The 144,179-nt window shown below is 39.9% G+C and overlaps 4 protein-coding genes across 5 annotated transcripts; all 4 read left to right on the top strand.

Moving 5' to 3' along the window:
• Positions 1–26,899: 26,899 nt before the first annotated feature.
• lrrc3b (leucine rich repeat containing 3B) lies at positions 26,900–27,682 on the top strand. The gene has a single exon (XM_061093300.1). The coding sequence runs from the start codon at positions 26,900–26,902 to the stop codon at positions 27,680–27,682; it is 783 nt and encodes a 260-aa protein (XP_060949283.1).
• A 19,970-nt stretch (positions 27,683–47,652) lies between these two features.
• septin7a (septin 7a) lies at positions 47,653–76,216 on the top strand. Its single transcript, XM_061093310.1, has 14 exons — positions 47,653–47,676; positions 50,539–50,641; positions 57,089–57,195; positions 60,569–60,669; positions 60,752–60,886; positions 65,386–65,503; positions 67,510–67,602; positions 68,193–68,289; positions 71,252–71,303; positions 71,903–72,022; positions 72,426–72,446; positions 73,717–73,852; positions 73,942–74,087; positions 75,288–76,216. The coding sequence occupies exons 1-14, from the start codon at positions 47,653–47,655 to the stop codon at positions 75,322–75,324; spliced, it is 1,290 nt and encodes a 429-aa protein (XP_060949293.1). The 3' UTR covers positions 75,325–76,216.
• A 5,717-nt stretch (positions 76,217–81,933) lies between these two features.
• On the top strand, positions 81,934–115,151 carry eepd1 (endonuclease/exonuclease/phosphatase family domain containing 1). Of its 2 annotated transcripts, XM_061092563.1 has the most exons (8): positions 81,934–82,099; positions 82,201–83,128; positions 101,607–101,658; positions 110,477–110,587; positions 111,535–111,669; positions 112,390–112,528; positions 112,873–113,067; positions 114,006–115,151. In XM_061092563.1, exons 2-8 carry the CDS (start codon positions 82,284–82,286, stop codon positions 114,194–114,196), a joined length of 1,668 nt encoding a protein of 555 aa, XP_060948546.1. In that variant the 5' UTR covers positions 81,934–82,099; positions 82,201–82,283; the 3' UTR covers positions 114,197–115,151. The 2 variants fall into 2 exon arrangements, with proteins under 2 accessions (XP_060948546.1, XP_060948545.1); XM_061092562.1 differs by having other exon boundaries at positions 81,934–83,128.
• A 10,305-nt stretch (positions 115,152–125,456) lies between these two features.
• meox2b (mesenchyme homeobox 2b) lies at positions 125,457–141,287 on the top strand. Its single transcript, XM_061093400.1, has 3 exons — positions 125,457–125,925; positions 131,592–131,764; positions 140,875–141,287. The coding sequence occupies exons 1-3, from the start codon at positions 125,457–125,459 to the stop codon at positions 141,100–141,102; spliced, it is 870 nt and encodes a 289-aa protein (XP_060949383.1). The 3' UTR covers positions 141,103–141,287.
• Positions 141,288–144,179: the final 2,892 nt, after the last annotated feature.

Genomic DNA, 144,179 nt, shown 5'->3' with positions numbered 1-144,179 from the left:
ATGAGATTTTTCTCCTTCAGTTTCTCCAGAAGAGCCTGCATGTTGTTCTTGGCCCTATTTTCTCTCCTAAAGGCATTAGTCTTCTCCCGCTGCAGCTTCCTCACTCTCGCTGAGGCTTCTTCAAGTTTGGACTTTATAGCCTTAGGGGAGGCAGGCAATGCATATAAGTGGTCAGTGGCCTGCCACTTGCGCTCCAATCTCCTCTCTCCAGTGGCTCCCTGTTGTTTTGGCAAAATATACAAATATAAAAATACATAAATTATAGTAATACGGAAATTAATAACTTACTTTTTCAACAATTCAATCTTCACTTTTCAATTCTGTGTGAGCCTGAATACATTTTAGGTTCTCAAATTCTCCAACAGAAAACACAACAGCATACTTTTAAGAAATTTGTATAGGCTTCTCCACTTATAAGGCAAAAATATGTTTTGTGGCTCTGGACAAAAATGTAAAGGTTGCCTACACCTGGGTGTAGTTTCAATGTTCACGTATGTTTATTCATTCCAGTGTATGAGTGACAGAGAAAGTGAGATAGCCAGTGGTTTTCAAACTTTTTACAATGACTACCACCTCAAATAATATTGGGCTCTTAGACCACTAACCCCATCATAGACCTTTCTGGGTACCACCAAGATAAAGGATTTAATATAACAAGCCATATGATGCTATCATTAGTTTGTGAGATTCCACAGGCAAATACTCACAACATCAGGCATCAAGTCCATTGGCAGGTTGTCATCCGCCCTTCTAGAAGTGGTTGTGGTTCTTGTTGCTACCGACTAAAATAAACAGTAAAGAAGTTTTGAATGTCTAAAATGTGCTGTAATAAACAACACATTATATACAAAAATGTGAAATTTAATCACATATTTATATTGATACATCAATCTTATACACCTTAAATTATTGTTGGTCAATGATACACATACCCTTTGAAGATGAGCTGGAAAGTTGAAAATGGTTGGCACAACACCATCTCTAAGCCGGATATTCTGCCCCGTCCTGTCAAAGTCCTCACTTCTGAAGTGCTCACTGCAGACCGTTGTACGGTCAGAGGCAGCGAAATGCTCTCTTCTTAGGGCAACCTCCCACATCCTCCTCCTCTCTCCGGTTTTGGGAAACCTTAAAAAAGTGAGAAATGTACCCAGATATATAAATTATTGTCAACATTTTCAATCCGTATTTCCATTTACATTAAGGGTAAGGACACAAATACACACCTAAATATCATATTTTTGGAGTAATTGTATGTATGCATGCATGTATGTACATTAAGAATAAGATAACCACACTAAAAACAATAAAAAGGTGTCAAAAAGAAACATTCAGTGATTGTGTAAACAAACATATTCTAAAAAGCCTGTGTCAACAACAATCTAGCAAAACTATTATGTCATAGCCCCGCTGTTCCTGTACATACTTCCACTGAGTAACTAACGATTATCCAAAAAATAAATCATAATATTGTAATATCTTACTGGTGAAAGGTGATCCCACGGGTTCTCGTTTCGAGAGAACGGGTATTGGAGCATCCGTAGGCTGCACAAAAGGATGGCATCTTCACTTGCAATAAAGTCAGCAGTTTCCTGTAGAAATCATAATGTAAGATGTTTTTAACAAACCAACCCGATCGGAAATCATGTGAAACTTCAGTTAAATCATGTACAACTTAAGTAATATTGAAAAGAAAGAACAATTCTGCCTCTCCCATTAATGTAAAATTACTCAGTACTAGCCTAGCCTAGCCTAGCCATGATACACAACTTAGCTGCACGATTAAGTCATTTTTCGAAGAGAAAAGCTGCGATTTCAACATGTTCAAGCATCCATTATTCTAACCATGTTAATAACGTTTGTAAGAAACCAAACCATTTGTAAATCCGTCAAGATTTCAGCGAGATACGAGTATTAGCGTTTGTGCAGATCACTGAGCTTACCTCAGATACAACAGGTCCTTCCAGAAAGCTCTCCCGTAACAAGATGGCCGCCTGTGATGACGTTCAAGACTCCGCCTCAAGCCGTCTAGCTATATATGTCTGTGGTCCCCGCAGCCGCTCAGCCTCGACTTCCCTGCTCTCTGGCGCCCCGCCCACAACCCGTATCTCATAATAATGACTTAATATGTCATTATTATGAGATACCCGGATGTACAGTGTCCTAAACTTTCTCGGGATCTCGCAAAAGTCATTTTGCTGTCCTCATTTTCCCCCGTGTCCCCTGGGGGGCTCCGTAATAAACACACTCTGACTTCCTCGAGCTTTTATTTTGTTACTACTTCCTGTAACCGGCATTTGAATTTGCATATTAGCTAAATATTTAGTTTCACCCGAAACATTTAGATTTAACAAATATATTTATATTTAGATTTAACATTTAGATTTAAATTTAACAATTAGATTTAAATTTAACATTTAGATTTAACATTTAGATTTAATTTAAATTTAACATTTAGATTTAGATTTAACATTTAGATTTAAATTTAACATTTAGATTTAAATTTACATTTAGATTTAGATTTAGCATTTAGATTTAACATTTAAGTGTTACATTTAACATTTGGATTTAAATATTTAAAATATCTCCAAGTTGACAAACATTGTTGTAAATGTGCAAAAAAGTGACTCTCAAAAATTCACACCAGTTTTTTAAACATGGTTTGAAGCTAAATGTGACAAAATGTTGCTGTTATTTTCAGCGTGAGCTGCTTGACAAACGGCACCCCATAACGGTCAGCCAAAATCACACACTGTCAGAGGAGGACGCAAAGCTGGGAGCGGGAAACACACACAAACCCTGCTGACAGCAGAATGAGAACCAGAAAATCAGCTAGAAATTCCATAATCCCAAAAGACGTGTGTGTTAAGTACAGAGCTGGTGTCATGGACATGGTTAGCGTATCCTAGCATATATATTTATAGAAAGGGATTCATTAAATGTGATCTCTGACTTCTGTCTCCTGCACGGGCAATTATAATGTACATGTGGTCTCCAAAGATAAGAGTTAACGCTGACACCTATATAGAGCTTTTTTTTGCATATTCAAATGTCACCCAGAGATTCAGCTGCATGTCTCTGAAGTGTTAATGAACTATAAATAATACAGAAGGTGTTTCTCATTCATTCATATAGAAAGGATGAACATGAGAGACTCACCAGAGGGACGAGATGAGAGGGTCAGACGCTGAAATGGTTGGATTATCGCGCCCTCCTCATATTTAATTGCTGTGTGAACACGAGCCATCTTTCACACTTTATCAGTGGTGCAGGTTTAGCACTGGTGTGTGTGCCTTCACTCCAGGTGGGTTTCAGGGTTGTATCCTATGAGATGCCACCATTCCACTACTCTTATCTTTGGTGTATATCTGGTATGAGGCGTTTTTACAGCAAATCATAGATGTTTTATCTGTAATTGCCTCAGCGTTACTGTTACAATCTATCTAGATTATTTACAGGGATTTCTCGGCTGGAATAGCACAGAGAAAATGTTAGTAATGTTCAAAATAAAAGAGATCCTGGATTTGGCAGAAACGTAACAGGAAGTTACAGTCTCAGGAATCAGTGTCTTCGGTCAACTTTGACAACTTGTGGCGTGACATGATCTGCATCATTTTCGGTTTGGCTAGTGACACTGCAGCCGGCTTGTGGACCAGAAGACAAATGGGAGGAGTGAAAGAGAGAAAAAGGAAATGAGATGTGAAGTAGGTGAAAGACATGAAGAAGATGTGAAGAAATGAGGAGGAAAAGGTACGTAGGGGTGGCAGGCAAAAACACATGTGCAAACAAGCAAACAAATAGGAACCAGGCAAAACAAAGCTTGGCAATGAGCACAAAGACCATCTGAGGAAAGGTAGGGACGTGTCTATAGGGGGACATTCGATAGGTGGAAACATGTGCAAGAGCAGGGTGTCCGAGAGCAGTTTTACACTTCGACTGACTTGCCGTCAGGTCAACATGGACAGCATGTAAGTATAAACCGTTTCCATCTTGTTGTGACAGTGAGCTCACAACGATGGCCGATGTTGTGGCTTTCATCACTATTCTGCATTTCTTTTTTGTAAAAATAAAAAGATTGTTACCCTTAATTTATATGACTTTGTTTGAGTTATTACTTGCAAAAAAAATATGTTGTTCGGGCCAGATACAAATTTAGATAAGTGTTTTGACCGACATGAAATAAAGTGTAGGAAATGTTTTATGAAAACATGGAGGACGATGGTTGTATAGGGATTCATTCTCACTTATAATATCTGCTCGAGCAACAGAGAGACATCACAGTTTTCATTTCTTTGCTTTATTGAGGACCATAGACCTGACAATAAAAACAAGGGCCATCATATCGCAAGCAGGGCAATAGGAAATGGAACCTGAAATTAAAAACATGATCTATAAGGCTGTAAAACCATACCGTACCCCTCAACCGAACTGTTCTTTAAGCTTTTAAACTGCAGTGTTGGTGCCCATTTGTAGTAAATTAGCTTCCAGAAGAAGGAGGTCACCTCTGGGAGACTTAACCGTGGGAGATAATGGATCAAAAGTTCTTGGAAATAAATTGTATGAATGAAGCCTTCTGGCAATGAGCACAAAGTTCTGATGTCACAGAGGTTGTTCACCGTCCATGCACCCGGAGAGCAACTGCAGCGCCTGACTGGCTCCTGTGAGATTCTAATGTCATGTGGCAAGGTGATGTTCTACAGCGCCGCTTAACCCTTTAACTGCCGGCACAACCATTTGGTATGAAAGGTTTTTAGCGACAACATATTGAGAGTAGTGTTGAACTCAACCTGATTGAGCCATCTCTACTACTCGACTAAGCTAAGCTATGCTGTCCCTGACATACTGTCAGAGGCTTTACTGCACAGAATGATGTAACCTGATGCAACAAAAATGGTCTAATAAAGGTTAGATTCATTTACATTAACTTGGTCAACCAACGTTAAGTAAATGCTGTGCATGGCTGCATTTACTGCACCTTGAGGAAACTGGAAGAAACTCAAGATGGAATGAGGAACAGTCATTATCTCTGCGAAAGCATTTGTATATGTGCTCAGCTCATTTCTGAAAGGTCTTGAAGTGGCCATACTGCAGTGCTTCTTCCAGGAGTAAATTGAGTAAGTGGAATAAAATTTGCACGTTACATTTTTACAAAAGTGCAGTATTAGGGCCATATGAAGAAAAACACCTCTGAGATTTGGAGAATGATGTCATAATATCAGAGAATAAATATCATACTGACACAAAATAGGACCCAAAAAGCATGACTCAACAGGCTCACAGTTGAGTACAAAAAAGTCTTCACAGGATTAGGTTCGCTACACAAAACACAGTCCAAGTAGTCAGGCAGAGGTATCCACAATCGGCTAGGCAAAAACAGGTCAATCGTACAGAAGGCATTTCGTAACACAGGGGCAAAGAGAACAGAAGATCTCAGGGTTTAAATACACAAGGGAGGGCAGACATGGGACACGCGTACAACACATTAGGGAGAAGCAGGTAATCACAGGAGTGGGAAACACAGGAGGGCAGGACGGAGGAGGGCACCTGAAACGAGGAGAGTACGACTAAATAAATCAGGAAGAAAAAAAATGGAAGAAACATGAGGGAGAAAAGAAAACTGGACCTCAGCTATCTTGGAGACATGACAATAAAGTCACAATATTGGAAAAAAACATGTTCAGGAAATAAGCATCAAGGAGAACCTGTGTTTGCAGTTTGGCTCCGCTCCTGCAGCCAAAATCTTAACCCAATCTGATTGATTCTTGAGAAACTACGAAACCCCTTAGCATATAACAAAGATGTAACCAACGCAACCTCGCGGTCGATCACAACCACACATTTCCTATATGACACATACCCTAAAATCGTGACTTTTAGGTATTATTATTAGGTGATGTTATTTTTTCCGTACCATTATGAATTTATTATCGAAAGTGACCGTGTTTTCTCCGAGAGTGGCAGTACATCATACATACAAGTTCAATGAAACCTTGGCTTTGGTTTGTGAAACAGAGCTGGTGAAGAACCAAAGGGTTGGTGGGGCTAAACAAAAGGTCAGGTGCTTCAAAACATTTGGAACCATCCTCGGGGGAGCCTCAATGTCCCTTTAAATTGAGATGGATATCTGGCAATGAGCAGTGATGATATCGTGCTCTGGACCAAATAATTCAACAGAGAGATGAATGGACCTACTGAACTGACGCATCAATAGATAGACAGATACTGATACAGATACTGATACAGATACTGATACTGATGGTAATTGGGCTGGTCTCAGCAAAGCTCAATGAAGATAAACTCATTAATAGGTTTCTGCTGTTTTTAATTATCTTTGAACAAAGAAATGAACTCCAGGCTCAATCTGCGTTCCACTGTCAGACACTCCACCATTCCTCTACAAATATTGACCACAGAGTATCTCCTGACCAGCTGCATGGGAGGGTGACCTTTCCATGAAAGCATCACAGATCAATCAAGCTCTACTTGATTTTTATGCTCAAAGCAGCAGCGGGGGGGTCATTGTATGGTCCATAATGATTCATGAATGATTCATGAGTGGCTGATGTTCTGTGTGTCGGAATAGAAAAAATTCCAACAAAGAGTGGCTCCTGTCACGTTCCTGTGTGTGTAACTATTTGTAAGATTATATTTGGCTTGAAGTTGTTAATGACTGTGACTTCTGCACAGGAAGCATTGTTTATCATCCTCACTAGGTGAACGGTATATTGAGCTGTGTATTGAGCAGATAAAAGCCTCCTATGCATTTATTATCCTTTTCCTTCCTCTAACTTCATATACAGCTTATAATTATCTCTACGATATACGGGAAGGCTCACCACTTGGCAAAGACTGGAATAAATCATCGTCTTGTTTCCTGTAACTTACACTTACACTGTCCCTAAACATGTCAGAGGAAAGACTTTAAGAGGCTTATTGGGAGCGTAGTGGATACGAGGGTTGGCCCTCACACTCCAGGATAATGACTCATCTTGTGCTAATGAACCTTCTGGATGAGAAATGTCATAATAAATGAGCAGTTCAAGCTGGGCCGAGTCTGTTTCTCGTGACTGTGGAGTTGCCAGGGAATTTCAAAGACAAGCAAGCATCATCATAACCAGTCTGTATTGTCTCTCCTTTCCTCTTTCTGGAGAAGTCGCAGTCACAGTGATCATCATGTCATAAGGATCTCAGCTGCAATCACAATAAGAACAAGTGCTATAATTATCACCTGCAACAACATGGGTTTTCACAGCTACACAGGCTGATACGGGAGCTGAGCAATTCAATTCATTTTAATTTGTTCAGCACCAAATCACAACATGCATTATCTTAAGGCACTTTAAGACCCCGAGATGTTACAATAATATATGGAAACAGTTCCCATAATAAACAAGCACCTTTTAACCTTTTAAGGAAAATGTCACGTACATGTACAATTGTTCATGTTGCTGATACATTTAATTACAACCTCAAATCAGAAAAAGATGGGACATTTGACACAAATGACATTTAAATTTAAAACTGAAAACAGCGATCTGTAAATGATCTCTGACCTGTGTTACAATGAAAACAATACAAAACCACATTATTTGATGTTTGACCTCATGAATTTTATTGTTTATTTCAATTTTGATTCTTGCAACATATTAATAAAAAAAAGAAGGACATTATAGCATTTACCACTTTGTAATGTTGCCATTACTTTTCAAAACACAGACATTTAGGGACTCAAGACACCAAGTGATGAAACATTTCTGGTGTCAGTTTGTCCCATTCTTCCTGCAAACAAGTCTTAAGGTGTGCAACAGTATGAGGACAGTCCAGCACCCACACCCTTGACATCCACAGCCATACCTTTGTAATGTGGTTTTGCATGGTCTTCTTGAATGCAATAGAAGCTGCTCCATCACAGAAGTGTAAGTTGCCTTTGCCAAGGGCACTGACACAACCCCATACCATGACAGACCCTGGCTTTTGGACTTGTTGCTGGTAACAGTCTTAATGGTCCTTTTCATCTTTTGTCCGGAGCACACAGCGTACATTTCTTCCAACATAGACCTGAACTACTTACTCGTCTGACCTCAAATGGTTATTGTCCATCCCAGGTGCCTTCAAGCCCATTAAAATTAGGCCTCCTTTTGGAACAGTACATTTTTAACTGGCATTTGTGGATGTAACTACATATTGTAGGGCTTGTCAAAGGTTTGCCGAAGTAATCCTGAGCCCATTTGGCCAAATATCTAATGGATGAATGACAGTTCTTGATGCAGTGTCGTGTGAGTGATCGGAGAGACTGGTTGGTCAGTTTTGGCTTGTGCCCTTCCTCATTACGCACTGAAATTTCTCCAGATTCCCTGTAATTTTTAGTTAGTTATGATCCATAGAGGGGGACATTTCCAAATCCCTCCCTATCTTTCTTTGAGCAACACTGTTTTAAAACATTTCAATAATCTTGTAGTGCATCAGTCGGCAAACTGGGGATCCTCTGCCCATTTTGCCCCTAAAGGAATAGGCCTTTCCTGCATCAACTGATTTAAATCACATCATTATTGAATCATTCTACCTCATTATAGTCCTAAATTGCCCCTGTCCCAACTCTGGCTCCAAATCACAACACCAGCACAAGATGGCAGCGCCTGTCTATCTTTACATACACTCACTGGTTGTTTACAGGTTCTTCAACTGAATTATTGACTTTTCTGTGCAGTCCAGACATTAGTAAATTTGTTTTCCTCGATGATCTCATGATCTCAACATGGTGATCGGTAGTATTGACTTAGTTCAGTTTTGTCTTGTTGGCTGCTAACATTAGCATTCATTAGTTACAATCAAATCACTGTTTATGCTCATTCAGACGTCTCACAAGTATGACACCAGAAAAAAATTATAAAATAAGAGGAGCAAAGAGGAAGTGATTAATGTGTTGATTTGATTTCTGAGGTAAATACCAACATGAAAACAGATCATTCATCATCATTTCATCATTCCTGAAGGTGTTTGGAATATGTGCTGCTGTGAACTGGTTCTCTCTGGGTTGACATGACCTGCTGAAAGACCAGGACAATTCCATGAGTACACCCTAACAGAACACTTAACACTAATATAACAGCATGGTTTCACATCGAGCTGTAAGAATAAAGGTTAGAGGTTGCATTCTGTTGCAGGAGATACAATATAGCTACACTGATTCTACATGTGCCTCAAATATTGCCTCCCCCTTCCGCCTCAAAAACAATAATCAAAATGCTTATATAATTTAGCAATTCTCATAAAGATAATGATAAATTAGTCCTTGGAAATTAATTAGCACTAACACTCAAACACATACACCCACACAGAACCACAGAGACACACAGACCTGTCTGCCAAATCGTGAAATCCCTGTCTACATGGGGAACAACATATATGAATCAAGCTACTGTATTAGGCCACAACAGTACCAGGAAAGCAGGTGAGTCGGCCTTCAAATTAAAAGCAGGCCATTTTATGTAACATAGCTCGTGAGACGCTGCAGTGAGGTGAAAAACTGGATAAGTGATTAAATAATGAACAAATAAACAGCTGTAATTGCTGTGGGATGTGGTTCGCAAAGACAGGCAGGTGCAGTGAAGAATATTTAATTTGAATAAACTGACTTAAACTGTGGTCTACCAGGAAGAAACACAAAAGAAAAACCACAGGAACAAAAGAGGAGCACAAAACAAGGCCGAGGAAGACAAACAGACCAACAGACAAAGCCGACTGGGAAGCTCAAAGACTAAACAGAGCAATGGAGGCAGGGATCATTGGATGGAGGTGAAACACACTGGGGCGGGACATACATCACAAAGGAGGGACACCTGACATAGACAATAAGTAGAATACATGGGCACACAAGGTTAGACAGCACTTGCTCTTTGTGCAAACTGTTGGGTTTCTGTATAATTTTTAAGGGCTCAACCTTAATATGTAAAGTGCCTTGAGACGATGTATGTAATGATTTGGCGCAATAAAATATCTAAAATACAATTTGATTAGATGATTAAAATACAATACTCAAACAGGAAATAACTATTTTAAACAGTTCAAATTGTGTCTTTAAGTCACTTATGTTCAGATCATGAGAGAGTACTGGATAAAAGTACATGATAATGTTAACAGATGATGGATAAACAACTGGCAGCTAAAAGTATGAATGGTAAAATAATTGTTCATAGTGAAATGGGCAGCGAAAATCTAAGAAAAAGTATTTGAAATCTTAGGCTAAAAGTAAATTGTTGAAATTGACTCCAAAAAGTTATTGGATTATATTAAAACAAATTTGTCTCAATTTATGAAAAACATTTACTGTAAAATCTTTATTGCAGATAAACCAGGTGGGATGCAAGTTTTCTAACTTCACTCTGCACCACAGACCGTTTATAAAAACCTCTGTATGTCCACATCTTCCTACTATTGAGATACTAAGCTAAAATATCCCAGATGTGAACTCTGCCATCGTGAGCATTTAAAGCCAGATCATGTAGATACATGTGCTCGTCAGTCTCAGCAGTCAATCTTGATGTTTCCCCCTGTTAATTCAAACAAAACTCACCAGAAAAAACATTTGTACATATAGCAGTATGATGCGAACAAGAAATCCAAGGCAGAGTGCATGTAACACGTAGTATCTCTAATGACAATATGTGCACAGACTCACACATACACCCACACACACACACACACACACACACACACACACACACACACACACACACACACACACACACACAAGCACACATTTGTTATCAATTGATTTGAAATAACCTCTGCAGAAAACATCCGACAATGAAAAGTATCAGCGGCGGTGCATACCCTGTGTACCCCAATCTGGCTATTATTATTGTTATTATTATTATATCAATGGTAGAGGGAGGAAGTAGTTTAATAGATAAAAAGAGGAGGGGAAGTAGAGGGGATTTTCCTCATGATGATGAATGATTGGTTAATCTACAGTAAATAAACTGAACAGTGTGTCTCTACTCCTATTGGTGATGAAAGTTTATAAAGGTTACTAAACTTCATGACAAAATATATGGATTCCTCTTTAACTTTTTCATACCATCACTGATCTTTTATTTCTGATCAGTACCAGTTACAGATTGTCTATCATGAGAAATGTTTTTTTTCAGACCATATTTTGGTTGAACGATTAATTTGAAGATCTATCATCACCATCGATCATAGTTCGATGGCTAGTGCGTCACATAACGGATTTGAAGTATTTTCTCCTTGGGGAAAGAAGAAGAGGAGGTGAAGACAGAGCGGAGACGGATGGAGGGATGTTAAGGCAACACAAATTCACTGGTTTTGTTAATCAGCTGTTTGTGACCCAGGAATGTGTCCCCTAAATGCCACAGCTTTGCCAACATGTGGAATAAATGATCCTAACACAGGTCGTCGTTCAGGGAACAGACAGACCAGCGATAACTAATGGAGGAAAAAGAATCATGTTCAAGAAGAATGACAGAGCCACAGCTCAGGAGCTCGTTAACTCAACAATGAACTAATGAACTGAATGTAATATGCTGCTCCTCTCCTCGCTGTGTCCTACATTTCGCCTAGTTTCATCACTGACAGTTTTCAGTGTGTCAGTGCTTCTCTCTTCTCTGCCACAGTCTTTATTCCTCTTAAAAATGCCTGTCTATTATTTAAACCCACCCACACAGAGGTAACAGAATTTGTCGTGGTTGGAACAGAAGCCATTAAAAAAAAAAAAATTCAAGGATGTTGAGAAGTTCCTTTATTTTGTGCACCTCTAGTATGTGTGAAACTGTCATTTATGCTGTGTGTGTGTGTGTGTGTGTGTGTGTGTCTACGAGCAAAATAACTAAACAGGTATGGGCAGATTTCCCCAAACTAGTCCTGAATATTACTACATGATTATCTTTTTGCAGCTTGTCAGTAAGGGTTAGGGGTGTGGGGGAGGATACCCCATGCAGTAGAGAACTGTATGCTTGTTGCCTGAACTCATACACTAAAAAGCTGTATCCATTGTATGCTGAATCCTGCCTGCCTGTTGAAAACAGTAAAGTCCTATGTTTTAATGGCCACCAACCCCTGGCTACCTATGCGAGTGGGATTTCTACAGGTGTTGCTGATGGTCAGTCTGACTATGGCAGAAGGTCATTTGTGTGGGTCAGAGAAGGAGAGCATATCAGAAATATGGTCAATATAGAAATGAAACAACCAGGGTATAGGATTTTTGGCATCTAGCAAGTGGGGTTGTAGATTAAACCCCCTCCCTGCATGTCCAATTGTGTTAGATGTCTGGTGGCTCTACAGAGCCAATGTGTCATCTGTCTTTTCCAACGCCTGCAAAAAACAGTCACAACAGGAAGCATTACAATATGTTTCTCTGTCTTTGAATAAGCTTTTATTTATTTACAGCATGTTGCATGAACTAAGATATCACCAAGAAGGAGGCTTCTACAGGAATTGTCTGCATTGATTGTGCTACTTTACACTAAATGTCACACAAATCAATGTACCTCTGTAATTCCAAGCAACACGAAGTTGTTTTTTAAAGTATAATAATGAAGACAGAGAAAAAGTTGGGCCTTTCATTTAGCATTAGAGCACTGGTGGGTTTCTGGAAGCAATGCTTATTGATATCATGCGAACTGTACTATACACAATGAGATGGGTCTAAAAGGGCCTCAGCATTCAATATTTACTCTCAGACCTCATAACAGGTAAATCTGGCTCTGCATGTGGGCGCAAATTGAACAATGCACATATAAAGTCCTATCCTTCAACCAATTGTTTACTCAGTGTGTCTAGTTGGTTTCGTGGCCTCACCATATCCCTCCAGATGGTTTTATGACCATTTCAGGCGAAAAAGGAGGAGGAGAAAGATTATCGTGCATGGCCTGGCCCCTGCTTGTATAACAGAACTGTTGAACCCCTACTCTGGGGCTCGGCCGCTCCGATCATCTGATTAATGCCTTCTATCTGTTTCCCGTACTTATTTTAAATCCACTGGTGACCGGTCGTTTGCAGTTGTAGCTTTTAAACTTTGGATCAGCCTTCCCCAATCCATCAGACCAACTGAGTCTGTGGTTAGCGTTGAGTAGCTGCTGAAAACTCCCATATAGGTTAGGCTTTTTATGAATGATTTCTATTTCTTTTCTTGTTTGGTTGTCTACATGTTTGCATGTATATACGTATATATGAATATATGGATATAGTAATTTTTGTATGAAATGATAATGCGTGGGAACTAGAGAATAGGTCATGAACTGTTCACTGATTCTGATTGGTGCCACTGTGGTGGAAACGTTTACAAGTACTTGTCAATAAAATGTCCTGAGCATGACATAGGTTTATCCTCCCCTTTAAGTAGATTTATCACATAGAATGAAAGAGGAGCAGTCAGGAAAAACGCATGGATGGAATGTGAATTGCAAATTCATGTTCCAAAAAAGGAAATCTTATACACAGGAAAGTGAAATTAAGTGGTCTGAATACTTAATGAAGCCACAGAATATCCACTGAACCTGTCTGGGGGAAATATGTTAATATCTCTTTAAACTGCATTCATATATTTTTTCATTCACTTGGGTCCTGTGGTGAGGTCTCATTAGGGAAATATCTGGCTCCTTAGCAGCTAAATGCTCATTAAATGTGCGAAAGGATGAAGTCAGCCGACCTGCTTAACTAACAGGTGCTAACCAACTAAGTGCCATCGTTCCCCGGGGGATGTGGGATGTGTGGGATGTGTGGGATGTAGGGCCAAAACTGTTAAGCTATGTGGAACATTTGTTCTCTTGTGTCCATCTTTACACTGAACCCACTGCCACATCTGTTGTTGTGGCACCAGCCTCCATTTTACTCTGAAAGCTGGCACCGGAACTGGTGCCGCCCCTGTTTCCCGGTGACTTCACTCCGCGAACCCCCCCCTTCCTTCCCATTCACTCCTGTGCGGTGTTTTACACCGGGAGCCAAAGATGCGAGTTCACACTGCGACTGGTGCGTCAGTGCGCGGGTCCAGGAGCAGACAGGCTGGGTCCACTCCTCCATGTGACATGAGCCGGGCGGCTGCAGCTCTTCACTCTGACCGCTGGTGAGCTCATTGTGTGTCGCCTGTTGCTGCTGTGTGTGTGTGTGTGTGTGTGTGTGTGTGTGTGTGTGTGTGTGGGTGTGTCTGTCTGTCTGTCTGTCTGTCTGTCTGTCTGTCTGTGTGTTTGTGTCTGTCTGTGTGTGTCTGTGGGTGTCTGTGTGTGTCTGTGGGTGTCTGTCTGTCCTCTGCTGTCATTCTTTCTGTTTGCACGAAGGAATTATTGTAGACATCTGTGATGTATGATCCACAGATGAGAGGATTTTGTGCGTGTGGACTTTTCTAAGTCATTGTGCATTTGATCGTTTCTGAGCATCGCACAGCACAGAGCTGTGGTTTGGTGTTGGCACCTCAGGTAGGCTGGTGCGTGATGTTTTCACAGACGACATTCTGCCAGACGCCATTAAGAAATATTCCATTTCGTTTTTCTTTTGGTAATAATCGAAATTGGACAGTATGAAAAATATATACAAATCCTCTATTTAACAGTCAAATGCCATACATCAATTCGGCCCGCAATTAACCCATAATTAATTGATCTTTTTTTTGCAATTTCCAACTTTATTCGTGCTTCGCCTGCAGTTTCTTCAGACCTTTTCCACATTAAATGCACCGCAGAGGGCGGCAACAAGCAGTGTGATTCATTTATCAAAGTTAAGATATCGAAGTAATATCTAAGCATGGCTTCGTTAATTTGGTGCCGAATTACAAAATCACTCCTCTAGAATAAGCACATTTGTTTAAGTGTGCAATCGGCCTGACTGTTGTGTGCCAGTAAAGATGGATTTATAAAATTGTGAAATAATTGAATGAAGTTCTGCATGACGTTGACGTTCCCTCAATTCATAACGTGTAACGAAGCAACAGTTCAGATAACGTTTGGTTTATTCGGATTGAGAAGCTGGTGACGTTACGTCTGTTTGCGGAGCTCATTGTTCATTGACTCCGGTCATAGACAGACAGTGTTAACTGAGCCGCGTCTTTAAATAGATCGAGAGCATTCGGCATTTTAACGGTTGTTTTTCACGATGATCCAGCTGTTGCCTGTTGTGATGCAACAGCTGGATCACCCAGAGATTCAGGGTGTCCCCCCCCATCCCCCGCTGTAATCATATCAGGATTCACCGTGTTGATTCAGATCGTCTCATGCAGCTTTTCACAATCACAGCAAAGCAGACTCCAGACGAGGGGAAGCCCCAAACAGTGATGGAGTCCAGGCTCATTTGCATGGAGATGGTGGGGAGACCACCTCTATTGGAAACAGTCTATTTAACGCAGTGTTGATAGTCAGGGTGTCTACACAATCCCAGACGCTCAGTTACCTTTAGAAAAACGAGACTTTTTGGAACACAGTTGGAGTAGCAGACCAATTCTGAAAGCTGAATTCAAATTGCAGAGTCAGTGACATTACTTCAGCTCCTAGTAAGCCAAATTGAATAAAGATTACACATCATTAAATATTACAACGCACATTTATCTGTGGCACAGTTTGTTTAATCGCATGTTCAAAGTAAGGAACACAACTAATAGTTTAACTATAATTTTCTTCTTTGTTTTACCAATCATTTTTTCATTTATAAAATGGGGGGGAAATAGAGGAAAATGCCCAAATCTGTTCCCAGTGCAAAGGAGACTCATTTGTCTTTTCTAATATAAGGTTCAGAGGAATGAAAAGCAATTATTCTTCACAGTCAAGTTGGAACTTGTGAATGATGATCAAGAAAAAGGTGATTGATTGACTTCATCCGTTATCAACATTGGTTTATTAGTGGCTGCAGGCAAGGAGACTTGCAGCAGCACAGGGATCCATATAAATCTCCCCAGTAATCTTGTTGATTATTACCTCTGCCAAGGAGCTTGTCTTTTCACCCCTGTCTGTTCATATGTTTATTGATTTCTATGTGTGTTTACAAGTAAGATTACAGAACAAAACTACTGAGTAGATTTTCCATAAATTTGGTGGAAGGATGAGATATCGGTCAGTTAAGAACCATTTTTTTTACTTTACTGTGAGATAGGACTTTTTTGGGGAAATTTTCATTGATTTCCAAAGACTAATTAATGTATCTTGATAAAAATAATAAGGCAGATTTTGGGAACTTAAACCTGAGCCTGTGAAATTTGGTGCAGCTTGGTTGAATTTGAGGGAATTGTTGGTGGATGTATTCGGCTCTACTGAGGGCCATTATAGTATTGTATATAAATCAATAAATTTGAATAAAAATGTCAAGTGGCCAGAATGGCAAAGGCCAGGTTTCAAGAAGATTTTTCATAAAATATTATATTATATAATGTTATAGAGATAGGTGTCAGACCTCAACACAAAACAAGTCTCTGTAACATTGGTTAATATTGTTATAAGGCTCAGAAGGTTTGTCAGATTTTGAGCCTTTTTTCTCTTGATGTGCTGTTTCTGTGTTGGAATCTTAAGACTGTGATTCATTTAGGAGAAGCCTCTAATTTAACACACTGCACTGAGTAATTTTATGTATTTTTAAATGACATAAATGGTCTAAACATGTTTATGTTCCTTCCTGAGGCATTGTATTGGGGATGATATTGAGGCCCAGCTCAGCTATGTATTTAACTAACCAACTGTCCTCAGTAACCTTGTCTCAGCAGCAGGGACATGGAGACATGGTCAGAATTGAGGGAACAATGAATGGAGCCAAATATAGCGAGGTCCCTGAAGTAAACCTGCTCCACAGTGCTTGTGACCTGACACGGGAGTGACAGTTCACCTTTCAGCACAACACTGTCAGGAGGCGTACAGCCCACACAACGCTGGGGGGGCTTCAGGAGAAGTTGCTGTCCGTCCTTAAGGCATATATCTTTTTTCAGACCCAGTTTATAAGAAACCACACCCACTTCTGTACGACCAAGGCTCTAACACTAACCAACCCAGAAGTCTCGTATAACATCTGACAGACCTGAAGATGAGTTCAGACGTTTCCCATTAAGTCTAATGGAGTTTGAGAGGTTCTGCCAGGAGGAATGACCTAAAGCTTCTAGAGACTTACGCAACACGACTGGAAGCTGTGATTACTTCAGAAGGGCCTAGGTGTCTCAATTTTATTTTATATTACAGAATTTGCAAAAATTCCTTAAACACATTTTATGTTCTCATAATGGATGGAATGTAAATTTATGTTCAAAAAAGGATAATATTTATATTAAATGAAATCTAACACACAGTGAAGTGGGTTGAATACTTTATGAAGCCACAGACTATCCACTTAACCTGTCTGGGGGAAATATGTTAATGTATTTATAAGCTGCATTAATTGATTTCTTTCTTGGCCTCTTAAGGATGAGCAGTCTCACAACATTTGCAGTCTCACTTTATGAAGTTGTTACTGCAAATGCCTTCGCATCTGACTGACACAGAGCAACATGAGCCTTCAGTCTCATCTCAGTGTCCAATTTTCATTTGGGTCCTGTGGTGGGGTCTCAATAGGAAAATATCTGGCTCCTTAGCAGCTAAATGCTCCACTGTGTTCACCAGCTCATCATAGACTTTGGTGTTTGATGGTGGGAAGGTGTTGTGCATTGAGTGATTCAGTGATTTTAGTGCCGCAAACTGCCTCCTGCTGTGACTGGAAGTGACAGTGATGATGAGCAGTGAGACTGAACCAAAACAGTACAACAGCAATCAGCCCAAAGATGCTTAAACCACTGCAGAAATGTTTTCAGTGGATTCAGCACTGTGAGCAACCCCTTTCCCATTATACATGGTCACGGATAATATACATAATATACAATAAACATTATCAATTGACAAACTTAAGGGTTAATCATTAAAGATAGTCATTCTTAGGCACACAATATTCGTGCTTTTTAGCCACAGAAACGCATTGGCAACTGCGTCATGACCAGTGGCGGTTCGTCATACAGGGCGCTGGGGCGCCGCCCACCCTACAATTTTGAGATGAAAAAAAAAAAAAAAAAAAAAAAATGACATGTCAAAAAACATTATATATCAAATAATTTAATAAGAAATGTACTGTTTTAAAGCGTTAAATGTGTGCCGGAGACCGTAAGCCCCTGTCAAAAACCACTTAATATATTATATTTGGTAATATATTTGCCATTCATTATCACTGAGAGAGAAGCCACTCCTCCCTGTGGGCGCCGGGCAAGTGGAAGTCTATGGAAGCCAACAAAAGGGGCAGGAACATTTGAGCAAGGACAGCTTTTCAATGGCGGATGACAGTTCGAGCCATGGGCGCACTCGATTGCGCCTACAGCCAATGAAAGGGTTTCTTATACATCATGCTGACAGGACTGTCCAATCAGAGACCTTATCACTGATCTACAGGAGCTGCATAGTTAGCAGATACTTTTAATCTGCACGGAGGTGCAGCTCCGGTCCCGGAGCACTGAGTGAGACAGGTAGAGGACAGACAGTGGACAGATAGAATCATTGTTGTTTACTGTGTCGTGTGTGTAGTTTTATCGATCAGTAATAATCAGCTGAAATTTTTAACCACATGTTAACGTGCATGGGGACGTGCTCCTCCGGGACCGGAGCACCTCCCGGAGCACCGGAGCACCTCCCCGGGGACCGTGACCGTCCCCGGGGACGTCCCGGCGACCGGAGCACCTCCCGGAGCACCGGAGCACCTCCCCAGGTGCACCTCCCTCCGGTGCTCCGGAGACCGGGACGTCCCCGGGGACGACCCGGGGACGTCCCCGGGGACGACCCGGTCTCCGACCGGGGACCGGGACCGGAGCACCGGAGCACCTCCCCGGGGACCGGGACGTCCCCGGGGACGGTCCCGGAGGAGCACGTCCCCGGGGACGTCCGGACCGGAGCACAGGACCGGAACACCCCGGAGTTTTTTTTCTCTCATTGCGGTGGGCTATTTAAACCGCGCCGCCCAAGTGCGCCCCCCCCCAAAAAAATTTCACCAGCCGCCACTGGTCATGACTGTTCTTATACTTACTGTTACTGGAAATATCCAGCAGAGGGCACACCACAGAACTCACACTAAAGATTGTAGAACGCTCGGCTCTGTATTCTTTAACTCTAATTGATTTTGTTGCCATTTTCTAGATTCATAAACAAAGAATTAATGTTAATAATCATAATAATTCTAGTGCCCACCACCACTACTCCCCCGACCTTTATGTGAGTATTGCATTTTGCAAAGGTGTCGTGTTAATGTCGGAGGATGTGCACAACCTACACAACCAAAGGACGCAGGATACGCGAAGCAGCCATCTTGCGTATGTGTAGTGAACAGCAGGCGTAAACCGATCTTTAGTCTCAAAACAAGACTAATTGTGCAGTTGTGATCTTTCTATTCACACAGTATTTGGCTTAACTATAATCTCATCATTACTTACCCCAGTGTCTATAAAGCTAAAGCTAAAGCTAAAAGCTTAAAGCTAAATTAAATGTAATTTTCTCTACAGCAGCAGAACAAGCTGTAAACACTTAATATTATCCCCATATCAAGTTTTTTAGGCTAATGCATTTTATGTGGAGGACCACAAGTGCCACTGAAATAGCTATAAAGCATTTCATTAATTATAAACTCATTCTACATTAAAAAACACTCACAAATAAATGTTTTTACCAATTAATTCATAGATATTTAAATGGAGGGTAAAAAGTGGAAGTATGAAAACAATTTCCAATTGAAATATATAATCAAAAAATCATTCATATTAGAAGAGGATGTACATAAACATAATGAATAAAAAAGTCAATAAGTACACATTTTAAAATACATTAATAAAAAAATAAATGAATAGAATATGTGCATTTTTTTAAATACAGAGAAATGTATAATATTATAGATTTTAATCAGGAATTTAAAAGGATAGTTAATAACTACATTTCCACGTTTATAGACCTGCTTCATACTGAATCATCAGATATGTGTCAATTCAGGGGCCACATCCTTTTGAGGCAGCAATTAAAGATCAAATAAATCATAGCGGCGAGGCCAGGCTCTCTTTCCATTCCTGAGAAACGAAGGCTCCAAGGGGGAGATCCTACGTGGCTCAACCTATCCCAGGATCACCTCAACCTAACGGGTAACAGTTCATATATTCAAAAAACCAAGGGGCATTCAAACTTTCTTGGTGTGAACAACTTCAGCCTTGTTGCTAGGCAACTGCAATATGGACAGGACGAGCTTGTGACGCAGATCACATAAATACTCTGTAGACCAGACCATCTCATTTTGTTTCAGTCATTGTAGACCACGTCCTCCGAAGGATTCAGCCCCCGAATTGTTGAAACAACGGCCAAGGCCTCAGTGTGGTACACAGTCACTCCACCTTACACAGTGGTTGGTCGGGAGGGCAGTACGATGCCGTCAGAAGTCTGTCCAGAACAGATATGAACATTTCTAATTTTGAATTAAGTTGGATTTTTTTGTACTTTTGTACACATGTCACCCACATATGACCAAACCAGGGCTTACTGATTATGATCATACCTCGATGTAATACTTTCTATGGCAATTCATTTTCTGCCAACAACTCATCAATTGAAGTAATTTCCCAGAATGCATGTATTGGAGTCCCAGTTAATGTTTCAAACCTCAAACAATCTGTAGCATCTTTAAGTCAGGTCTATCTGGTATTGAGAGATACTAGTAAAACCATTGTTTTTTCCAGTTTTAAATTGAGTGAATCTAATTCTGACGTACCTTGGCAGCTTTCCTGATTACTCTCTTTCACCTTTATTGACTGGTACATAGATCTAAAAATAACAGGATTTGTCTCAACTTCTCAACTTTAGTTTGCATTATTGCCGTGGCCAGAAAATGAACCTTAATGCCCTTTTAAAAATAATTTGCTTTGTATTGAGTAATTTGTGCGGTATTAAAGGAGTGAAAGAGAAGGGGCTGGGGGGGGGGGGGGGGGCTAGCATTTAAGAAGATTTTGTGTTAAGATTTCCTATTTATTTATCATCTATGAAAAAAATGACACTCTAAAGTTACCCTCTAATGGATTGCAGAATTATAAAGTTGGCACTATTTATTGCCATCTCATCTCATTTATTTTTCTTTTATTTGTATCCATTACATATAGTTCATATAGCCAGTGGATCTTAGTAATGCCCCTGCATACCATCTATAACATGACTGTATGGACCTAAAGCCATAAGTATTTTTTTTGGTGGTTTTTAAACTATTGGTGATCAGTCACCACACCCGCTCCAGTATGTGCAATATGAACACTGACACCTCCCAAGTTCCCATTAATACATTCCACAAGTTAGACCATAAATGTCCTCTTCATTATTAGCTCCGCTTACTTTGTTATAATATGTTGACAACACAACCACACAATTATTGTATGCACCATGTTAGAAAAATGTACAAAGTTATTAAGGCCAAAATTGTGCGTCCATCTACAACAAAGTTCCAGATGAGTTATTAATAAGGATTGGGACTTTATTCTACATTTTTCTACTTACAATAACTTAACAACGTGTTTTTGTCTTTTTATACCTAACCTCTCTCCAACCCTGTATTTGCAGCTTCTAACCATTTGATTTCCACTTATGCCATAAATCTTTAAAAAGTGGCAAATGTAATTACAGTTTGATCTTCAGAGATCGCACAATGTGTAACTGAGCCAAAAACAGAGTGCATCTTGGTCATAATGAACAACCTGTGGGGTGTCTTTCAGTGGCTTCTGGACAATTGCACTGAGGACTAAGATTAGGCTTTTGAAACACAATACTCTTTAGTTGGATACATTAGTTGTTGCTTCTATATGCATCAGGGGGTCACAATGTAGCTTATGTGACTTTAAGGCTTAAGCTATTAAAACTTAAATATAGATCTACATGCCTAGAGCGTTTGGGACCTTATTCTAAGACATGGCCTTTGGTGAAAGCGATATAAAGACTTCACACAGCAGCACATTCATGTCATCCTAAAGGCCCTTCAAGCTAAAGGCTCCGAAATCTATTTGACAGCTCTATTTTTTTGGTTTGTCTTGGTAGCTGTGAGGGTCCAAGGGACGGCAGTGTCAGTCAGTGCATCAATTTGGTTCAGACTGAAATGTTTCAGTCCACAGGACAGAAAGCCATCAGCCAGTGTAATGACATCCGAAGTCTGTCCAGAACACATAATTATTGTTTAATGTCAAATGTGGTTTGAGTGTTTGTTCTTTCATACACACATCATGCAAATATTATCAAACCAGGGCTTCTTGATGACACGTCTTTCTTAAGACCCTACGTGTACGTAATCTCTTTCTATGGCCATGTATTGGAGTCCATGTTGATTTGTCAATTTTCCAAAAGCAAGCATCTTTAAGTCAGGTCTATCCAGTATTGAGAGAATCAAGTAAAAACATGTTATCTCTTCGGTTTTAAATTGAGTGAGTCTTGTTCAGAGGTCCCTTGGCAGCTTTCCTGATTACTCTCCTCCACTTTAATTGACTGGTACATAATCAATACATAAGTGCCAGGCGTTGCTGGAGTACCTCTCACTTGAGGCATGTTTGGCTCGAAGGGATGGCAGCGTCAGTCAGTGCAACACTTTGGTTCTGGCTGAAATTAATGGATGGAATGCCAAGTGCCCTAATAAAAAAGGTCACTGTGCCAAGAACATAGTTTAATCAGCCTCTAAATTGATTTTGGGTGTGTTTTGGGGTATAATGTACAATTAACCATCAAAATCCCATCTGAATTTTGTGTCCTATTTTTCATAATTTCTATATCTATACTTGCACAGACACACCACAGCTAATTCCTTGTATGTGTAAACCTACTTGGCAATAAACCCTGATTCTGATTGTGGTGGGTTGTTATTACAATGCTGGATTTGCAAGGTACTAAGAGAAACTGTCTGTTGTCATGCTCAGGCCGACCACCTGTGTATACACAAGCAGTGTGCATATGAACTATCTTGATAATAAGCCTGAAAATGAAAAAAAATGTTTTATCAAAGCCCAATAGCTTTTTAATGCCTCAATAGAAATGCACTAACAATGCTGCTGACCACACCTCATTGTAATACCACCATGATATCGATGGACATGTGCTATTTAAACAATGTCGGCTATTTTGGTTGTTAAAATAGCAAAGACACTTGAGCTGTGCTTGGCACTGCTTTGTACCAGGAGTAAGAAAGGGCCCGTAATGGTCCCATCTGGATAATGTTTCACTTGCCTTGACTTTCCATCTACTGCCATGGTTGCTATATAAATACTGTCCATTTATTTACCATTTATTGTTTTTTTGCTTATACTGTTTAAACATAGAAGGTTGACATAAATGGTACTCTAAACATTACCTATATTATTATTAGCGAGGCATTTTACCATGCTGAAATTAACATTTAGCTAATTTATAATCCTTAAACTGTCATGTTTGATTTGGCTGTGTCAATCGAGGCTGCACAGAGAGCCCATGTTTTTCAATACATAGTCATGGAGTCTGTAGCAACAGAAACAAACATCTAAGCCCCACACCTAAAGTGAGTTGTAATCATGAGGGACATCAGAGCAAAGAGGAAGAGGAGGCTTCTCCCCACATTCACCCATTCAGGTCTCATAAGTTGCAGTCAGTCCCTTAAGCTTGTGAAATAAAGCTTTCTAAATAAACAGGACTTCGGTAGGAAAACCATATTTTATTCTAAAGCCCAATCTTGATTTTAAAGTGTGGCTCTGCTTATCGAGTCTACCCCTCCCAACTTCAGTTTTGTGTGCATTCTAATCCATAAGAAAGAAGGTGAAATTGCCATCTTTTTTAATTATTCTCTCCACTGCAAGAATACATCGTATGGAAATGTGGTTTCTTTTAATATGTGGCGCTTCAGTTGGATTTATGCAATTTCGCTAAAAGAAATGCAATTGCCTGATTGACCTTGACTTCACCATGACCATGAAGATGATTTTATCTTCATCTTTTGATCTCAGAATTGCTCTCCGGGGACGAATAAAGTTGTTTTTAATTTGAATTGATGTGCATCAGGTGAAACAAATATTTGTATACTTAAAACTAAAATCAAACCATTGGTGAATCTCAAACAACACGGTAGTTAGACTGCAGGTGTTAAAGGATTTCATAAAATATGTCTGGCTTAAGTTTATCTTTCAGCCATATTGCATTATTGAATTAATCTTATCTTACGAAAACATTTCAATCGTTTCAAAGGTTTATGCATTACTGTAGTATACTTTCTAGTATACATATTTCTTAACATTGGAACCATTTTTCCATTTTGCAATTATGCTGCTGCTACTTCAGTCAATTGTTTCACAATTGTTTTTGTGTGTTGTTCTATTTCAAAACATGAGAAAGGGCATGTAGTGAATGTTTTAAGAGTTAATTGTGTCAAGTTTGTGAATTCTATGAATTACGGATAAATAAACTAGATAAAGAAAACACTGACATAGGATGATCAATAGTTGTATCCATTATACAAATACATTCACAGTATATTAAGCTATTGCAAGAATACATAGAGAAATATGCTTATTCATCTTCCTTCCGAAGGTGAGATCAAACAATTGATAAAAATGACCCCCTGGAAGCTATGCTGTTCTCATAGAAAAAGTCCTGCCCATTGATAAACTGTAATAATGGGTGAATGGCAATAACCTGTACTGTAAAGCCCTTTGAGTGGTCCTCCAGACTGGAAAGGGGATTTATAAACCATTTACCAACATGGGGACATGGCGGTGCAGTAGTTAGCACTGTCAACTCCCAGCAAAATGGTTCTGATTTCACACCTGACGGCAGACCAGGGCCTTTCTGTGCTGAGGCATGTTACCTCTGGCTTTACATTCAGACTAGACTTGATTCTAGGAGTGGATGTGAATGGTGGAATGATGAATGTTGGAATGGTGTTTATCTCTGTATGTTTGCTCGTCGCTTCTTTCCTGTCAAGGCTTGTCCACTGGTATTGGCTCCTTCCCCAATGATCCTCAAAAGATATGCTCTATAGATTAGGTTGGTAGACTGCAAAGAAGGAGGCAGCTCTCAGTGTCAGATAATGAATATACAAGTCTCATCTATGGAACTCTCTAAGGGCATAGCCTAGGAGTAAACCATTTACCTGGAATATGGAAGCACAAGTAACAGGAAGAACCCAAAGCCATTAGATTTGTAATTAAACAGACTGACCTGCCGTATCATCTCCCTGAACTCCTGCGCAGATTAGGATACAGCTATGGGCAGCTGCGAAAAAGGAGAATTTGTACCAAACCTCACAAACAACTTGGTGAGCATCTAGATAAAACAATTGCACCACTACTGCAGGACCCGTATAACCTCTTGTTCTCATAGGGGACTTAGAGTAAATCAGAAAGTAAACATCTATAGTGCATGTGTGCTGTAAAATATGTGACAGGCAGTTGCAGTAAAAACACCAAAAACTGTAAGGTCTCTGCATCCGGTGGCTGTACCTTCAACTGTTCAAAACATCATATTGCACACAGTACAAATGCTGAGGTGTTTTTGGCACTGAATATGTGTTTTTCAACTACATATACCCTCTATTCAGTGTCTCTTATTCACAATCTGCACAGTTTTTGTTATTTTCCCTTTCAGCATTACCCATATGTTCCCTCTGTCAAGGACAACAGAAATCCAAAAAGGGAGACACAACAATTTATTTTTATTTTATTATCAAGCAAAACCTTGATTTTACAGTGCAGCTCTTCTTATCGAGTCAGCCCTTCACAACTCCAGTTTCATGTGTGCATTCTAAGCCATAAGAAAGAGGGTTGAGTGCCGTCTTTGTTAATGATTATATCCCCGGCAACAAGACATCTTATGGAAATGTTACATCTCTTGAATATGTAGCTCTTCATTTGAATACCTCTATTTGAGTTTGATCCTAAATATCCGCAGGCTTCATAAAAACTGAACATTTCCTGATGTCCTTACTGAGGTATAGTCTCTAAGGGTCAGGTTGACTGTAGTTATTGTTGGTAAATAAAACTTTCATGTTAAGCTGAGGATTTTTCTGTTTGTGACTGACTTAATCCACCTCTTGTGCCTTAGCAAATGAGCTGGTAGATCATTCCAGTTTTAAACTTACAGATGTTATTGATGCCATTGCCCAACACAGGTGACTTTGGTCTTTGGTAAGAAAAGATTTCCATGGAGAAAAGCCGCAGGTGTCGGATAGATAAACAAAGACCTGAAAAACAGCATACACAGATATCTCCATTTGGAACCGACAAATACAATTAGACTTTTTCTCTGACATTATTCCCAAAAACGATACCTCTCAGATCACAATGTCAAAATTACACATGCTAAAGTAACATTCGGTTTTAACGTTCCACATACCAGGATAAAGAAAAGTTGGAACATATCAAGCAAACTGCAGGTCTACTGCCCTTTGATATGATTTTTGTTGAAACATTTTCGACAAATTCATTTGCCATGTCTAGAGATGGGGAAGTTTCCATTTTTCGTGTCATCGGACAACTTCAGATGGTTTCTGTTGGTCATGTTCTCCGAAACAATACTGTGAATAAACAACACTACTACTCGAATCGGGTCATTTTCTAAATATTTTCTAACAATAACCATTTTATGTCACTCTGAAAATCTCTTAGCAATTTGTCAACAATCAATTCAAGTTAATAATAGAACAATAAATAAAATGTCGCACAGGAATAAGAGCAGGTTACAAGCATCCAATAACCTCAATGGCTCAACTTGTCTTTCTGTTTGATCTTGTTTCAGGCCTGAAACCAGCATGATCATATCAGTTCAAACTCCAGTATCTCCAGTGGGCAGACAGTGAGGACCAGTAGCCACCATGCAATGTGTTTAAGAGACCAGTGGTGGTGTTGTGGGCCCAGGCGGGATGCTGCTGACGGCCAGTCAGTATGACCTTGCTGGACTTGTGGCTGTCGCGCTCCATCCCCATGTGCCTGCTCCTTCAGAGCCTTGTCCTCATGGCCCTGTGCTTCCCCTCGGCCAGCATGTGCCCAAAGGGCTGCATCTGCCAACGCGACCCCCACCTCCATGGCCTCAACGTTACCTGCAGTCAGTCCCGCCTCAAAGAGATCCCCCCCAGCCTCCCTGTTGATACAGTCCTGCTGAGGCTAGACCACAACCAAATTGGAGCCGTGCCTGATCAAACCTTCCATGGACTTAGGCTTTTGAGGGAGCTGAATCTTTCATACAACGCTGTGGAGACTTTGGGCGAAGCAGCTTTCAGTGGCATAGAGGCGACCTTACAGGTGCTGGACCTCTCCCACAACCGTATCACTAGCGTACACAAGGATGCCTTTGCTCGGCTCAAGGCCCGCGTCATTGTGGACGATAACCCCTGGCATTGTGACTGCGCCCTCCAGCAGGCCATCAGTGGAATGGCCCACAACCACGAGGCTGCTGCTAGGGTTCTCTGCAGGAGCTCTGAGCTTCTTGACCAGGAGGGAAGACCTTTCATGGCAGTGGATACTGACCTCTGTAACCTGGCCAAAAGGACCACAGACTATGCTATGCTGGTGACCATGTTTGGTTGGTTTGCCATGGTCATTTCGTATGTGGTGTATTATGTTCGACAGAACCAGGAGGACGCCCGACGCCACCTGGAGTACCTCAAGTCTCTTCCTAGCAAACCCAAGAAACCTGACGAGGCTGACGACATTAGCACTGTTGTTTGATAGCTGTCAGTGACTGATTCCATCACAAACCTAATGACCACCAAAATGTTTATGTGACAGGACCCCCTTTTAAAGTGTGTTTACTATTTGTAATACCAGTGATGTGAGCATCAAATTGCTGATAAATCTTTGTATTTTGGAAATTTTGTTGTATGTCCTTAACCAGGGTTTGCTCATGACTGATATGAGATACGATGAGAAGGGAGGCCACAGACTAACATTCTAATACCAACATTATCTTTTCTACAGAAATCAATTATGGAGTTTTGAATATTTGAATCTCAGGTTTAAATATTGATATGAAAATGGCTCTTTTTAAATTGAATTTGGAATACATGATATATGAATAAGAAATATATTTTTAAGATAAAACATCCTATTGTCTATTTCCCAGAGCCCTGATTTTGGTATCTCAGTCCACAGTAAGATATATTTTGAGTTTTTTTAAATACTTGTTAAACCAAGTGCATCTTCAATTCCCAGAGAAATTATACATAAATTACAAATTATTTCAGCACTTGAACCCCTATATTTTAAGGGAGACTAATTGTCTTTACATTGTGTTTATTTAAGACTATCAAAGCTTTGAATATGGGGTGCGTTAATATTGGGTTTAAAGTATCCCAGCTTTCCTTGAGCTGCTATGACATCCTTTTGATTTAGAGAAATCAAACTTAACATGATAGTCACGCATGGTGGATTTCACTGAACCAATCAGTGAATGATCTCACTAAGTGGCTACAGAGAATTTGGTTCAAGCCAGATTTTGGCAAACAAAAGAAACAAATAAAAAATATAAAAATTCTGACTTAACATCATTTGATACAAAGTTAAACTTTTTACTCTGTTGATGAAATATTTAAAACGAGTTTCACAACCATCCCAACTTTAAAATAATCAATTATTATCTTTGAAATGGTATTTGGACCATGGTGGTGCCAGTGGACCAAGGGCCAGTTTTGACTGTGTACCATAGAGCTTAGAGTGAACAAACCAGACCAGGGAAAGTATAGAACATTCAACTTTTAGAATCACAAGAAACACGAAATAGGTCCAGATCCATAGTGTATAATTCATTGTGTTTATTGATATATTTAGATAGCATAATTTTAAACATGATAGGTTTTTGAATGGAATGATTTAGTGTGTAATCATGAAGGAAAAATGTTAATGAAATTATCAAATCATAATATGAAAGGGTTTGCATTCAAATGTGAATTTCCGTCATAATGATAAACTGCCCTTTTTTGTAATGGTGACATCAAGAAAATTACCATACCATAAGACAACATGTCAGATAGTGAGTCATTGTAATTGACACCCGTATTATCACCCACAAGAACAGTAATTTGCTTAAGACTGTAAATACCCTTAAACTTTAGAAAGTTGATCGTGGCAAACAGCATCTAGCAAATGTGACATTTACAAGTCAGAAGTATTTTTGTGGAAAATAATTATGTACATTATGCCCAAGAAAAGTTCAGATGTGTATTTAAATTGGTTCTGAATGTGAATTTTTACTGAAACTTTTGTATTTGCTGGGTAATTGGACTTGAGCTGATGGAGACTCTGAATGTTAAGAGATGTGAGACACATCAATAGCATTTTAAGGTGTTCCAAAAATCTGTTTCTGGATGAAATAGTAGGAAAAATATTATAATAGTGAAAATAGTGAAACAAAAATTAATAAAAATAACTCAAGGCCAAATTACTAACTTTTTCCAAGCTTTTGACAGCATCCTACAGTCTGTATCAGTGGTTGTCAAGTTGTCATCACATGAGTGTTTGTAAGTTTGAAAGGGTGACAAAATTGGACATATACCATTTCTACTCAGAAAGGATTGGATAATAAGACACCCACACCAACTCAAAACCAGGAGGAACATTGCTAAAAAGGCACAACAGATGAATTCTAATGAGACTCTTACATGGTTCAGCTCTCTGAACCAGCATTTAGCACCTTAAGATCTCTGCTGCTCCTGAAAGACACAACTGCCTAGACCGGGCATCCTGTGCAGCAGCTATGGGGAATATCACATTGGTGAAGGACCCTCGACACAAGTCCAACTGAATGCTGACATCATCATTAAACACATTTTTGTGTACACTTAATTCAAAATGGTCTCAGCATTGACTGGGAATGAGTCAACTTCATCATCCAATTACCAGTAGATGGCTGGAGAAGTATCAAGGAGGCCATTTACATCCAACATGAGAGAACATATTTGAACATTCCTAGTGGCCTAGAAATCACATTCAAATTGGTTGATTCTGCACCTCACACTTTGTCTAATGCCAATGACCAGGGCCAGTACAGGAAGTAGTATACCCTTTATGATGACATTCCATGACAATAGAGCAAACACAATCTGCAGATTAAGACTGAGATGCTACTGAATGCTCTGAAATAGGCTTGTCCCCCACAAATGTTGTCTGTCCTGAAGGGTCCTGTAGTCTGAAAGGTTCCATTCTGACCACGACATGAGTTTTCTGAGACAACACATCAGTTTCCAATCCTGTTTGATATCACTATAGCTAAGATCAAACTGTGGTTCTTGTTGTGAACCTTGGAGACAAGTCTCAAATGGGAGGAGAGATACAAGGATATAAGGGTTCTATGAAAAGGCAAATAGGCAATCAAAAAAAAAACCACATGTTTCGACAAGGGGGAAATTGGGGCCATTGTTTGCACACACGTGTTGAAGACGAGGGATAAACTCTGGTCCTTGTCTAGCTCGATCACTCGTGTGTTCTTGTCAGCTATTTTCTCTACTTTCACAGATCTTTTAAGCTACAGTAATCTTGTAATCAGCACATCTTGTCTGAGATCAGATGTTTTGTTCGTGGAACCTTGCAGCTACATGAACACAGTCAGGGACAAGAAACCCTTTGTAGTTGGAGCAGCACAGCCACTGTGAGATTTCCAAAGGCTTGTAGTGTGCACTTGCCCAAAGTAGGCCTTGAGCTGAGATTATTTTGTCAAAAAAACAAAGAGTGTCTTATATGGTGTATGTAAGGGTTTTGGTAATGGTGAAACAATACCTTTTAGAGAGGCTGTATTGTACTGAACATTTCCTCCTACAGTTTGTGAAGTCTATGTTGTTGTCAGTGTCTATGGTTACATGTATGTCTGCACTGATCAGAAGAAAGCACTAAATGTCAGATTCCCTGGACTCTTCTTGTTGGTGTTTTGTGTTTGAGTCGGTCTTTGAGAGTCACAGCCAGACATTGTTACCGTTTGCTTTCCCATGAAACCATTTTCTTTCTTACCAGACAGATTTGTTAAATATTGAGATTGCAGACCACACTATGCAATCATCTCAGTCATCACATTCCTTTTGCAAGTCAAGCTGCCAATTCATGCATCATTTTCCCTTTAATAACACTGTGGATAGTGATGTTCTCGGCAGCGCAGGAAGAGAAAACTCATTACTGTCACTGAAGCGCACTAAAGCATATACTGTAGGATCAGGGAAAGTCGATAAAAGTCACGTGAAAGATAAGACTTACAGGTAAAAGTACAAGAGATTAGATTTTCACCAAAAGCTACTTTTAAATAGTATAGTATACATAGCTACTACCCACTTTCAATAATAACCTAAAGAAATCCTGCACGACATGTTGGATAATGGGTGTCAGTGGTATCTTGTGAAATTTCTTTTCAGTTAATGTTTTAATTGTTTGTCACATTTTTGTACAGTAACGGTTGTTAAAATGGCGTCTTAGGGGGTATGCAATGAGAATATGTGGTAAGAGAACGCTAGGATCACATGTAAATAGGAACGTTCATGTTGTGTAAAATACTTGAAAACCCTTTAATAAGTTGTTCTTGAATGTGCTACACCCCTTAGCGTGGTCTTGTAGAGGCAACTCCATACTCCTCAAGACAAGATCTGAATAGTCTATAAAATGCATGTACAATGTTATGAAGCACAGTGTAGCCAAGGACCCGAAAGTATTTCTAAGTGCCTGAATACTTATCTTACCATTTTATTTTTTTATTTTGATATTTTATTATTTTTCCACCTCTGGTTTTTGTTCCCAACACTCTTACTTAAGGATTCTCACTGTTTCATGTATCTTTTAATTTTGGTTTATTTTGCAAGTTATAAAAAAAGACACTATCACCTGTGTTGATGCAACATGTTTGAATTATAATGTACCATATTGCAGTTTTCTGTGCACAGACCGAGCGGGGCGTACGATGGCCTATTTCACAGTTGACCCTGACTGTAATGGATCTGTTGTAATGACATAGAAGATGAAATAAAGACATTGGTTCGTGGTATGCTTGGTTCTTCTTTTGCTGTAAAAAAAAACACAGCTGGATTTAGCAGATTTTTACAGAAATAACACAGACGTGTCAGTGTCTACACAGGCTGTGTTTGGTATCCTGAGAGCCTCCACACAGCCTCCAAATGTTGCCTTTATTTTGTTCCTTGAAAAAATGACAGGAAAATATAAAAGATACAATATTATTGGGAATACTGTTGCTAAAATTAGTTTAGTGATATTTGAAGGTTTTTTATATTTTTCATTATTTCTTGGGAGACATGGTAGCGTCACAGCTAATAGCTTCTTGGTTCCAATCTCAGGGCCGTTCTGTTGACAGGTATTTTTTAATTACAGCTGCTATCATTTATCATTTAAATGGCAAAGCCCATAAAGATATTCATACAAGATATTCAGCTTATGAACTTTGATTGTGTTCAGTTCCTCTATCCACCACTAGACCATTCTATAATTCACTGAGATGATTCATTCATGACTGAAAGCTAGAATCTTCCCCTCTCACAGGAGGTATTTAAAGTGTAAAGCAGAAGTGTAACTATTAACCACAACGACGGCTACCTTTTTAACTTTTTACCCTTCTGTGAAGCAAATATCAATGAAAAGTAATTTTCTTGTGAGCTGAAAGGCCTTATTATTTATCTCTGAAATCATGTCTGTTGACACGATAAATTACACTCCACAGAAATTTTTGAGCTGTATACCTCATACAGTTTATATGACAACCTGCCTTATAATTGAAATGTCTGAAGCCAAGGATTTTCATACAATGTCTCATTTCTCATCGACTGGAATTCAATTAAAAACAGTGTTTCCCTGTCGACACTGCATCGGAATGAAATAAAATGAAAATGAATGTGCTCTCAAATTCTCTCCATTGAAGATTCACACAAAAGGTATCCAGTGTGCAGGCGCTGTGACCTTGAGAAGGTAGAAAGCACGACCATCAGAGCCATGACAATGCAGGAACTTCACTTTCTGTAGTATTCAGAGGTTTACAATTAGGTAAATGCTCTATTCCCTGTTCCCAGTCTTTAGTCCATAGTTCACCTCCAATTTCCTCCTAAATGAACCACAGACAAGTCCCTCCACAGCCAACAAGATAAGGGCCTGCTTTCCCCTATCAGGAGAAATTTCACTCCTCTGTTTTAATTTTCTTTTGCCTCATCACAGGAAACACAATTTGCTCTGTATCATTTCATAATTGCACTTTAAAGTACTAGTTCATATGAAGCCAGCAGTAACAACCACTGGGACGTGTTTACCATTGTGTCAACGCTAACCTGGACTTTGAATGTTTAAAAGTCTAGTCGGAAACTGCATGCAAACACAAATCAGTTTCCAGAAGTCTGCGAGAAATTGACTCTACTTTTCACTTTGTTTACAACGTCAATAAACATTTTGGTAAGTAGTGTATGGTCTCCATAGTGTCACGTGTTCTTCAACTTGCATGATGTTGATTTGGTACATTATTATCCCATTTAGTGTCAAAAGGATGATAAATCCCAGTATGCATTTGAGCATGGATATCGTGTCAGCCATGGGTGCAGGTGGCAGGTGGGTGTGCAGTGTCCTCAAGCTCCCAGTCAGGCTCCACCGTCAACTCCCCCAAATATGGTTACCTCAGGTGTTAAGATAAGATGATCCTTCAGTAACAAGTAGCATGCAATGCTTCTAAATGTAAAGAATAAAACTATATAAATGGATTCAAACCAATATATACAATTGTACAGTACAGAATATTTACCGTGTGAACAGAGTGAAAATGTATTGCACATTTAGCCATTGAGTTTCACAGACATAAGTATATATTGCACTGTTAAGAAGTGAAAAAAAACAAGATGGTGCTGACCAAAATGCCAAAATGTCGGCTTCCAAATAGCAAACCAAAGGGTGGCATCATGATGGGTTGCCACTTGATTTAACCAGTCCTATGGGGCCAAGGGGAGTGATGTCACATTTATTCCCTCTGGTAAATAAGGAAAAGTAATGGGAAGGTGAGTGTTTCGCCTCCGCAGGGTTAATGCGTAATGAACTGTTGTGGGTTTTTCACCACAAGCAACAGCTTTCACAATACATTCATACTCCTTTAATCGCTGGTTGCTACAAAGACTTCAACTATCATAATAGCACTGCAGTGCAGCTTTAATTTTGTTGAGCTTTTAATAAAATGAATGGATTTCAACAGTGATTTGAATGGCATGATACTAAACATGTAGAATCCTAACATCGAGCTATACAGGCTTTTCTCACACATTTGTCACAGTGGGGGGTCTGATTAGTGTTGGCATCATTTAATTCCGGAATTTGTCATGCTGGAAGAATCACACCAGACTCCAGTGTGATTCAGTACACCGAGAGTGCTTTGTATTCCCTACACAAAGTATGGCACACGTTTCAAGCTGTTCTTTTACAGTTGGTGTCCACATTAGACAGCGGGTGTTGTTTGCCCTGTGGAAACATCTGTGTTGAGTCCAAGACACAGAGGCCACAGCAACTCCCACGATGCTCCTGTTTTTACCTCAGCTGCTACTGTAGTTGTTTTTAACACTACTAACAGCTCCCTCCTGCGAATGAGGTCACAGCTCCTGTTCTTGCATGCTGTACAGTATGTGGGTTGACCTGGAGGAGCCTGCGCGCCGCATGCTTGTGAAACGCGATCTGTTTTTAGTCACTTTTCACACCTCATGACTGTCGAAGCTTACTTTTTTCTCTCACTCCTTTAACAGTCATTTCCTCAAATGTCCCCCCGGGCTACGGCTGAACAGGGAGGTGCGAAACCTCATTAAGTAAATAAAAAAATGAACAAGTGAATAAACAAACAGGAAAACAGACTGGCTGTTGTATTAACTCGCTGTACTTTGCAAAGGAAAACATGACATTTTGAGTAAATGCACAATGGCATGTAGCAGAAGGCGCCAAGGGGTTTCCACTGTTTTTCTAATTGATGGTATTACTGTATTAATGATGATGTGCAGTCATGAAGGTCACCAATCTGGGAATGATTAACCCCCTGAATCTTGAGGAATCAAAATGATGTGTGTCCTTGTGTGTGTGCAGTCTGCAGAGATGAGTCAGAAGAATAAACACTCGCTGCTTTTATGTTTCCACAAAAGCAATCCAGCACTGAAATCAGACCCGATTGTCCCACTTATATTTTAGAGAAACACAGCTCACGGAGGCATGCAAATAATGGAAATGTTCAAGTTGCCCCAATATTTTAAAATCTGGATGAAGACCTGTAAGATTAGGTTATCCCTCAGTGAATATCCTGCAGATTTATGGAGGGAATACTTAATCTTATTTCCACTTGAAGCCACTTTGTTTGCCCCGTGTTTTCCTCATAATAGTAACATGAAAGTTTCTCTTTCCAATCTTTAAAGGAAAAAAGAAACTAACATGCAGCCTCTTCTTGGGTAGGACTAAGTAGGTGGTTTCAAAGACATCACTCCTCAGTCCTGAGCTCAGATTGTTATTCTATAGTTTTGAGGGTTTGGGGAGTGCAGGGAGTCGTGGGAAAAATGCCAATGTTTCAGAAAATTTGATAAAATGTATATAAACAAGCAGGGTTCAGTGAGCGACCAGGTTTTGACTGTTTCTCTTACTGTTGCTGAGTAGAAGTTTAACTGTGTTAGCCATCAGCTGCACCACATACCTTAGATCATAGAGGAACACAGAGAGTTACTTGTGCAGCTACACGGCATCATTCACTCACTTTACTCATTAATTCTCTGTCTGCTTTGAATGTTCACTCAGCAACCTGGCCACTGCCACCTGCCCCACACTCACCCCAGCCCTAGCCACCTTTCCAGGCATCTGATTCCCCCGGTACTCATTTATAGTTCTTTCCCTCATTAGTGGCCTTCTATATATACCAGTCCATTTCCACTTGCATGCTGCCAAATTGTCTATTATGCTATCCCAGCTGTAGTGTTGAAACTAGCCTTTGCCACTGTCTTTCACCATTTTGCTTTGTTGCTGCCTTCAAATGGAACTTGTGAGCTCATTACGATGTGGTAAGTCATGTACACGATGTGCAAAGCGTTCAAGGCCTGAGAACACCAACATGGGCACAAATATTTACATTACTGTCGCGTTGAGAGGCCACAGAAGCTAACAATTTAGCGAGACAGCAGTCAGGTAAAATGCGAATGCATAATGACAGAGGGAAAAGATGATGCTATGGGGAGTGTCAACAGCTTCTTCAGACCTATTATAAGATAACAAGGAAAAACTATATCATAATATTTTAACTTATCACAATTGATTTATCCAAAAATGCATCTCCTTAGCATTTACTTCTGAAACAATAAGCAAACATATCCCAACTAGTGAAATCTGAGCTTTCAGAATATTCAGAGGTTGTGAATATGAACTCCTCTTGGGAACATTGTAAATACAACCTCATTTGAAGACAGCAGGTGTTCTTGAACTGCCCTTGTTTGTATAACCTTTAAATCAGGGCTGGGGAATCTTTTTCAATGTCACTTCCATTTTATGTACGTTATCCTTTGAGGGTCACATTTAAGTACTGAATACATATATTACACTAACCTCTCGAATGCGATGGCTAACTGCTTCTCTTTGGCGAGGCATCTGATGTCAGATGGTAGTGGTGGTGATGATGTAGCTTTTTTTTTACATGTTCTGGTCAGTCTTGATGCCTCGTGCTGCTCACAGCAGTAAGTTGTCCAAACAGAAATGAAAATGTCATCTCACAATTGGAAATTCCTCAGGACAAACATCGGCTTATAGACCCTCAGCAGAGGGAGGATGTTGTTTCCGAGCTTTGAGCTTGTTATTGCTTTGCAATTCAACGATTTCTTGCTGTTGGTTGTCAGGCACATCAGCTGGTTCCACATTGAAAGGCTTAAAGAATATCTTCAGCTCCTTTTGTTAACTTTCCATTCCCTGAAACCTCTCACCTCTCCCTGACATTTACACTCAAATGTTAACCTATATGCACAATAACAAACTATTACATTCAAAAACCAGTACATACGGTATCTTTTAATTGAATAATGACGACTTATCTGATATATGTAGATATGTACTGTTGAGGCTCCATGTGCTTGGCTGAATTCTGCCCACATTGCTGTGGGGACCAATACCACGTGGCAACAGATGGGGTAATTCTGAGCTCTGTTTACCACATATGAACAAATAAGAGAAAAGACTGTACACACATTCACACACACACACACACAGACCACATCACGACTTAACTCCCATCTGTCCTACTCTTTGTTCATATGTGTCTCTCCAGCTGTTAAATGAAGACGTAGCTCTTTTTCTCTTGTCTTGAAAGAAATGTTTGGAGAGAAAACTCTAATTCCAACCTTGGGCTGAACATTTTCTCTTTTCAGTAATTGGCCTGCCCACACTGAGGCACATCAGCCTAGAGATGAAGGTAAAGAGGAAGGAAAGACTCTAAATCTCCCCTAAGAATGGATGTTTTCAATTATTTTAAATGAAATCTGGAATAGGCTCATAGTTTTTCAGGGAAGACTATGTGTGTGTGTGTTTTTGATATATGCTTTTTTGTGGATGTTTTGACGTGAACTGAATCTCCAGTTGATTGAAAAAGGTTGTATCTGTAATGGCAGCGCAGCTTATGGATTTGTACTGTTGTGGTGGGAAGATGACACAGAAACACCCTTTGAGATGGAAATAAAAATGATGGGAATGTCTTTAATGTCAATGTCACTGGAACATCACAGAGTGTCATGCTAATGGTATGTGCTACCAAGGACCAAGCTGTGCTAACAAATGCATCCACACATACAGAAAAAAAATTATGTGGAACTTCTATATTATGTTTCATTACATAACATATATAAATAGCCTCTATAGGGGCTTAAAGTCACAGTAAAGCAGATGAATGGAAAATGGTCACCTAACATTCCACTATGCACATCTGTGTTTCCTGTGTAATTTTGTTGTTTTGTTTGCTTGTTGTTCCAGTTCCTCTACATCGCATGTTCTTAATAGTTTGTTTATCATCAGACAAAATATTTAATAAAATGTCTACTTATTTACAGAACATTATTTCAAATGGTTCTTTTTTCTACTCCAGCTTTGCGATCATCATTTGCATTGTGAGTCCCTTAACATTAGGTATCATTGACAATTACATGCAATTTGTTGGATGTCACTATTGGGCGTTGCTACAAGATGCATCAAGATGTGTTACGAAGGTATCAGCATTTCTTCTCATATCATATCAAGTGTTTTATTGATTATTCTGATGCTGTCATCTGTAATAACGACTCTGCCCCTTCCACATGAACATACTAGTAGGTGAAAAACACAGAGTTAATTTAACCTAATTATATCCTGGTTAAGTTCAACTGCTCTGTGCCTATGCCCTGCCTGGATCTGTTTGCTTGTTTTGGATTGACTACATGTGTACAACCCTGCCCAGTACCCTCAGTAAAAAGAATGATTACGATGCAAATTGGTGTGTATTTCTCCAATTTGGCATGAAGACAGAATTCTGCATCGGAGCTGGGTCACAAACTGAGATTAGTGGGTAATCCAGCTATCGTTGGATTTTACTCAGGTGGCTTTTGGGAACATGAACCTGGTTCAGCTGGATTTCCATGGTAACAGATATTGCTTTGGATCAGATTTAAACTGCCCACAGTTTTGCTACTGACCAATCAGTTGTGTTTCCTACAGGACATTTGTTTGCAATAAATAGACAAGTAATAAATAGAGTATAGTGTCTACTAAATTGTTTAGTAAGGTGCAGAAGAACCACTGCAACCAAAAATATATGAAAGACCTCCTGTAGTCCCAATGCATCATTTATCACTGGTGTTGATTGGTGGGGAAACACTGAATTGTTTTGATATACTGCACTGCAGTATTGGTCTCTTTAATGCAGTAGTAATGCTTCTGACAAGAAAGATGAGACACAAATCAAAAAAACCATCAGCTTTCTATGCTGCAAATTTTATTTTAAGGTTTTTTAAATATTTTATAGCGATTTCTCCTTGATTAGTGCGTTCCATTATTTAACGTCCTTGACTTTTGTTTCCATCAAAGTAAACAAAATGAATCAATTAATTCCATCAAAGACCCACAATAAAGGCTCCTATTCAAAAGCCTTTCCCTAGCATGATAAAAAAATTTAAAAAATAAATAGAATATGAATGTCCACTTAGGTTTCTCTCGAGGTATAAAATCTTAAATGTTGGGCTCCAACAGGTCCATCTTCCCTTGGTCTGCTCTGGGAGGAGGAGCCCGCTCTTGTCTCCCTCTCAGTGAGCTGCTGCAGGAGATGACAGGCAGCTCCGCCACACAGCTCCAATCATTATTCTCACATACGCCCCGATTACACTGCAGGCTCATGTAGCTAATGCTTGAGTGCAAATGTGCACCTGATCCCCTGGCACCCTGCAGCAAAGGTACGGTAAATAGATACAGTGCATGAAATGCAAACACACTCTGAATTGGCAAAGGGACAATTGCTTGCTGACGAGCAGAGACAACACAGTGTTGATGAAAAACAGAGAGATGCTGCTATTTGTTCCAACAGTTTTTTCACTGCAGAATATTAGACCAGGAGACATTTGCATATATTGGGTCAGCTGCAAATATATTAGCATATAAGGAAGGTACTGTGTATGATGCCTTGCCATCTCCTACAACGAAATCCTGAACATCTGAGAAGGGAAATTGCTTCACTAATTATCAAACTAGAATTGTGTGATTATTTCACCTCCTCAGTTACACAATCCATTCAGGAAAACACTCTTTGGATCCCAGATGGCTTCTTTACGTGCCATCATTTCATCCGGGTGCAGCTATTAAATCTCACACTGCTTCAATATGGCTGTTCAGCTTCCCTGAACATCTCCATCCATCGTTACAGTCAGAATTATGGAGTATGAAGTCAGTGTTTTCATATGCGACTACGTCATTATTCACAAAGTAAATTAGGCCTGTGGGCTTGGTGTATTATATTAACCACACTGACACCTTGTGTGTGCTTTGTGCTATAACTTAGGCAGGGGCTGAGCAGCAGGGCAGCATGGATATGTCTCTGTTATTTCACCAGCACCACAAACAACATAGTGTGTTTTTAGGACTGTTATTAGAGATGATAATTCTCCACTGCTACTGACACTCTGTAAGATCTGTTGTTTACCTCTGATGTGATGGATGGATGAATTCTGAATACACTCACATGCATACGGACAGGGATACAATAGTAGCATCAATCCATTCATTAGATGTGATTGCAGAACATTGAATATGCAGACTTCAAGGGGGTTATAGTGACAGGCAACCATTCAAATTCACATTCTCATCTCTGGGGTAATTTCAGGTTACAAGTTACCTCAGACTACATGATCTTCATAAGAGGAAAGTTGCGCACATAGAGGAAATCCATGCAGAGACTGGGAGAACGTGTAGATTACTATCCACAAACTAACTGCTAATTCTTACTGCATGAATTTAGAAACTGAAAAATTAACGTAATTCCTGAATGTGTTAAGTTGGTATTTGAGTTTCAGCCAAGATCCTGTCTGATTTTGGAAATGTTCTTACTTGTCGACTACTTCACTTCGAGATATTTTTAGGATGCACACACAGTATGTGTAAGATCTTCCCACAGTTTTTGGGGGATGATCCAGTCAGAGAGCTGTGAGCTTGTGTTTCAAGCAGTTCAGTGATTTTGAGTTCTTTTTTGGATCATTGTGCAGTCATAGAAGTCAGCGTCTTTTCAGTTTCACTCTCTTGACTGAGTGCAGGACATTCACATCCAGAATCTTTCAGTGCAATGTTGTCTATCTATCTATCTATCTATTTTGCACAATTCCTCACCCTTATAGTTTTTTTATTTGCTAATATTTTTTTTCATTTTGCTTATAGTATTTTTTTTATATATTCAATTTTTGTTTCCTATTTTTATAATTGCACAAACACACCACAGCAAATTCATCCATCCATCCTTTCTTTCTTTCTTAGTTTCTTTCTTTCTTAGTTTCTTTCTTTCTTTCTTTCTTTCTTTCTTTCTTTCTTTCTTTCTTTCTTTCTTTCTTTCTTTCTTTCTTAGTTTCTTTCTTTCTTTCTTTCTTTCTTTCTTTCTTAGTTTCTTTCTTTCTTTCTTTCTTTCTTTCTTTCTTTCTTTCATTCTTTCTTTCTTCCTTTCTTTCTTTCTTCCCTCCTCCTGTGTAATGATTCAGGTTCTAAAGAGAAACTGCTGATGAATTATCCATTTGAAAATACATCAATAATTATTTGATGGATTGATTCCAAACTTCAGATTGGACAGCAGATCCCTGGAGGTCAGAAGAAGGCATCTAACGACACCATCAGTGAGGTTAAACTCAATAAAGTTCTACTTGGATATCAGCAACTGAGATAACACTGCTCAAAACAGACCAGCATCAAGGGGCCAGGAGCCGCTTCATGAGGAGTATCTCCAACATCGGCCCATACACTGTAAAGTTTGTGTTGTTTGTGGTACTCCTCATCCATGTCAAGAGTCACATATAGGAGACCACAGGAGGACCATCTTATACAACTAAGTTTAAATGAGGATAATTATCTGCAGGTAACATTGTCACTGTCACTAACAACTTTCAACACTGTATGTTTGCTACAACTTTTATAAATTGCACGTTTCGAATGTTATGCTATATTGTATAAATATGGTGGAGGCGGTGGACTAGTGGCAGAAACTTGGACTACTGGCAGAAGGTCTCTGGTTCGACTCCACGGTTCGACTCCACGGAGTTTCAACAAAAACTTACCTGGATGGAATAACAACAAAAAAGACGCACCTGGATCTGCCCAAAAAAATCAAAAGACTATTCTCCCTACCCTGTCTAGTGCCCCTGAGCATCTTACTCCCCCAACATCTGCTCCACGGGCACCGTACATGGCTGCCCACTGCTCTGTGTGTCCTGCACCAGATGGGATAAAAGCAGAGGACAAATTTCCCTCAATTGCATGAGTGTGTCTGTGCATGTTTGTGGGACAACTAAAAACGTATCTTTATCTCTCTACAAGATTATATCATGTATTTTTTGTATCTAAACTCAATAGAATTGTGATCATTCCTCTATTGCAGTCATGTGTGTATTTTTATACAATAAAGGTCTGTTGTGCTTATATATGAGTTGAATTGGGAGGTAAAGGGAAAATGCAACTATACTGTTGTTTAAAGTCAGGTCTAAGTTGGTAGTGGCAGTGATAATACACACTGTACCTTTTATGCTTATATAGTTATTTGATGAAAAATATATCAGTTTAAGCAGCTGTAAAGCATTGTACCCCCTTCCAGTCCATGTAAAATGCTTCTGTGGGTACCCACCTTCAAAGAGAGCAGCCCATACAGACTGTTTTCATTTCCAGCTTTCAAACTGTCTGCCATCACTTATCGTAAAGCCATATTAAGTACACACCCCGGTTTGACTTCCCAAATACCCTTTAATACATTAAGCCTGCTTAGTCACTCGGAAGGCAGAGTTTTTTCCCTAATATTAACCAAAAGGTGTGCAAAGTCAAAGTCACTTCTTTGAGGATTAAACGCATAAAGCCAGAGTGGAGACTCAGGCCTTCGCTGAAACTTGGGGGAAATGTGTTCTTAGTTGTATCCAAATGCAAATGACCTCTAGATGGCAATGTTGGCTGTCTAATTTCAAACTTGTTGGGCGGCCGAGCACACCCCTTACATTCCTGTTTTTGTAAAGCATTTCTCAGACTGATTCTGAGAGGAGACTACAGAGACCGTGGACACTGTGCAGAGGGATGACCTTAGGATGACCTGATGTTTCCCAGCCACAACATGTGAAAATAGCTGTTGGTTCCAGTTCCAGTTATATAACTTGAAAGATGTCCATACTAAGGTCCAGTGTACCCGGAATTTGTGTAATTAAGAACACTAAATAGCATTTAAACTATTATTATCAGGAATATTATATTAGCATATTATTATAACTATTACTTTTACATCTGTTACTGCTTTTAAATTGCTTCTTAAAATGTACCTTTTTCTGTCCTTACATTTTTAGGTGATTTTATTATGATTTATCCTCTTGTAAAGCATTTTAAAAAACAACTTGGTATATAACATACTTGAATAGAATAGAATAGAATACTATTCACACCAAGCCAGTGGAATTCTCATTAGGTACAAGTTAAAAGCGTGTTTATTATTTTTTTATTTTTTTATTATAATCAATATTATTAAGCCCCCCTCAGAAACTCAGTTTACACGTCATGTAGTTTTTCATTTGTAGTTGTGTGTAGGGCATCAATGCCCAGTTGTAAGTTCCACACTGGTTATTACATAACTGTTTTCATAATAGTTGAGTAAAGTTGGTATCATCCTAATAAAGGTAATTATTAATATCAGCATTCAGTGCTGGTAGGTTGTAATTGGAAGTGGCTTTTGGTTCCAATCAAATCTCGCGATACGTCGTGGCCGGTATTCTCAAAGTGGTACGTACGCACTCTGCCGCTGCGTTGAATAATGTGCGTATCCCTGTGCTCCCGCTCCACAGAGTGAGAGCTGAGTGTGAGAGGATGTCAGGCGGAGGTGAGGCAGACATGAACGGAGGCATAATGGGTGAGTTGATTCACTGTTTAATGGAAACACGTCTCCTTGTGTTCAGGGTGTACCGTTCACCCGAGGGTGGCGTCGACTCTCCGCTCAGCCGGGCTATGTTTGACGAACAGTTTCACTCGTAGGTGAAACTAAATAAAGTGGGATCCCCGCTCGGTATTTGTGGTGTTGAGCGTTAGCTTAGCCCCGGGTAACAAAAACACATCAGATCTAATGGCTCGCTGCTGTTTCTGCTAGCGGTGCTACACGCCTCGTTAACTAGCGTGCTTCCGGTAAAGTTTGTCGTTAAACCACCGCAACTTTCCCGAACTAAAGTTAACCCAGTTCTCTCCGGCTGCTGCCGCCCACCATGCCGTGTTATCGTGCGAAGTTACCCGAAGCTTGTCGTTAACTTAATGGAGATTGAAAAAGTTGCCACTCCTGCTGTATTCGTTTCTCCGTGTTTTTTGACACTCTCCGAATTGAAACGTGGCTTTGACTGAGTGCAACTGTAACTTTTTATTACCCAGTGGACGTGTGGCAGGCAAGTGAAAAGCTACAATTCAGTGCTGTTGTTAGTTTTGTGAATGGGGTTTGGCTTGGACGTCTCCAATAACACCGCGTATTTGGTGATTGGCTCGTACGCTCGCCTGGCATTTCCTGTGTTTGTGTTGAGTGAGTAGCAGGGAAGTCTGCTCACCACAGGAGCAGAGCGGGCCGTCTGTCGCTGCTCTCCGGGAGAAGAGTGAGCCACATACCTCAGGTCACCCTGCTGCCAGGTGGTGGAACAGGTCAGCCAGCAATACCGAAAGCTCAGGAGCTGTCAGCCTCCTGCACGCTTCGCCCAGGCGCCACCCATCACCAACACACACACAGACACACACACACACACACACAGACACACACCAGCCTCCTGTTGTGTGGCACGGGTGAAGGAGAAGAACAAGTTTATGAGGTTATCTGTGGGGAATGGGGATAGGCACTGATTTGCCTCCACATAAAGGAGGAATCCTCAATCTGTGTCCTGCAGCCGGAGCCAGGTGACATATTGTCTGTGCTGTTTGCATAGTGGCAATGACACAGCACAGATGGGCAGGTCAGGCATTCAGCCAGACGGACCCACAGTGTCAGATGGCACGGCAGTCAAAATACCAAGACTGGGATGACCACAGCGTGTGTGACTGTGCTCCCAGTTTGTTCAGGTGTTGCGCTCTAGTAGAGTAAAGGCTGGCCACTCCTCATATTGTCCTTCTTTGGGGAGACACATTTTTGTCCTCTGTCTACATGCAGTAAAATACTTGTGCTCTAACACCCATCACAGCCTATCTTAGGCTTGTAAGTCTGCAATCACACCACAGGCCTAAATTAAACTATTGCTATCTTGACAGTGATGTTAAAAAGACACGTACAAAGCAGCAAAGACAAAGTGTTCACCTCTATTTTGGGCATTCATTTGAATGCTTCTGGTGTAGACTTCAGTGGATTTTGGCATCTTTCTGTGAAGAAAGATCAGTTCAGTTCAAATTCATTAGACTCGAAAGTGTTGAATTAGACAGATCGTTGAACACTTTATCTATTTGAGTGGATTGACCTGTATTTTATAAATAATACCATTCATTTACTATGTAATTCAAATAGAAAGTATACATTTATATTGCTATGTTTTTTTAACATGCTATCTTATCTAGTATGCACCAAGAGTTTGCCATATCAGTAAATACAAAATTCAGATAGAAACAGATATCAACTGACATTGCACCTGAATGGACTCTAGTGTGGAGCTCTGTGTGGCAGTGGTGTAGTGTGGGTTTAGCAGCTCTGTGCTATGTGAGATGCTGAGTGTTAATGTAACAAGTGCAATGCACATGTAAGGGAAGAATCATTACTTTATGCTGAGTAAGTGTGAAGCCTATGACAGTATGACACCTTGACTAATTGTATGTCACAGTTGTTTTGACATTAAAGCAGGCCCACTAATACAGTAAGTCACTGTGTTTCCACTGACTGACACTGTTTCTCACGTATTTATCTCCACGTGTTATGTATCTTTATTTTCAGCACATTAACTTTATGACCACATATTGCATTTTTTTAGTTTGACATACTATCATGAATACTGAAAATATTATATTATATCCAAAATCACACAAGATCATCACATCATATGATTTGATTAAGCTGGCTGACTGAAGAAGGTTAGACAAATAAAGACGACATTGGGCTGTCATGTAGCCGCAGCTAGACCATATAGCATAGCTACCAGAAAAGCAACGTTTATTACATCAGGAACAGCTGCCTAAAAGTAGTGGTTATATTCTACTGTATTGCTTAAAGGGATTGTTCTCCCAAAAATGTGTATTCACTCTTTATCTACTCACCACTGTACCGATGAAGGGGTGGATGACGTATTTAAGTCCACCAAACACTTTTGGAGTTTCAGGGGTAAACAAAGTTGCAGCCAAATCTTATACAATTGCAGTAAGTGGTGATCACTTCTTCAAACTGGAAATAAATAAAGCATAAACAGAAAATGCCTCTATACTGTTCCTGTTGTAGTGTAAGCCCCGACATTCAAATTTGACTCGAAACAACTTTATTTACACCATATCATTAGCCTAAATATCCTCTGTTATCATCCTCCTCTACAAACATGGTGTAAATGACCAATTTTTTTGTTGAATTGGATTATCTGGGCTTATAGACATTTTTGGGTGAACTATGCCTTCAAGGTAGTCTTTTTACACATTACCCACTTTTAATGATGCACAGCAACAACATTCCCTATTGGCAATATGTCTGCCCAAAAAAGATCAGCAGGCACCTGAGCGAGCAGCATCATATCACATATGTTACCAGATATACCAGTTAAAAGTGATATCTAGCAGTGAAGCAGGAGTGAACTAATGATAATCATCAGTAGTCTATCAGAAGGTTTGTCTCAGAAGATGCTTGGTTTTTCTGCTGGTGCTTTAAAAAAAAGTGGCTGATGGGGTCTCGGGAGTTGGAAAATATAGCGACTTGCTATTGGCAAGTACTGATTTTAGACCAGTGAAGAATAAATAATTTCCGGTCGAGTAGCGTCAGCCAGAGCTAGTTAAATTTTTTGCAATATGTTTGCCAATATTTCATGCTGGAAAACCCCTAAAGTAAAACTGTTTACGGAATGCAGTGGTTTTGTTTTTCTTATTTAGACTTCAGTTTAAAATGAACACGCTGTTTTGAACATTATCTCCGAAAATAAATACGTCTCTGCAGCTGTCCCCCTTTCTGTCTTTGTCTAAGATGACTTGTATCTTGTATTTGTATCAAATGATGGTATATGAAGGTATATGAAAAATAATCAAAAAATACTAGCAATACCCAAGTCTATCATGTCATCATTTTTCACTTGACAGTTGGTACGGTGTATAAATGGCAAAGCTTAAACTTTCCATGGAAATTTAATAGGCATTCTCTGCAATCTTTCCGAAACCATCTGTTCCTATGTGAGGGGGGAAAATGGACTTTGGGACATTTTTCGGTGCAGAGCGAAAGGAGCCACGTCCTATCAGCAAAGAAGTCTGGAAGAATAACAGTGTGGGATGATGCATGAAATGTCTGCGCTGTCCTAAGGTCGTGGGAAGGAATTTGTCACACAGCCCTTGTATCCTCGCTCTTGTAAAATTCATACTCTGTGCTCAGGGCCGGGCCTCTGGGCTGGTTGGATCTCTCTGTAACCCCACCTTCTTGGAGGCTCCCCACAGTGTTTCCTGTAGTTCAAGAAACAGCAAAGAGAGCTTTGCATTTTTATGCCTGCAACTGTTGCCTTGCTTTGCTGCAGTGATTTCATTTGTCAACTGACACTGTCTTGGTGCTTGAGCTGATGTGGGCTCACGTTCAACCTTTGACAGAGGTATTTTAACTATTTAATGAGTGCACACTAACCCATTGAAGTACAACTGTAATTACCACAATGAAGTTGTCCCAGTCATTGATTCTGCGATGACAGACAAATGTAGTGAAAGAGAGTCCCAAGAGTAAGACTTCTCAGCTGCGTGTAACCGAAATTTGATGCACAATTGCAACCGGACTCAGCAAGTACCTTTCCTAGGCACTTTGATTGCATGTGTGGTGACAGATGGCTGAGAAGTCGCTGCCTAAAGTGGGTCTGTGTACGTGACACTAGTTTACCCACAAAGCATCAGAAAAGGAGCAGATTTCCTGTTGATGCTTTTTATAAAATGTAGGTGACATCGTTTTCAACGTAGCCATGGCCGACCAATTTACTTGAATAACCTGTAATTTGTATATTTGTGTATACTGTGTGGTACTTCATATTAGACATGAATTGCATTTTCAGTATTTTTGCCACATAGTCAGTGTCATATGGTTTTCAGGGTCACACAATTACATTATTTGCCCACTGGCCCCATATACTGAGTTCTACAACAAGGTGGAGGATTTGGTGTCAAAGCGAGAAAGTGGCAACTTTTTAGATTTAGCCTGAACATCAGTTCCCCAAGTTTGGGGAAGCAGCTTTCTGTTGCTATGCACCAACGATCTGGAACAAACTCTCAACACACATCAGTCAAGCTATTTCTGTTGATAGTTTTAAGAAACAACTCAAGACCATCTATGATCTTCCTTTTAGTTAATTTTATCTTTTTTTTGCATTCTCTTTTCTATTTATTTATTTTTATACCTTTGTTTTTTTTAAAGCCCAAGTCTTTGCTTTATTTCTAACCTGTTCTTATTGATCTGTCTTATTTCATGTCTTTGATTTAATTGTAAAGCACTTTGAGCTGCAAGTATAAAAGGTGCTTTATAAATATAATTTATTGTTATTTATTATGTATCTGATAACATTCTGCTAACTCTGTCTGCTCAAGGTGGTAACACTTTTAATCTCACATCTTCACCAAGGGCCACCACAAGAGTAAGAGCTCTCACAAAAGCTGAGAAAACTCAGCTTTTCTAACAGCAGAACAGGCACTAGTCATTTAAAAACAATTTGAAATACTCAAATGCAGGTGGTAGCCACTAGCCTCACGATAATAAAATGTAGATGCTGTCTGACCTCTGACGTCAGAATGAGGTTGGAGGGAAGAGGCAGAAGCAGCTGGAGAATGTTGTGTGTGTTCATCTGGTTTTTGAGAGTTTATTTCTGTAGGTCATGTCACTTCCTCTACTGGAAATCTATTCATATTTTGAGTAACCTCGCTGACAAACAGACAGCAATGAAAACTGCATTGGTGGAGGTAATTGTCAGAGTAAGCCCACAACAGATAAAGAGCTGACACACCTCTTGTAAAATGTCTCCTGTCATCGCTATGGCCGGAGTTACAAGTTAATTACCCAGTGAAACATCTTCCACACTTCGGTATTACTAGTTTTCAGCTGTTTGCAAATTGATTTAAGCGGAATGTGTAGCTGCTCTGCTATTTGTCAACTGTCTCAAGTACAGGAAGCAGCAAGGAGAGCACCCACGGGTGTAAGCTAGTAGGCTGATTGTCTACTGGAAATATGTGTGTGTAGTTACAATGAGGACAATGTGATGAGTGGAGGATGCACCCTGTTCCGCGCTCAGATTAACTGATGACAGCTCTTATAAACAGACAGGAAATAGCTGCTCGGTGATACTGTGGCAGAGAAGACTGTTTACTGAAGTTTGACACAATTCAGACTCTAGTCATATACAGTATTTTTCAGAAATAATAAGTAATGACATCAACCAAAACTAAATTAATTTGTAGAAACTAGAAAACCCCAGATTGGAGGTCTATGTTAAGCTGCTTTAAGACATGCACTGAACTCTGGATGCTCCACCGACATTATCTGGAGGGGCCGTATGTGAGAACACGTTGTCTAAGTCAGAGCCTTGACTGTCTCCGGAGTTTCTCAGTCCAGCACCCGCGTGAAAACACTCGATATGTCCAAATGAGATGATGTGGGAACACAGCAGGAGATTTTCCTGAGGAGTCACTGTGAACAAGTGGGTGTGTTGATGAGGTTTCTTGATAACACTCGACAGGCAGAAAAATGGAAAAAACTAAAAGCGTGAATATAGCTCTGTATGGAATTGCGGTGCCACGCATGTAGAAGATTCACGCAAAGTTGTCGAGAGCTTTTGGTATTAAGGACTGATGTTTGTGTTGATGTGCTGTAGATAAAAACACCTGATCTCCTTAGCCTAGTAATGTATAACATCCTGCCTCTGCATGATGCTTCATCCCTCACCTGAATGCTCAAGATTACTGTGTTGTTGTAAACTTGTCTTAGCAGTTGTGCATGTGTGAAAGGCGAAAGACTCAATTCTCCTCCGGAGGTCATGTGTGAAAATGGCATAGTTGTCAGGATTTAGAAAACACAGACTGGATGTGTGTGATACAGCTTCCTATTCACAAGCAACATCTGCTGATTTGCATGCCTCATATTGACGTAGAATCAAGAATTTTCTATTTGCATAAAGTCCTTCAGATTCATAGTAGGTCTGTAATGTCTGCGGTTATGTGAAAAAGGATATTGCACTCTTGTTTAGCTGTTTCTTTTGTGCCGTTCAGTAATTCAATGAGCTACATCGATACTCTGTGTCTCTATGTGCAGTATATTGGTCGAGCCAATAGAATTGTGTTTCTCTTGCTCATTTCTTTCTCTGCTTTTTTTTCTCCCTGGATTTGTTCCTGCCTCCTTGACCTGCCTCTTTTGACTGCTGCGTTCCGCTGTCACCTTTTCATCATACTGACAACCTGTCTGCTCCAATCCAGCTGTAAGTACTCTTCTGTCTATTCTCATCAACCTACAAGGCCTCTGAATATAGACTGTAAAGTCACACATGCTCAAATTGCTAAAATGCTCATTAATTGTTAATTTGTCAATTGTACATATTTTTGTCTTTGTAGCACAGTATCTGTATCAAAAGACAGTTCTGAGCTAGTTTATCGTACAATGTTCCACAACCTTTCATGCACTATTGACCTTTTTTAACGGATAAAATGTATTAACCATATTTATTTACGGTCCACAGCAACAGAAGAACCTGGAGGGCTATGTGGGATTTGCAAATCTTCCCAATCAAGTTTATAGAAAATCTGTGAAGAGGGGATTTGAGTTCACACTCATGGTTGTAGGTGAGTTAATTCTTTGACAGGACCTTTTTGGTTTGACTGACCACAGTCCAAATGCTCCATCCCTGAATGTCCATAATCAAGGGATTATATTTGTGACATTTGGAAACCTTAGGTACTTTCTGTAAAAGTAAGACTTTTGCCTTGTCTCAATTCGTGTCCCTTGGCCCTACCCCTAGATATTCAAACTTTATTCATAAGGCATTCGGGAATTTCCATCTACCCCTTAGTTTTTAGGGGGATCTTTGAGTCCACAAAACACTTAGGAGGCTCAGGGGTAAACTTTGTTTGATCCAATACAATCGAGGTCAATGGTGAGGCAAAAAATGGCCATCTCAATTCCTTCTCATCTCTGTTGAGGGTTGCACTTCATGAGTGACAGTGACTGTCGAAAAACACGCAAGTGAGAAAATCTTTATTGTGAAATCAACTTTATTAAATCAGCATGTATGTGTCCACAGAGAGCAGGAGAGAGGGGAACAGGCAAAGAGCTGAAACAGAAATTCAAATACAACACAAGCATAGCTTTTGCTGTCAGAAGGAATTATTTGACACTGAGTGGCTGACAGTGTAAGCAGTTCGCTGCCCAACAGTTTAGAGGCGATTAAGTTTAGGAGGCTACACTGCTTTATATATATATATTAAAAAAACATATTCAAACTAAATGTTTGCAAGCCAGCAGCGTGCGTGTGTGCGTGTGTGTGTCTCTTGGATTGTGTGATGGGAGGAGGTTTCCTGTCACTCCATTAATGCAGCCAAAGTCAATGCATGAGCAGCTGATCTGAAGGGAGGCACACCCAAAGAGCCCTTCCTCTCTCTGCTGCATGCTGTCCAGGGATACCTGGGCAGGAAGCCACACTGAATGCTTGCACGATGTCACATCCTGTCCACTGCGTTGGTGGCTTTCAGTGTTTACCTGTCTCCAGGGCTAAGAGCATGTCCCTCTGGTAGTCGGATCACCCTCCTCCCTTCTGGCTACGTTCATGTAGTCACGCCCTGGAGTTTCCCCCCTCTCTGTGTGCTGTCAGGAAAGAGGGTGTTATGTGGCAATTTTGTGTGCAGCATGTAATCAGAATAGCAGGCTAATTGGCAAAGTCATTTTCATGTCATGCTTGAGTAGACAAAGTATCAGATTGTGTGTGTACTTTTCTTAAAGTTTCAGGAGTTGATGGGGTGATATAAAACACAAAATAGTGGAATTTATTGGATATTCAAAAGTGATATTTACTATTTAATTTGTTGTTAAGTTGATGAATAGTAAATAGTAGTGAATAGTAACGTCACGATAGGCATTAGACCTGTATATCTTGATAATGTGAAAATAATGATAATAGAAATATTTCTTTATCAGTAAGGCTAAAAAAATTATTGAATTTGAATTTTATAGTACAACAATGCTTTTAACCAAGTAATAGTCAAAGGTCTCCTGAATGATGTCGTGGGGGTGGGTGGCTGCTCTTGTTTGTGTACTAGTGAAAGTGGGCCAGAGCTATTTGTTGGTCAAAGTCAATATTTGTCAGTGATTTACACATCGGCAGGAAGTGACCTGGATGTTGGCCATTGCAGCTGGAGCTCATTGTGTCTGGCCACGTTCGACCGTTTTAGTTGAATGCACGTGGTTTGTGTCTCTTTTTTGGAAAGAACACACTTTCATGAATGTAAGGGGATTTCAGGAGGAAAATGGATGACTCTGCCAACAGATATGTGTGCAAAACGTCTTCATACCAGAGACTAGTTAAACGTTAACTGTCTCCTGCCCCATTTCAGAGGAAAGTCCCATTCATAAATACAGGGAGGTGGAGGGAAGAAGATGACTTTTACAAGGCTGTGTTAAAAGCACAGAATTCCCCTTTCATTTTCTAAAAGACCACTTTTCATTTCACCTGCATAGTAATAGCCCAGTGTCTTCAGAGGCCTGTCAAATATATCAACCCCAACGGGGGCTCCCTCCTCACAAGTCAGTCTTTACCTGCTTCCCCTCTGCCAGCCTCTTCCATACAGCGGGAAGTGCCTTTGAATAAACCCCTGTGGTTTACACAGCTGCTGGAAATTTCCTTTAAAGGAAGTGAGTTGGCTGCAGACCGAGCTGTGTGGCGAGCCAGCGGGCCATGGCTCCATGGGCCAGCCCTGTGAGAGTGGCCTCCTCCGGTGCTGTGACGAGATGCTTGACTGTAATGACAATGAATGGCTTCTTTATATAGCCTGGTTCAATTATCTCACGTGAAGGTTTTAATGAAGCTCTTTTATTTTTCGAAGCGGATGACACTGTATCCCTGTATTTATCAGGGTGCCATGCGCCTTGGAAAATTCAGGTTTCCAGACCTAGAAATATATCTTCCTGGAAAAATGATTTTGTCATTCCTGTCTTTTCATTTTGCTGACAGCAGACTGTCCGATATCTTCAACAGCTGGCAGCTTAAATAAGGGTTCAGGGTTTGGATGAAGTAGGGCTGCCTGTGGTCATATTTTGAAACATTCTGAGTTTTTGACTCACCATGAACTCATCCAGAACTAAACAACGTCATGTATAAAAGTTGTTCAAAATCACTTAGTTTGGTCAGATGCTTGCTCACATATTATGCTCGCAGATGGGATTTAAAGTGTGTGTGGCTGTGTGTTGTTGTTGAGAGATGGAGCCTTTTGAGTCTGCATATATGTGCATATTTTTCTAATTTGATGAAAATTGTAGTTGTTTATTAGTTGCTTTCCCTCTGAACCCTTATGTGTAAATGGAACATTGGCCCTGTTCAGACCTGGTATTAACATGTCTCCTGATAGATCTGATTACAAATGGACAGAATTAAGATCATCTGTGCACACCTGGCATTAAAATGTATGCTGAACGTGTTTCTGTGTCCAGGTTTGTGATAGAATCACACCTCCCGTCTCAGTAGATAAATAATCAGGTGAATCATTTGTGTTTGCGAAGACGGAATCATGTTGTTTTCACCCAGTCTTAGTTTACAAACGTGTCCAGTGATTTTTGGTGTAGATCTAATCTTATGCAGTAGAGTTTGTATCTTTACAAGAAGAACAAAGATCTTATAAATTGAACTGATGTCTGCATTATTTTTAGAAATGGGGTTATGATACGATGCTGTATTGAAACTGAAACAGCAGGCTCGGACACCTATTCCTCTACTGCCCTCTGTACAGAAAGTAAACCCTATTGGTCCTATAATGTAAGACTTTTTTATTTATTTCATAACTAAACAATTATGTCTTCAGTCATTGCATCACACTATTTTCAGGGTGAGTACCAGTGTAACAACAGCCTTTAACAGAGCGTTGCATTATGGGTAATTTTTAGCCTTATTATGTGGTGTGTTGCAAGGCTCGAGTCCATCTATAGTGAGCCTGTCAGTGTTAATCAGCCTCTAAAGTGTTTCATTAGTTCAGTTTAAGTGGGAGGACTTTATTAAGGGCTGTGTAACATGTTCAGCTGCCACAGAGCTAATGAACATCACAATGAGTGAAAACGAGAGAAATAACCCAGTGAGAAAATCTGCTAAACAGCCATGCATTATGCCCGTCACAGATGATGAGCTAAAAAGACTGAAGTGTGAAGAATGCTATCTATCAGAGAGGGATGAGTGAGCAAGGAGTCCAATCGCTGTAGACCACAGGGACAGTGAGCTGTCTACAGACGACAAACCAGACAAAGATGTCGGTAAACACTGTTACTGTCTCATTTGGAGTTAGTTTAGTTCTCGCTTTTGCTCTTGCTATTGTCAGAGTGTTCTCCGCGACAAACAGCAACCTGTGTTTGTTTCAAAAAATGAAAATTATGTGAAAATGCACCACGCCCAAATGGAACACTCCCTCCAACTTCCCTCTCTCTCCCGACCATATGGTTCAAGCGTCTTAGCTCACTGTTTGTTTCAGTGGCTGCTATTTGCTTTTTGGTGGGTTCCTTTGAGTTGGCAGTTCATTCAGCTGGATATCATCATATCAGTGTTTTGTTGTGGGTAAGGGGCCACATATTTGGTGAGCATAACTCACAGAGCAGCAGGGGTGGAGAATATTTTCATTCAGTCAAAGCCACTTATCATCAGCTCAGATCTCGACAGCTGAAGCCTGTTGGTGTGTATAATGGTTGGAGTCCTGTGGCAGATTCACAACCCGCCTCACTTCTAATCAAGCAACCACAGCTCTGACCAGCCACGATCAGCATCTTCGCTCAACCCACCACCATCATCACCATAACTCAGCTTGATGAGTTTGGTTCTTGTGTAACCAGAGCCTCCTTGTTTTCCCTCTGCTCACACCGGGCCCCGACGTGGCCCTGGATCAGTATCAGTCCTGCTGTTCTTGTCAGCTCTTGGATCCCTTAATTCAAGCTGGCATTTTTATCATATGCATTTCACCCCGAGTTTGCACAGAACCACAGCCTCCCCCAATCAACTACCAGCCTTAAGTTCTCTGTGGCCTTTTCAGCCTTCAAGATATGTTTACTGTCGTCATGCAAGTTTTACCACTGACTTGTTATAATTGCTGAATTGTATCTGTTGAGATTGCTAGATGAATAGGGCTCTACCCTCTTAGGAAAATATTTGTGACTCTGAGTATGCATTAGCTGAAGGATCCTTTTGTGTGATGATCTCTTTGTCTTGCCCCCTCTTCTAATGTAGCATTGCATTGCTGAGTAGTTGGCAGTGGTAGCCCAGTTTGGCCCTGGCCACTTGTAAAGGTCAGGAGCGGCTCATTGGCTGCAGTGCCAGACCAGCGTATGACCGCCTCTTCCCTCACACTGAATCTTTTGTTCAGCAGCTCCTTGTTTTTCTCTACACGGCCCACTCCTCACAGGCACACTTCGGATAGTTTTGGATTACCACAGCCAGCCCCTCCTGATTTTTTTCAGAGTTTTTGTTGTTAGTTTAGCTCCCAGAAGAACCAGCAACCTTCTCTATAAACGACTGTTTCATTTGTTATCAACGTTTTACAAGATCAATTATTTTATGTGATTCAAGGTTTAACTACACAAAGTGTGGATGGATTAGCTGGCAGCATTGTGCATTATGGAAATATTTTATATTTATTTTCCCATCCCATTGTACCATTACTTATTACAATATTTGATTGTTCATCAACACTTTAGACACCAGCCTTCGGAAACTCCTGCAGTTTAAACTGAATTAATGAAACACCTTCAGGATGACTAACTATACTAACTAACTATACGCAGTAGACCTTCAAACCTAGCAACATAATAAAGCTCGAAACAACCCATATACAACACTGTGTAAAAGGCCGTAATTTGTTCTTGCTCTATTTGTTATGTTCTGAACTCATAATTGTTAAGTACTGAAGTATTCGGCAATCCCCAACTTTAAACCTAAGTTTCAGAACATAGCTTTTGTCTTTTATGAAAGCCAATATGGTTTTGTCTTTCTCTCCATACTGTTCGTGTACATCAGAAGGTATTATTACACGTTTATGAAATAAATTAAACTTCAGGGAAGACCAACAGTAACGCTTCAGCACACAGCAAAGGCCATTTATATCAGGAGTTAGCCAGCTGTTAGTGGATTGAGTGTATAGTGGATTTTTTAGGCCAATACTATATATATTAGCTATTAGTCATTTTTATATACATTGTACTGTATGCTTTTACAAGTCTAACTGTAAAGCTGGAAATCGTATGAATTATACTAGTGCCATATAGTACAATTTGATAAAATACGTACACAGTGCTTTATTCAGTACCTTATTCTGAGGAATACAAACATGTGTTTAGGTCTATTTAACATCTCACGCATGATAACTACTGCTCAGATTGGTTTGACATTACGTTACAGCACAAAATGGCAGAACCCATATCCATGATATACAAATTTTTATTTTTGAAGAAGTGGAGACACGTCATCCCTCTTTATAAACAGTCACTGGTTTGTGTGTGTGTAGCTGATGTAACTGAGTGGGATAAGGAGACCTCAAGGCAGTAAGTGTTGTTATACATCCTTTAATCCCAAATGAAATATATCTCCATCTGTCTGCATCTGTATTATGATCAAAATTGGATCTGCGTAAAAAGATCAAGAACAGAGTCTGTGTGTTTTTTTTGTTCTGTTTTCCCTCCTTAGTTACAGTGAGATTTCATGATGACTGGTTGTTTTAAATCTACCCTCCTACCTCAATTCCCATGATTCTCTGATTTAGATTCTTGAAATGCAGCCAGGAAAGAATTCGGGAGAATAGAACGTCCCCCTCTGTATGTCTCCCTTTGTCTCATGTTAATGCTTATTCTTTGAAAAAATAGGGTTTAAGGGACCCTTTTCCTACTCTACAAAGAATGTCAGAAAGTAAAAGACTGTGTTAGTAATGTAGTTGATTAACATATATGCACTGTGTTATGCTGGGCCTCAGTCTGGCATGGAAAAAAGGATAAAAAAAAAACAAGTTTAGCATTAAATTCATCTCTGGTGTTCACCCTGACTGTTTTTCTTTCAGGGGAATCTGGACTGGGGAAGTCGACGCTGATCAACTCGCTCTTTCTGACGGACCTGTACTCCACTGAATACCCAGGTCCTTCGCATAGAATCAAAAAAACAGTCGAGGTAATGGTTTTTCTTTCTTCAGCAGAAGCCAAACACTTTTTTTTCTTCAGGTGTCACCAATGTTGTAATTTCCTTATTTAACCTTTCTGTTGGATTGACTCAACCAATATTTTTTTTACCTCGTAAAGAGTCAAATTGTTTTGTTTAATTGAAACAGGATAGGTTGACTCCAGCCTGACAATGGCCAGTTTAGGTGTCAGAGCCTGGGGCTGCTACAACACAGGTGTGCCCAGACAATATTTCTCTCTATGCATCACAGCTCTCAGTTGAATAGTTGCAGAGTGAGATGTTGTTTTGTGAAGCTGCTCCTCCTTGCTGTCGCCACCCAGTGAAACTGGTTCATCTTCTTTAACAAAGACAGAGTTTGTTTGCTTTAGGCAAAATGTGTAAGAAATTCAAATTAGGCAATGCAACTGGATTGCTGTCAAGGTTCAACAGGATTATCTGATAGTCTGAAATCCAAACATCTAAACGTATTAAGTTGGATGAAAAGGCATAAATAAGTTTATTGTGAACCTATTACATTAATAAAAATAAACATTTTTTCTGGTTAACTTTCACTATCTGTACATCTAACCATGATTGGTTATACGTTTTAGGTAGTGCTTCCCATTAATCACAGTCTTTGTTTTTACAGTTCTCATAGTAAAATAAAAGATGCCATTGTAGTATTTTTCTCTGTTGCTTCAGAGCTGCTCCCCTCCAGTCTAATTTAGCCTTAGGGACCTACATCAGTGGTCCAGTAGACATTCAACAAAAGCAAATGAAGAGTTGTTGTATCGTCTTCACCAGGCAGACTGAACTCGGTATACAATTGGAAGTGTCTGCTTTAGCCACATGCCTTCAAGTTCTGTCAGGGAGAAGTCATCTCAACACACAACCTCTCTGTTCAGGGTGTGTTTTGCGTGTATGTATCTGAATTGCATGAGAGCGAGCTGCATGATTGTGTCAGGACTGAGCTCACAGATCAATCCCATTCTTAAACTGTCTAGTGTTGGTGGGTCTTTTTCTCTGAAGCCTGAGATTTCTGTTCTTGGCTGAGAGGAGCAGAACCTGATGTGACCTTTGGTGTGAAAGACCATCCACCTCAAAGTTGGACATTTTTATTCTGAGATGCTTTTCTTCTCACCACAGTAGTAAAGAGTTGTTATCAGCTCCACTAAAGGCTGGCCATTCTCCTTTGACCTCTCATCAACACAACCTTTCCATCCATAAAACAGCTGCACATGTGTTTTAATGTTGTATACATTTTTGTTATTGTTATTTTAATCCTAAAATTCCAGTGAGGTAGGAGTAAGTTTCTGGTGTAAAATTCTCAGCATGTTTGTGCATTGGCAAGACGTGACGGAGCTCTGTGCACATGGGGGTTTCCTGGCTGATCAACAAGTCTCTGTCCTCGTATGCTCTCCAGCCTAAACAAGCCTTATGAACAACAAAGACATGTGCCCTGGCCTATCACCTCCAACACTTAACACCCGCCCTGTCAGCCAGCCTGGCCATCTTCCCCTGGCTTTCTTAAAATGGCTGCAGTTATTTGAGATGTAATTAGTGTGTGGTTTCTGGAGAGAGAAAAAGAAGAGGAAGAATAAATAAGAAACACATTCACATACACAGAAAAAAAATGCACGCTTCAGCTTCAGTTTCAGCACACACGAATACAATGAAAAGCTTTATAAATCTTCACTCAGTCTGAGAGCCAACAAGCAGTCTAAATCTCATTTAAACTTTTAATAAGATCTGAGGAGGTGTAATGGGAAGGTTAGCAAATTGGAAACAGCAGTAGGGCGAGGGCATATGGAGTCCCTTAGAGTGTTGCTGGGGATTAGAGGAGATTTAGAGCAAAGGAGTAGATCACAAGGAACAGGTGAAGGGAAGATGCTAAACTTGCAGCTGATCTACTGTACAGTTACCCAACTGAACACTTGTTGTTCCTTGCTTAAGGCAGAGGACCGGCAAGAGGGAGGAACAGAGAAGCCTGTTGGTGCTTCTTAACACCAACAGTATCGACTTTCACTCTTCAAAAGACATTTTCAGGAAAACTATGCAGCAGTGTGCGCTCTGTTTGAGGAAACTGCCAAAATCAAAGACTGAGAACTGGGGGCATAAACCTGAGGCCTGACACAGTCATCACTCCTGCTGGCAATGCCATTCGTGGCAGAATTAAACTTGCAGCTTCAGTGGCTGTTATGACTTAAAGCTACAGTATACATATGTTTTGACCAAATGTGCCTGGAACTTTTAACCCAAGGAACGTTTTTCAAGGAGGTGAAAATGTAAAAAGTTTCCTGCAGATCAGATTCTGCAGTCAACATTATGACTCCATTAACCAACCTGCCTTGTGTCAATAGACCAGGCTGCTGGTACTGGTGTAATGGTGTGGTGGATGTCTTCCTGACACACTCTGGTCCCCTTAATACTAATCAATCATGTTGAATGCAGTAAGGAGCTGATTGTTTGTTTTTCCACTCCACATTTACAGTATAACAAGTCAAATGATCTTGTACACGTGTGATCCAGTCAAACACTGTTAGGGACATTGGCGCTGAAGTTTTCCCATGAGCTCACTGTCTGGGGGCAGCATTTCTAGGCAATAGACATTTCTGTGACTTGACTCACACTGCTTTGCTAAAGAGAAGAGAAACACTGCTAAAATCTCTCATGCAACATAGTGGTCTGGTTCAGATTCGTTGATTAAATCAAAGTTCATCTGCCGATCATGGGTTCTGTCTCAGCGCCATGCTGATCTAAGAATGGGCCATTCAGACCTTTCTAATGTCCATCCTCGGTCGGTCTGACGATGATTTGCCTGGTGGAAGGAAAACACTGTGGTCTGGGCTGGCTTGGATTCATTGGTTTGCAGAGCTGTTTTACCTCTGGTCCTTCAGAGTATTTTCTTAAAGTCCAATGAGCATGTAGAGGAGCAACCAGCTTAGGTCACTGGTCATGTTACCTCAAGAAACACTTAGAATAATGCATGCCTGTTCATGTTGGTATCTTGAGTCCCTTCAAAATCTATTCAATTTCTTTTTCAGTTATTGAGTTAATTGATCATGATTAGAAGCATGAGACTTATTTTTCCCCCTCTACATTGTATGCCTACACTTCTATGAGGAACAACAGTCTCCCATAATAACCTAAATATGTGAGCATGTGCAGCTCAAACAGTGTGCGAACATGGTGCTGAGAACAAAATCGGTCTCCATGTAACATCTCCAAATAATGTCTTTGCAAGAAAAAAGCTTATTTATTTCATTGGTTTCCAAAAGGTTACATGCTGCTAAAGGCTTAAAAACACTATATCTTCAACAATAATCTTAAGTAATAATTTCCAAATGTCTCGACTGATTTTCTTCTACATTCATGATCCTTCCAGGTGGAACAATCGAAGGTTCTGGTAAAGGAAGGAGGAGTCCACCTTCTGCTCACCATCGTCGACACCCCCGGCTTCGGTGACGCTGTTGACAACAGTAACTGGTGAGCTCACCATTAACATTGGTTAATGTTAGTTACTGCAACGCTGTCTGTGAAACTGATGTGAACAATGTTCCGTTCTCAGCTGGCAGCCGGTTATCGACCACATTGACAGCAAATTTGAGGATTACCTCAATGCAGAATCCAGGGTCAACAGACGGCAGATGCCAGACAACAGAGTGCACTGTTGCCTGTACTTCATTGCTCCCTCTGGACACGGGTATGTACTACTACTGAACCTACTTTTGTTTGTACATAGTATTTTAAATAAGGAATTTGTATGTACCACTTTAATTTATAACAATATGTTTAGGCTTTATAACAATATGTTTAGGCTTGATTCACATTGGCATAGCAAATGTTCATAGTTAAGGATATTTTTTGATTGTTGATTCAAATGAATCGCTGAGCCAAAAGGTTTTACAATCAACAGGAGGAACCCACACACCGCACACAGAGTCAAAGATGGAATAAAAAAGAAGGGGCTAATTGTCTGCTGTCAGGGGGTTAAGGTGGATGGAGGTTAGGATTATAGCAGGCGAAGGTTTGGAGGGAAGCTGGTGATAAGTGAAGCAGGACTGTGAGCGTAGCTGGATGACTGATCGGATGACTGAACAGCAGGAAAACGGGCAGGCATGCAGAGATCCTGTAGCACAGGGTGGCAAGGATTAGTTCAGCGATCCAAACAACACGAGAGTCAAAACTAAGAATGCACAGCTCTGTGTGGCCTGACACGTGATCCACCACCACTGGCTGAAACATCAATGTGGACATGAGCGGATGAAGGTTGATGGATTGCAGGTGTGCAGGCTAATCAGTCAACGGGATCCTGGAGAGTAACAGGAGCTACATGTCGACACCACACACACACACACACACACACACACACACACACACACACACACACACACACACACACACACACACACACACACACACACACACACACACACACACACACACACACACACACACACACACACACACACACACACACACACACACACACACACACACACACACACACACACACACACACACACAGTCAGTGGCATTAATTAAACTCATCAATAACCAGACCACAGAGTCAGGTCAGGTCCCTTCACTTATTAAGGACTTTTCAGCAGAATTTGCAGCTTTCCAGGCTGTTAAATTGACACAGATGTGGAGCACACATGCTGGGATGCAAAGATATGCTGGTTCAAATGCCAAAGAAGCAAGTTCCACATGCATCTGGCTATTTTAAATGGATTTGGATTTGTATTTATATAGCGCTTTTCTAGTCTGATGAAGACCACTCAAAGCGCTTTACAGTACAGTTTCACATTCACCCATTCACACACACATTCGTACAGTGCATCTACTTGCAGCACTTTGTTATTCTATGGGGGGCTATTGAGGGGTCAGCATCTTGCCCAAGGACACTTCGGCATGCAGATGGGTCAGACTGGGGATCGAACCGCCGACCTTCAGGTTGGAGGACGACCACTCTACCCCTCAGCCACAGCCGCCCACATTTTATTTTTTTATTATTTTACACTGTTGCAGGAAATAGTATTAGAATAATTAACCGTTTGCCTCTCAAGACTGAGAGCAAAATTAAAATTAGGGCGTGTTTAACATACTTAGCTGAAGATCCTGACAGAGCAAGTGACAGCTGTTTGTTTTACCTAATCTGATCAGCGTTAGTAGAGATTGCCGATCAAACAAACTAGAAGGAATATCGGCCGATACCATCGTTGGCCATCCAATCGGAGCACCCTTCTCTGCAGCTGGCTCTCACACAGAGACCTTATGCATGATAATAAGACTTGCTGCAATCACTGTGTCATCGAGGGCAGGTCACATACCAGACACACCAAGAATCAGCCAGGGCCCTGTCAAGGATCAACAAGCAATATTAGTTGGCTGCTACCTTAAGGGGTATTCCCCTCAACGCATCATGGACTCACATGAGAAGTTTCCAACAGAGCAGTTGATTTCAGATGTTGTGTGTCAGTGTTTTTTCTCTAATGCCGCATTCTCAGGAGGCAAGTGGACCAAAGCCCTCTCTGCTTGTGGCCTCCAGCTGACCAGGCTAGAAAAATACTGGCGTAATCTGGCCTGAGTTCACTGACCTAAAGACCCCTGTGTCTTGGCTCTGGCCGCTGCCAAATACACACAATGTGTTTACACCCTATGCCACACTGTGCTGCCTACAACATAAGGTGGTATCGCAGTCCTGTGCTGTAGAGCCTGTTGGTCCACTCCACACTGAGCCATTGTTGGGGAACTGACCGCAGCCTTGTTGGCAAATCAAACACACCATTTGTTTCCATTCATTTTCAACATCTGTTCTGGAGCTGTGTGTGTGTTTGTATGTGTCGGAAACATCAGAATATTGAGCTAGCATTGGCTTTCTAACAAGAGGAGCAACAGATGGATTAGGTTTGTTAAAATGGAAGGATCAGTTTATCAGTGACCGGTCGATGACAATGTTCACTAAGTCAACTTTGTAACAACACCAATGTGTGACAGAGTGACTGTGTTGAGTTTGAAGATGTTAGTATTGACCAGGCAGAGAGATACTTTGAAGTTGCAGATTAAAGCAAGAAGCAGAACGTTGTCCTCTACAGAAACGGGTGCATCTGAGGATTTTGCAGTCTATCACAATAGTGTATTTTAAGCTACATGTAAAATGATTTAATATGAACTATTTATATTGTCTGCTTATGGCACCAGGATGTACGATTGAGTCTTGATTGAATTAGTGATGTCAGTCCGTATTTAAACTTAATTTGTTCACATTGGTTGACAGGCCACCTATTTAAGATCGTGTCTCCTTGAAATCTGTAAACTAACCGTGTTTCATTATTGTAAATGCGACATCTGGTGTTTATGAAGTTTCACCCATATTAGGGACAATTTTGATTGTACGGTAAGAGGGTACCATTTTAATTAGGCACTCTGTGCTAATTTTGTTTATTAGTTAAACATTTATGTAAATAATAATGTAAACATTTTATAATAGCACATTCTCATGCATGCCTTCTCAGATTTTTTTAGTAAACCTGATTAATACTGCCCAGCCAGCTTTATTGCCAGCCGAACTGTTTATCCACTGAGGAGCTGTAAATGTCTTCTCAAATTTTCCATGAGATGTTGTGGCAGAGCTGCTCAGCTTGTCTCCAGTCCTGTACCTGTAGACATCTACATATAAGGATGTGTGTTCACCGACTACATATAAACCAGACAGTTGCAGAGGAAATGTGTACTTCACATTGCAGGCAACAAGCCTCCTGTGAGATAACTGGCATGAGCAGTCCCAGGTATTTCTGTGGCACTGGCAGGTAAAGGCGAGACAGGCACACACTGCAGACTAAGGTATAGGTAAAATTCACAAGCTTTGTGGCTATATACAAAAAGGTAAATCTAAGTTATGCAATTAAAAACTGATGAGGAACAAGCAGACATTTTAAATCGGATGAAAACTTTATGGGATTATTATTGAGTAGGCTGTATGCATGGATGATTTGTAAAGCAGTAACACAATTGCTTGCTTACAATTACATTGCTCTCATCGCACCGTTGATTACACACTAGTCCTTCCCATGAAATATTTAACTAATGACAAAGTAAGAAGTGTCATCATCTTAATTACTCATGTGATTGACTGGGGGACAGTTAATAAAAGAAACATTTTCCATGCAGTGCCCTTTATGAGAAATGCTTTATAATGCCCAGTCATCTTGTTGCATTATGGTTCATCAGCTTTTTTTTCAATATTTCCTGTCAGTTGTGCTAGATACTTTATATATTTGTTTAATTGATAAGAGTAGTGCCAATTAGACGTCACTTTCCTGACGCTCTATAACCAAAGCATTTGTCCACGGATTAAAACAACTATCATGAATATGGAAACAGCCACGGACAACATGTTTCATACATGCTTAGGGATTGAATAGACATTTTTCACTGACAGTATAATGTATTTATATATAGTGTGTATCATAGGCCTGGTAATCCAAACAATGCTCATTCCAAGAAGAGGCAAACCTACACAAAACTGAAATCATAATACAGAAATATATTACAGAAAATAGGAATGATGAGCAATCTTCATTAAAAGCATTAGAGAGCCAAGACAATAGAGGAGCAAAGAAATTCTCAGTGTTTTTGATTTTCTTATAATTTTAGTGACTTGAAGTAGTCCAGCTTTTTACAGTATGATTAATGCAATATGGTTTATGTTAAGTGAAGTCCAGAGTATTGTTTGGATAAGTTGCCTTCCCCCTGTTGGCTTCACAGTTGTGCTAACTTATGTTACATTAAGCTGGTCCTTCTGATGTGTATGCTGCCGCGAGACACAACATCACTAACAGTGATGTGTTTCCATGTGGCATTTGTTTCTTTGTGTCCCTTGTTAAAGACACAATGTTTATAACTGGAATGTGGAGACTGGCATCAGCAGCATATTTGATTTAGTTATGAATTGTTATTGTGGTATGTAGTAATATTTTTCTTACCACAAGATTAAAGATGTTCATAGTTGGCTGTCACCTTCCTGTCCTCACACTGTGTACTCTCAACTTTGCTTTTAAGCATGGGTGTGCGCAGGCCTCAAAAGCTAGGTTACATTTACAATGAATAAAATCCTCGCTGTCCTAGCTTTTTGAGTCGAGGCCTTCACCCACACTCTAACCTTTTAGCTCTGTCTTCTCTTCCTGTTTTTCCCTCCAGACTAAAGCCCCTCGATATTGAATTCATGAAACGGCTACATGAAAAAGTAAACATCATCCCCCTCATCGCCAAAGCCGACACAATGACTCCTGAGGAGTGTCAACAGTTCAAGAAACAGGTGTGTATTATTTCTGACTGGCTTTGTTTTTCTGCTTTAAATATTTTTAATTAAGAGCAGCATGCAAATTTAATTATCACCAAAGTGATATTGTGTGCGACTGCACACATGTGCTTGCAAATAACTCAACAATGCATGGATATTACTTGGGAGGGCATCTCCACAATTTTAACTTTTGGAGCTGAATCCCTCCTGCCTGCCAAAGATTGTAAAACCTCTATGGATGTTTTAACAGCCACCCACATGGGTCAGATTTCTCTCTATGCTGCTTATAGTCAATGTGTGTGCGTGGTAGAGAGAGGGAGGCAAAGATAGCTGATCTCCTGTTTTATTCTAAAACATTCAGTTTTAACTTTAAAAAATGAGCTCTGGATCCCACAAGGAAGTTATCAGCACTTACTATAGGACGCTCACCTTTACACACACATTCTCTTATCTGGACATGCAGGCCACTATCTCATAGGGGATGGGGGAAGTTGCAGAAATGACAGGCTATCAAAGGAGATGAGTTATTGATCCTTTTGGTTTAAAGGGAACAGACCTCGCCCCCCTAAAACAGTGGGATTCTGCCATCAGGCATTACTAAGCCATGACCACAGCTGCAAAATCAGTTTCCCATACCTCTGTTTGTGGTGCTCAGTCAATGTCAGTGCCTCGCTATCAGGCGATGGGGTAAAGTTGTGTCGGCTGTTGCCTTCCATCCTTCCTTTCAGCACGTCCCTGTTGTATTTGCCCCTCTGGATCCATCACACCTGGCAACTTTGTCTTGTGTGTCAGACATATAATCATATACTTACCATATTGAGCTGACTCTTTCCCAGTCACTCATTTCTCATAGGACTTTGGTTCAAAGTCAGCAGGTATATGACGCACAACAAGATCCTGAAGCAGCGGCCTTTGTGTATATATTAATGGATGAGATGACCGCTCTAAGTAGAGCAAAAATATCTGGATCACCCCCTTGCTGGCTGCAATACACTACATGTTATACAACCTGCTCCCTCTATATTAGCAGATGGGACATGGACATTTTGTCATGTAGGTCGTTCTTATCACACTGACTGACAGCTGAGACTGACTAGTGATTGTTTGGGCAAATGTATTGCTGGGACAATATTATGGCAGCCCCATGATCTTTACTGCACAGGCTCTCCAAATGACCAGTGCAAGATGGCAGAACCTGTACCTGTGTACACCTCCTCCCATTGTTTTAAAATTTAATTTTAATCAATAAAGAAAATTAATTTGAGAAACTTCTCAAATTTCTTTAAGAAAAAAAAAGAACTTAGAAGAAAAACATGAAGAAACTCATGTGTGTATTATTAGTCAATAAATTTCACCTTACCCAACCCTAATCAACAATAATATGATCTACATTCACTGCAGAGAACACAGCTTTGTGTATGTTATTTATAATTATTTGTTTGGATAATAGATAGATAATAATTTATTAATTTTCTATCTAGGGAAAGCCCCAACAGTTTTGCGGCGTTCAAAATGTCTCTTTAACTTGTGTTTTCTTGTTTGTTTATTTACAATGCTTCTTTTCGGGGACCAGTATAAATATAGCATCAGTGCAGTTCACATATTGATATGTGTATGTCATTCAATCAATCAATCAAATTTTATTTGTATAGTCCATATTCACAAATCACAATTCGTCTCATAGGGCTTTAACATGGTGTGACATCCTCTGTCCTAAACCCTCAGCAAGAGTAAGGAAAAACTACAAAAAAAACCTGTTAACAGGGTAAAAATATGTAGAAACCTCAGAGAGAGCCACATGTGAGGGATCCCTCTCCCAGGACGGACAGAAGTGCAATGGAAGTCAAGTGTAGGAAAACAATATGTTTGTGAGTGTGTGTTTGTAAGAGTGTGTCAACTAACCTCCAGTACAACTATCGATGTTTACAAACCTGTTTGTTCTCCATGCTGCTCACTCATCCTAACCATGAGGACTTTCCGTCTCACGCTGCTTCTCCCTTTTTTCTTTCTGCTATGTGCAGATCATGAAAGAAATCCAGGAGCACAAAATCAAAATCTACGAGTTCCTAGAGACGGATGATGAGGAGGAGATGAAGATGATCAGGAAAATCAAGGTTTCTTCTTCAGACACATCCTTCCATCAAACTTTAAATCAAAACAATATCATTCTTGGTTTGACCATTGTTGGACAAAATATGGATCTAGTTTTGGTACTTCACTGAGACTCAAAATCTCTTAAAGGTTCAGTGTGTATAAATTAGTGACATCCAATGGTAAAGGGGAGTGTTGCAGCTGAATAGCCATCACCTCACCCTCCCCTTCCAAACAAGAGAACCTGTGGTAGCTTTCAGTTGTCATAAAAACTCAAAAGGTGTTTAGTTTTTCTCCGTAGAGAGGACCCACTCACGATAAAGTTTTTAAATATAAAGGGACCATTCTAGGGTAAAGAAGAAAATAATTTGCACAATTAAGATGAAACACACAGTGAAAACATCACCAGGATTGTTTTATATTCAATTTTTACAATAGATCCCTTTCACCTAAATCTTACACACTGGACCTTTAAGGTCACGTGCTGTGCTGTTTCCTTAATGCAGCGTCTTTGGATTAATGTCCTGTAAGCACGCAGCCATAGCCAACAGTGTATTTTTAGCCTTTATGTGTGAGCTATGCAACAGTTGTGTCCCCTCCCGTCTCTCTGCAGGATCGTTTACCCCTGGCTGTGGTTGGTAGTAACACCATCATTGAGGTCAATGGAAAGCCAGTGCGCGGGAGGCAGTACCCATGGGGTGTGGCTGAAGGTGAGAGACTGAAGGTCAAATGATCTAAGCCGAACTAAGAGGAATCTGTCACATGGACACACACATGCAAACACACCAGTGTCTGCAGTTTTATGGGATTATTGAGTAGGCTGTATGTATGTGTGGATGATTTGTAAAGCGGTAACACAATCCATGTGCTCTTGGTTTGCTCTCATAGCACTGTTGATTGCACACACATGCTCTTACACAAGAAAGAGACTACGCCTGCATAGTGAGAGTTGGACCAAATAATTGAAAGAATTGCTTTCTTCATTTCTTATTAATTATTTTATTTGCAGAGTGGATTCAATGCACTGTTTCCCTATATCAACATTTGTCCTTGATTAAAGTGCCGCACTCTGTATTCAAATGTAATGTAATAAATAGATAGAAAACTACAAACTATCAAATCTCAACCGTAAATGAAATATACTATAGATTCTAAGAATTTAAAGAACTCCATGAAGCTTTTGCCAAACCCCTGCAGCTTCAAGCAACATTATATAAGATTTAAAATTGAGGCAGGCACAAATTTAGAAATTTAAAAGTTCTTAAAGTTGCTCAGTTTACGTTGAAGATTGTCTTCAGACACATGAAAATAGCGGTGGAATATAAATATAACCCTGGTAGCAGCAGACCTGATCAATTAACATTCCAACAAAAACAGATTTGCTAACGTGTGGTGGGCCTCAATGCTAGTCAAAGTATGTACAGAATTTAAACAACAACCGTTTGACCACAAGGAGATAATAAGATTACTCCACAGGGGGTCATTACTATGTGTGTATCTGTCGATTTAAGTCCCACATGTCTGATAAAAATAAACCACTTAATGTAGACAAATCATTTATATGTCGTGGCTCAAACCGATTGCCTATTTTTTATTTCTACTGCCAATTGAACTAATCCTCATGACCAAACTGAGAAAAACTAATCCTGTATGAAAAAGCTACAGGTAGGCATGACTTATAATATGAAAAAAACCCAGCATTGTGAAAATTTTTCTCTTCAGCAGCACAGGATATGAGAGTCGTGTTTGACCTTACACAGGAAGCGGCTGTCACATTGTGGCATCGTATGAAACATGACAAAACTCCCAGCTTATGGGGACTCTGTTGCAGTATGAATGTGGCTGGATGTGCACGTGTGTACTGTAGCAGATTATTTAGAACTAGTGGAGGGAACATTCCACATCATATGGATTCTTTTCCTCTTCAGCAGCTGAGCGCCACACGGCCTTGTGGGGGCTGCTCTGAGACTGGTTTACCACCAGCGTTTGACTTGTTTGGGGGAGTAAGTTTTGGAATGCCAAAAATGTTTTTGCCTCCCGGTCGGCATAAATATAGAGACAGGGTGAGGGCAAGGTTCCTGAGAAGATATGCAAGTCAGTTCACCACAGAGAAACCTCAGTGGACTTCAGAGGGGGAAAAAGGCAGAAGATAATGCCACCTGCCGATGGATTCTGGTACTACAACCACAAAAGGTCTGACAAATAAGATGACTTTAATGGATTGAATTATCAAAATCTCCCACATGAGGAAAGATGGAAATGTGGTTAGATGAGACCCCTTAAAATGCATCTTAGACCAAGACAGGTTTGAAAAATAGAATGTGTTAGTCAAATATATCTTCATTTATGTAATTAATTGATAAATAGAAACTTGAAATAAAATTAAAATTAAACTTTAATTATTCTACCTTATACAGGAATATATATGTATATATATTCCTGTGTGAATGTAGCTGGACAGTACTGTGATACCGTTGGTGTGAGCACATAGTTCTCCAGCATAGTGTCTTTTTAAGATTCACCCCTAAATATGCAAAGTAAACTTAATTTGTTCACTTGATGCAACACCAAATATCACAAAAGAATAGATAAGAGTGTAATGTAAACATATAGCCTATATATGATGCTGTATAAATAAATCATATATGTAACCTTTTGAGCAGGCTTTGCAGCACTATTTTCTCTCACTGTGACACAAACTATTCTCACACTTGGTTTTATTTTTGTTGCTGTAGCTTTTGGTCGTATTGATTATAACAATTGCAGGCACTGGCTCGGAAGGTGATGTCATCTCACTGTATATACACACTGTTCTATTTTTTACCAAGTTCATTAATCTCAGCAGTTCAGTTGATGAATACAGCAAAATGATATCCTGTAAATCCCAACACCAGAGCTTTGAATACAAGTTAACTGCAGTAGAGCACACACCTCCACCGAAGCCCAACAGTTCCCTTTATAAACCACATTTAAATAAAAGATTTCATCAAGAACCATGAATAATTCCCTGGGAAATCAACAGAAATGTTGAAAAACTCCCTATCTTGCTATGTCATATAAGGTGAAAACAAAATTCCTAGTGCATTCTTTCCCGCCCATACCACATTCTTTCATCCTTCCATGTTGTTCGTGATAAACCCGTCCAGTATTTTCTTTGTCATGATTCTGCTGCTAACAAACAAATGCTGATGAACAAATAATCTTAACTTGGCGGTAATAAGTATTTATGAACTATAACTGTTTGTCATTTTAATAAGTTTTCCTCCACACTGGAAACAGCTGTAGCTGGAGGCATTTTATTTTCAGGTTGTCTGTCATGAAGAATTTTCTTAAATTGGTACAAAGGTTCACTATTAGACTCAAAGATGAACGGACTAGAATTTGGAGGTTTAACGTCAAAGGTCACTGTGACACAACACTTATTTTAATTATAATTCAGTATTTCATACACGTATATTATATTATGATAAGATACAGTTAACACCTTTTTATTTAATTCCTATTTCTAGTTCTTTGGTATGTAGATTTGAAACTTTCTGCTGCATTGTGAATCACAACTTGCTTATTTGTCCTCTTTTTGCTGTATTCATAATCAATTCATGGGTCCATGATGGTTGAATGTCACGCCATGCTATCATATGTAAACTCTGCTCTGTGTGCCTCCTCCCGCAGTGGAAAATGGAGAACACTGTGATTTTACAATCCTCCGGAACATGCTCATCAGGTACACAAAAATACATGGTATTGAAGAACCTTCATTATTAGATTTTATTTATTTTATTTGTTTATATTGTATTTGCGGAGTTTAAATTAAAATTGTATGTTATTATTGTTCTATAATATGAAATATTTATGTAATTTGCATGCTTAAATAAATCTCATCCACAAGGAATGAGGATGAGATTAACAAACATGGTTGTTTGCAAACAAATAAAATATAGTAGTTCTGTTTGGAAGGAGAGGGTGAGGTGAGGGTTATTCAGTTGCAATATGAAATCTTACCACTAGATATCACTAAATTATACACAATGAAACTTTAGATGAAAGGACGATAGCAGAAAACTTCTGGTGAATACATTTACAAGTAAAGTTTTGTAATTTTACCTTAGCTAGTGCAGGTTTGATTCAAATGTTATTTAAGCTTAGTAGTTTAGAAGTTGAGAAATACCATCAAAATGTCTTTGTTATAGAAAATGTATAATAAAATGATGATACTGAAGACAAACCTAATCAAGCAGAAAAGCACAGAAACACTTCATGAGTCCATCAGCAAAAAGTAAACGTGCTTATTTATCACCCCGCTTATTTCATTTTGTTTTCCAGGACCCACATGCAGGACCTGAAGGATGTGACAAACAACGTTCACTATGAAAACTACCGCAGCAAGAAGCTCGCAGCTGTCACCTACAATGGCGTGGACAAGAACAAGGGACAGCTTACCAAGTGAGTGGATCCGTGCACTGTACATAGCACCGTTGTGTTCATGCTGTTTGAAATGCACACTCGTAGTGTGAACTGATGGGATTATGTTGTTGTCCGAGCGATCCTGGTTTTATCAGGAGCACTTGATTCACTGTGTATCCGTGGAGGAACCTGCAGTTCAGACGTCAACGGTCGCTGGGAGCGACCTACTGATTAAAATTGGCAAGCTGTCACTAAGTCAGCTCAAATCTTTAACATAGCAACACTAACACCCCCCACTCCCCCAGTATCAGTTGTGCCTAATCTGACAGCACTAATTTAGACACCATCTGACTACTAATCCAGCGGCTGCAGCCGTCAGTAATCACCAGCTATGCATGGTTTATGGCTGCATGTTAAGTGTCTGTGCATTTTTTGTTTTTAGACCTGAGACGGATGACGGCATGTAAGTGTTGTATGACTTCTTCATAACCTCACTCCTCTCTCTCTGGCCGCTTTCATTTTCCCTGCCTCATACGATTTTTCCTTATTTTTCTTGTTCACCTGCAACACTTTGAAATTGATGAAACGGTCATACATTAAAACATAGAAATCTATTATAAGCTTTTACATGGCCCAAGTTATACATCAAATCAATGTCATTCTCAAAGCAATTGACACTCAGCTTGCTTGGCTTCAGGCTTTGCTATTTCATACTGTGCAGCTACAGTGCAGCTAATAGCTACACACTACACAAGCTAAGTCACCCTCCAGTTAGGATAACCATAGGGAGCCTGCAGTCAGACCTATGGCTCTGTCATTTTGTTTTACATTATATTCTACAATATTTCTTACTTGGCTAAAGGCTCAATGGACAAATCAACAAACTGGTTACAGCAAAACCACCATTACTCACACGGTAATCACCCCCAGGAGGTTTTTCACTATTTTGGGTGGTTGTTTGGTTTGTTTGCAGAATTATTCAAAAAAAAGCACAAAACCGGGCAGCTCCAATATTTTATTTTAATAAAAAATATTTGTGTTTAACATTGCACGAAAGGGCAGTTTATCAACAGTTTTTCAAATAATGTTTTGATCTTCATGTTAGAAATATGTATTGTGGATCTATGCGTTAATGCAGTTTTGGTATAGTTTATCATATTGCTTAATTTTAATTTTCAATTATAAACACTTGACGGGCTGTATGAGTTCTATGATTACCATTCTCTCATCAAACCGTAATCTACTAATATATTCAATTCATCTTATTATGACAGATGTAACCAGCTAACTTGTCGACAGGCGAATTTACGATTAATAACAATGAGAGGATTAAAAATCTCCAATATGGTCACACAAAGGTTGGGTTTTTTCAGCTCGAAAATTAGGAAGCAGGTCAACATGACATTGTAGTAAAGCATGGTTGGTATCAGAGATAGGTTGGTATCAGAGATTATTCTCCCATAATGCCTGTTCTCCTGACAAGTCCTTATCACCTTTCTGCTACAACCCTTGCTGGAAGTCTTCTATTGCAAAGGGCTTCCAGGGAAGGTGAGCAAGCTGGAGCTTTCCCCCTCTGGTTCTGCATCTTCTCCCTGTCATCTCTCTACAGTCACAAATACTTTTATAAGTGGGAAGGGGTAGGCTGTTCTCCTGGGATGTCACATACAGTATGGGTGGCCCCCCACACACTTGCCCCTTCGTGCTGGTTCTATGAACATGGTTTGTGTCCTCAGGAGTCCTCTAGCCCAGATGGAGGAGGAGCGACGGGATCATGTGGCCAAGATGAAAAAGATGGAACAAGAAATGGAACAAGTGTTTGAGATGAAGGTCAAAGAGAAGCTCCAGAAGCTGAGAGACTCCGAGGCAGAGGTACTAATAAGGCTGCACGGCTGATTTAAAATGCATATGTTTATTCGTTTTTGTTCCTTTGTACATTCTGTGCTTTTGTCCGTCTTTAGCTCCAGAGGCGTCACGAGCAAATGAAAAAGAACCTAGAGGCTCAGCACAAGGAGCTGGAAGAAAAACGTCGCCATCTTGAGGAAGAGAAGGGCAGCTGGGAGGCCCAGCAGAGAATTCTGGAGCAGCAGAAGCTGGATGCTTCCAGGTAAATGCAGCAACACACTTGTTCTGATTTCTGATATGAAACGTCTGATGGTGATCATTCTTCACAGGACTGACAGCAGTCACAGGAAGTGTGTACATAACTCAGCACAAGTCTGAGTTGAATGCTTTCATTTAAAGGCAGTAACAGCACCAGGATTGAATAAAGAGCTCTGTTTCTACCATCTCATATCAGTGTGATAAATTCAAAACTAAATCTTCACCTCTCATGCACAAAGAAATGAAAGCCGTCTTAAAAACTGCTCAACTTACCTACCAACACTGACTCTATCCTTTTAGTTATTTCCTGTCTGTCTTTGAATAATCACAATGATTTTACAATAATAAAAGTAAGCAGAACATAAATTCCCAGTTTGTTTTTATAATTCAGGGATTTTGTATCCAGTCCTGTGAGAGAGTGAATGAGTCAGAATCAAATATGGTAACAAATCAATTTGAATTATTGATTGATTCCCCCACACCATAGACATATGGTATGATACTTATCAGGGTTCCTACGGTCATGAAAAAACTGGAAAAGTCATGGAATTGTTAAATGTTTATTTCCAGGCCTGGAATCCCAAAAGTTTTGGAGAAGTCATGGAAATTTCTTATATTCATATTTTCATGTCATTTACGCTGAGTTTTAAATAATTCATATGCTTTAAAAGGCATACGCTCAAAATATAAGCAGGCATACTCTCTCATACTAATTGAAAAGTTCATTGGGGAAGCAGGCGGGATAATGCACTATGCCAGGGAAGTGTAGATTTAACCATGCTTGGCTAGAAATGGAAAAGTACATGCCATGGGTTACAACAGACAAAGACCTCAATCAAACTATTGTCTCAATCATTGTGTAATTCAAGGTATACTGTATGCTTTCAAATGATCAGTGTTAGCTTAAATACTAAATGTTGTCACTTTTTCATGTATACAATGAGATCTCACAAAATGTTTGGTCATGGAAATTTGCTTTAAAGTTATTGAAAAGTCATTGAAAATTCACGGAAATCCATTGGTCAAAATGTGTATGAACCCTAACTTATATTTTCTGGAGAATGGGAGGAAGGGGAGATGTGTCGGCCATCTTTTTATACATTGCATGCCAGTTACAGATCTCATCAACACAATGAGCTACAACAGACCTCACTAACTGTGTTTAGGATAAATTTGTGACTCTTCTCTCCTGTTGTTTTTGCAGAACCTTGGAAAAGAACAAAAAGAAGAAGATATTTTAATAACGCTGCAGGACCTACCCAATGTTACAGTCTATTGTTTTGTTTGTTTTTCGCCAGAACTTGAATTTGACCAATCGCTCTGTCATAATGTCCTATTTTTGATGATGGCTTTGACTGTATAAACAAATACTTTCACATTTCACAAAAAACACAACTGGTTTTGAAAGAGTTTAGTCGTTCTTTCCTCTTTTCCTCCTCTACCTGTGCTGTATCCTTTTAATGCCAAAAAACCCAAAGAGGTCAGTCTTTCCTTGAGAAGCTACAGCTCACCTCAGGCACTGTTCATATATATATTTCCATACAAACATACATATGTTTGTATAGGTATCACATTTAATCTCCTCCAGAGATGGTATGCTCCTCCACCTCCTCTAATGTCAAGCGTATAACCTTGAATCTGCAGTGTTTAACTTCAATCATTTGTAACATTTTCTTACTTTGTATTCATTTTCTTTTCTTTTGTATTGGCCCTGGTATAGAAATATTTTTCATTTTGTTTCCAATGTCACAGCCAGAGCTTTCTGTCCCTGCTCTCGGAAAACCAACTTGTATACCTGACTGCACTCATGCTGAGTGTAACGAACTAAAGAAACTGCTCCTCAAGTTCTTCTATGTGAATTCATTGGAGCTTCTTGTGCAGATTCTATATCAAACTCTTTTCACAAACAAGTCTTTATGGGGACAGCTTGTGAAAAGTCTCTTAGATGTGGGTGGATGAGAAAGCTGAAGCTGAGAATCCTCACTCAAACAGGTGTCACTTTGGTAACTGTACCAAGCCGGCTTTCTTCATATCACATTTAGCACTGTTTGTGTACTGCATTTATTTTGTAATGTCTTGTTTCTGTTTTTATTGTACAAAGTCACGTAATAAAATTGTGATGGGGAAAAATAACATGTGGTCTCTGTGCAGTATGAAAGAAATACACACAACAGTTTCCTCTGAGATTTGCCTATATTGAGTCACAGGAGGTTCAGTGAGGTCCAGCACTGATGCTGGGTGTTAGGACCTGCTGCAGGCTTGTGGTTCCAGTTAATCCCAAAGTCAGATATCAGGGCTCAGGTCCGTCAAGCTCTTATAACGAACTGAAGAAACCATTTGTGTTGAAACGGAAGAGACCCTACCTCAAACTGCTGCCACAAGATTAGAAGCAGTGTAATGTTTAAAATGATTTATTGAAACTAAGATTCCAAACAATAGCTGTGTCTCAAGTCCATACAGTACGTGATTTCTAACCAGGTTGTGAGCTTGTATTGTAACACTTAATAAGTGACTGAATAAAGTAGCCCATAAGTGACAGTATGCACACAACAAAAAAGTAATTTTATTGCACAGTCTACCACAATGCACAGCACAAAGGAATTAAAATTGCTCATATACAGGAAAAATAAAACTTGATTTAAAAAAATACGCCCCAACTCTACTGCAAACATTACATTTTTGTTTTTGTTTTCTTTAAAGAACTATTTGATTCACTTTATAAAAATATATTATATGGACACCAGGAGAGAAACAAAAGCTCAGATATGTGCTTTGTATCTTCGTATACTTTTATCTATATAGTGTAGTAAGGGAGAAATAAATAGATAAGATTTACTGAATCTTTCTTTAAAGAGTTCAGAAAACAGATTAAAAGATTGATAGCCATATGTATTTTGGTTTATCAGATTCTAGCTTGGCATGTTAGGTGTTCAAAGGCTAGATGGTTTTAGTAAACATGTAGGCCTTGAGATTTGTGCTACCAGCAGGTGGCAGCCCATTACTGCACTAAACTGCTGACAGACTCAGGGACTTAAACCAGCCTCGTCAGTGCCTTAATCATTAACTGCCTGTTCTTGGTGTATTTAAAACTGTAACCGTGCTGAGTACTAACAACTAACAATTTGTTTTGTCAAAGCATTTAACCCTTTAAAAGATCTTCCCTCCTAAATATCTGTTCTGCAATCTTCAATAATAAAATCTTCTTCACACATTATTTTGGAGGTTACGGCGGTTGACTCAGAGGATTCTAGTTATCCTGTATTGTAGTCTCGGGAGATTCACGTGTTGCTCATGGAAGACTACAGGGTCCCATGGGTTCTGCGCAGGGATACTTGGGGTGGTTCTTACCCTGGACTTAGATACATGTACTCTAAAGAAAATATTAACCTAATATTTGCAAATATGCCTGTTGACCTGACATAGTTTGTCACAAAGAGGAAACCACTAGTGTCAGACTTTCTAAACCAAAATGAAGTTGTAATATCCTAAAAGACCCGTGACGAAGTGGAATTAAAAGGTGTTCATATAGGAATGTTCTAGTCTTAGCAACCACTCAAAGCGCATTCATGAAGCGTTTCTATTCACAACGCTTTTTCTATCACAAACTCACTGCTAAAATCCCCTTCAGAGGAATGATGTTGCTAAGAAACAAGCTTGGGTTTACTCCCTGTCTACAGTTGAACAGCAGACGAATGTTTGACTGTTAAGGATGTTTATTATTCCAAGTGTTACATATGAATTAGATTAGTGCCAAGTGCTCAAAGACAGTTCCAGGATAGTATTGTATCAAACCGCATTGGTAATTTAAAAAAAAAAAACAGTATTGATGTAGCCTTAGATTTCTTTCCCTCTGGCTTATTCAAACAAAAGCTGAGCCCTTTGGACTCCGTTGCTCTGTGGAGTATAAACACACACACACACACACTGCTGCACCACAGCATCACGCCACAGTCTTCCCAACCAGACAGCTCGTCAGCTTCAGCCTCTACTCTTGCCGATTGGTCTGCTGTGCCCTCGGGTCACACAGGTGAACACACTCAGCCAATTGCAGAGATGTACACTAAAACCTAATTTGTCAACCCACATGACGATACAAGACGTGGCCACAAACAAAATTCTACCTGGGCCCCAAATGCCCCCATGGACCCTGCTCTGACTGCCTTAAAGGGGTTTGCCCTTGTATGATAAATGGTCTGTATTTATATAGCATCTTTTCTAGTCTTGATGACCCCTCAAAGCGCTTTACAGTACAGTTTATTGCCATTCATATACATTCATACAGTGCAAGTCATCTATGGGCAGCACATTTCTATGACGTGCAATTCAGGGTTCAGTATCTTGCGTAGTATCTAGTATAGGTCACTACGGCATGCAGATGGGGAGACTGGGATTGAACCGCCTACCTTCTGGTTACGCCCTCTCTGCACCCTCAGCCACAGCCCCCCCACTCTTTTCCATAACCCAAGATAAGTCTTCAATCCACTTGGGCAAGTGGGGCAAAAGCTCATACTGTCAAGACCTCCAGGATTGGTATTGTTAGACAACAGGCAGAATAAGGTACCATGAGAGAACATGAATCTTCATTGTATTCTTCAAATTTATATCACCAATTGAAATCCTCTTAACTTATTTGGATGGGACCAAACTCCAGAACTCCCTTCCTCTTTCCCTTTTGTACTTTTTGGGAAGTCAATTACTCTGGTTTGACTCTTTTTTTATCAGTTGGATGCTGCCTCTGGACCTGATCTTTATCTATGTTGCATAAGCAGTGAGGTCAGGCAAAGGTGACAATGTCCAGTGTTCAACCCATGGGGCATCCAGGCTGTAAATAGAGCTGTGATGTGAAGAGTGGCTTATCCTCTCACTATCACGTGAGGATCATGTTACACAACTGACTGACTGCATCAAATAATGTATATCTCAGGACCAGGGATCCATGTCATTACTTGCTAATTGAACATTACATCCATTTGACAAGGTCAACAGAGTGCATACAGTAAATAACACTCTGGAGTGGGACAACATCATTAAAACCGACTTTAATAAATAATGAGCCTAGACTCTTCCATTATGCAAAATATAATTCCAGATGGCCACTTACAGAAACCTTCAAACAACCTTTGTATATTTATTAGATTTGCTATACAACTCATTCAAATCCATCAGAACTTCCTGTAAACCTGCAGGACCACCTCAAGGACCTTTGTGATAAAACCTGTTATAAATCTGTAATCCCCTACTGATATTTAACATCCTAAATTAAGATCATTGTGACCTCTCATAAAGTTGCCCAGAGTTTCTACACCAATATACTCAGTAACCCAAATTGGGGGTAACAAGAACTTCTGGAAACCCCTCAAGAACCCTTGGAACAGCTCGAACCATTAAACTCTGAAAACTCCTGCAACCCCATTTGAAATGCACCCAGAACCAACTTAAATACCTACCACATGGCTTTAACTCACACAAGAACCCATAGAACCATCAAGAACCGCAGGAGCTAGCATGAATTCAAAGCTCCTTGAGCTCCAAAAGACACCAGAGTTCCCTCAGGAACTCCTGTGACCTCCTGGAATTCCTTCAAGCTAATTTCAATCTTCCTTACAATCCCTCCAGAACCCTAAACCCTTAAAATAACCATTGGAATCTCTAGCTGGAGATTTTTAGGAACATCTGGAATCCTCAGAATATTCTTAAGAAGAAACAATAAATGATCTCAAAAGTATGCACTCAAAATGACTTAACTACTCCTTGTTGTGGTTGGAAATCCATCAATCTCTCTCAAGAATACGTGCAACCACATCAAGAAGCCACCAAGTGACACTAGTAGAAACCAACCAAAAGAGTCCATGACACCTCTTCAGGATGCCTCTTAAGAACCTTTACATGTGCTACAGGAACCTTCTGAAATCTTCTTAACAGATATATTTAAAGAAGTGGGATTTATGATGTTTATGACTGAGACATTTTTTAACACCATTACAGAAGAGAGAAGGCATTATGTTAAAGGTTAATCACTGGCTTTGCTGATAAAGACTGAAATCAAAGCATGTGTCTTGTCTGTAATTCAAAGTGTAATGCTACACTGATTCAATCAGACAGGATCAGAGCGGAAGGAGTCAGAGTGGTAATTACATTCCTGCAACAATTGAGGCCACAGTGAAGCAGTGAAGGCTTTCATCACTTGCATCACATCAATATTTTACATCTATGGTGACAAATACAATTGATTACCTTACCTGGATCAACAGGAGGACATTGTCTAATTTCAAAATAAAAACCAGGTTGACAAGAGACCATTTCATTTGCTTTCAGTCAAATAAATAAATAAATGCAAGGTAAATTTATCAAAGCATACCTGCATGAAAAATACACACTGTTTTCATTCACATATGGTTGTTGAAGAGTTTTTAATTACTTTATTATGTGAATTGATTAACATTAGACTCATTATCTTCTTATCTTATATATATATATATATCTTATATATATATATATATATATATAAATAAATTATTTCATTTTGTGTAGAATTAAATTCCCAGTAGCAGATGTGGCAATACATGTAGAATTTAATGTGATTGAAATGTAGCAACATAAAGTATGGATAAATGTACTAAAAATGTTAAAAGTTTTCAATGTGGTTATAACGGAATAGTAATAAATAAATAAATAAATAAAACCGTCCAAAATGTATTATGAATTATGTATTCTCCATTTATTATTACATCTTAAGACTTTAAGATGTCAATTATTGTGCCAACTTGATCCAAGATTACAGTAACAGTGCAATTTACAACAGATTTAAACAAGTAGTAAATATGGAAAAATATATGTGAAAATAAAAACAAAGTGTATATTAGTATTCATAGCGTTAATGCAGAACCAATAGTTAGCACAAATAGCAATAGAAACGAAAATAAAAAAATAACTTAACACTAAACTAAAGTGTCAATAGAAGTTGTAATGCAATGATATAAGGAGTAAGTGAAATGCAAGTAATATTGCACATAAACACAATATGATGCTAAGCATTGTTTATATTGCACATGAATACTAATGTTGCACATGGATAGAATATTGCAACTGAAAAAAAAATTTAATAGTGTTGTTTTGCACATGAATAGTAATAATTAAAGAACTTCTTAATATTGCACATGACAAAATTGTAATACTGCACATAAATAGTAATATTGCACATGCTAAACTGTAATACTGTATCGCACATGAAAAGCAATATTGTACATGAAACAAATTTAATACTGTATCACACATGAATAGTAATATCGCACAAGAATAGTATTATCGCACATTAATAGTAATATTGTACATGAGAACCAAAAATATTGCACATGAATAGTAATATTTCACATAAATAACATTAATATTGATCATGAATAGTAATATTGAACATGAAAAACTATCATATTGAAATTTACGTGATAATATACATGAACATTTTTAATTCTGTATTACACATGAATAGTTATACTGCACATGAACAGCAATATTTCTCATGAAAAACCATTATATTGTCCATGAATAGCAATATTGCACATGAAAAAAATGTAATACCCTATTGCACATGAATAGTGACATTTCACATACAAAGTAATATTGCACATAGTGTTGGTATTATTAAATGCTCATGGTATTTGGCACAAATGTCCACACGTAATCCCCCCGGTGATTTATTCAACGTGACATGTCACATTGCTTTTATTTTGAAAAATATTGTAATGATTTCCGGCATTTGCCTCTGAACCCGTGTGACTTGGGGGAGATGGTTGTAAAGTGTGTGCGTGTCTGTGTGTGTCGCCCTGTGCCCAGTAACGCAGCAGTGTGCTGGAGGGCAAAGTCTCAGGGATCGGGTGAATCTGATTTGCTGGGAGGACACACAGGCTCCAGCTGCAGGCGGAGCAGCTGAGCCGGGCAGTGTGTGTGTCTGTGTGTGTGTTTGTGTGTGTGTGGACACATGCAGCATGTAGCCGGGGGCCGGAGGATCACTGATGTTCGGTGCGTATTTACCAGCTTTAACCCATTGAAGAGCGATGCTGTCAGAGCCTGTGTGTGAACCCGTGTGACTCTCGCTGCTGTCTGCGTCATGGTCCTTTCAGCCCGTCCTCTCTCTGTCTCTGCCGTGGCCCAGCGTCTCCTCCCGACCGCCGCACTCCCCCAGCCCCGGTGACCCGCTCCAGCCATGGGTGGGAGTCTGGGCTGCCACCGCTCCATTCCCAAGGACCCCACGGACTTCAGCTGCGGGAAGCGCAAATTCAGCGCGGCGTGCAACTTCGGCCACATCCTGGTGAACCAGGAGCGACTGAACATCAACACTGCCACCGAGGAGGAACTCATGACTCTGCCGGGAGTCAACCGCACTGTTGCGCAGAACATCGTGGAGTACCGGGACTGTATCGGCGGGTTTAAGAAGGTGGAGGACCTGGCACTGGTCAGCGGCATCGGAGCCACCAAGCTGGAGGTGATCAAACTGGAAATCTGCGTGTCCAGCAGGACCAGCTCGTCCCAGCACTCCCCGTCCTCCCTGCGCAAAGACCTGGAGCACCAGCCCTGCACCGGGATTAATATCAACACCGCCACCCCGGCGCAGCTCATGAGCATCCGCGGCATCACGGAGAAGATAGCCAAGAACATCGTGGGCTACCGGGCGGAGAACGGCCCGTTCAAAAACATCGAGGACCTGGTGAGGGTCACCCACATCAACAGCTCCCTGCTGGACAGGATCCGCTTCCAGGTGTACGTGGAGCGCTCCAGGGCGCCGTCCACCAACACCAACGGGGGGCTGACCTGCACCAAGTCCCACCCGAGCCCGACCTCACTCAGCTTCAGGAGCGACGACCTGGACCTCCCGCCCGGAGGACCGACCCAGATCCTGTCCGTGCGGCCCAACTTGGAGCCCCCGCCGGGGTTGCGGGACGGGAAGCCCGTGGTGCGCCTGGGCACCTGGAGCCTGCAGGGCTGCTCCTGTGACAAGGCCAACAACCCGGGGGTCAAAGAGGTGGTGTGCATGACCCTGCTGGAGAACGAGTGAGTAGCTTTCACCTGACTTACACAACTGTTGAACTTCAGGTGAGGTGGATGGATGGGTCGCAACCCGAGAGCGAGGCCACAGTTTACCTCCAGAGCAGCTTTCAAAACTCTTAGAAAAACATGAAATCAAATGTTTTTGTTAATTGAATTAACTAAAGAATTGTATTACAAGAATAAATATGCTCATGAAGTATTAATAACTAAAATAATGCGTTTATTGAAAGAGCCCAGGAAACATTAAAGTGTACAGATGGCTGAAGAAAACCATTGACCATATAAAATGTAAATGCCTATTAAATATTTTGTTGTCAATATTAGCCACTGAACTAGGCAATTATTTAATGGATCAATACATATCTATATGAGATGAGCTGAAGTAGGTTCATAGATACAGACCTTTGGAGGTTTGCTGATTTGGATTAGGACATTTTATCTAAAAGTATAATTTAGATTTTGCCATAACAGTGGCCCAAAGCCTGTAATTGGTGTTGAGGGCCAGCAGCGATCCGCCCATCTTGCTCGTTCCACCTTTGGCACAGTTCCATCAGAGCCACATCGATTCATGTCTGGCTCAGGTGGCTTTTGCCAGTCCCGACTCCGTGCCAAACAGTTCAGTCTGCTGCTGCTGCTGCTGCTGCTGCTGCTGCTGCTGCTGCTGCTGCTGCATTGGGATGTTTTAACACAAATACTCTAGAACATTCCGGATTAGTGCGGTTGACTGATCACGTGGGGACCGTCAACAACTAATTGTTTACACAGACTAACGCAAACCATTTATCGCCAGAAGAAAAAGCAGGTGAGATGCTTTCTGTTGCAGTTGGTGACTTGGTGCTGAGTTTTGCCTTCAGTTTACATGCAGCTCCAGCCCCCGAAGCCTTAATTTGGCTTTTGAAATGGGAGGCTGAGATGAGGGGTATTCATCTGCAACATAAAACGTCACCGCTAAATTCTACACATGGAACCTTTAATACAATTAACCTTTTTTTTAACATAATAAGCTGTTTCTCTATTTTCTATTTTCTTTAGTTTGCCCAAAGTTTATTGATCCAGGTCTGAGAATTGCTAGTCCCAGTGAAACCTGGTCATTAAACCATAATGAACCTGCATCAATGTTTGAAGCCATTATACTTTAGCCCAGGACACACAGAGGGCAAGAGAAGCAGCAGGTTTCTGGGGGTAAACCTGTTTTATTGTCACTGCGACGAGTTGAGAGTGTGACGCAACATGGGACTCTTTGATTCAGGATACTGGTGTTTGACAAGTTTTAACTTGAACAAGAACATTAAAGAGAAGCAGAGAGAGAGAGCGCCACAGTCTGTAGTCGGCCAATTAAAAGCGATGGTGGTCTTTTTCCCCTGAGTGTATCTGTGCAGGTAGAAGCTCTGTGAATTCATATTAATCAGATAAACCTTGAGATCAGAGTTTCAGTGTGTGGTTGCACAGTCAAGGAATAATGAGATTCTATCTGGGGCTGTGGCTCCGGGGTTAGAGTGGTCGTCCTCAGAAGGTCAGCAGGTTGATCCTGATCTTCCCTTGTCCTTCAATCTCTGCATGCCGAAGGATCCTCGGGCAAGATACTGAACCCTAAATTGCATACAGATGCACTTCATGAATGTGTGAGAGTAAAACTGTACTGTAAAGGGCTATATAAAATACAGACAATTTACTACAACAGGAGATTTGCTTGACAACAAGCTGTGCAACAAGCTTCCTAGCTCACCCTGTCCTCCGGCCTATGAGGGCTTTGCATGCAGTGTTACACAGGATATTTACTTTGTGTGTTCCCGTGACTTCTCATATGGTCTCCTCGTTTTCAGTTTATTCTTTGTACATAATACACAATACTCATGCTGGGTGTGACTGGAGTTTATTAGTGTCTGTTGGCACCAGGTTTGCCTGTTCCTGATCCTGAGCTGTGCTCTATCCTGCTTGTGTCGTGAGGCCTGACCGGCTTGGTAGGGTGGAGGAGGAGGAGGAGGGTGGGGTCATGAGGGGGCACTTGTTGCAGTACACGTTGTTACATCTGAAACTCTGCCTGCCAGTAACATTAGCATCCTCTTCTATGCAGCCATCACATGATCCCAAAGCACCTTATCCTGTTTATTCAAATGGTGACCCTGCAAAACCTGTCTGCACTAGAATGGAGAGTGAAATAAATAATAAACCCTTCCTTGAACATGATTATATCCCTTGGCTCTGTGTGCCTTAGAATTGCCCTGCAGGGCCAAATAAAGTTGTTTTGAATTTGTTGAGACATCTGCCTCTGGTCATGGATGAATAAGTGGAACTAAACATCCCTTTTCCACAAACACAACCAAAATAGACAAACACGCGGCAAGTAACACAAACTTCAAGCGTTTCTAGGCGACACAAATAAGTGACGATCCCAAATTGATGATATATTATATATAAATTGCATGTGTTTTCTTGATATGCAATTTGTTGACCTCTCAGGGCCACTGTACTATGGTAAGTATTTGCTGAGTTCATCCCTAGTTAGCCCTTATCAGAGGCCCTTCTGCTGATTCATGTGGAATCTGTCAGAGTAACATATCTGAGTGAAGGTTCAGTCTTGTGAAGTGCTGATTTGACCATCTGTGCTGTGTCTCTCTTCCTCTGTACTACTGGCTCACAGCACCACTCCAAACCAAAGGAGGGCTGCAGCTATCAATTATTTAGATTCTCGTTTAATTTGAAGACTTCCTCTCGACGAATCATTTTGTCTACAAAATGTCATAAAACAGTAAAAGATATAAAAGATCCCAGTCTTCAAATGCTGCTTTTGTTTGGCCAACAGACAGAAACCCAAAGATATGAATTTTTCTGTGGCATATGACAGAACAGCAGTTGCGCTGCTGTGACACAAGCAGTCTTCAGCCACTCTGCTTTTGAGGATAGGATGACAGTTTGTGCTACATTGTTGAACCCAGTCTGAGGCTTTAAGGTGATGCAGCTGCAGCTCGCAATCCATTAATCAATCACATAAGTCGTGCAGCTTCTTCTTGAAGGCAATACTTCCAGATAACTGTAGTGCTACAAGTTATTCCACCTTTTCTTAGCCTTGTAAAATGGGGCCAAGTCTTTTCTTGATTAAAGTTGCATCAGCGGCTGTAATCGCCTTCCATCTTCATTGTTCTTTTGTTGCGGGTAAATGCATCTTGAGTTTGGTCTTTGGTTAGAGCTCTCAACTGCACTTGCATGGCTCTCAGACTCTCTCTAATAGGGTTTGACATAAATAGGTGGTTAAAGGTTAGTGGTGTCAGTTGTGTGGACTGCTCTGTGGTGTAAATTGCAAAGAACAGTGTGCTGACAGGAGGTTTTATGCCCAAACCACCTCCATGCAACACAAGTAGTTCCTTTTTGTGGTATGAGCTCCTCATTTTGTCTATAAAATACAGGTGGCTTGGAGTCCTTCTCCTGTTCTGTCAGGTTCACCCTCCTCCATGTTTGTTTGTGTTGCCTCCATGTTGCTTTCCTACCTCCATATCCTACGATCCATAGGAGAACGCAAAGCTCCAACCAAACAATGACAAATATTTCTGGGAAATGTGGACATTGTTGTATTCAAATTAAAAGTCCCTTGTCCTTTAGATTTAGGTGGACTGCTGAGTCCGATCTGAGGAGCTGGCTCTCCTGTGTCACCACATGATGGAACTAAAATTGTTGGAAATGCCCGAATGCAGCTCTGGCTAGTCTGTCATCAGGAAGTCATTGTGAATTTGAACACATTTTGATGAAGCAGTTTGTTTGAAGTTTTATTAGGCCTGTGTTTCTCTTACATGCTATGGTTATTCAAGGCAACAAAACCTTTTTGAGTTTACAGAAAGGAGTTAGTGTCATAAATGTTTATTAAGCCACCAAGCCCTGCTTGAACAAGGAGTGGCTTCCAGGTGTGTTTTGATAAGAAATGTCAGATTACATTTGGTGACAGGTCAAATTTTCTCCCATCTCCCCTTCCATCTCCTTCCAAACCCAACTACCTTGAATTAAATCTCAACCACACCCCCTGCTCATGCCTCCCACTTCCTGTGTTCCCAGCTATTGGTAGCAACATTAACACCCGTGATAGTGCTGGGTTTGTTATGGAGAAGGATGCTCTGGAGGAGATACGGTGTGTTTGCACAGCTTGGCCTCGGCTGTGTGAGCAATCACAAGATCCAGGCTGAGTTTACCCACTTCCTGGCTTTCCTCCAGACACAAACAGAGAGCTTTGAGAGTTCAATGAACTCCTGCTTACCGAAGGTTACACAGCAATCTGCGCTCAGCCTCTTCAGACTCCCAAGCCTGCTGATGTTAGCTGGCCTGTCGTCAGCCTCAAACACTATGCAGGAGGGAAGTGAAAGAGCTGCCACTAGGCTCCACAGACGGGGTTAACAAGGATCAAGGAGGGGATGCGAGCTGACAGCACCTCACTTGCCTCTGAGAAAATGTGGCTTTAGTGGTGAACAGCTATGTTACTGTCAAATCTGCTCAGGAAGGTCTGAATGACAGTTTGTAGGACTTTTCTGTTTTGCCTGTCTGCTTCTTTTCTTGCCTCACACAGTGGAATTCAGCTGTCTCACTGACCGTGTCGTGCTTTTAACATCTCAGGCTTGCATTGAAGTGCTGGGTGATTGCATAAACTCTAAATTCATGAAGAAAGCTTTGCATCACATATCCACATGATTTCCCTTGGCACTGGGACCTTAATAAACACATGAGACATGACATGTTAAACACTGAGCTTTACTCAGGTGATGTCAGGTGATTCTTAAAGGCGCTGACATCATTGCAAACAGTGGAAAGAGGAGAGACTGGAGGCAAATAACAGAAAGAACTGAAGAGTTGTGCGTGAGCTGAGTTCAGTCAGATCATGATCCTGTGGGGGTGGCAGGGGATTAATCATAATTTAAGTAAAACTTAGAAATAATCGTGATATTGATTTGAAGGCATATCCTCCAGCCCTAGTCTTGGCGGTGAGCTCTTGGGCAACTCAAAGAGAGGGAGTGAGAAGAAAAAGAACAACCAATGCTAAAAAGTCATTGTGCTTGATAATACAACTTGGCCTTGGCACAGCTGTCACAGAGAGAGAGAGAGAGAGAGAGGAGGGGAGCAGTACCATTTAAAAATGAAGATAACGTTATTCAGACAGTCTCCAGTGGAATGAATTTATAGAGTTGGACCTAGTCGTTAACATGAAAATGGAAGTAATATTTATGAATATGGAGAAATAGATAAGTTCGAATCATGGCTCCTGGCATGTGCAATATTCACATGATTCAAAGTCCAAATTGTTACTATTCTGACAAACAAGCTCAGAAAAGATTGGCCTTTCCTTTAAGGCATGATGACAACGATTTCAATACAATTATTGTTCAGTCAGTGAACAATAATAATAATTGCTCTTACACCGATGTTGATCAATTTTAATACCTTACCCTCCTACAACTTTCAAGGATTCTTGAGTTTTCACTTTCTCTGTTCCTCCTAATCACTGTCTCATGTACTGCGAGCGTAGATCATTTTCCTTATTGAAACAAAAATTACATTACATTTCATTTAGCTGATGCTTTTATATGAAGCGACTTACAATAAGTGCATTCAACCATGAGGGTACAAACCCAGAACCACAAGGATCAAAAAAGGAAAAGCCAAACTACAAAGTGCTATAGGTTACTGCCGTATAAGTATATGAAACGGATATGGGCAGCCACTGGTAACCAGTGAAGGGAGCGGAGTAGTATGAGTAGTGTGAGTAGATGGATCATCAGTTCCAGTTTCATGGCATGACCAAGCTAAACCCAAAAGCTGCAATGTCACTCGAGGTTGCTTTCATTTCCCCTTTATCATCACCATATCAAGTCGCCAGGGTTTGTCTTCAGCGGTGTGGTGTCTGTGGTTGACCTCTGACCTTACTGACAGGGCTGCTCATAGTAGGCAACGGTCGGCTGACTTTGCAGATAGTGTAGATCGTTCCTACGAAAGCCAAACTGTATTTTATTAAAAAGTGACAGAGTGAAAGGAAGGAGACACAATACAAACAGATCTTAATCCTCAGCTTGTGTATTAAGCCAAAGCAGTCACTCATCCTGGATTGCCTCTTTTGTGGGGTTTTATTTGCTTAGAATGACGTCCAGGTGAAACGTGGAGGAGAAAACGTTTAAAACCCAGTCACTGTTCAGCCTGTCTCATTTCATATCCCCACCTCTCCTTCATGTCGGCTAACAGATGATGCTCCAGCCTGCTGTGTTTACTGTGCAGCCAGTAAAGCCTCTTATATGATAATGATATTCCTGGTCTTTGAGGGACAGACATCCTGCTTATCATAGCACCGTCTAATCAGATCTGTGTCTGCTCCTTGTTTAGCTTATCATTCATTACTTTGCAGGGACTTCAAGCTTGTAAAACCATGAGACTCATGGATGGCTGCAGTCACACAGAGCATTTGATTCTATTAATATTCAGAATGATTTCTTATTTAATTCTCCCTTGCATTTCATTTGCTGTCTATTCTCGGAATCTGTATTTCCCCTTTTGCACATAGTCTCACAGATTGCAGCTGAAGTTCAGATAAAATATCTGTGAATTAATCAGCTTGAGCGCCGCCGGCTCTCATCTACAGAGATGAAGAACCGCCGAAGAAACACCCAATCACTTTCCTTCTAAACATATTTGCATACAACACTTAATGTCAGCACTGTATCATATACAAATGTTCCCACTGATTAACAGCCAGACATAACACCAAGATTAGCGTCTCTGATAAGGTCTCCTTCTTGTCCACTGAGACATCAGGTCTTGTGGGTGAAAAGTAATTGGTGAATTTACCATTTGCTATAAAGCTTTTCTTGTCTCGTCGACCACTCAAAGTGCTTTAGAGTACCAGCCACAGTCACCTTTCCACACAGCACTATCATATGCTGTGCATTCTTCCATCACGCACCTTTCATACTCTGTCAGCACAGCAATCTGGGGCAATTTGGGGCTCAGTATATTTCCCAAGAACACTTTGTAATGCAGGCTGGAGGAGCCAGGGATCGATCCACTAACTTTTTACTATCTCTTAAGCCACAGCTGCCAAGTACACCCAGTTTTCAGGCTATGTAGCTATACTTTTATTCTTTATCAATCACCGCAGTAAATGTCATTGAATTTAATGTGGTAGAAGTGACCTGAACTGGCTTCTTGGAGATTCATAATAATTATAATAACTTTATTTTTATAGCACTTATCTAAACGAGGTTACAAAGTGCTTCACACAAAAGTCCATGGCAAAATTAAGATTAGATTCTAAATATATATATATATCTTCTGTTCAGAATCACAAAGAATTGAAAACTCAGCATTAGGTCACGTTCCTTTTTTTCTAACACTGACAGCATTTGGCTTTTGACTGCACCATGAATCCATAAAGGATGAGTCTAGGAGTGGCTACAGAAAGGAAACACATCATGCCCCGGACATAATATACATAGTACACACACACACACACACACACACACACACACACACACACACACACCCACACACACTCACACACACACTGTTGTCTTGATCTTTGTCATACTGTTAACATCTATACTCTGTCTGCACAAATGCACATCTCATTGTTTGCAGCTTCCTCATCCTGCACTCTAATCGATTTCTTCGCTCGAACAATGAATTATGTCTCAATAGCAATTTTATGAATTGTTGGCCCTTTCCGTTTGGATTAAACAAATAAGCTTCTGAGAGAGGCAAGCTGTTTCCTCCTGTTTATGATCTTCATGCCAAGCTAGGCTGACTCTACATTTAACACATGATTTGGTATTGATCTTCTTACGTCACTGTGGGTTTATCTCATTAACTTTAACAATAACAAGCTCTGACGAAGTTGCTGGCACAGTGTCAATACCAGCTATTCATTAACATTGTTCTCATTTGTTTACAGTAATCACACTAAGGGAGCAGCTCATTTTAAGATAGCACCGTGCAAACAGCTCCACACAGAGCACCTTTCAGTCACTGATAACATTATACAAAAAGAGCGGTGTCCCTCCTCGGTTCTGTAAGTGAGACTGTAAGATCTATGCCTGTTGACTGTAGCCCAGTCCAGCTGTAGAGAGGATGTACCCCGCATATGTGGTTCTGCACAGCAGGCCTGGATTATTAGACACATAATCCAGGCGCAGTTTGGCAGTAGCGTCACACACTCCTTTAATCCCTTCACACTCTGACGTAACAACAATATCGGCACCACACGCAGAAGCCGGCTGAAAATGTACATTTCATCCTGATGTGAGTGAATTGGGCCTGTCTGTTACAGTCCAGGGACGCATAAAGAGGGTGAGACTAGCGGGGGTGCTGAGGTCGCAAGGACGGGAGGACGGGAGGTCTGTGCTGAGTTGACGCAGGGTGTTGGGTGCTCATGTGGAAATTTCCACTGACACAGCACATTACAGTGGGTAAGTTAGGGTGCTGCACAGCGACTAGGCTTCTTGAGCCAATACAGTGTTCCCAGTTTCTTCAGTCAGACAAAGCTGATGTGCACTTATTTGTCTCCTGCAGCAGCACTTTAACAGCGAGCAGCCGATCAAAGTGACTTATTGCCTCGCCACGTTGAATAGTGCTACTCCCTCTTTATCAAAGGGATGAAACAAAAGATACAGTACTTAAGAAGCATCGAATGAGGGGAATTACAGATTGATATAATAATAAGAGTACAGAGATAGCTAAATGGAGGACTTCATTTGAGGGGTAAATCTTAAAAACATGTTTTGAGTATAAAACAAGGCTCTAAATAAATTCAAGCCAGCTGCTTTGGATTTTCACAGACATCAGTCCGTCTCTGTGGTGATGAGTTTGTATCCAAATGTCCATAAGATCTACATTCCTGTATACTCAGTAAGTTCCAAACACTCATAAAACATGGCTAAATTAACTGATTATGTTTGGTGTTAGCATGAATTATGGATGCAATTTAAAGGTGCAACTACTCTGTGGAGAAAAATAAAGTGTGATTCAACTTGCCCTAATCGTGTTTTTAAAATGTAAAATTATTCTTTAAATTATAAGCATAATTCTCGCTTTGTTTGTCGCAATACTTAATATCAAGCTGAATTACAGAGCTTTTATTTTGAAAAGTTTCTTTCTGCTGAAAAAATAGCAGCAGGTCAGTAAATCATTCAAACTTATTTATGAACCACACACTTGATAAAGCAAATTCTGTTTTATTTAATCAAAAACATTGACTATGCATCTGTTTATCTGATTAACCAGTTAGGATGAAGAAAATTGTTTTCCAACTTCACTCTGCACCATGTCCAGCACACAAACATGAATATATCAAAAATACAAATTGATAGGTTATATTTTGGGTCTGTTTAAGGACGACTCACTAATGACAAGGTATAACTCTAAAGTAACTGCCAGACAGTCCATTCCAAACAGGCATTTGTACATGCGTGAAAACATTATCCTGTAAACTCTGCTAAAGTTATTGCAAATATTTTTTATTACATGTCTGCAAATTGTGTTTGAGTGTAAAAATTTTGAAATTAACAGCCTTACAAAACTTATTTACATTTTAAATAATTACCTGTTGGTGATTCATCAGAGGAACTGGGAAGTAGAGGCCAATAGCAGAACAGATTTGTCTTTTAGCTGAAGTTCAAACATGAAAATGTGGATGTGCAGTGATCTGAAGTGAAATCCCCTCAAAACACAAACTAAATTTATCATCACTGTCAGCACCCCTGTCACACAGAGGGCCGTTTAAATGTGTGTTGCAGTGGTGAACTGTTGCCTCGGGCCCTTTCCTCGTTCAGTGGCAGAAAATCCTCAGAGCTGTTCTTTCATGTTCAAGGTCACCTCCCTGCTGCTGCTGCTTGTTACGCAACCTGGTGTCCTGCTCTTAGATTTCCCCCAGCCCGACAAGCGTTGAATCAGTCACTCGTGGTTTAGCCTCATCACACCGCATTTCTGTTTGCATAGCGACGGTTTGTGTTGTCACGGTGACACTCAGGGATTAGGATGGATGTCATGAAGTCTCTCTTTAATCTTTGTTAGTGTTTGTGTGTGTCTGTCTTATTTTCATTTCCTCTAAGAATTACTTGGGTCTGAATTGTTATCTCCTGCAGACACAGCACACTCTGACCTCCTGAAGGGATGATAGTTACAATCAAAGCACACGCTGCATCACTGTCTCAGCATTATCCACCCTGTCCTGATGATGTGGCTGAACCTCTGGTCATCTCAATGTGAGCTGGGATTGAATCCCTGCCAGTGGATTTTAACAGTTTATTTCACTGTGCAGAGAGATCACACCTACAGGAGAGGGCTGATGTATCTGAATCAGAATCAGAATCAGAATCAGAAGTATTTTATTGCCAAGTACGTTTACACATACAAGGAATTTGCTCTGGTTATTGGTGCATACAATGAACATAGAAACATAAAAACGCAATAAATACAACATACATAGGAGAGCAATAAAAAATAGGAAACCAGTATATATTTTCTCACTTTTGACATAAACATTTCTGAATAAAAATATATAAAAGATAAAAGATATAAAAAGTGAAGTAAAAAGTGAAATGCTAAATGCAAAATGCAAAATGCAAAACAGTGAACAGTGTAGAGTGACAGTGTGAGTGTAGGCCTGTGTGTTCTGATAACAGGATCTGAGTGATCACAAAGGCGACATTGTTGTGATCTCACCAGCTATTCAGCTGAATGGGGAAGGAAAAGATGGATATGCAGGAAAACTGCACTAAGTATTAATGATTGACTTGCTCCATTTGTGCCTAAGAGTCGCTGTTGTATTGTTATGTAAATCATTTCTGATCCATTTTCAGGCTTCTTGTTTTAGCCTGGATTAGCCTTTGCTGTGTCTGTAGTTAATATTGTGGATAATCTAGTCTAAACATACACTGCTGAGTCAAAACATTGTGATCATGACCAACCCCTCTATAATAAGCTGTTGGTCTTTCACCTGCCACCAGAAGGGGCAGGTGAAAGAGTGATGGACTCTAAAAGACGTCTGAAGGTGCCTTGTGCAATCAAGTCCAAGATGTTATCAGCAGATCCTGGAAGTCTCCATGTGAAACTGCCGCAGGCGACACTTGTTCCAGCGTGTCCCCCAATGCCCTGTCTCTGATTCCTGGGTTCTCCCTCGTCTGACCACGTTCAGGAACACACCTCTGCTAACGGCGGGGTCACATACGCTCTGACCCTGGCACATGAGCTCCCAACACACTGGTCGAAGTTGTCTCAGTCGTGTACGTGGGAGTCAGTGAAAGTATACACTATACAGTTAAGGTTATTTTTAACTCACACTTACACAGGTTAAAGTTTACAAGATTCAAGACTTTATTTATCATGTGCACAAAAATTGCATCTAGCAAATATATAAAATAAAATAAAAACAAGTTTTAAAATAAAATATAATAAAATATACACCTTAATATAAATTTTTAAACTATAATAAAGTATATTACTACTGGGTAGACTGACTGAATGAATGAAATAGGTAATACCGATATGAAATAAGTAATACTGATGAGTTAGCTAACACTGACTAATGAAATAAAGCTGCCTTGTTAAGTTCACATACATAATTATTATACCACCACTAACAGTCCATCTGTGGAGCAGCATAAAGCTGACAGCAGGAATGTGTAGAACTCACATGCACACATGTGCACATGTGTATCCACGTTTGCACATGCTCACATGTGCACATGTGTATCCACATGTGTGAGCAACCGAATGGGGACCAGTCTGTAAGATCATTGCTCTATTGTGCCACAAGTGGACAGATACATCACCAGGTACCTTTAATCATCTAATTTCCCTGAAGCAAGATTTTTACACTCTTCATTAAAGTTGTTGTTTGTTTCTCATTCATTGTTGGTCATAGTCAATCGATCAGTTGTGTCCTAAAACTAGATGCCAAATATCTTATATCTAAATATCCTCACGAGTGATTTCTATCAAATATGTGTTGTTTGTTTGACTGGAAAATATAGACAGAAAAGTAGTTAACAAAGCACATCTGTTCTGAATAAGAACCAACATCTATAACAAATGCAAACTCATTGGAATCCATGACTACTTCAATATTGTTGCTTTTAAAAATACATTTGTACATGACATTAAGCATTAGGAGCATATCTCTAGCATAGCTCCACACATCTAGATCTACTTTCAGGTCTTCATTTATCACCTGCTGTGCTGGTGGTGGTGTGTTGAATATGCATCAGCAGCTGCTCTGATTCTTATTCCAGTCACAGTGTTCGGGGGGACTGTTTTGTTTCAAGGACTCAGATTTACAAACCTGGCACTAGTCAAAAATGTGGCTGTAGAAAGCTCACTTCTTTCTTAATTACACCAAGCAGTCCTTACTAGTTGTTGTGAACATACACTAATAATACATCAGCTGAAGAAGAGGGTATTAGCAAACTTCACTGTTTGCATCAGTGTGGTTGGATATCAAGTGTTTGACCCTCTCCTCCTTGAGGGAGACTGTGGATCAGGCGATAGAGAGTCGTCCACTAACCAGAAGGTCAGTGGTTCGATCCCCTGCTCCTCCAGTCTAATTTCTGAGGTGTCCTTGGGAAACATACGGAAAAATACTGATTCACCCATTGGAATGTGTGAATGTGACTTGTACTGTAAAGAGCTATGAGTTGCTGTTGAGACTGCTAAGAGATATATAAATCTCTATGAAAACTGTCCAACTGCATATAACTTTAACTTGATCGTTTAAACAGATGTGTTTTAGCGTCTTAAAACTATCAATCAAGCTCTGATGTGAGCCAACCACACTGGGCCTTGCTACAGACATCTAAAGGGCAACACATCCTGGTGGGTGTTGCATATGCATCAAAACTTTGACACCTACAGTCTTCTGTTGCATCTTATTACACAATCCCTGTTGTAACGAGATGCTCCGTGTTGACACATCTAATGTCCTGTTCCCGAGTTTCATGATTTACAGCCTTTGACTTTGTTTAGTTGCTGTGTATTTAAGGCTGTGGGGAAGCCGCACAAAGATAAAGTCTGAAACATCACAACCACGAGTCAAAATAATAACTCTAGTATTCTCTTCATTGATTGACACACCTCAGCTGTGCCTTGCCTACTCATGCCATCTATTTGCATCATGTCTTGAGTTGTGAAACCACGTTGTGCATTGCGTTTGTTGCAAGTTGTGGTCTATTGGCGTAAAAACTGAAATATGAATCATATTTAATATCTATCTAGGCAAGCGTTTTATATTTGTATCAGTTATGATGCCAGATAAATCATATCACATGACCATTGACATACACTGGACCTACACATTTCCAAGGATTTGTCGCAGATAACTTTAATATTAGAATTTAACAGCACAATAACTGCTAGCAAAGACCAGCAACGCTTGTAATTCTTTGCCCATGTTGCATTCAACATAGACTCAGATCTGAGTTTTCAAGGCCCACATTAATAAGGTGACCAAAACCAGATTTTTCCGCTTTAGAAACATAGCAATGGTTCGGCCATTGATAAATCAGACAGATGCTGAAAAGCTGATCCATGCCTTAATTTCTAGCCGACATGATAACTGTTATGCATTTAATACAGTTCTCCTAAAGAAAACGATAGAGAGACTCCAGCTCATTCAGAACTCTGCAGCTCGGCTCTGAACCAGAACCAAGAAGAGAGAACACATAAGTCCAGTTCTAGCTGCTCTGCACTGGTTAGTAGGAAAACTCAGGAATGACTTTAAGGTTCTCCTCTTTAGATACAAGGCTCTGAATTGACAGAGTTACATAGCTGACTCTGTCATGTTCTTATGTTCCTTAAAATCAGTTCTCTGCTTATTTAGGGCCCGAGCACCGAATGGTGAGAGGCCCTATTGAATCTGTAAGGATTATTATTGTCACTATCCTAAATTTGCTTTTTGAGGGCTTTCCAATGCTCAAAAAGTTGCTAAACTCTGCAGTATATTAGAACTTGGTGAAAATTACAGTATTCTGGAGTATTTGGAAATGGGCGTGGCAAAATGGCTCAACAGCGCCCCCTGGAACCCAGCCGCTAGGTTTCCACATAACCGATTTTCACCAAAATCGGGCGAGAGGTGTATCGTGACTAATGATGAAAAAAAGCCTCTTAGAGCATTATGAAAAACGCAACAGGAAGCCCGCCATTTTCTATTTAGTGGCCATTTTGACCATATTCACCATTTTTACTTTGACATACTTGTCCCAGGGCTTTCATCAGATCAACTTCAAATATACATGAGTGTCATCACAACAAGATGGAGATAAAAAATGATTTAGGGATTTGTCCTTCGTCACACCGTGTAACCGTGGCGTGGCGTCAAAGTTCATCAACTCGCCGCGAAACACGAAATTGCTGTAACTTCCATGTTCATGGTTCCATCTCACTCAAACTACATGTGTGTATCAACAGCCCCCCCCCCCTGAGATATTCATATGGTTTTAAGAAATGGGCGTGGCAAAAAAACTGACTAGCGCCCCCTAAAGGGCAGCCCGGCGCTACGATTGGCCGACTTGTACAAAAATCCATTATGGCATGTGTCTTTTCATAAAAAACAAATAAGTCTCTTGGATTGATATGTTAGACCAAACAGGAAGCCCACCATTTTGGATTTGGTGGCCATTTTGACCATATTCCACATTTTTACTTTGACATACTTGTCCCAGGGCTTTCATCAGTTCATCTTTAAATTCAGATGAATGTCATCACAACAAGATGGAGATAAAAATTGACTTAGGGATTGATTTTTCGTCACACCGTGTGACCGTGGCGTGGCGTCAAAGTTCATCAACTCGCCGTGAAACACGAAATGCTGTTACTTCAGTGTTCATGGTTCTATCTCACTCAAACTACATGTGTGTATCAACAGCCCGCCCCCTGAAGATACTCATATGGTTTTAAGGCCGTGTGACCGTGGCGTCGAAGTTTGATTACACGCCATCAAAACACGAGGTTCTGTATCTCGGACATATATTGTCCAATCGAGTCCAAAATAGACATGTAAGACTAGAGTCCCGGCCTGATGACATCTACACAGAAATCATGACTTTAAATCACAGCGCCCCCTGGTGGCTACAGGAAGTGCAGCGTTTATTGTCCAATTGAGTCCAAACTAGACATGTAAGACAAGAGTCCCGGCCTGATGACATCTACACAGAAATCATGACTTTAAATCACAGCGCCCCCTGGTGGCTACAGGAAGTGAAGCGTTTATTGTGCATTTGAGTCCAAACTAGACATGTAAGACTAGAGTCCCAGCTTGATGACATCTACACAGAAATTATGACTTTAAATCACAGCGCCCCCTGGTGGCTACAGGAAGTGAAGCTTTTATCCTTGCCACAGAGAGGAAAACGCATCCAACGCGGAGACGTGCACTTGGTCATCGACCGCTCTCTCCCCCAACAGGCTTCAACGTGCAGGAGCTCGGGCCCGCAAGTGCTACAACGTAGCCCTGGTTTAAATTACATTTTTAAATGTTTTTTTTAGGGCTGGGCAAGTTAACTAGTTAATTACGAGTTAACTCATCACTTATTTAACTCAACTAATTATTTTATCTCGCATTAACTCAGGTTTGATTATTTATTGTTTTATTGTGAAAGTCAGGCTTTTATTTTGTGAAAGTCTGTTGCTGACTGCTGCGGAACCGGAAAAAAGAAAATAATTGGCGGATAAACAACCATGGATAAGGCTACGGAGCTTTTACATGGCCATTTTCATTTTAAAGTCCTTCCAGACGGCGGAGTCGACAGAACCAAAGTTATTTGTAGCCACTGCCAAGGTGAATTTTCGTATCACCGGAGTACTCCCAGTCTAAAATATCACCTGAATGCAAAACACACAGTTGATATCAGCAAATCATTCAACGAAACAGCGAGTGGAGCGAGGCTTCGGCAGACTACGTTAGACGCAGGGAGGAGTATACATTTTTCATAACGAAGAGGCTAACATTAATGCCCTGGCAGTGGCATTGAGCTTTAACTTTGTATTTGCTTTGATAACATTGTTAAGTTGAGATTTACACTGAATATTTTATTTAACTGCTACTGTATTAAATGCTGATGTTAAAAGTGTTTGCACAACAAATGTTATGGCACTTTCGTTCATATGGCAGAACATTGAAAATAAAATTGCGCTATACACTACTTTTTAATTCATTATTGGATTTTGCGTATACAAATGCGATTAATCGTGCTTAATCAGGGAAATCATGCGATTAATCGCGATTAAAACTTTTAATCGTTGCCCAGCCCTAGTTTTTTTTAATCTATATTGTATGTTAAGCACTTTGAACTGCATTGAAAAGGGCCATACAAATAAAGTTGATTATTATTATTTTATAAAATGTGCCAATATATTATAAATGTAGCAAAAGTTATGTGTTTTAGAACTAAAAAATATTAGTGTTGACGTAGCCTGTCTGTCCTTTCCTATATAACCTGAATGTTACATATAGCTCAGGCACAAGTGCAGAAAAAAGTCTCCTCATGATTGAATTTGCCCTTTGCAGCTCCGCAGCCTTCACAGTGTGACGTGTGCAGCCATGTAGAGGATTTGTGTTGTAACTCGCTCGCATTCTCCTTCACAAGTGCTGACTGATTACATTGCACATGAGGCTGGTGCTGTCACAGAGCCGCAGTGGAGCTTCTGCACTCAGCTCGGTGAATGCGAGTCCTGTAATACCCCGCAGCAGCAGCACCAGCAGCAGCAGCAGCAGCACTTCACCAACAGAAAAGACTGTTATGCAATGTGATTTTCTGTGTAGCTGATTCGGGATTAGTAGTTTAGAGGTGAATGAGGCCAAAGCATCGCCATCAACTCGATTTCACTGTGTTACACCACAGTGAAACAGTTTATCATATGCTTCTGCAGCCTGAACTGAGGGGGTCCTTTGTGTTTTTCTGTGTAACAGCTCAGATCGAGCTCTGGAGGAAATATTATTTTAGTTTTTGATTATTTAACCCTTCTTAGGGCATTTGTAAAAGACAAAATAAATACTGAGTAATTCGTTCCTCACTTGTGTCACAAATCACATTGCGAACCGGTTCCTCTTCAGAGCCACCTGGCAGCTGGAAAGGCTGCCGGTGCCTCTGAGAAATTCATTGCTTTTTATTGTGCTGACTGTTGGTCTGGAAAATCATTTGAAAACTAAACAGATGAATGTTTATTGGGCTGTAAATCCGCCTCCTTCGCAGTGCAGTACAGGACAGCAGTCCAAACTCCCTCAGTCAGAGTTAGTCAGTTTCCTCTGCTCTCTGCGAGAATGTAGTTTGGACAGTACCACCCACTATCTGGTGTATCATCACTGTGCGCAAAAACATGATGATCAAATAAAACCCATGTAACATTATGTTAAACACATTTTCCAGCATTTCCAGCCTGTTTACTGTCAGGAGGCCAAATGTGTCCTACATAAAAACCTTCTGATTACTTGTACAAAGGAGCTGCCAGTGACCTTGACCATTTCCCTAAAGAGGCATTTGACTGAAAGTAGGTCCTGTGAAAACTGTTCTCTGTTACGTCTGTACACGCTGTTACTGGGAACTTCCTGTTAAATATGTAAACTTCCATTGCTGTGACCACCACTGAGTAAATTCTAATCGCCGCCATTGCACAGGCAGGACTCTCCGTCACAGCAATCTCCAAATCAAATAACACCAAAGTAGCCAGATCTGCTTGGCTGAGTACCAGGAGAAGTAGGAGAGGAAATTACCTCCAGTGTTTCTCGCCTCCATCTTTGGTGCTAAAGCAGTGGTTACCTCTGCATTTCCTGAAAAACACATGTGAATCAAACAGCATGGGTAATTCTGAGACATTTCTTCCTTCAGTTCTATGAGTTCATTTTGGAGATGTGATTCTTTTTCTGCTATCATCTCTTGTAATATGTATCAGGTAAACATTTAACGAATTGAGCAGTATTTATTCTTTCTTTTTTAAAAGTTGAATTTACAAGCAACAAAACAACCTTGTGGGAGGTGAAGCCTGAACATATGCAGCCCCGCACCAAGACAAGAGAATCAGGGATCAAAATCTGGAGCGGATCAAAATGCCTTATTCTCACAATGTTAAAGAAATTCCCTTATCCGCCCCCAAATGCATTGTGTTCTTTGCTAATCCATACCACATCCTTTCACCAAATTTCCTGATAAACTATCCAGTAGATTTGTGTCATTTTGCCAACTGACAGACTGACAAACAAAACCCCAAATATAACCTCCTTGGCAGAGGTTTATCAAAAAACTAGTTTACACTCGTAGTACATGGGCAAGTATGTTAGCAACTACATTCACGACGCAGCCAGTTGTCTGCAAGTTTATCTCTGGCTTTGGAAGACATTTGGGAGATCAGCAATGCACAGAATTATCCCACATATTTTTCTTTTACAAAAAATAAATGTATAATGTAATATACAGTCATCAATTAAAATTCTGAATGTGAATGTAAAAGCCGTCCTCTCTCTCTCTGCTTCCAGCATCAAGTTACTGGCCGTGCAGGACCTTCTGGAGCGGGAGGCTCTTGATAAGGTAAAGCGGAACTGTGCTCTGACTGGGTCACACTGGGAGGGCTGTTACTGTAGCTGCTGGTGCCAGCTTTGTTTTGCATCATTGTAAACGAGATGACTCACCGCTCAGGGAAACGTCCTGACAAGTGCTCGCTCAGTGTTTCCCATTTGTTTAATCTGTCACTGTTTTATTCAAATGTTCCCTCTCTCCCTCCACCTGCTCTGTGTGTGTGTCTCCGTCTCCCGAGTGTTGACTATTTCTGGACCCATATTTGGGTTTGACCTGTGTTGGTGCTCTCCTGTGCTTTCATTACTATAAATATGACGGTGGTTGCTACGGGGAGGGTATCAGTTTCAGCAGTGTTAGGAATCAGGATACACTGGATTCTTCTTTGATTCTGGATGTTTTTTCTACATAGAGGGGAGTAAGCCAACGTTAAAAGATGCCGGCACATTTTGCCTTAACAGACAGATTTGCAGTAAGACAATTAAACAGTAAATCTTGTCGGAAGTGAAAGCTTTATACGACTTTTTCCACAGCAGAGAACATTTGTGCTTAACTGTCTTCTAGTTCACCACGTTAAAGCTGATCACTCAGTTATTTGCACCAGTGTAATGACAAGAAGACACAGGTAGGCTCACATCTTCCCCCACATCTATACGTCACTCATTAATGTATGTTATTTTATTTGTTTTAACTGGTTCTCAAACAAAAACGATAAAAAGGAGAAAAGATGTGGTTTCACTTTCAGCACAGCTTCTTGTCTTTATACTCTATGGGTATTTAGACCAGCACTTAATCCCCCTTTGAACCACAAATTGTTTTTCTTATAGCTATGCTAAAAGTTTGTATGGGTTCAACAAAAAACACATTAGCTGCTTTCAGACAGGCACTGAACTGGAGATCCTTAGCAGTTTCTCCTGAGGAGGTGCATGTGTGGACACTAATGTCCGATTGAGAGCCTCTGGAGCTCATTCAGACTTTCTCTGGATGAAAAAGCTGTCCCACACGTACAAGACACAGACGAAGATGTGAGGAGAGTTTGCTGTGATGAGAGATACCTTAGATCCTGCCTGAGCTGAGTATACTGTGACCCAGGATCTTGGAGTTGAATAATAACTAGAATGTGCATCTTGGGTAGATAATGCATGCAGTTAGTGCCTGGGGATTTAATGTGCTGAACAATTTAAGAAGAAATAGCATTTCATAGCTGTTTATATGTAGAATTAGAAAAGTGTGGAAAAGTTACACAACTCTAGTTTTGCAGATGATCACACATAACAAAAGAATGAGTTACTGGCAAAAACACAAAGGTTTTACAAGCTGCTAATCAGTGCTCTTATTGTGATCATACGTCACTTTGTTGAGCATGTGCTATAAGGAGCAAGGTGTTTAAGTTCTTCATCTAACAAACACCATATATTCCAAAACATGAATACAAGAAATCATGGAGAGCAATCTGTGGCATGATACGTAAAGTAATTTTTTATGGACAGTTTTTTGGCTCGTGTCATATCTTTCAAACCCAAACCTTGTCAATATGACAGAAGGAGCTCCTCTTTTTTGTCTCAGCTTGTTGGAATCCATCCCCTGTACTGTGTCTTGTTCCCTCTCCGCCATGTTTGTTTGTCTGTGGTCCCTTCATACACATTTCATGTCTGCATTTGTGTTGTGATGGAAAAAAGCAGGAGCATTTCACATACTGTGTGAAATATATATGTCACACAGTATGTGTGCTGCACTGTCAGAAGTCGCTCTGTCCTACCGAGCATTAATGCATAGAGGTTAGTGCATACAATTTCAGTGTTCGACATGCCGCTCTGAGCAGCATGCCGAGGGGCCGCTCAGCCCACACACACACACACACACACACACACACACACACACACACACACACACACACACACACACACACACACACACACGTTTTCACATTCGTAAGGTCGCTTTAGGTTTTGGATACCAGGGGGATCCTTGGCGGAGAAACCAGAGCTCCATGGAAAGAGAAGTAGGTCAGCAGCAGAGAACCTTGGACACAGAGAGGGAGGTGGTGGGAGGACGAATTACCTCTGGACGTGGAAGTGGTAGCACACATTGCAGTGTATTCACTCAGCCAGCCTCCCACACTGACTTACTGGCAGTTTTCTCATGTCGTACGTCTCTTTTCATCTTCCCTCCTACCGCAGTGTTTTCCTACAGAGGGAATGTTTGGTTTCTCCCTGAGTTCTTTCACTCTTTACAATATATATATATATTTTTTGCTTTTGTTTCCCCATGTTCAAAACTCAGAAGATTCAATGTTGGCACTGGGGACTTAAAATGATAAAGCTTAAATAAAACTTATAAAACAGCTTTCATTGCTGTAGTGTTAGTTATATATAGCTTCCTCCTTCACATCTTCCTTTTACGCTCTGTGGCATCACAAAGCATGCTGGGGAACCCGGAGCTATAAACAGTATCTGTAAATCTGGGTAACAGACTTTATTGACACTTAATGATCGAAATTGTATTTCATGTAAGAAATATCTCTAGAAATAAAGCATTTGCTGGCACTGAAATGTTATATCCTGAGATTAGTATGATATCACTTCCAGTATGAATGTATAATATATCCAGGACTGGTCCGAGGGCCCGTCCCCCAGAGGAAACATTTGACTATGAAAGCATATTTTGGTGCCTATTTTGCATTCTAAAGCCACTAGTCTGTTCCTTCATAGTACAAACTGATCAGAATTATTATTATTATTAGTCTTTTGGCAGGGGACTCTCACCTTTATTGAATGGACAGTTCAATAGGGAAATTGGAGAGGGGCTTATTTAAATTACCAAGTGTAATTTAATGAGATTTGCCTATTTTGCGGTGCAGGACTTTTGGGAATCATTGTATATCCATCTATTACTGAACTCGACACCATCACTCATCTGTCCCATTTCAGGTCTCAGTTCCCATTGACATCACACTGAAAAGAGGATGTGTTAAATCGGTATCCAAGCTAATAAACAGTTCAGCGTTCCACTGTAAATGTGGAAGCCGTGTCTGCTATGGACATCTGTCATGATTAGTCACACACAGAGTCTGTGCTGTGTTTAGACTGTTGTGTTGTCCCCTGTCACTTAGGAACCCTCTGTCTGTGGTTAGGTTTCAACACCGTTATCGGTCATAGTCTCAGACGTCTAACAGGGAACTGTCAATAAGACTTTGTGAAAGTAAACTGTAATAACACACAAGCATGAAGGCACACACAGGCAGCCACAGTTTTCTGGCACTCCTCAGTTCAGTCAAGTCAGCTCCGATTCCCCCTAAATTTCTTTATTCGTCCATCATGCTCTGAAAAGGCTGTTCAGTTTTTTTCTTCTTTGTATTGTTGGTTTTGCTTATGTTTCAGATAAAGCGACTGTGGCTGTTTTTTACCTGGAGGAAGTGAAAGATACCTTTTGTTCAATCAGCCTTTTGATATTCACATTTATTTTCAATAGAGATATGACAAAAAAAACATATAACCTTATACAGAATAATCCAAAAATATATTAATGCAAAAACAGCATCCAACATTCACAGGTGTACTGTACTTGTTTCTTACCGGAAGTGTTGTCAGGTATCATATTTGCATTTCAGCAAGTCCTGCGAGTGGTTCCTAGAGGCTGTAGCCTCAATTACAGAATACTGTTCAGAGCAGATTTGTTTCTATTGAAGCAAATGAAACAACCAATTAGTAAGTTTAAAGTGGTGGCAATTTTTTTACATGAAGATTGTATCAAAACAAACAATGTAGCTTGTAGTGACAAACAGTGATACGTGATGTGACTTTGTTTCAATCAGCTCATTGTGCTCCAGCCCACAACTTCCCCCCTGTGCTGTTCCCAGCAGCAGCAGGCAGCTGTTACCAGTGAGACAAGCTCAAGTGGGTCGACCAACTAGCTAGTGAAGTTAGTGGAGCATTCAGCAGCCGAATAGCCAGATGTTTTTTTTTTCCAGGGCTAAAAGAGAGTGATGGTTGGTCTTTAACTCAACAGGTGGATTGAAACACAACTCAAAATGAATGGTAGTGATGCTATGTGCCTACTAGATTCTTTAATTCTAATTTACTTTTGAATTAAGGTATCTGATATCCTTAAGCAAACCTGCTGTGGGGTCCTCAGAGAAAGAATTTAGTCTGCTATAACAACGTGTAAACCAAGGCTATAGAAATTGACTCAATTTGACTCAATGTAATGTTACACAGTTAAATTCAAGAGCAGCTCATTTTGTCAGTCAGTTTGTTTGAGGCAATTCTATTGAGTAACAAACAATAACAAAGTAAAAAACGTAATATGTTAGAACTAGAGTTTGACTCGGGGCCCCTCTGTAAGACAGGATCACACGATCAGGCGATAATGCAGGACCTGAGTTAACTGGAAAATGTGCCAATTTGCCCTATTGGAGAAAATGTTATTAAATGATAACTTTAGTTTTTATAACCCTGAAACACACACCTATTACACTTAAAAGCAACACAGATCTCGATAACACTCATTATCAGTGAAGTTCTACGATACAAAAATGTCATCTGAGGTTATAGTGAGATATAGAGCACTAAAACCAGGTTGACCTGTATTCTGCTTTCACTGTCCCTTCGCTGAGTAAGTAATAATATTCATAATGAAGCAATTTCCTACTGCCAGGAGCTTAGAAACCCCAACATGATATACCTTCTATCACAGTCCCCAGGGGCCATAGGGCCATTCACATAAAAGGATTAATTATTATTCGATCTAAACACAAAAGGGACTCATATTTCAGCATGTGACAACCAAAGTGCAGGTACATCATGTAGTTAAGGTCCTGGCAGTGATCCCAGACCGGGAGGAGTCACCTGGTCGAGTCCCACTGTGACACCGGGGCCAGACCAGGGACAGGAAAAGCCGCAAAAATACAGTTTGAAGTCCTCACTGCCAAGTATTTAATTAGCTGATTACTAGATGATTGGTAATCAGCAGTCAGAGGATGTCAAACCCCCTTATCATTGTTCTGCTATTTAGAAGGCCATGAACACTTAAAGGAGACAACACTTTTTTTCATACAAAACTTCTGTTTTGAACTGTTGGTGTGGAGTTTGACAGTAAGCTAGGCCTGACCATATATGCTATTGAGTTGCATGATGGGTCACAAACTTGATTCAACAAAAGACTGAAAGTTACGATATCTCAACTCGCTGCATCAGGTGGACTTTCCACAGAAGAGAGCAGCCAGTACTGCCAATGAGCACAAGGTCGGGCAGGACTGAGCTACTCTCCATAGAGAGCAGTCAGAGTTACAAAACTGTTTGTCCTCAACTTCACTAATGGACCAAATGCAGTTCAGCCAAACCTTATCTTGTTAACTGTATAATACAAAATCACAGGTATTGTTCACAAACCTGCTGTATCTTTCCAATCCATTAATCTTCACATTAGTTAACTGCTTTGTGCTGTTAAAAAATGGCTAACACAATATTTAACCAGTCCATAGAATTGTCTGGACGAAGGCCGGCCAAAGGAAGATAAAAAAACTAAGAGCGAGTTAAGGGAGAAAGTCATTGTAAAATGATATCAAATACAAATAAGGTAACATTGTTTTATCAGGTAAACAAGACAACGTAAGTTAACATATGTTGTTAACAGTTGATTTAGAAATGTTTTCTTGATATATTTTGTTTCACATTGATGCAAGGCTACATATTATTTACAGCATGTGCAGATAACTCACCCTAGCCAAAGTTTACCAGCATTGCTGAAACGATGTCAAATATTATATAACAACGGTATGAAAATAACTGTCTAACTAACGCAAGTGGCCACAACGACCCAGCTTCAGTTCTTACTTAAAGTTAACATTGACACAGTGTGATATTTACAGTGACAGTGCGATGTGATTGAGCTGCTATGATTCATTTGAACATTTGATTATGCAGGTATTCTTCAGTTACACTTATTTGCCTGATGAATAACTTATAGTTGTGTAGTTTCACATTCCTTTGTCAGCAGCATGGTTAAATGGAATGTATGGTTTGTTCTTATTCAAATTTAAGACTGTGAAAAAAATAAATTTAATGGGGAAAATAATTATTTGTGCACACTTATTTAGTTATTTATTTGAAAACATTCCTAATTTGGGAGGTGTGTTTTTCTTTCGTTCTCACGTTGACATTTGCCAGACTTTTTTCTTTTGAGTGTCTGGAAAAATAATAAAGTTACTATTTATAGTTTGCCCTGTAAACAATGCTTGATGGGAACCTGAGGCAACTTGCTATTTTTGTCCTGGGGGCCCCTCCTGCCATTCACAACTTACATCCACACAGCACTTAATTTAAAAACAATACTAATACTGGAATTAGTAATTCTTCCTTTGATTTTAAAACAACCTCAGTTTATGCTCATGTTATTGACATCACTAGAAGATGGAAACTTTCCTCTGTTGACATGACTGCATCACATAGTTTCTACAGATGTATCAGCTGTATATAGATAGATAGACAGACAGACAGACAGACAGACAGACAGACAGACAGACAGACAGACAGACAGACAGACAGACAGACAGACAGACAGACAGACAGACAGACAGACAGACAGACAGACAGACAGACAGACAGACAGACAGACAGACAGACAGACAGACAGACAGACAGACAGACAGACAGACAGACAGACAGACAGACAGACAGACAGACAGACAGACAGACAGACAGACAGACAGACAGACAGACAGACAGACAGACAGACAGACAGACAGACAGACAGACAGACAGACAGACAGACAGACAGACAGACAGACAGACAGACAGACAGACAGACAGACAGACAGACAGACAGATGGATAGATAGATAGATTACTTTATATATATTTATATATATACTGTACATGCTGCCAATTCAACATCACAAAGGTTCTACTGAATTGACTGAGGAGGTCACTGAAGTTTGCTGAACTCACTCACATGTGTCTGAACCAGTTTGAGACTTTTTTTTTGTGACATGGGGCACTCCAGCGTTTCACCTTCTGTATCCACTCATTTGTTCCACTCATTGTTATCAACAGACTGAAAGATGCGCATATTCATACCTCAGAGTCCTGACATTTACTCTAGTAAGTAAATCAACTTGTTCTTGAAGAAAATGCAGGAGATAAACCGCCATTAGCTGAAACACAGCTGGCGCGACGACAGCCAGTGAATCCAGGGGATCAACAGTGAAGACTACCGGTCAATCGCGATCGACCGGACGATCGCGATTTACCAGTAGATCGTGATCGATGGGTTGGCGACCACTGCACTAGAGGGTGACAAAGTGTGGCCATAACGCAGTATTTTGAGTAATAGCTTTTAAGACCAAACAAATCAAGGAGTCCTGACTCTCATACAGTTTCCTCCATGATCACCTGAACTCAACAGCACTTAACATTTAAGGGGTTACTGTTCTGTTACATCACAAGAATCTTTTGGAGCCTTGTCAGACCATTGTGGTATAACATGAGTCATTGGGTTTTGCAAAAACTAGAATGGAACTCAGTAGAGCACATGCCTCCACTAATGGCCAACAGCCCCCTATGATTCAATCAAGCTACTCCTCATTACACACACTCATAGAGAGCAACTCCCTAAATATAAGTTGTTATCATCAAGATCTCTGTATTATTTCTTTAGAAATTGACAATAATGTTGAAAAACGTCATCTCTCAAAAGGTTCAAGAAAGCGAAAAAAGTTCCTTTATCTGCCCCATTGATCCGGATCTGCAACAAAATTGACCCAAAGTGAATCCTTCCACTGGGGTTAAGGAGATCCTAGAGACTAAAACTTCCTGTCTTGGCAGAGGTAAAAGTCTGTTTAAATTTAGAGCCACTTGCTCCATGAACAGCAACTTGAGCCTTCATGAGAATCTTCTTCTGTGGAAAAACAGAAAACTTGAGTCATATTTACCTACTGATTTAACAATATCATTCCTCTGTTGGTTTAGAGATCCCTCTGTGATGTTGACACAAGAGGTTTCCTCTTGCTTCTTTTATTTCCTCTTAGTCATGAGTTGGGGCTATTTGAGTTCATTGAACTCCGAATTGTTTTTCAGTGGCAGTTAGACTGTTCAGCCAAACATGTTTTTGCTGCGGTTAATCTGCCCCGAAGTGTTCAAATTAAAAACACTACTGTTTTCTTCACTGTGTCATGTATTATACTGATTATGATTGGAGGCAGAGATAAAATAGTGTTGACATTTAACCATCGATCAATCTGATTTTGCCATTTCCCCATATTCAGTTTTCTCTTTCTTTCATCTTTAGCTTTTTATCGTGCACTGATTCTCATATCATCTCACACTTTTCTTGGCACCTACAGTACCATGTGGTGTCACAGTTTTTAGCTGCTATGTACAATTGATTGTTTTACTTAAAGGTTTACCCTGACCTACAAGTGATATTTTGCAGGTGGCTCACTTGTATTACAGAGTATTATGTTGAAGAAAAGAAAATTCTGAGATTTAAGATGTATACGATCAGAAGAAAATAAATCATGATTTTGCAAAATTGATGTCGTTATTAAAAGTAGTAATTTTACAAAAAACTAAGTCGTAGTATTACAAAAAAAAGTCTTAGTATTATGAAAAATATTACAAAATATTATCAAAATAAAGTTTTAATTGAGAAGACACTTTTAATATTACAAGGATTAAGTTGTAATTTGACAAGAAATCTTAGAATTGTTTTTTCAAAGTGGCCCTAATACTTGTGGTTTATACTTATGAAAACACTGTGGTTCGACTGAGAAGGTTTTGCAGTTCTTTTTAAAGTGTAGTGATGACATTAATATCTCTCTTTATGTTCTCATGCAGTTCTGTGTGGAATTAAACCAGGGTACACTGGCCAGCATACGGAAGTGGAAGTGGCCACGAGGGCTGTGGAAAAGTGTTGTGTCTGAAAAACCCACTGGACACTCCAGTAAGGTGAGTCAACAAATGTTACGGATCAATCATCAAAGCAGGTTTATTTCTCTATCAAGAAAATTTGAAATGTCCTTTTGTTGAAAAGTGCTCTTTAAATAAAGTTATAACTAATCTTAATATGGCATATGATCTCTATTCTGATTAATCATACCGATTGTTTCATTGAAAGTTGTATCTTAAGGCCATTGTCAGCTGTTAGATAACTAGCTCGCTAACTGCAGCTAGCAGCGGTAGTCCTTGTTTTTCTCTGCATCCTTATTGTGCTTGGTGTGATGGCACATGTACCAGTTCCCAGTCCCCAAACTGAGCAGAGCTAGAACTATCGTGAATTCATACTTAACCTTTGTTATTTACATTAAAATATAATTGGTCTTATACATGTTCAGTGCTACAAATGTCTCCAGTTACCAAACTGTATTTTGAACAAGCAGGTCATTTTGCAATTATATAACTGTGATTGAGCCTAATTAGCTGACCATTGGTCTATAATACATCTCTATGTATAAGACTAAGGCTCTATGACATATGATGAGAAGGACCTGGAGGCTCATACACTCAGTCAGTGGCACTGTGGTAAAAATAAACCACTCAAGCCACAGTCAGGAAATTAAATTAACATTTGACTTTCAGTTCATGTGCTTTATTCACATCTCTGTAACAGACTGATAAACAGTCATAATTCAGCTGTAATTTAAGGGGTCATATACATCATATACATATATATCGCCTCCTTATGAGTTTAGGAGTTAGAACATAACAAATTAATTGTTACAGTTAAAGTTCAATCAGGTTACAGATGACCCACATAGATGCTACAATAAACTATGTATACACACTGGTCATGAGCTCTTTGTTAGTAATGTTGTAGAGAGGTTGTTTCATAAGTCAGCAAAAATATCTAAAAACATGTATAACTGACTCCAGTTCCCATGATCCTCTGTTCACAGGGAGTGAGCTACTCTGGTTTTCTGTGGGACAGCTCGTCCGGTATTGACCTGAAGGACGCTTCTGTCTTGGACGCTCCTGTTGTCAATGGCAATGGGCATCACACCTACCCTCTCCTCTACTTGGCTCACTTTATTGTGAGTAATGATTTCATGACTGACATACTGGAATTTTGAGATTAACCATTTCTGCCGATATACGAAGCAGATATGGGCTTCAGCAAGCAATAATGCTTTTTTTCTTTTACAGTGTTTTACTAAAAGATAGGTTACATATACACACACTGTTAACAATGCTAAACAAATTGCAAGAGAGGTAAGGGTGGACGCTGAGGGCTCAGACTTCAACATACAGCATGAGGAACATTATAATACAATATATAAATAATAATTTTATAATTAATTTGAACAATTGCAGGATGAACAGAAATGAAAGGAATAAGAATATTTCCTGGTAAAACCTCCTAACACGATCATCTTTCTAAAGGGAACAGATGAAGTATGGTTTAATGATAGAACTGTTCCACATTCCATTTCATATCTAAATAACAATTTGAGCACATATATGGAATATAATAAAAGAAGATGTTCAGACTGTCTTGTGGTTGAATATCTGAATCAGCTCCATGGGGACATTCTGAAAAGCTGCACATGAAAGTTCATTCCTGATTAAAGCATCTTGACTCTGTAACTTAGCTGCGTTTCCCTAGAAATGTAAACCATATTTCACAGTTTTCAACCCATTTTGTTTACTGTTATTATTATTGTTATTATTAGTAGGAGGTGTTTCATTCCTCCAAACATTAATAAAGGCTAATAAAGGCTAACCGGAATCATATGATGTTTTTTTCCCATCAGGTTGGTTCATACGAACTGACAGTGGTGAACGTTCACATGCAGGCCACAGCTTCACCAGGAGAATCAAACGGAAAGAACCACAGCACAGAAGAAGTCAAATGTCAGCGCCTCTCGCCGAGTATCCAGGAGACACTCAAAGGTCAGTCTGTCACATCAGAGCCAAGATCCGCGTTTCAAGACTTTACAGCTCACATCTCACACACTGGATTCACACAGACCCCGGCGTACACACTAAAGTTCAAATAAGTTAACGTCAACTTAGTCTCTCAATGTGTAGAATAATTGATTCATCCTGGAAGGCTATTGGTGTAGTTATTTTCTACTTATAATTGTAACAAAGACAATGATCAATGAGAATTAGTCAGAGGAGAGAATATTAACCAACCACTTTACTATTGAGGGAGACTACAGCTCTATTCCCAGCTCTGTGTGAGTGTAAATTATGCAAATTCCATTCATTACCCTCCATGTCTTTCTGTGCAGCTGAGAGGGAGTTGCTGGTGCTGGGAGATTTCGGCTCCCCCCCTCAGAGCTCCGAGCTGGACATACTGAGAAAAGAGAAACTCTGTGCCCTGATACCATCCACCCAGTTCACCAACATCAGCACCCGCTCACCACAGGGCACCCAATGCCTGGACAACATCTGGGTCAGCCGCTCCCTCAAGAAGCTCTGTTCCGGTAGGTGTACACTATGGGTGTTTTGAAATGGTGGTCAAGCTTAAGATTGGAAATGTTAAGTTCTCATAACAGGTCCAAGTCAAGTCTTAAATCAAAATCTACTTCAATTCTCAAGTCACTTTAGAGAAGCCCAAAAAATGTGGCGGTTTTGGGTTCAGTATCTTGCCCAAGGACACTTTGGCATGCAGACTGTTGGAGCTTGGGATAACCCCCGTTGATCCACTCTCCCTCCTGAGCCAACCAAGTTCAATCTGAGTCATAGTAGAAAAGTTCAAGTCAAGTCCCAGGTTATTTGAGTCATTTGAGAAGTCTGTGTCTGAGTGTTGCTTTCAGTAGAAACAAGTTTAAGATAATTCAGTTATTCAAGGAGAGTTATTAGATTTAGGTTTAGTCTAACCCTAATGACAAAGTCTTAATACAAATTTAGTCTTCTCCCATTTGAGACAAGTTCAATTCATTTGAGAAAAATCTTGGGTCTTGAGTTTTTCCAAGTACATGTACACTAAATTCTATGTAAATTCTTATAAAAAATCTAACTAAAAGGATTTAAAGTCAATACTGATTTTATTTTAGACAAATTCAAGTCCAGTCTTGAGTCCTTGGGGCAAGTTCAAGTCTTTTAGGACTCTGAACACTGACCATTAAAATGACTATGCTTTGTTTTTCTGAAGCTGTGTACATTTCCTACATAACTGATTAGATTAAATGATTTTTACTTTAAGTTAAGGTTCAAATCAAGTCAGACCCAAGTTAAGTCTCCCACTATTTTTCAGTGCAGGATTCCTGATTTTCCTTGTGTGTTTCATGATAGGTGGATGTAGCATGCAACAGTTTTTGTCAGATCAAGCCTCAGAGTGTAAACACATCATTACATTGTGTCAGTATGATGAAAGAGCTGTCATGAAGTCTCACGTGCATGTTGTGTTTCCCTCCGACAGGCCACAGCATGGTCGTGCGGGAGGGCTTGACCAACCCCTGGATCCCAGATAACTGGTCATGGGGCGGCGTGGCGTCAGATCACTGCCCTGTGGTGGCTGAGTTTTATGCAGACGTGTCCCCTAAGGAGCTGAGCAGGCCTGGTATGGTGGCGGTGGACAGAAGAGACATTATGCCCAAACATGAACGGTGACATCATCCACAGTGACACTAGAGACTGTGGTGGATGACATTAGAATGACTTTGTCCTGTCTGGATCCTGCTCTGTCTTGTTGGGACATGGAATTAAAGAGCGTCCTGATGAATGTGAAGAAGCGCCAAGACTGCCTTTTGCGTTTCCGTTTATCAGTGTATGATAGTGACTGGTAAGTCATAGAACAACACAAATGCTCAGACAAAATAATGTACTAATTCAAGAAATGTGCCAACCATTTTCTATATGTAAATGAAATAAAGACAAATTGATAGATGCTCCTGCAGTGTCTGAATAATAATCATTAATGCAAATAAGTGCAGTATCCATACATAAGGGGCCAGACTCATCAGAGGCCTGTGATTGGAGAGGAAGATAACGTCTCAGCCTCAGAGCTCATGAAGGCTTTGCTCTTAAATTATGTACGTGAGGCCGCTTTGTGCACGTGTGTGCTGCCGTGTTCCTCTGTGCTGGAGATGAGGTGACACGGCAGAGGACACTGCTGTTCTCTCAGCTGCTCATCAACCACAGTGATGCTTTCGATGATTATTTACCCGTTCTGTTTTAATATATACACTAGTCTTCACCAATTAAGAAAAATATGACATTAAACATGAAGAGACTGCTACTGTAAGTGATATTATACTGAGGGAGACCATACAGTATTTGTTGGTCATTGTACACATGTGGAAAATACAGATACTTTAGCTCTGGTTAAGAGCCAGTAAGTGAGATTGGTTGATTACGTGTCACATTTGATTCCTTTTAATAAACTCAGCCCTGGTCTGACATCTTTTCAAGTAATTTATCACGGCACAATTCTTTAGTTCTTTTCTACATGAAATACTTTAAGATGTGTTTTTGTAGTTTGGAAGGATCAGATGACCTGATTTCCATCAAGTTATGCCATTCAAATGTTGTACCCTTTTCAAAAAATAAATCAAATTGTATTTTCTGGGTATCTATGAAGCTTTGTCTTTAACATCATCAGCCCAAATTCTCCCATGCAGGGAAAATGAAATTAATCCCAACTGAACATTTCTCTCTTGTTTCCCAAGTTCTAAAGCTGCTTTTTGATAGAGTTTGTTTTTTCTTTTCCTTTTTTCCCCCCTTTATTTTAAATGTGAAACTTGTCCTACCAGCCTGCAGCTAGAAAAATGGTCCTAAAGCTTGAATGTTTAGGAAAGAGTTGCCATGATTTTATTATCAACTGCTTCCAAAATTCTTTGTAAACAGATGGATTTGCAACAGCTTGCCATTTGTGCCAAGCTGTAACCCTAACCCTAACCCTAACCCTAACCCTTTGTGCCCATCAATATAAATGAAATAACCAATAACAACAAAAACAAGCTTTAGATTTATATATATATCTAACCAACATTTGCAGGCATAAACTCAATCCCTCCTTTGCTGTGCATGTTCAAGTGATTCAGCTCCAAGTGACAGTAAGCAGGTTAAACAGTTTGGTGAATCAATCTTTTCAACACACCACTTTTTAATAACAGACTCCACACTGATGTGGGACACTGAAAAGAACTGGATGCTCTCGAGTCCTGGTGTTTTCTTATTTGATTGAGGTCACCGTGCTCCAGGGAACATGCAGATCTTTAGAAATGGTTTAATAGCCCTGCAGTGATCTGTGCCACACAGTTACATCACAGAGGTCTACAGAGAGGCCCTCGGACTTCATGACCTGGTTTCTGTCCTGAAATGCAGTGTGAAAGATTTGGACCTTACACGCAAGTGTTCACCCCTTAAACCACTTCTTTTCCATTCAGTTTGCCACAGACGGACTCCACCGCTAACTGTCCGAATATTTTTCTCATTTATGCTTTAGCACATTAGTAGAAATTAATTTAAAGGGTTGGCATGAGAAATGTAGCATTTAATCTTTAGAGCTAACTTTAAATGTGTTGTCCTAAGTTCACACAGATATACACTTTAAATAGGATTTCATGTTTTCTTTTTTTCTTGCTAGTTAGCTGAGCTACCAAGAGCTGCTTGAATCTGTGTATTAAAAGAACACTTAAGACACACGTTCCCCAGCAGCAGCAGCAGTAGCAGCCTTGCTAACACATCAAGGCCTCAGCAGCAGCAACAGTAGCAGCCTTGCTAACACATCAAGGCCCCAGCAGTAGCAGCAGTAGCAGCCTTGCTAACATCTCAAGGCCCCAGCAGCAGCAGTAGCAGCCTTGCTAACGTCTCAAGCCCCCAGCAGCAGCAGCAGCCTTGCTAACATCTCAAGGCCCCAGCAGCAGCAGCCCTGCTAGCATCTCAAGGCCCCAGCAGCAGCAGCTAGCATAGTAAACTCAGTAATTTAAAGACAATGGCATTTTTCTTAACTTTAGTATGTTTGTTGACATTTTGGGACCTGACTCCAAGGAATTGCCCCTTGGTGAGTACCACTAGCTATGTGTCGAGCATGCAAGACACTTACTATAGTGGCACTAATGCTAATGTTGCTGGGCATTTACAGCAACCACAGTCTGATTTGGTCTGGGCCTCAAATCTGTGGTCGGACCCACCTAGGGACTTACCTAAACTTCTACGTTTTTTTACATTATATAATCTTACTCTTTCCCTTAAGGAAAGGCATTGCCTGGCTTTAACACATAAAAAAACTGCTTCAAAATGTAATGTGAGACGAGCAGTGATAATTGTACTACTCTTACTTCTGTCTGGAGATGTGCAATCAAACCCTGGTCCTGAATTGCAATGTATCCAGACTCCCGCTGATTAAATTAATGTCTGGTCTCAAATGTATTCATCTTAATGTGCGCAGCTTAGTACCAAAGATGGACATGGTCAGAATTTGGGTTAGATCAACAGATGCAGACATTGTGGTCATCTCAGAAACTTGGCTGACAAAATCTATTACAAATGAAGACATTAGCATACTCAGATACAATGTTTATCGTAGTGATGGGCCCAAGAAAGGCGGTGGCGTAGCCATTTTCGTTAAATCAAGATTTGATGCTTCAATTGTTCTGTCTGAGTCTATCTCTAAGCAATTCGAATTTTTGGCATTGAAGGTGGAAATAGCAAAGTCCCTCTCTATGACTGTTGTCGGGTGCTATAGGCCTCCATCTGCCACAAAGGAGGCATTATCGTCATTGCAGCATCTTTTGTCCAAATTAAATTATAATGAGCTTTTAATGGCTGGAGATCTGAATTGGGACTGGCTAAATGCAGTTTCGGATGAATTTAAATCTTTCTGTGACTCTATTAATCTTATCCAGCTGGTCAACCTACCTACAAGGCCAAATCTTAAAAAATCTGAAAAGTCCACTTTGATTGATCTAATTCTCACAAATGTTCCTCATAAATTCTTATCCTTGGGAGTTTTCTGCAATGATTTGAGTGATCATTGTGTTGTTGCTATTTGCAGGGACACAAAGATCCCTAAACGTAAACCACGCATTATTTTCAAGAGGAATTTAAAAATGTTTAATGAACAGGCTTTTCATCATGATTTGTCTTTGGTAAATTGGGGACACATAGGTCTTTTGCCGGACGTGGAGTTAGCTTGGACATTCTTTAAGGAACACTTTGTGAAAATTGTAAATAAACATGCCCCCATCGGGAAATTCAGGGTTAAGGGACGAGATAATCCGTGGTTTTCCCCAGAGTTGTCAGATACCATCCATCGACGTAATGTGGCATGGGCCAAAGCCAGAAAAAGTGATTTTGCCTCTGACTGGTCTATTTTCAGGCAACTAAGGAACAAATGCACTACTCTTATTAAAAAGGCTAAATCTGAATATTATTTATCTGTCACAACTGAGAACCTTAATAATCCACAGAAATTTTGGAAAGTAATTAAATCTATATCTGTAAGTAAAAGTCCTCCGGCTCTTCCGATATTTGTTCTAAAAGACTCGGTCCCAGTCTATGATAGAACTGAGGTTCTAAATTGTTTTAACAATCATTTTGTATTATCTGGTTCTTTGTTTGATTCTACGGGAGCTGCCCCTGTGTTTCCCTGCACAGAAGCTCCAAGGTTTTCAGGAGAACCCTTTAATTTCTTACCTTTTACTGTGCAGCAAGTGCATCAAGCCCTCAAAACGTTGGCTAGCAGAAAATCCCCTGGACCTGATTCAATAGAGCCCTACTTTTTAAAAATAGCAGCTGATTTTGTAGCACAGCCTCTTACAATCCTTTTTAATCTCTCAATTGAAAACAAAAAAATTCCATCTGTATGGAAGTCAGCTTTTGTTACCCCCTTATTAAAAGGAGGTGATCCAGCAGCTTTAACCAACTACAGGCCAATATCAAATCTGTGTGCCTTGTCAAAAATTCTTGAATCTCTTGTGTGTGATCAGTTAAAAGAGTTTCTAACATTTAATGATCTTCTCTCACAACTGCAATCAGGCTTCAGGAAAAAACACAGTACCATCACTGCAGCTACAAAAGTGATCAATGATATATTAGTTGCTCTTGATAATAAGCAGCACTGTGCTTCACTTTTTATTGATCTGTCAAAGGCTTTTGACACTGTGGACCATGCTGTTTTAAAGCATAGGCTTTTTTGCTTGGGTTTGTCAAATCATGTAGTTTCCTGGTTCACAGATTATTTGAGTGACAGGACTCAGTGTATTAAATATGATGGTCTGTGTTCTGAATTTGTGAGTGTCCACAAGGGCGTGCCACAGGGTTCAATATTAGGACCCCTCTTGTTCATTATGTACATTAATGATTTGGGAAAAAACGTGTCAGATGCTAACATGCATTTTTATGCAGATGACACAATTATTTACTGTTTTGGATCAACTCCTGCTAGAGCTGTTGAATCTCTGCAGAAAGCTTTTGATGCAGTCCAGCACACACTCCTGCAACTAAAATTAGTCCTCAACACTGAAAAAACTAAACAAATGTTGTTTTCAAACTCTAAGAAAGTACCTCAAACTGTCCCCACAGTGTCCACTCTTGAGGGAAATGTCATAGAGGTGGTTCATATCTATAAATATCTTGGTGTCTTGATTGATGATTCCCTTTCCTTCAAACCCCACATTGACAATCTTGTGAAGAAATTGAAACTTAAATTGGGCTTCTTCTTCAGGCACAAATTTTGTTTCTCTTTTGAGGTGAAAAAGCGGCTTGTCACTGCAACGTTCTTATCCAGTTTAGATTATGGAGATTTGATTTATATGAATGCCTCAGCTAAATGTCTATGTAAGATTGATGCTGTTTACCATGCTTCTCTGAGGTTTATCACTAACTGTAGAGCCCTGACCCATCACTGTGAATTGTATTCTCGAGTGGGTTGGCCCTCTTTGTCCACCAGGAGGCTGGGACATTGGTGCACTTTTATTTATAAGGCCATGCTTGGGCTACTGCCATCATATATTTGTAATTTAATCACACAGAAAAGTGTTGCTTCTTACAGTCTGCGCTCAAACAATCAGATGCTTTTGTTAGTTCCATTGGCCCGCACTGAATCAGGAAAAAGGGCATTCGTCCACTCTGCTCCCACCACATGGAACTGGCTGCAAAAAGATTTTAAATTAACCGAAATGATTTCTTTGAACGCTTTTAAATCTACGATGAGATCATTTCAGACCACTTCTTTTACTTGCAGATGTTTTTTATGAATTTTAATTTATTTGTAACTGTTTTTTATCATTTTAATTTCTGTTTATATGTTGTGAGTGTAATATTGTGAGTGTACATATGTTATTTGTTGCTGCCTTTTGGCCAGGACTCCCTCGAAAAAGAGGTTTTTAATCTCAATGGGACTTTCCTGGTTAAATAAAGGTCAAATAAAAAAAATATGTATATTACTGACAGAATGATATGTATCATTCATGCATATGAATGTGTAACACACACACACACATATATATAAAACATTGTATTCACGATCTACTAAGAAGTCACATGAAGAAATGTGTTGAACAATAATGATTGAAACAATTTGCAGTCTATTTGCAAATATGAATAACTCACTTTCTCAAGCAACTTTTAGGTTTTTTGGTTATAAAAGATGTCTGGACTGTTGCCAGAGTGAGGTGAAACTCCTCTGCAGTCAGTAGATCATTTTTCAGTTTCCAGGATCAGAAGTGGCTCTGTTGGCAACATCCGCGTTTGCCTCAGCCAAACTGAAACGGGCAGCACAGGGTGAAATAAGAGCTGTGTTCATAAGTAGCCTGAATTCATCTAGAGAGTGAATTTACAATTTACACCGACCCACAAGGATGTTATCAACTCACTGTCAGATAAAGAAATTCAGTTCTACAGATATCATCATATCATTGTACATAATCGCATCATGGTTACCTTCACTCCTGGGAGTCGTGTGTGAGTTTGTGTAGAAGTACACACAACATTTGATTTCTGTTTGAACAGAGTGATGCTCATGCAAAATACAAACCATAATTATTTCTTTCCAAGCATTTTAACACCGATAATGCAGGACATTGCTGTGATGCTTGAATAGTACTTTATTCGTTAGTGTTAACTTGAGTTCATCCACCAAATTTAAAATGTTTATCTTGTGAATTCATCTCCTCCTTCATGGGTCTTATTGTGATAGAGCTCTCACAGCAGACAATATCAGTATGAAGCTATTGGTGCAAAAAAAAAATTACGCCTGTGATGAACTTTGTCGTTGCAGAAAATACAGGTCACAGTACAGATATAAAAACATTCATATCTATGAGTAAGTCCCTGACTGTGGAAGTCCTACCTTTAATCTTTAGGTTATGAGCAGACTAGTGTTGTATGTGCAGCACAACAGCAGAGGGCAGTATCATATCATCCAATAGTATGAAGTAGAAGGAGAGTTAGAATTCATGAAGAGCCAAACTGTTATCTCCAACAAAACTAATATTAAACTGAATTTAATATACAAATATACGTTTGGATTATGTCATAAAAACATAGGATATACTTGTATAATTATTGTTACAGTTATTTATACAGTACAGCACAACAAAATTACTTTGGAACCTCTATTACCCAGTTTCTTTATGTCTTGATTATAACCTCGACCAAATAGTGTGTTTTTTGTCTTTAACACTATTGTTTTATTTATTTATGACTGTGTGGTGCAGCTTGAATAAATTAAAGGGGACAGTTGGACCTTCATGGAAATATGTGCTCTACTTAGTGCCACTTCTACTTCATAGTGTGTGCATTTCATAACTTAGAAATGTGCCACAGTTTTATCACAATATGCAGACTTTTCTCTGCTGTGTTAAAGTTTGCATGATTAGAGAAAGAAAATAACTTGATTTGTTGTCTTTATTTGACCTTCAAGTCCATTAGAGTTGAGCTGTCATTTGTAAAAAGCTGAATTACAAGAACAACAACAAGAATTGGTGACAAATGTACTTTGCCAAGAGTAATCACAACAACAATGAATGAGAAAGGTCTCAGAGCTAAGAGTGAAAACCCATAGAAGTCAGACTGCAGCCAAAGTATGAGAAAAGGAAACTCAAAGATGTCCAAATCACTTGAATGATATGTTAAAAATGTTACATTGTGAATGTCATACACATGGGAAAGTGATTTCAGGACATTTTGTGTAGTTTTCCAAAATTTGGATCAAGTTTAGCTTTCAAAGAGGCTGAGACCCTGTTAAAACTCAGCGGATAACAGTGTCAAAATTTTCACAAATGTCACTTATAAACTATGATATTTTGAGGACAGGCACAATGAATGAGTATAAAGGCCCACTGCTATATTAAAAGTATGTTTTTCAAACTTCTCAAAAAAAATATTTTTGTCATTGAATGCATGACAATTTTAATTAAAAATGTATTTGTTGAACCAACTTGTTTAATCAGGATATTATGTGAATAAAGAAGTGGCCTTGTGGGAAAATTTGTTTTATATGTTGCATATTTTATGCTATGCTAAAATGTCACAGTGTTTTGTTTTACTGAATTTTTTTCACTATTAATTTCCATATTCATTAATGAATATTAGATTAATATGGTAAAGCAGTAGCTGCTAGAGGAAGAACGGTATTTGAAAGTATGCATTGTTTCTATTCATAATTTCACTCTGAGTTCATTTTTCTCACAAAGCAAAAGACTGCATTTCAAATAAAGTGAGAAATATTGCATGGAGTCAGCTCCTCATAACTGCTCTACATTCTGATAAACGAAGCATGTATTAAACAAGACCTACAGTGTGTGATACGATCCATGACCCACAGACAGAAAGCTTCACATCCAATGCAACAGAAGCCCCTATTCTCCCATTTTCATTTACTAATGCTTACTACCTCTGTATGAACCAAATTTAACTGAAAAGAAAACTGCACGACCACTTCCTCCAACACCCAAAACAAGCACCAGTCTTATCAGTTCTAATGTTTTACTCACCATTGGTCGATAGGTGTCCAATAATACACTTCATGTAAACAATCTGCAGTATTCTTTATAAATAATGTTCAATAATACACCTTATTTATGTAAATACAGTGGAGACATAATATATTTGCTATATATCTGCAGTAACCTCATCTCTGTCCTGCTTATTTAAGTTTCACTTATCTCATTGTATCTTATTGCTTCTTTTTAATTTTTCTGTTAAATCTTTTACTGTGTACTGTGAACTATCAATTCTAGACGTGGAACATTTTGTTTGGCTCACCAAACCTACTATTGTCAATGATCTGTGGGCGTTTGCTTGTTTGTTTTTGTCCGAATCAATCGATGCGTTCATAAAATCATGTATGTTTTTCCATTGGTTCTGTTTCTTTCCACACAGCCAGAATGCATGACTTCAAACCAAGTGAAGATGTTCACTCCATTTATTGATCATGTGTCTCATTGCAGAAGGACAGTACTTTGCGTGTAGTTGTACGTGCACGTGAAAACCTTGCTTCATTTTCTGGCTGCTAATATCTACTCCGCAGGCCGATGAAGTTCGCATGCTTTGCTGTCTCCCAGGATGGAAAACACAGCTGCATGATTCATTTAGCTCTTTAGTTCCCAATTACCCAATTGCACCAAGCGTGATAACAAACTGTAATTAAGATCATTCAACCAAAAAGTACCGGTGTGAAAACAAGTTCAGTAAACATTTTCCAGTTGAATGCAGAGACCTGCGAGACCCTGAGTTACAGTACAGAGCTGGAGTCAGGATGGGATTAGCCTAGTTTAGCATAAACACAGGGTGCATCAAGCTTGTCTCTATCCAAAACATACTTATTAACATCTCAACACTTTACTAAACGCTAATATTGTCTCTTTTGCATTAACTCTGGAAATGCTGGTTGAATTGAAACTGCAGCTAACACAGCCAGATGAAGTAATGCATACCAAAGTTATGATCATAAAATAAATCTGAACACACACACACAGTCTAGTGTTTCAGCACACACACACACACACACACACACACACACACTAATGACTGTAGCTTGAAGTGAACACACCTGAGGAAAACGTCCCCTCCGTTGGGATCTGTCAAATTAGAGGTGAGAATTTATTGGAGCCTTGGGGTGCTGACATGTGAGCAGCAAGGAGAAACACTTCCACCTCTGAACGTTGCTCAGCTGCATTCAAATGAAACCATATGAGCATCAGTACACACAGTGGGCCTAGGCCTGCGGATTACTTTACACAGTCACTAATTATCCTAATTTGTTAGGTAAACACAGTGTTATGCTGCAGGACCTTAAACAGGACCACCGGATGTGGGGCATATGTCGTTCAGGACCGAGTAAGGCCCAAACCGTGCTACAGCTTCATGTTGGTTTGTTAGAGCAGTTCCCATTAAACAGATTCCCCTCTTTTCATCTGTGTGGGGTTTATCTACTGTGGGTTTAAAGCAAAACTCACGGATATGGATACAAACAGATGTGTATTTGTGGGGACCCTGCTGCAGAGAGAGTCAAACTAAGTCAACTAAAACTCAATGATAACCTTGTTTTTCGTCCGTATTCAGTGTATCTCCATCACAAATGAGCAGCTGCCTTTGAATGGTTTGGCTCAGGTTGCCCAATCACTTTTGTCTTCAGGCTTTTCCTTTCAAAGACGAGGCAGTGAATCACCTAAAATAACAGATCTCTCTTTTGATGCATGCTATTGTTGCTTAACAGGATTTGCTTTGAGTTCCTCACAATACGGAAAACTTGCCTGTCGTGTCTGTGCTGTCTTGACATTTGGGAAAACAGCTTTATTTTGAACTTTGATGCTGCTTTAGAGTCTCTTCATGTAGGGAGGTTATATGTGATTTTAACTATTTTGAATGGTTAAACAGACTTAATAGGTTTTTAGTGATGTAGCAGCATTGAATATGAATACTCACATCTCAAATTCCCTTAAAGCCTCTAACCTGAAATATTGAATCATTGGAAATAAAATACACTGCAAGTACAAGATGTCTAAGATGTATATAAATTCAAGGGAATTTCAAGAATCAAGTAATTTTAATACTCCAAATTGAGTCTATCATCAAGTCATAAGACAAGCGAGATCCAAAGTTTTGTTTTAATCAGTCAAGTCTCATGGACACGTAAGGCGACAACATTATCAAAAATATTGGGGTTGGACCTGACAAAGTTATATTAGCTTCCTTAAGTATTCCATCTCTGTCACTGTACTGTACTGCTATAATTTCACCAAATGCAACAAGTAAATATTGAGTCGCTTTTAACTTTCATCCAACAATCAAAAAATTGACAAGCTGTGAAAGCAGAGTTCTCCAGCTCTGCATCCAAAGTCCAGCAGCTGATGCAGCACAGTTACTACACAAGTTTCAGCAGGGCCAAACAACTCGGCTCCAAAATAAACTGCCCACTTTTCCTGAGGCAGCGCTATAGGAATGATTCAGATTTATTGAGCATTGCAGTCGGTAGCAGTGAGCCAGTGACCCAACCTACATCTCGTGTTACATCCTATATATAACACCCCCCTCTTCCTCCTCCCAGTGATTCCGTCTCCGGCACAACTTCCCTGGAAGCACCCACTCCTTCCACACTGGTCCTAGCGTTCTCCGCTGTCATCCGAGATCCTCCTCAGCCTCTCGGTGTTTACCCACCATCTGCCTGGAAACCGTCTGTATGCTCGGGATTACCAGAGGCCTTTTCTTTCAACACCATCATCTCCGCCTTCCTTCAGCTGGGTTTCTCTTGGAATTAGGGGGGTCTGGAGGTCTGAACTGAGAGGGGCTGCAGAGGAGAGCTGGGTTGTAGGCTGCCCACATCCCTGATTCTTTCCTTTACTTTTTTTTCCTGCTTGTTATTTGGAGAGTTTTTGGTTGAAGCTCACAGGCAGGAGTGGGGGTTTGGAGGACACCCCAAACCATGGATCACTCTCTGTTTGGTTGTCTACGTAGCCCTCATGCCGCGGCCCAGGGTCTACACTCTGCCATCACCCAATCGCCGCTGACCCTGCATGGCCGGAGTGACCACGTCTCCTACCTGGATCTACCCAGCTCCTCGCCCCCGTGTGGCTACGCTGGAGGAGAGGACAGTGGGGCGTTTGGCAGTGCAGCCCACCAAGGCCACCTGCCCCATCCTCAACACTCATCCGGCTGGCCCGTTCCCCCACAGATGCTCTCATCAAACTTTCGGAACAACATATGCCTGCCACTGCTGGAGGCCGCAGTCCCAGAACTGTGCTCAGAGGGCCCCAACATGTGCGGCACCAACCCGGGTTTGGGTAGTGGTCACCCGACGGGGGCGTCATGTGTGTCTGGGCAGTTCGGCCGGCAGAGTCTGTCTCCACAGGACCCGGTTAATGGGAACAGTAAGGGCAAGAATAATAGCTCTGGTAAGATGATGAAGTTCTTGATGTATTTACTTTTGTGCAGTTTCTCATCAATCTGTTAATGTCAACCTTTTTTAATTGACCTCTAAGCTGGATTTTCCATGCCTCGCAAAAATATTCATAGTTTTAGAGTACCTGTTCCGTCAAAGAAATAAGATGTTTCTTTTGTACATCTTCGGTGCACACAATATAAAAAATGTTGACTGATGACAATGTTTTCTGCTGTTTTACTCTGTCAATCTTAGAAGTTAACTAGCTGAGTTCCAACCCATATATTTCTGAAAAGAACAAAAATGCCAATATAATGCAGAATATCATGTTTACAAATACAAATGACCAAAGTCAAGAATTGATAACACTGTAATCATAACATTCATAATCTGTGCAATCTATCAGGTAATTTATTGTCATGGGATAAACCCCTGGAGATGTATCAAAATTTCTTCCAAGAGCCCCCCCGCCTCCAAAAAAAATGTTCTACTTGACTCTGTGATCTAAAAAGTTCTGTTAATATTCACACAATTGTTCTAATTTAACAAGTTAAGAAATGATGGCTGCATCTGTGACCAAAAACATTTTTTTTGCAATTAAGGAAAGTAAACCCATTTTACAAATAACTGCTATATGATTAACTGTCATGACACTTTCTGACGAGGACATTTCTGTCCTCTTTTGAACATAAATTGTGACAATAACAATTATGTAATTTTACTATTTTTTTAAAATATTAGTATTACCAACAGCTTCAATCCTAACTTATATCTCACTGTGAACTTAAAACTTCTTAATTAAATATGCTCAAGATTTGATCGTATGTCATTACATTATTATATTTTTACTTCTTTAGTTCATAAGCATATTTCACTTGGCAAGTAAAAGAGCTACCGATCAAACCTATGGATTAAATTTAAAAAAGAAAAACAAATCAGTACTACAAGTCACACATGACTTTTGCAATAACTTAAGGTAACTGACAAAAGATGACAAGCAAATAATTCTATATATGGACACTGCAAAAACTCAAACAAGAAAATAGCAATAAAATTGAGGAAATAATACTTAAAATAACTCAAATCATCTGTCAACATAAAAAGGGCGAAATTTAACTCCCACATAAAAGCTGTCTGGTGAGAAGAAGTATAAAAAACAATAAGATATAACCCTGATTTAAGAGATCTGATATTACTCGGATAACATTTTTTGAAGTGGGGATAAATCATGTTTCTCTAAAATTCATATTCCAGTAATGATGGATTTAGACGAGGAAGATCTGCAGTTGACTGCTTCTCTGGTGGAGGTGCATGTCCTCTCATTGAGCTGAGCTCCTTGAAATTGGTTTTAAAAAATTCAACAAATCTTAGGCAATTTAAATCATAATTTTTACATCCGCCATCACCTGACAACTCGACAACTATCTATGGTCGCAAATTTTGATAAGGACATACTAGGAAATTTAAATATATTTTTCTAACATATCTGAAATATACTGTGATAAATTACGGAGCGAGGCTTCATTAGGAAGCCATTAAGGAAAACTGTAATTAAAAGATGATGAAATGCTATGAAAGGAACGCTGTGGTGAGATAGTTTACTCAGAATACTGTTAAGAGCTTATTAATCCTACACCAACAGCTAGTGTTTTTTACTGTAAATCCCCCCCTCCTCCAGGTCATTTAAATTCCCAAACTAACCCCAGAGGTCGTGACCTCAGTGTCTTCAGTGCCATCTATTACCCTGAACACATTCACGCGCTCTGACGGTGAGACTCGAAGTTGAAATAGCGAAGGTGATGGTGAAAGTGAAGGTCATATATCAGAGTCATAAAACTGAACTTCCAGGCATAAATTTCCTCTGCACACATATGCTCCACATGGACGGCAGAAAGCACAAAAAAGAGCGCAGCAGCTCCAGGATACATCCACAAGATTTAAAAGCAGGCTCCATATCTGTATCAGTTCACCCCGCTCACGCGCAGCTCAGAGCTTGGTGCCAAGTGGAGAACTTTCCGATCACCCCACGACTCGATGTCCCAGCCAGGACGGAGGGAGCCCTGTCAGACATATTGAAAAGTTTGAAAGGATACGTTGAAGCTGCCAGTGACTTAACCCCAAATCCAATTTCCTAACTCTAACTTCATTGGCACTTGGAGAAACCGCAGCTCTTTTATTCTTTCTTTCCAAAATCTGAAAAAAGAGTGATCTGAGAGAGAGTCTGGAAGTGAGGCATCATTGAAATACAATCTGCTTTAGAAATAAGTATATAATAATAATAATAATAATAATAATAATAATAATAATAATAACAAGACATGAATGCCCATTGTCTAATTAATGTTGGGTGTCTGTCTCAGGTTCAGGATGAATAGCATCTCTTTCCGTTCCTGGCAAACTGTGTCCTGTCAGCACATCCAGCACTTAAACCATTAATAAATTGTCAGCAGGACTGATGCACTGCAGAATTCAGAAATTATTGTTCGGCGGGTTTTTTCCATTATGAAGAAATGCTCTGTTCATTTTCACCATTTACTGACGACAACTACAACAAAGAATGATTGGGGGAAAATATGATTTAACGCTAACAAAAACAATCTGAAAAAATCTGAATATTGTTAGACGGTAAAAACTGCCTCTATAATGTTTGATATATGAATACATGATTTAAAAGACACCACAGTGTTAAAGGATAATTTAAAGGAGACAACATTCATCAAGTTTATTGTTAAGATTTCACAACTCTGCTGCCAGGAAAAGACACTGAATCACAGCCACTGCCACTGTTTTGAAAATTCAGACTATGGCGTGGATAAGATTGAACAAAGACTGTGGTTTTATTGCAAATAAATATTAATGATTAAGGTGAAGTTAAGGTTAAGGTTAAATTGCAGAAACACAAGTTGTAGAAATCTGACCACTAGTCCGTATGTTTGGAGTGTTTTCTGTTTTGATAAGTGGAACCGTATTTCCTTTGTTGTTGCACATGGACACAGCAAAGCACATGCACACTTCTGCCAATGGTTTCACATGGACTGATGAGCCAACAAACTACAGGAAGATACAGACTACTAACTGGAAAACATTGAAATCAATTTAAATTAAATTAAATATACACAATTACACCGGTTTGTCTTGGTAGCGCTTCATTAAGTATATTCTGTTACCAGAAACAGTCTTCATAAAACCAACAAGTTCTATGTTGTTTGAAAATGTGATACCTGGCTCCTTCAGTCCATATGGTGAGGGGTCGTTGGGCGAGAGACTTAACCCCAGAGGTGTAGAGTAACAAATTACATTTACTCACGTTACTGTAATTGAGTAGTTTTTTTGTGTACTTTGTAATTTTTTGAGTAGATTTTGAAATGGGTAATTTTACTTTTACTTAAGTAGATTTTGACTGAAGTATTGTACTTCGCTACATTGGAAATTACATCCGTTACTGAGTAAAAAAAAAACATAGTTCAAGGCGCAAGGCAATTCTCACTGCAGTGGTAGACAGTGTTGTGCGCGAGGCACACCTGCCAGTAGCGATCTTTTCCGTATTATTCAGGAAGTGCCTTTTCAAAATAAAAACAACCATTTCAAAATAAATGTATAAAAACTTTGATTTGTTGTGCCTTTTGTTTGCAGGGTATGAATAAATAAACAGGGAAAATTAGCAATAATAAAACAAAATTAAAAAAAACATTTGTTTTAGTAATTGATACATATGAAGTACAGTTTAAGGCAAGGGGTAGTGATGGATAAAGTTTTCTTTAAAAAACAAGTTAAGTCTTTCATTCTCACTTTCCAACTTAAAACTATGAAATGAACTGAGCTATGAACTAGTTCAGAATTTAAATGGTGAACTATGAACGTGAACTATTCATGTTTACTTGCATGAACTCAACCTCTGGTTGATAAACTGCAGGGGCCCAAATACTGAAAAAAACAAAAAAAAAGGTTTAGAAAACAGTAATGACCTTTTATTGCAAAGACATATAATTTCATACGTGGTATTCAACCCAAGCAGGGAGCTTACTCCCAGACAGCCTCAATGTACAACAGCCACAACTCTATACATTAGTAAACATATATATACAGAATGTATACAAAATGTAAAATGGGTCTGTATTTACATAGCGTTCCTCTAGTCTTCTTATTGACCACTCCTTTCTTTAACAAGTCGCAGGTACCCATTGACACATTCTGCACTTCAGTCGGCTCAGGGGGAATTTGGGGTTAAGCAGAGGTGTAAAAAGTACTGAAATATTGTACTCAAGTAAAAGTACCTTTACTTTGATGAAATTTTACTTAAGTACAAGTAAAAGTACCCATCTAAAAATCTACTCAAGTAAAAGTAAAAAGTAGTTCATCTAAAATGTACTTTAAGTAAAAGTTACTTAGTTACTTCCAAAAACTTGATGGGGGCCGCTCCTATACAGTGCAAAAAAGGACAAGGGGTCATAAATCCAATCCAAAAACAGTTATTTTTAATTAAAGGAGAATCTTTACAAGTATAAGTGCAATGACATTAAACATGTCAAACATGTCAAACATTTAACATGTCAACACAACATTTAAGAACTTTTGGGAGGACATGCAGTTTAGCTGTCATGAACCACATGACAGCTAAAATAAAAAGTTAAAATGCCGCTGTCCCACTGTATATTTAAACTTTTGGTTAGACTTTGGTCCACCTTTAGAGCACTAGTCTACAAAGATCTTGCTGAGATGTGGCCACAGGTTTTCTTTATCTGCTTTAATCTCAACTGGCGGAAAGTTCGATGCTTCCGCTTGTTGCTCGTCCGCAATATCATCCTTCTCTAGCTGTCGTGACATCGACTCAATCATCCAATCTATGCAGCATCTACCACCAGTGTTGTGCAAGTTCACACCTCTCATGAACTAGTTCAAAGTTCAGTTCATGCAAGTAAACATGAATAGTTCACGTTCATAGTTCACCATTTAAATTCTGAACTAGTTCATAGCTCAGTTCATTTCATAGTTTTAAGTTGGAAAGTGAGAATGAAAGACTTAACTTGTTATTTAAAGAAAAAATGATCCATCACTACCCCTTGCCTTAAACTGTACTTCATATGTATCAATTACTAAAACAAATGTTTTTTTTAATTTTGTTTTATTATTGCTAATTTTCCCTGTTTATTTATTCATACCCTGCAAACAAAAGGCACAACAAATCGAAGTTTTTATACATTTATTTTGAAATGGTTGTTTTTATTTTGAAAAGGCACTTCCTGAATAATACGGAAAAGATCGCTACTGGCAGGTGTGCCTCGCGCACAACACTGTCTACCACTGCAGTGAGAATTGCCTTGCGCCTTGAACTATGTTTTTTTTTTACTCAGTAACGGATGTAATTTCCAATGTAGCGAAGTACAATACTTCAGTCAAAATCTACTTAAGTAAAAGTAAAATTACCCATTTCAAAAACTACTCAAAAAATTACAAAGTACACAAAAAACTACTCAATTACAGTAACGTGAGTAAATGTAATTTGTTACTTTACACCTCTGTTATCAACCCCACCACCCCCATATTTTTCAACCCCCCTCTTTTTGTTCTTTCTCGACCTCCCCAATTTTTTTTCACCCCCTCTCCCTTTTTTTTATTCTTTCTCCCCCTCTGTTTTGGAGACTCAACTGTGGCTGGAAAATTTTCTGTTTTTCATTTCAGCGTCCCAAGACAGAAGTTATAAGTCAGACATGAACGGCAAGCCCAGGAAGGAGCGCACAGCCTTCACCAAAGAACAGATCCGGGAACTGGAGTCCGAGTTTGCACACCACAACTATTTGACCAGACTGAGACGCTACGAAATAGCTGTCAACCTCGACCTCACGGAACGACAAGTACGGTACCTGCTGAATGACTGTGACTCAGTGTGAGGACAGAGGAGGAGGAAACAGGGGCTGAAAAACAAATAGCCATCAAAATCCTACTATCAAATGTGCTTCATGGCATGAAATACAATTATAGGAGCATTAAATGAGCCAAGACTTTTATTAAGATCCTTTGGCAACCACTAGATATTGCAAGAAAGTCAACAGGTCTTACTTAAAAACACTTGAGTCATAGTTCGACACTGGAAGATTATAAAATGGATTTTTAGGTCCTTTGCCAAAGGATGCAAGGATGTAATAAATCACCACCGCAATACTGCTGTCAGTGTTTGGCTTGGCAACAGATAAAATGTACTATGGTGCTGTTCAGCTGTGGAAAAGAGAGAAGAAGGAATCTAATTGTCAGGAAAAAAAGTATATGAAGTTTGTGTCTAATAAAAGAGGCATTTGTCTATTTAAACGTTAACGAGTAGAATAATACCAATGCAGTAGTAGTTAGCTTAAATCCCTGTTTACTAATAAGGACCATACAAATGTAGAGATTTAGAATATTTCTTGCCGCAGCATCGATGAGGTGTGTTGAGATTACATAGTGGGGAGGGCAGGAGGTTCTGGCAGGAGAGCTGAGGGATGATGGGATGGCAAGAAGGGGGTAACCGTGGAGCGATGAAGAGCTGACAGTGATGGAATGAAGGGAAGGTGGGCAAAGAGTAAAGGACGGAATCGGGGTCCTGGACAGATGGATGGTGGGTAAGTGGATAGACAGGTTTTGGGGCGATAGTGGGGAATCTGGGAAATTCAAACTCTGCAAGCACATACTTTTCAAAAACTCGGTTAATAGAGCCTCCAAAGTTCCTGTTTTGAGACAAAAGAGAGAGAAGGTAAAAAGTTTCATGTCATCTGTCTGTTAGTTAGACATGGACTGCTCAGTGTTTGGTTTAGCACAAAATCAAGCAGTAGTGGGGAACTGTGGGTCACGATTTCTCTCATCTGTAAGACCTGTACGCTCTGCTTTTTACATGTTTTATTTTGTTTGGAGAAATAAAAATAATCTTGCGGATAAGAAGCTCTCAGTGTTCCTGACAGATGCATTTAAAATGAACTTCCACCACCAATCACCAACTTTTATCCGTCTGTGCTTTACATATGTAGAGAAATATTCATCTTAGCTCCTTCACACTTGGCATGTGTATTGTTAAGGGGCAAAGGAAGCACAGTTTGAAAGTTGGTGCATTTTGGACATCCGATACGTTTAATATTAATACATTTTGAATACACAGGCACCCAGTGCTCTGTATCAGCGTCAGCTTTGATTCTATCTGTCCCATCTATTGAAGGGACTTGTTCCATCATGACAACAGTGTATTAAACACAACAGCAACAACAACTAATCTATTTCGGGTTTCTGAGTCCATCAGCTTGACTTTACATGACAGGGCTCAATTACTGCAGGTCACTTTTACAGTTTCTGAAGGAAACGCTTTGCAGAGGACAAGCTATCAGCATAAAACAAAAAATGTGCAAGAAAAGATGAAAACTTTATCCAGGACTGTCCCAACTTTAGGATGGGTTTCTGTCCCAACAAATATCGAAATACACTAAAATGTCCAGGTTTTCAATGTTCACTACCAAACTGTCCTCTGCAGCGGCTGCAGGTTTGGTTCCCTCCCTTTGCTGCAAGCCCAGCTCTCCCTCTCTCAACTTTTATGATTAAAATTCTACAAAGGCCAAAAATATCTCATAAAAACTATTCACTACCTCTCTAAAGACACATTTACCTTATAAATTGCTAACTGAATGTAGGGTTTTTATTGTATGCTGTTAATAGTAGGTGTCCAACAAAATTCACATCATGTGCTGTTTAGAAAGCCTGTAGTGTCATGGTAAAGTCAAGTGTATATGAGTTGACCTCCCTGATTGCTTCACTAGACAGTGACTACTCATGGCTGCTTAGCTCTGACTATCACTGCTGCATCACGATTCTCACTGCCCTGTTGCATATTGTAATATTTGCTAGAGGAACAATTTGTCTCATAGAGCTTTAACAAGGTGTGACATCCTCTGCCCTTAACCCTCAACAAACAACAGCCAAGTTTAGTAACAGTGTGTGTTACCAAGGACTCTCGCCATCAGTGCAGTGGACAGGTTTGGGGCCATTTGACCTTGTATGTCTGGATCAGGTAACCCCTGCTCTAACTGGAGACACAACACACTTTCCGAAAATGTCCACACGATGGATTTTGGAACGTAGCAGATGGTCATTCTCTGGTAATGTTCACGACAACAAAGAGTTGCCCAATGCATTCAGGTGAGCAGGGCGTAAAATGGAATTGCAGCTGCGGAAATCACGCGTTTTTGTCGACATACAAAGCATCTGCTTTTATCATCGAAAACTCTTGAGTCTCGTTGTCTTGCTAAGGTGACATCTTTGTCTGTATCTTCTAAATGTGTGACTCCTCTTTTTCATCCTGAGATATTTGTAATGATTTTTTCCAGTATTGCGTCCGTCAAGTGTTAGAAACATTATCAACTTGCGGTAAATCCTCAGAATAATCTCCTGCTGTGTTCTCACATAAGCTTTAATCATACAATTATAAAACCAGTAAAGTCCAAGATTTATTAGGCGAAGAATAACTCTGATTGTCTACTCAAGCACAATAGTCATCACACTGTGGATGAAGAGAGTTGATATGAGGCTGAGACACCCTCAGAGTTCTGACATTAACAAAGGGCTTGACATACACATGCTCTGAGGCTAATCATTTCCTTACCACAGATTCTTTGTTATGTTAGTGTGCTGCTGTCAGTAGTGTGTGAAGTGTACCTGCTGTGTGTCAGAGGCCTTATGGTTTTTGGTTATGCTCACAAAGAGCCATTTGTTGGACATTAGCGTTGCTGCGGATGGGTTTGACAGCACACGCTGTTCATTAATAGTGTTTGGAAACGGCTGTGTGAGAGCCGATTTCTGAAAGGTGGAAGGAATACGTGTCATTTACATGTCATTAATGTTTGTACAGTTGGTACACTGAGGTAACATTGAACAGATGAGATGTTGCTCTTGGGCTCAAACTTGCAGGTTCTCCTCATGCCTGTGGGGATTTTCTCTGGCATACTCCCACAGTCCAATGACAGGCAGATTAATTGAAGACTCTGAATTGCCCATAATTGTGAACACGAGCATGAATAGTTGTCTCTGCGTGTCAGCCCTGTGATAGACTGGTGACATGTCCCTACATTTCACCCAATGTCAGCTGTGATTGACTGCAGCCCACCTGTGACCTTCGAGAGGATAATTGATAGAGTCAAAGCAGCAGAGGACGGATGGAGAAGTAATAACTGTATAGGTGCAGGTTATTTTATGTACTCATCGCTTTTATTATTTTTTACCATAATTTAAAAATGTAATACATGGAAGAACACAATATACATACTTCCCTTAGTATATATACCTACACCTATATTCATATACACACCCACAGACATATACATATGGCTTGCTTACTGGTACTCTTAAAGGGATAGTTCACCCAAAAAAGTAAACTCACTCATTATCTACTCAGCACTATGCCAATGGAAGAGTGGGTGAAGAGTTCGAGTCCACAAAACACTTTTGGAGTTTCAGGGGTAAACAGAGTTGGAGCAAAATCGAATAGAATCAAAGTCCAATATTAACTGCTCCTGTGGTGTCATCCAAGTGTCCGTAAGCCCCGGCATTCATATTCAACTCGAAACAGAATCATTTTCACCTTGTTCTTACCCTATATGTCCTCTGATATTCTCCCTGGAGCCACGCTCACCTGTGCAGGCACACACCGGAAACACTGCCCCAGGGTGAGGGCCAAACAATAACAGAGCGAGAACTCACAATAATCTTATACAAATTAACACAACCTCTGGAACAACACAGGAAACTAAGACTTTCAAATGTGGTCTTTTAAACATTAGATCACTGTCCTCAAAGGCTATTTTAGTTAATGAACTAGTCTCAGACTACAATATAGATGTAATGTCCCTTACTGAGACGTGGCTGCATCCTGATGAATATGTCAGTTTAAATGAATCTACTCCCCCCAGTCATATAAATTCACACGTTCCCAGGGAACTCGGGCGAGGAGGTGGAGTTGCTGCTATTTTTAACTCCAGTCTATCAATTAATCCTAAACCTAAACTTAGCTACAACTCATTTGAATGTCTTGTTCTTAATCTTCCACGTCAATCCAGGAAACACCAACAGCCAATCATATTTGCTGTAGTTTATCGTGCTCCTGGGGCTTATACTGAATTTCTAACAGAATTCCCTGAGTTTTTATCAAACCTAGTCCTAAAGACAGATAAAATTATTATTGTTGGTGACTTTAATATTCATGTTGACAATAATAAAGATAGCCTGAGCGTAGCATTTATTTCAATACTAGACTCAATTGGTTTTAGTCAGTGTGTGCATCAACCTACTCATTGTTGTAACCACACACTTGACCTTGTGTTATCATACGGTGTCAAAATTGAACATTTAACAGTACTTCCGCGCAATCCAGTACTATCAGACCATAATTTAATAACCTTCGATTTTTCACTATCTGAATATATGCCACTACTAAAAAACTCATTTTCTAGATGTCTACCTGATAGTGCTGTAGCTAAATTTAAGGAAATAATTCCGATTACATTTAAACCCGTATTATCCGTCGACATAAACAACAAATTCTTTAAAAACCCGAGCTCTATTGAGATTGACCACCTCGTAGAAAGCTCTGCAGACTCATTACGATTAACATTAGACTCAATAGCGCCTCTAAAAAAGAAATGTGTAAAACATAGTAAATTAGCTCCGTGGTATAATTCCAAGACACATGAGTTGAAACAAATATCAAGAAAATTAGAAAGGAAGTGGCGCTCCAGCAACAGTGTTGAAAATCTCCTAGACTGGAAGAGTAGTGTTACAGAATATAAAAAGGCTCTCCACAAAGCAAGAGCTGCCTATTACTCAAAACTAATAGAAGAGAATACAAACAACCCCAGGTTTCTCTTCAGCACTGTAGCCAGGCTGACAGAGAGTCACACCTCCACCGAACCCAGTATTCCTCGATCCCTAAATAGCAATATCTTTATGACCTTTTTTAATTATAAAATTCTAACTATTAGAAATAAAATCAATCATCTCCTGCCCTCAATTGGCACTAATACCCTCCCAACAATAGAGATCTCAGAAACGGCTGAGAATCCTTCCCATTATTTAGACAGCTTCTCTCTGATCACCCGTGATCAGTTTACCAAAATAGTCTCAGGTTCTAAACCAACAACCTGTATTTTAGATCCGATTCCAACTAAATTACTTAAAGAAATTCTGCCCCTAATAGATAATTCGTTACTTAACACAATCAATCTGTCATTATCATCAGGTTATGTACCACAGTCTTTTAAAATAGCTGTAATCAAACCCCTACTCAAAAAACCCACCCTAGACCCAGAGGTTTTAGCAAATTACAGGCCAATATCTAATCTCCCCTTCCTATCTAAAATCTTAGAAAAAGTTGTAGCCAATCAGCTGTGTGAGTTTCTCCAGGAAAATAATATATATGAAGACTTTCAGTCTGGGTTTAGAACCAATCATAGCACAGAGACAGCCCTGGCAAAAGTCACTAATGACCTTCTAATAGCTTCAGATCAGGGACTTGTGTCTGTCCTCGTTCTGTTAGATCTCAGTGCAGCATTCGACACAATTGACCATCAAATTTTATTAGAGAGACTAAAACAGTTAATTAACATTAAAGGAACGGCCTTAAACTGGTTTAAATCTTATTTTGCTGATCGCTCCCAATTCGTTCAAATCAATGATGAGTCATCGGTGCGCACCAAAGTTAACCATGGTGTCCCACAGGGGTCTGTGCTCGGCCCAATTTTATTCTCATTATATATGCTTCCACTAGGAAACATTATCAGGACACACTCGGTAAACTTTCACTGTTATGCGGATGACACCCAGTTATATTTGTCAATAAAACCTGATCAAAGTAATCAATTAACTAAACTTCGAGCATGTCTCAAGGACATAAAAACCTGGATGACCCGCAATTTTCTCTTATTAAACTCAGATAAAACAGAGGTTATAATACTCGGCCCTAAACACCTTAGAGATACATTATCTAATGATATAGCTGCGCTAGATGACATTGCCCTTGCTTCCAATGACACAGTCAGGAACTTGGGAGTGATCTTCGATCCTGATTTGTCCTTTAATAGTCACTTAAAAGTAATTTCTAGGACCGCGTTTTTCCACTTGCGTAATATCTCAAAAATCAGACATGTCCTTTCGCAAAAAGATGCAGAAAAACTAGTCCACGCCTTTGTTACATCGAGACTGGACTATTGTAATTCATTATTATCAGGCTCCAGCAGCAAGTCGTTAAAGACTCTGCAGCTGGTCCAAAATGCCGCAGCACGTGTCCTGACGAGAACTAAGAAAAGAGAGCACATTTCTCCAGTATTAGCATCGCTACACTGGCTTCCTGTTAAATCTAGAATAGAATTTAAAATTCTCCTCCTCACCTTCAAGGCCCTTAATGATATGGCACCTCTTTACCTTAAAGAGATGTTAGTTCCATATCAACCTACTAGAGCACTCCGATCCCAGAACTCAGGTTTACTTGTTGTCCCTAAAGTCTCTAAAAGTAGAGTAGGAGCCAGAGCTTTTAGCCATCAAGCCCCACTGCTGTGGAATAATCTCTCACTTTCAGTTAGGGAGGCAGACACGCTCTGTTCGTTTAAAAGTAGACTCAAAACCTTCCTTTTTTATAAAGCTTATAGTTAGAGCTAATTTGTGCGATGTTCCAAATTTGATTAAATGGCAAAAACCCCTGATGATGCTAAGACGCACAGGGAATTTATGACACAAGACACACGGAGCTTCTCTTTCCTGCTTCTCCTTCCTTTTCTCCATATTTATCACATCAAGATAATTCTTATCTGATCAGTACATGTTACTAACTTGACCCCTTTTCCCGGAGTTTCTGTGCCTTAGCGCCCGCGGATGCAGGGCCACAGCTGTGGCCGCACCATGGATTATGATTGTGGATCGCGTGTCGGAGGTCGCAATGGTGGATCCAGTGGTGGATTCTGTATCGTGCCAGCTGATCGTCGTTGTAATGGAGGATCCTTTGTCGCGTTGGCATCGGATGATGAGGGACCACGACCGAGGCGGCAGCTGATAATGGATTCTAACTGGCGGCGGTGGACAATGACTGTTGATTATAGTGGATCTCATCCTGATGCTGGATCGTGGTCTTGCTGCTGGCCAGAGACTGTGATTGCAGCGGGACTGCCTGACACATAGTATTGAAAAATGTTTAGCCTAATGGATGCTGCTAAAAATCCTGATGATGTTTTCTTACACCTGACATCTATTGCACTTCTGTCCGTCCTGAGAGAGGGATCCCTCACATGTGGCTCTCTCTGAGGTTTCTACATATTTTTACCTGTGAAAAGGGTTTTTAGTAGTTTTTCCTTACTCTTGTTGAGGGTTAAGGACAGAGGATGTCACACAATGTTAAAGCCCCATGAGACGAATTGTTATTTGTGAATGTGGGCTATACAAATAAAACTTGATTGATTGATTGAAGTCAAATTCTGCTGTGAAAATGACTATTGTACAAAACAATTGACTGTAAAGTAAAAAATACACTTAAATCCCGAAACAGTCAGCAGATATTAGTAATATAATAAAGTAGCTTACGTCACAGCTGTTTGGTTAGAAACACATAATAGACAACTGTGGTAATTTAAAGATATATTCTGCCTTAATTTGTTACTAAACCTTAAATTGTTCAAAATAATCCAATGTAAAGCTTTATCGTAACATTGTCAGTTTGCTCCAGTGTCTTGCAAGGCTGCTCTCGACAGTATGTATTAATCTTTCTACTTTACATTGCTCTTGTTCAGCACTTCTGTCCAACAACAACCCCACACTTTCACCACCCCCATACGAGTGCATTCAGAGGTCTGTTAGCCGGAACTAATTTGTGTATTGGCTCAGGCAACAGCCAGGACAACTCACCCAGGAGTTAGATCTTCCTGTCTGGAGCCCAGTCCTTCAACACTCCCCCTCACATTGGCTGTTTCTCTAAATGTCAACAGTGGTCGTCCAATAAATCTGTGCATGAGAGCAGTGATTATGGATTCTGAGACTCTTAACATCCCTTAACTCACTTATAACTCATTACTAAAATGGCATGAGTACAGTAGCACCAAATACATCTATCTACATGTCCATATAGCTGTTCTAAAGGACCACTGTGTAGGATTTGGGGGATCAATTTGCTGAGATTGGAGCACAGCACCTGTAACAAGCCACTGTAAACTGAATCGTTACCTGCAGGTGTTTCTGCAACTGTAATGGGTTGATCCTCCAAATTTTTGCTAAGGATTATATTAGTACTTTGGGCGAAGAAGATAGAGGTGTAGTTATTTAAGTACAAATGACCCCGGAGGTTGTCAGTGCAAGCAGCTCTTTACAGCCCATAGTTGTGTTATTGTCAGGCGACCTTTTGCGGCCTTAGCTGTTCTGATGGAGGAAGGCGGAACTCAGGTGTTATAAAAACTCAGGTGATATAAGTGTTGACATGAAGTTGATGATGGGCCCAAAAAACAGACCCTTTGTTTTCTTTATAAATGACCATTACTCAACCCTCTTATATGGCCTTGTACGGTCCATGTTCATCTGAAATGTATGTGAGGCATCAGAGGTCTCACAAATCAAGTGTTTTCTATTTCTAGTTACATTTTTTACACACAAAAATTGATTTGTTTCTTGGGACAGTGTTTCCTTGCTAAATGACTGGAATGTATGTTATTTGCAGTGACAGAGCACCCACCACAACTTCCAGGTGGGAGATTCAGCGAACTCAGGCTGCTGATGTCCAAGGCTTTCACAGCGTACTCATGATGTGAAGCATTCATTTCATGGTATTAAGAGCAGAACATATTGAAGCAGCTAAAAAGTCACTTTTTATTACACATTATATGGAGCACTGAACAAGCTGTAAGGCAAACGATTGTGGAGACTTCAGAAAGGAATCTTAAGAAACCATGGCAATCACATTTCACTGATTTGTGTTTCCTCACAGGTCAAGGTGTGGTTTCAGAACAGAAGGATGAAGTGGAAGCGTGTGAAGGGAGGCCAGCAGGGGGCAGCCGCACGGGAGAAAGAACTGCTGAACGTAAAGAAGGGGCGGTTACTGCCATCAGAGTTGTCAGGAGTAGTGGGACTTCAGTGCTTAACCAGTTCGCCGAGTCTGGCAACCGAGGAGGACAGTCACGACAGCGATCAGAGCTCGGAGCACCCCCCGCTATGACCTTCCTTGGTCTTTCCTCTCCAACAAAAATTGTTATTGGACAGAAGAAGCTGAAACAAAGGACACATCGGTGACTTGCTGTGAGCAAACCCTCCCAACAGACAATAAAATGAGACTCCGAGAACATTCCAGAGATGATTCGTTTGATGAAAGGGCTTTGATTTTGCACTGTCCATGTTTTGCTTTAGTCAATTTCTACTGTACATTTTTGAATCATCAGTATGAAAATGATTGTGTTGTGTGTACCTGAACTGAAATTATACTTTTGAATTTCAATAATTTATCCAAAGAAAAAAGGTCCCATGACTTTAACCACTTTAAACCCAAACGTTGCAATGTAAATATGTGTTTATGTTCTTGTTTAGTATTTTACTCTCTCTGAAAGTTTACATGCCTTTTACTTGCAAAAACCTGGATTTCAAATAAATGGGACAAACCCAAATAATTTGTGCGGATTTCTTTGCATGTCTACATCAAACTGGGCAATTGAGTGTTTCGCAATTGACCCGGAAAAGGTAATTTACACCATGTTTTAAGCTTCAATGTCCTCTTATATCTTCTACAAAGTGCGTTCATGGACCCTCGGACACACCATTGTGTAGCTAAATCCGCTAGCTTAGTGACTTCTGGTGGACTTTTATGCTTAAAATAAGGTGTTATTGACCATGTTTTGAGACTAATATGAATGTTTGGGCTTGCGGACAGCTGGATGACACCACACAAGCAGTATGGACGCATTTCTAGTTTTTTCTGTTGTTTTATTACGGTCGGCGTCTTGGTCACTATTTACTTCAATTGTATTGGATTCAGCTGCTACAAAGTTTACCCCTTATACTCCAGAGGTGTTTGGTGGACTCAAACACTTCACCCACCTATCGGCATAGTGGTGGGTAGATGATGAGAGAATTTTCTTTTCTCTGTGAACTATCCCTTAAAGCTGCTTTCAGACATGCACTGAACTGTGAATAACCTCCGACAGGAAACCAGGTTCAGCAGCAGAGAAAACGTACAATTAGCCCCACGAATGTTAAGTTTATCATTATAATTTATACCTGCTACATATTTTGTATATATAATTATTGTGCAAACGAAGTGGAAAATAGATATAATGGAAAATAAATAGAAATGTTAAGAACATAAAATGGTTCAGTGCCACGGAGAAGCAGAGGAAAAGCAGAGAAGATGAACATTTACTCAAGCATTACCATTAATTATGGTCACGATTTTCCTGTGCTTTACTTGACTATTTCCATTATATGAAGCTCTTCTCCACACCAGAGCTGCTACAGGGGATTCTGGAACTTAGTAATTTGCACCTTCAGAAATATATTGTAGATAAAACCGGCAAGTATTGTAAAAAGTTGTTAACCTGAGCACTACCCTGAGAAGGATATAAATGAATGCGAGTACATTGTGCTCTTAAAATGTGTGTTCTTTTACTTGAGTAAAGATTTGAATGCAGGATTTAGTGTTTTTAGTGTTTGATTCAATTATCTACTTATTTTATCATGGCAAACATTCTCATTTACAGAAAGGGTGAAAATAAGGTTTAAAGAAGGCCCCATTCCTAGAGTTTGTATAACAATCCCAAACACATTAAATCTGCCCCTGAATACAGCTCAGAAGATGTTCTTATTTTTGTGTCATCCACAGTATGTGAGTGTGCATTCTGATTCATGGAGCCGTGTTTTGGCACGAGAGCTGCAGCCTTAGAGTTGTAAAAACAGCTGGTGAATCATTCATTTTATTCGTCTCAGGCCTTTTGCTGCTTTGTGGCTTTCCAGTTCCCTCAGATGCATCTCAAAGCTGACTTGTGGTTGAACATTGTACCCAGTGTTTTCTTTCTGTGCATGTGTTTCATAAGTTTTTAGGAATATCCCCTAACTTTGGTACAGTTATTTATAGCTGCCGTGGGCATGCGATCAAGGATAAAACACTTCAGAAGTCCTTTCAGATCTTTGTCCTAAAGTCGAATGAAGGGCACTCTGTGACCACAAGCCCTCCATGACAGCTCACTAATTTGAAAATGGGGGTATCAATCGACTTCAATCATCATCTTTTGGTAGTATCAAACATTTCCTGACATTAGATCAGTAGACAACTGCAACTAAATTAACTTTTTGTGATAATATGAAAAAGACAAAGTACATTTTCAACAGCCACCTTCAAGTTTTTCACAAATGCCTCCTGAAAATGGCAAAAACACAAAAAAAGGTCCAAGGATAGGAGGATATGAAGCACACAAGGCGTGCTGCTGTCCAGAAGAGTGTTTTGTCCTGTGTCTCTGTAGCAGGCTTTAGTTCCATCAGTCTCGAGCTACTTCACTGAAACAGGACAGGTAGTCCTTCACAAAGGGAATCAGGAACTATAACCAACTGGCTGTGCCTCTGTACCAGTGGGTCAGCAGGTCAGGCTGAGGATAAATGACCAAAGGCTTAGCAGCATCTGGCCACCTCATCATAAACCAATTGGGGCTTACTGGGTCCAAGTCTGCAATAACTGATGGCACATAAAAGTTAGGAGATAAGTATTTCCTTTATTTCAATCAGCCCTTTTCTCAAGAATTCTTCAGTGGCAATCTGTTAACCTAGGGTCTTAAACGCACGGTGCAAGTGCATTTATGTTGTGGCCCTATCCGCTTATACTAGTATGGCCAAAAATAAGAAAAAGAAGACATAATGTTCCAAATACAGACATTGTCATATTGTGCTGGTTACATCATTTGGAGCCAAACAGGTAATCATGGAGATGAGCCACAATAACAAGGTTGAACCAATACACCAGACCAATCACAATTTTTTATGTGTTTTTACAACCTAAGAGGAATCAAAATTAAACTTCCACATAAGAGAACACTTCACAAACCACTTTAAAAAATAGCATGTACCGGTACTAGGATTTTAGTTTGGGCCATGTCTTATCTACTAACATGGAGGGGACTGTATTTATGGCCTAAATTGCAGCCAGCTACCAGAGGCCAAACAAACAGTTTTGGCTTTACTTTTGGGGAGGTGTCATGTAGTTCATCTTTATATAGAGTTGATGGTTCTGAATGTAATGTCTATTTCTGAAGAAAA

The sequence above is a fragment of the Limanda limanda genome, chromosome 19 (genome assembly GCF_963576545.1).
Source record: "Limanda limanda chromosome 19, fLimLim1.1, whole genome shotgun sequence".
Taxonomy (NCBI): Eukaryota; Metazoa; Chordata; class Actinopteri; order Pleuronectiformes; family Pleuronectidae; genus Limanda; species Limanda limanda.
The sequence above is the reverse complement of the archived record's forward strand: the minus strand, read 5'-3'. Positions and strand labels throughout refer to the sequence as shown.

Bases quoted from the DNA above. Each gene is read 5' to 3' on its own strand.
- meox2b (XM_061093400.1), top strand. From the start codon at position 125,457: ATGGATCACTCTCTGTTTGGTTGTCTACGTAGCCCTCATGCCGCGGCC. The intron at 125,926-131,591 runs GTAAGATGATGA...TTTTCATTTCAG, and splicing joins GGGCAAGAATAATAGCTCTG to CGTCCCAAGACAGAAGTTAT. The intron at 131,765-140,874 runs GTACGGTACCTG...GTTTCCTCACAG, and splicing joins TCGACCTCACGGAACGACAA to GTCAAGGTGTGGTTTCAGAA.
- eepd1 (XM_061092563.1), top strand. From the start codon at position 82,284: ATGGGTGGGAGTCTGGGCTGCCACCGCTCCATTCCCAAGGACCCCACG. The intron at 110,588-111,534 runs GTGAGTCAACAA...CTCTGTTCACAG, and splicing joins CCACTGGACACTCCAGTAAG to GGAGTGAGCTACTCTGGTTT. The intron at 113,068-114,005 runs GTAGGTGTACAC...TCCCTCCGACAG, and splicing joins CCTCAAGAAGCTCTGTTCCG to GCCACAGCATGGTCGTGCGG.
- septin7a (XM_061093310.1), top strand. From the start codon at position 47,653: ATGGCTGAGAAGTCGCTGCCTAAA. The intron at 68,290-71,251 runs GTGAGAGACTGA...CTCCTCCCGCAG, and splicing joins CCCATGGGGTGTGGCTGAAG to TGGAAAATGGAGAACACTGT. The intron at 71,304-71,902 runs GTACACAAAAAT...TTTGTTTTCCAG, and splicing joins CTCCGGAACATGCTCATCAG to GACCCACATGCAGGACCTGA.
- lrrc3b (XM_061093300.1), top strand. From the start codon at position 26,900: ATGACCTTGCTGGACTTGTGGCTGTCGCGCTCCATCCCCATGTGCCTG.